The sequence below is a fragment of the Medicago sativa genome, chromosome 6 (genome assembly GCF_051527215.1).
Source record: "Medicago sativa cultivar Bolivia chromosome 6, Bolivia_mono, whole genome shotgun sequence".
NCBI classification, from domain to species: Eukaryota; Viridiplantae; Streptophyta; class Magnoliopsida; order Fabales; family Fabaceae; genus Medicago; species Medicago sativa.
The window spans coordinates 78,934,420-79,046,750 of NC_140754.1; the positions used below are offsets into that span (position 1 = coordinate 78,934,420).

Here is a 112,331-nt window from a genome sequence, read left to right on the forward strand (position 1 = left end):
TAGTCAAATCAATTTCAATAGTGTCGTCCCCAGTTTTATCTATTCCAGAGACGTCGCTAATCAATTTCAAGTGGCTAGTTTCCGACAAAAGGAAAACTTGAACCCTTTCAAAAGTGTCATCCCCATTATATCTGTTCAAGAGGTGTCACCAGTCAAATTTAACTTCAAATGTCAGTTTCTACAAACCATCAGTTTACAAATACATTTCAAAATTCCCAATGTCTGTACATGATTTTGTTCCCTTTCATTCGTCTTCATATCGGTTATCAGCACAATAGTGGCCAATCTTTTCCCCAATGAAACTACATTCCCCCTAGCGGAGTCAGATCCCTTTTTCTTCAACGAATTTGGGTATCTCGTTGTTGTTTCTCGTCCCAGTCAAATCATCTTCGCCGTCCTGTATTTAAATCTCTTTGGCCCATCGAATCAAAGATTTCATCTTCGAGTCTCCGGACGAAGAAACTTAAATAGGGGCATCTGTCATACCCCAATTTTTGACCTAAGGTCCCACTGACACGCGTCGCTTGACCCTGATCGATCTCTGATGTTTCAGTAAAAAATTAGACAGAGAGGTATTCTAAAATACCTCATTTTTGGTTCGAGTCGGGCTCTCTTCTCTTTTTAATTTTTTTTTTAGTTAAAATTTCCATCTTTTATTCCTTTCTTTTTAAATCATCTAATTTTTTAATTTTAGTCTTTTTAGTCTTTATATATTCATTTATTTATTTCATTTTTTTAGATAAGTCTAAAAATGTCCAAGTCTGCATAATCTTTCTTTATTGTTATTTTCCTTTTTATTTTAATTATTATTCTGATAAAATCCAAAAAAATGGATCCTGATCCAGATTCAAGCCTGTCATGCCTCAATCCAGTCCAAGTTCATTCATGTTTTCCTCCTCATCAATCCAGCAACAACATTTTTGATTTCCTCCTCTCCAAGACACAGATTCTCGGCACTTCTTCAACAAACCCTAACCCTGATTCCTTCCCTATAAAACAGCCTGCAGACACACAGTCAAGAGTGGGGGGCCAAAAAAAATTCACAAACAGCTGACAATTTCACAATCAAAAAACCTGCAGTCAATCAAAAGAACAACCTGCGATTCAAATCCAGTTTCACAACCAATTCCTCAATCAATTCATAGAACCATTCTTTCAATACCGAATCCAGCAATCACTCCCAATCTCAATCAATCAAAACCTACAAACATCACAACAGTTACCCATCACAACCGTACCACACATCATCGCAACACCAGTCCTCACAAACCGACATAGCAGCCTCACACACACAAACTCAACCGAGATTACACAGCACAAACTCAGACGATTCAAACACCGTCAAAACCGAAATCAATTCGTCGAAACCGTACCTGCATGCAGTCAAGACATCGTAACACAGCTCTAATAACCTCAATCGACAGACGCTTCTAACACACACTCACGTCAACAACCCTCACAATCCGACCCACACACACAACCCACAACAGTCACGAGGACACACGCAGCAGTGCAGACGGGAACCACCATTCAGGACCGCCGCAAATACGTGGTCGAGACATCTAAACCAGCACCGACGGGAATAAACCAGCAAAATCATCAAAGTTCAAGATCAGAAAAGAACGAATCAAAGCTTCAAAGGTAGTATTTCGTTGACTCTTATATGTCTATTTGGGTTTTGTTTGAAAAAATAAAAATAAAAAAAAGAGGGTAGAAGTAGTGGAACAGCAAAAAAAGGTGTCTGGTGTGTGTATAGCGACGGCGACGCTGTCTATGATGGCCGACCGCCGCGTCGAAATCCTGTCGGCCACCACCCTCTGATGTCGTAGAAAACGAGATAGAGAAGATAGAGGAAAGAAAGCGAAACAATGTGAAAAAAAATGAGAGACTTCTCTCATTAGAACCTTTATATAGGCTCATGTGATCTAGTGTGCGTGGGTGTATGGTACTGCCGTACACCCTCGCCTTCCATGCGCCTTGATCAGAATCTAAAGGCCCCTGATCCCTTGATTCTTGATCAGATGTAAGCCGTCTGATTAATCTGGTGGCTGTAATTAACTCAGTTATAACCTACCCATCCTTTAACCCATAACCCAAACTAATACCCGACCCGGTATGTTTTAACCTAAGCCCAGTTCCATTTTTTCAATTCATACACCCCCTGTCTTGCATCATATCATTTTATTCCTATTTCTTCAAGCATTTTAATCTTCGTCTTGCATTTTTTTATTTCTTTTGCATTTTTATTATTCTTATATTTATTAGATTAGGCTGTATATATATCATTCATTTATCTATTACATACATATTTATTTTGTGCCGTCTATTTCTTATCATATGGAACTTAGAATGTATATATAGGCTCGATGTAAATGATTCATGCACGTTTATTTTTTCCACATATTTTATATTGTATAAATTAGGCCTTAATGTAATTTATTCTTTTGTTTATTGCACATAATTTAGAATGAAAAAAATAGGCGTTGATGTAATTTATTTATTTTTTCTCGCAGACCGTAGCATGTATAATAGGTTTTTATGTAATAGCTTTATGTGCATGTGTGCGTGCGTGTGTGTATGCCCCTTATTTTGTTTCTAGATTAGGTTAAAGGTTTTCGTGGTGATCCAACGTCACCACGAAACACCTACGTTTTATTTTTTTACGCTCTGTTAGTCTAATTTCAAAACAACAAAAACATGCACATAACCACAAAATCACAAAAAATATTTTCTTAAATAAACCTTGATCCTAAATCAAGTGACCGTCTTTTTTTCATTTTATTTTCTTAAATCAAACATTAATTAATTTAATTTTATCATGAGTCCATTTTTTCTTTAATATCAAAATACAAACAAATACTCATTTGCCACTTGGCTTTTCATTTTAAAACCTGTTTCAAACTAATAAAAAAACACAAAACCAATCAAACTTCAATTTCTACCATGAACTACGTGATTTTGATCTTTCACGGGTACGTAGGCAAATGACGTTTGTCCTTCCAAATCAATAAAATGTAGATGATTAGGTCTTTGTATTTTTAATCATTCAAAATTCCATTTTTTTCAAAAACAAGCAAGTTATAGCACATTGTTTAGATAAAACCAAGAGGTTTCCATAGAGTACTACGGACATAAAGGGTGCTAATACCTTCCCTTTATGTAACTAACCCCCGAACCCTAAATCTTTTCAAAATATGGGGTAGTTTGAACTTTCTTCCCCTTTTCTTAAAAAAATAAAAATGTTCGGTCGTGAAATAATCAAGTGAGTCAAAAGCTAATCAAATAGCCTTGATCTCCGAAAAATGACTCGACAATGTGGGTCTTTTACCCAACCCAAATCAATTAGATTTAATCGGGTCGGATAACATGTTTGGCCAAAACTGACCAAACCCAACCCGTATACACTCCTAATGTTATGCGCCTCATGAATGCTTTTGTGGGCTCAGGTGTGCACAACAATGCTGAAATTTCACTATTTTTCCTTGTATGATTTCAGTTTTATTCAATTTACTGCTCCTATAACAACCATCTCTGCTTAAACCACAAACAAATACTCCCTCCATTTCAAAATAAACGTTGTTTAAGATTTTTACACACATATTAAGAAATGCATTAACTAAAAGAAAGAGAGATGTTATTTTACCAAATTATCCTAATCAACTATTAGTTTTTTTTTATTAAAGAAATAATAATATTTTGGAAATAATGTATATAGTATTATTTGAAAAGAAAAAATTATTATTACATTGAAAACTGAAAATAACATTCATTATGAAACAATTTTTTTTTATTAAAACTACATTATTTTTAAAACGGATGAAGTATAAAAGATAACCATACTCCTTTCCTATAAAACCGTACTCTTTATTGATTGAGGTATAAAACATTTTGCATATTTTTCTACGGTTTCCACAATCTATCCAATCACTTTAATAAAATCAAGAACGCAAAGCCAATTTAATTCATTCTACGTTTCAAGAATTAATATCAGTTCCTATCACTCTAATTTCTATTTCCATAAATTGTGTTAATTAATTTGGAGGCAATTTCTTTCATACAAAAAAAAATTAGGTAAAGTAAAACAAGTTAATACTATGGGAAAATCTACCACTGTTTCTCTTCTATTAGTTCTCTTTGTTATGACAATTCTCAATGATACTGAGGCTGCACGTAGAGGTCTTCTGGGTTTCAACCTTGACCTTGAATGGTACTCACCTGAAGATTGTCGAGATAACAAAAAAGTAAAGGGTGATAAGTTATTGATATTATATTGTGCTGTGACAGTACCTAGATTCTATTGTCAATTTTTTTATTGCGATAAAATTTGACATCCCAACTAGTTCCATTATTTCATAATCACAAACTTTAGTTTGACACCTAATCTCGACGGTCCATTGTACAAATATTCAAGTACCGCGTATTTAATCTCACATCACCCATACGAGACACAAGGCGTGGTTGAAGTCTATATAAAAACAAGGTTGGTTGCGTAATTGAAACCATCTTTGCGCTTGGGGCAATGACGCAGCTAATGAGGTTCTAACCGAGGCACGTCTATTGCTGGTTGAAAACTATTTGCAGACCTCCTCTTAGGCTTGGGGCAACTCAAGCCTTTAAGAATTTCTGGAAGGACTCCCATTGAGGTAAAGTCCTACGATGTTAGTTTGAACATTAATTTTCAAGGTTGCACCATTAAGCCTATTCAATTTTGGCTTAATTGCACGTTTCCCCCCTATATTTTGTTAATTGTGCGATTTTGCACCCCCTCTTTTTTTTTGAGCGATTTTGCACCCCATCTTTTTGCCCCATTTCTGGTTAGATGGAACTTCTTGTGTTTTATTGCACTTTTGCCCCCTATCTTTTTGTCAATTGTGCGATTTTACACCCCCTCTTTGTTTTTTTCAGCGATTTTGCACCCCATCTTTTGCCCCCTTTCCCCTCTTTTAATGATGATTTTGAACAAAACACAATTGGTAAAAGATGGGGTGCAAAATCACTCAAAAAAAAGAGGGGGTAAAAAATCTCACAATTAGCAAAAGATATGGGGAAAAGTGCAATTAAGCCTTCAATTTTTGAAAATATTATTGGTTTGAAATTATTTCATAAATTAGTTATTTTTTTCTTTCAAATCTTGGTTTCCTAATACTTGATTAATTGAAAAATTGGTGTTAAGAAATGATGACATCTCTCTGCTTGTACTCTGTTTTAATGTTATTGCAATTCAAAGTGCCTAATTTTGAAATTCTTAGTAATGTCTGGCTTTTCAACAATACTATATTTTGATTTTACAGTTTTGTTTATTTGTAGAGTTGTAGTTTGCTACTGAATATATGTACTGCATTTAAATTTGTTATGTGAATTGAATATTAACTTTGAATCATTAAATCTCAGAGATGAGGAGATTTTTAGTAGATAGAACAAGTATTGAGAATGTGAATGTTGTGCAACCGGAAGCCAAAGTAGAAGAATTACCTCCTAATGTGGCCAATGAGTTTAATTCAAATGAGATTGTGCGTGATCCAAGTCTTAGTAAACAAATTCATTTGTATGCTCCGAATATTCAAGACGAAGTGAGGAGGGCATATATTGAAAGGTCCAATGCAACCAAAATTAACATGTTTTCCTCATACTCCATTTGATAGTGCTACGAGAGCATTTTCTAAATCATGGTATAACAAGTATACACGGATTGAATATAGTGAGTTAAAGGTTGCAACTTATTGTTTTTATTGCTTTCTCTTTAAGCAACCCGGGAGGGCCGAGCACTTTGGTTATGAAGTTTTCACCAAAGACGGATTTAAAGATTGGAAGCATGCATCTCAAGGCTTGAAGGATCATATTGGTGGTCATGATAGTATGCACAATAGATGTATCAAGCACTATGATGATTATAAGAATCAAAGATAAAGTTTGACAAGTAAGTTTGCTAGAGCAACTAGGGAATCAGAAGAATTGTATACAATCCGTTTAAATTGTGCTCTAGATTGTACTAGATATTTCGTATCACAAGACATTACTTTCCGTGGTCATGACGAAAAATCTAATTCTCTAAACAAGGGCAATGTTAGAGAGATGATAGATTAGGTAAAATCAAATAATGAACAAGTGAGAGATGTTTTTGACCGTGGTGGAAAAAATTGCATAATGACTTTCGGTGACATTCAAAAGGAGCTTGCAAAAATTGATTTTACCATGGTCTTTGCAAGCTACTTTTGAATGTCACCGGAAGTGATTTTGCAATTTTTTTCCACCACGGTCAAAAGCATCTCTCAATCTATCATCTCTCTAAAATTGCCCTTGTTTAGAGAATTAGACATTTCGTCATGGCCACAGAAAGCAATGCCTTGTGATAGGAGATATTTAGTATAATCTATAGCACAAGTCAAACGGATCTTATACAGTTCTTTTGATTCCCTAGTTGCTCTAGCAAACTTACTTGTCACACTTTGTCTTTGATTCTTATAATCATCATAATGTTTGATACATCTGTTGTGCATACTATCATGACCACCAATATAATCTTTCAAGCCTTGAGATGCATGCTTCCAATCTTTAAATCTTCATAACCAAAGTGTTCAGCCCTCCCGGGTTGCTTAAAGAGAAAGCAATAAAAACAATAAGCTGCATCGTTTAACTCATTATATTCAATCCATGTATACTTGTTATACTATGATTTAGAAAATGCTCTTGTAACACTCTCAAATGGAGTATGAGGAAAACTTGTTAATTTTGGTTGCATTGGACCCTTCAATACATATGCCCTCCTCACTTCATCTTGAATATCCGGAGCATACAAATGAATTTGTTTCCTAAGACGTGGATCACGCACAATCTCATTTGAATTAAACTCATTGACCACATTAGGCGGTGGTTCATCTACTTCGGCTTCCGGTTGCACAACACTCACATTCTCAATACTTGTTCTATCTACGAAAAACCTCCTCATCTCTAAGACTAAATAATTCAAAGTTAATATTCAATTCACATAACAAATTTAAATGTAGTACATATGTATTCAAAATTAGGCACTTTGAATTTTGCAATAACATTAAAACAGAGTATAAGCAGAGAGATGTCATCGTTTCTTAACACCAATTTTTACAAAATCAGAAATTTTCAATTCATCAATTCATTATCACCAATTCATCAACTATTAACACCAATTCATCAACCATTAATCAATTTTTCAATTACAAAATCACAAATAATCAATTTTTCTAAAACCCTAAAACAACTAAACAAGGAAGAAAGGAAGGAAGGAAGGAAGGAAGGAAGGAGAAGAGATTACCTTTAGAGTGAATGAGAAGAGAGTAACAACCATAGCTATTGAAGAAGAAAAGAGACAGATGAGAGAGGCAGAGAGATGAGAGCGAGAGCCTGAAAACTAGAGAGAGACTTGTGTTTTCTTTTCTTGTAATGTAAGCGCGCGTTTGTTTGTGAATATGAAAGAGTTTGCCCAATGATTTTTTTTGTAAGTGTGTTAATGGGCTTTTGGGTTGAGTCTAATGTGAAAAAATTATCGATTGAGCCCAGGCGAGTGTCCGGGGTCGCCGGGCGGTGAAACCGCCACTAGATGGAAAACAGGAGAAAGGGAAAGAAAATGATAGAAAATATTGCAAGTTGAATCATAATTTCTTGATTGAATATGAAAAAAGCCCGTTTACAAGTATTTATAGTTTTACAGCGAGGGATAATGCTAAGCAATCATGTGTTCATCCTTACAAGATTATAACTAACTTTCTTAGAATCAAGGGAGGTAGTTATATCTGTTTTCTCAACTAGAAACTAGCCTAGACAATAATATCTTGTGTTGCACGCAACTGTGGTCTATGGTGTTCTTACTTATCAAGTAGCAAGCTTGATTCTATCTCATCTATATTATTCTTCGATAAGAATACTCCAAATAAAAAACAACCTTGAGAATTTTTATTGTTTAATGTTACTTTTTCTAGTTTCTTCCTAAATTTATGACATGTGGCTTATAAGTATCCCATGGGGTAAAAGGAATAATAAGTTATACATAACTTCAGTAGGGTTACATCGTTAGGGACCACATTGGAGAGTAGAAATAGGTTCTACAAGCAGTATAAGTTCTGAGGGTAGTTCATGTTTAGGCTCCACAATAGTAACCAAATTTTCCCTGCTTTGTTGTTGAACTTTTGGTTAGTAAATTGTGTATGTTGGGAGTTTCAAGTTATAGAGCAATTCATATAAAAAAAAAGCTTCATGATTTAGGAGTATGCAATTCCTTACTAATGATCTTGAAACTATAAAGTTTATCTTTCCTTGCCACATTTTATTTCAATCTGAGGATAGATATTTTTAATTTACAGAGAATGCATGTAATGTAAGACATAAAGTAAGTTGTCTAATTAATGTCCAGGAGGAAAGTGTTTGGTTCATCAATTTTGGAAGTAGAGAAAGAAGATACTGTGTCTTTTTCTCATTTTGAAGCAAAGGTAAGTTTGATGCACACCAAAAACTGGGTTAAGAAGTTCTTGGATTTCTCGAGTTCCAATAGCTCGAAATCCAAAAGAGCATTAAAAACTGGGGCATGATATGAAACTTGACCTCGAATTTTATTTTTGATATTTATTTGATGACAAATTAATTATGTTAATAGCTAAATTATATGTTGTTTTAAAACAGGGTTATCAAGCATCAATAATTGGTGGTTCCATTAACTTTGTAAAGTAGCAGTTTCTACTTTGAATGAAGGGGTTATCTGGTAGAATCAGTTTGTATGAAGGAGTATTTTAGATTGTCTCTTCGGATTAGTTTCTATGTTACTCAGATATTAAACATAGCATCAATACTTTTAACCTTTTTTTTTTTGAAAGCAACAATGACAACAACAACAACCAAGCCGTGTCCCGCTAAATGGGATTGGCCTTTATTTTTTTTTTCCGAAAGCAACTTGTAAGAATATTACATACATCTTGGATCTTGTTATTGTGTTTGTCCCCTCGAAAATGTAGATTATAAAAGAGCATATATAAATGGAATAAGGAAGGAAGATCAACTAGTAGAGTAAGGAAAAAAATGGCAAACTAAGAATAAATTACAGAGGCGTTAACAGAAGTAAATTATCACCAAAACAAAAATGTCAACTAATTATAAGCACCATTCGTTCAAATAGTTATTTTTGTTTATACTCGAAACATAAGGAGAGTTTAGTGTAACATGAAACTTATCGAATATCTTTGTTCAACTTCTAAACTACCTGTATGATATTCCTTGATTGATGACTACCATTCAAAATTAAACCACAGTACTGATCTTTTATTAGAAAATACTTAGCACATGATTCCATGTTCTCTCCCAATCTGTTTTCTTTCAAAATTCCTGCTTCTGCTATTTCTAATTCGTTAAAGAGTAAAGTTAAGCTCTTTTAGAGTCTAATGAATATTTACTAACCTGGACCTGAAATCAACTACTGACCTGGACCTGACTCCAGCCACATTCTTTAACCATTCCCTTGCCATCTATCATGTTTCTCATAGTGTTCGCCTCCTTCCACTTACCAACAGAGTTGTACAAATTAGCCACTGATACATAACTTGAAGAACTATTTGGACTAACGTCTAATAACTTGGCAGCTACAAGCTCTCCCAGCTCAATATTGCCATGGATCCTACAAGCACTAAGCAATGGACTCAGAGCTTCGGCCTGGACATCCGTCGGCATTGCCTCAATTGTATCTAAAGCTAAGTCAAGTTGGCCGACTCGGGCGAGAAGATCTACCAAACAAGTATAATGTTCTTTTGTAGGAGTTATCCCGAAATCTGTTTGCATATTTTTAAAGTACTTTAATCCATCTTCTATCAATCCTGAATGGCTACATGCAAATAAAAGACTAGTGTAAACAATGGCATCTGGTTTTATCCCTTCTGCGGTTGTCATTTTTTCGAAGAGACTAATAGCCTCATTCCCCATCCCATGGATACCATAGCTATTTATCATGGAAGTCCAAAGAGTTAAATCTTTATTTTTGACCCTTTCAAATACTTCTCTTGCTTTGTTGATGTTACCGCATTTAGAGTACATTTGCACGAGAGATGTTTGGACTTGTAGGTCCGTTTCAAATCCATTTTCAAAAACGTATTGTTCAATCTCTTCTCCAATGCAAAGTGATCCCAAATCAGCACAAGCTGATAAAACAGTTGCAACGGTTGCTCGATTTGGTTTAATTTCTGTCCTTGCCATCCTTCTAAACAGATCTAATGCTTTCTTTGGATGACGTGAATGTGCATATCCTGCAATCATAGATGTCCACGATAAAACACTCTTTCCAACGATCAGATCAAATATTCTTCTAGCAGATGTAAGGTTACCACACTTTGCATACATAGTTATAAACAAGTTTTCAATGGTATCTTCTTCATGACACCCACATTTGAGTACAAGAGAGTGAACAGATGAAGCTAACAATCGCTCCTTTAACTGTATGCAACCGGAAACAAGATTTACAAACACGATAAAGTCCATGCCAATATTTTGACGCCGCATTTCATTAAATAACTTAACCGCTTCCACGGAACTCCCAACCTTCACATAACCTCCCATGATAGTTGTCCAAGAAACTATCGTTTTTTCATGCATAAAGTCGAAAACTTTCCTTGCTTCATCCATTTGTCCAAACTGAGCATACATACCCATCAATGAGTTATCCAAAGAAACCTCAAAACAAACAAGTCCAAGTTTGATAACCAAACAATGTATTGACATACCCTGCCAAAGAAAAGAATTCAAATTGGAATCAAAACCTGATAAAATTGAAACAAACGTCGACGAACTCGGTTCAAAACCAAGAACCAACATATCTTTAATCAAACTCAACGCCTTCTCCATCATAGACGCATGACAGTAAGCCGAAATCAACGAGTTCCACGAAACAACACTTCGTTCCGGCATTTCATCAAACACCTTCCTTGCAGATTCAATAACAGAACATTTTGAGTACATATCAACAAGTGAAGTTTGAACAAATGTATCAGATTGAAACCCAAGTCGAAACACGTGACCATGAAGCATTGTACCGTGTGGAATCGAAAGGAGGTGGGCACATGATTTAAAGAGTAAAGGGTATGTGAAGGTGTTGCCATGAACAGAAGAATGGTGCATAACAGAGTATATTTTTAGGGTTTTTGTGAAGAACCCGTTATTTGTTGAGTCTCGAATCATCAAGTTCCATAGATAAAGGGGTCTTTGGGATTTGGCGAAGGTTGAAGCCATTGTTTCTCGGTTTGTCTATGTCATGTCATTCTTGTAATCAAAAAAGATTATTTGTTTTTAGGATTAAATATGTTTTTTATTCTCTCTAATTTTTTTGTTTTAGCTTCCAGTTTTTGTAAAATTTTCAATTAATATTTTTGATCCTTATTTTTGTAATTTTTTTAATGATATTATGCAAAAATATGTAGAATATTGTAAAAAAAATCCAAAAAAAAAATTGAAATTTTTAACAAAACACAAAATAAATATCAATTTTTAACCTTCAAAAATATAAAAATTTACTTTAAAAAATTGTTAAAAAATTCTAATTTTTTTTAGATTTTTATAATATTATGAAATTTCTTGCAAATTTTTATTCAAAAATATGATTTCTACATATAAGATTACTTTAAAGTGGGATCAAAAGTGAAGATGGAAATTTTTTGAGGGACTAAAAGTTGAAGAATTTTTTAGAGGGACTAAAACGAAAACGAAAAGTTGACGTATTTACGGGGACCAAAAACATATTTAAGTAAATGGTCCCTATAAATATTAAGAATTTCATTTTTAGTACACACAAAATAAAATCACACTTTTTAATCCATATAAAATTTTCCGTCAGTCATTTTAGTCCTTGTAAATATTTTCCATCAACATTTTTAGTCACTATAACAATTTTCGTCAACATTTTTGATCCCTAAAATGCTAATGGAAAATGTCACATGGACTAAAAAGTGTGATTTTATTTTCTGAATATTTATAGGGACGATTTACTTAATTAACCCTGTTTAATTTAAGGGTTAAATATGTTTTTGGTCCCTATAAATATGTAAACTTTTCGTTTTAGTCTGTAATATCCCGCTTGTCAGCATCGGTATATTACCCGTTGACCGTGTCAGAGGAATTAAATTATGGAAAAGTAAGTAATGGGAGGCAAAAACACTATTAGAGGAGGGGGGTAGTGATTAAGCTTGTGAGTGACAGTGTCGGGGTAGTGGGACGGCCCCACTAATAGGTGCGGGACCCACCTGGGCTGTTACAAAAAAAAAGGCGCCTCACAAGCTTAATCACTACCCCCCTCTCTAGACTACCCCCCTCTCTAGTAGTGTTTTTGCCTCCCGTGGGAATCGAACCTAGTACCTGGGGATAAGTACTACTTCAATGCATTCCCACTACCAATTGACTTTTTTTGTAACAGCCTGGGGCCCACCCGGTCTCACTATTACTCACAAGCTTAATCACTACCCCCCTCTCTAGTAGTGTTTTTGCCTCCCGTGGGAATCGAACCGCCTCCCGTGGGAATCGAACCTAGTACCTGGGGATAAGTACTACTTCAATGCATTCCGACTACCAATTGAGCTACTAGCTCAATTGGTAGTGGGAATGCATTGAAGTAGTACTTATCCCCAGGTACTAGGTTCGATTCCCACGGGAGGCAAAAACACTACTAGAGAGGGGGTAGTGATTAAGCTTGTGAGTAATAGTGAGACCGGGTGGGCCCCGGGCTGTTACAGTTACTCCACCTGGGACTCTCCGTAAAATGAACCAAGATAATGATTGTTTGTTCAACGCTAACATAATAATCAATGAACTTATGTACGATTATGATTCTCATGATTATGATTATGTTATGACATGTAGAATGATTCCATGCAAGATCATGTAAGAACAAGAGCATTAGATGCTACAAGCAAGTACAAGGCATGGAATAGAATAGGTAATGAACATGATACCGATGACGATCTTAGGTTTCCCCTAATCGTCCGGTTTAGAATCGTGCCATGATTATGTTATGTTTAGCCTTTGATACGTAGAGCGTATTCTTGGCAATGCGGTTCTAGATTCCCCCTCGACCGCCATGACACGTATAGGAAGTGAAGCCAATAACAAGTGAGATAAGCCTATGACGGGTCTAGCATGCACTACCGTCTAGGAAACATGACCACACACGTATAATCAACCGTCAGGTTGGTATTGTAGACACGTGGTGACCGTAGGTTTCCCTAGAGGTTACCTATAGCCTAGGATTTAGGGGAACTCACTGAGACATTATGTCTCATCCCAATCCTTATTTGTTTAAGATAAACAAGATGGATGACAAGCTAGTAGCCGAATGGATGTTTCAACAAGTGATCGTTCGTACCCGCAGCATGGAGAATAGGGATTTCAAGGATGTATTTATCTTAAGTTAACAAGTTATAATGTATTGATATTGTACGAACGCATGTTGTTGTAAATAATATTCATTCAAAATTTTATTGTTGTATATTTTAATGTATCCAATACTAAACTTAACGCACGTGCTAGACTTTCTAGATACGTCTAGTATGGGTGTTACATAGTCCCTCTAAAAATTTTCTTCAACTTTTAGTCCTCCAAAAGTTTTCCATCTTCACTTTAGTCCCTCCTTTAAAGTAAACACATATGTAGAATAAAATTTTGCAAAAAAATTATAATATTATAAGAATTTATCCCAAAAAAAAATAGAATATTTTTACAAAACATGAATTAAATATGAATTTATATTTTTTGCGGTTAAAAATTCATATTTAATTTATGTTTTGTTAAAAGATTCTAATTTTTTTTATAAGGACTAAAAGTTGAAGAAAACTTTTGGAGGGACTAAAACGAAAATTTGGTATATTTATAGGGACTAAAAACATATTTAACCCTTAATTTAAATTTACTAAAGATATTTGGGTTCATTGTTGGATCTGATCCATATTAGACGATTTTTTCCTTTGGTAGATAAACAAAAAGACAATTGTTATTAGAAACTCACACACACAAGTTGTGAAATTGGAGTTCGAACCCTAGTCACGACTACCAACATAGAGACTTTTGCATTTTTGCCACTTGAGCAAGAAGTTTTGGATTATTACATGGTTCCTTAATACATATTTATCTCTCTATGTGTATACTCCGTCTCAAATTATATGTCATTCTAAGAAAATTTATTTGTTCCAAATTATATAACATTTTACAATATCAATGAATCATTAATTTTTATTTTCCCACTATGCTTTTTACTATTTATTATTTTATTTTTTCCAATAATTTTAATTTACATTTTCAATACCATTAATAAATGATAATTTTTTTTAAAATAACTCATAATTACATTTTTCTATATGTAAATTGCTAAAATGACATATAATTTAGTACGAAAAGAGTAACATTTAATATAACAAACCCGTGCGTAGGCATGACAACAAAACCCATACACGCGAGTACCCGTCCGAACCAAACCCAATTTGACGGGTTTTCCCTATTTTGACTGGGTTTGGGACGGGTAATGAGGATACAAATACCCACCTCGAACCTATACCAAAACTCATCCCGAACGTAGAAAATCAATTTATTACCCCTTTTATGTAAATAGAAACCGAAACCCTAAATCATTTCACTCACACAGTTAGAGTCTCGATATTTCATATGTCATTCACTTATCATAGTTATCTTTATTCTCCTTCCATATCTGACACTCTCAGCCTCTCTTCTCCATCACCATAGCAATCGATACATAAAATAGTTAGAGTCATAATCAATTCTAGCCACATTGTATTTTCTTTTGGGGATATCAGTGAGCTAATTCTACGTTTCATTCAATCCTATTTTATGTATTTTTAACAAGTTAGCCTATTAGACTTGAAATCTCGTCATCATTCTTATATTATAAACACAAACCCTGGATGTAAATTTTGATGACAACTAGTTAAAATTAAAGTATGTATGCTTTAATTAAATTTTTCCACAATGATTTTTGACACTCGAAGAAAGATATGAAAAAGTGAACAAAATAATGGAGGGAGTGGAGAAGGGAAATGATTAAATTATCATAGTCAATTTGTAGTTTTCCTTCCTTAAAATTTGCAGACTGTGCTCTTTGGATTGTAGTGAGAATTTTTGTCTATTCAAAATCGATGGTATATATAATATATGCCTTTCATATCGATGGTATATATAATATATGCCTTTCATATCTACACAACAGACGTGCTCAAACAGTCCACACCTTCTTTGTCACATGGAGGCTCATCAAGGGCCAATATTACATTGGATCATACAAAAAAATTTCACTTATTATTATTTTTTTGACAGTAAAAACTCTCTTATTATAATTTGATCCGTATAATTGTTTAACATTTGACAAGAAGTTTATTAAAAATAAAAATTGACAAGTAGTTTGTTGATCTTTTGTTTGTGACAGGAATATATACATTATTTTTATTATCAAATTAAAATAATTGCTTATATCAAACCGGTGTGATCTTTGTGGTATCAATTTGAGTCTCTCACATCAATTAAATTATGCAAGTTGCAAGAGATTTAAGACACTGGTTATAGATTCCATTTTTTACTTTTGTGTATGAAGAAAGTCTGATTGGAAGGGGAACACCCACAATATGTGTCCAACATATTTTTCGATGTAGATTTGTTATCATAAAACAACGGTAGAAGCAGCACTAGATTTATATTAACAAAATTTCAAAATTATGGAATTTTATATTAATGAAACTTTAAAATTATTGCTAAAATTATATTTAAATATGTAAACCTAACAAAGAGAGGGACAATTGTAAGTAGGACTAAACATTAATTGTGATTTTTTAATTTTTTTTAAGTAGTTTAATGGCTAAAATTAACTTTTTAAGGTGATTAAATGGTTTGTCCGGGGTTTAAACTTTTACTCTTGTATGTAATACTGCATTGTGCCTACTAACTAACTATGTTCACATGAACACATTCATTGTGATTTTATTCCCATAGAAAGGAGAAAACACAAATCATGAATTGCAATCCATTTTTGAAAACATTCTTGTGATTTTATTCCCAATCCATTTTTTAATTCTTTTATATTCCAAATCCATTTTTAATTCTAGATAACAACAAAAAAACCAATAAAACACCTTTTTCCCGCTATATATGTTTTTTTCCCTCTTTTCTTATGTTTCTTAACTCTTCCATATTTCTTTAATCAAAACCAAACAATGTCGTAGGTTTCATTTGTGACAAGGTTTTAAACTTTTAATAGCCACACATGATTCACTTTCTCTCTCTTCCCTAATAATAGAAGAGAAAAGAAATAGTGAGAAAAAGAGAAGAAAACTAAAACTAAAGCATTAAGCATGTCTCTTGATTCTCCATTGATTGTTGAAGAAACAAAAGAGAAAAACAATAAAGAAGAAAGAAGAGAATTGGTTGAAGAAGTGAAGAAACAGTTATGGCTATCAGGGCCATTGATATCAGTTGCACTTTTAAATTTTGGTATCAATCTTATTTCAGTTATGTTTGTTGGTCATCTTGGTGAGTTATCTCTCTCTGGTGCTTCCATGGCTACTTCTTTTGCTTCTGTGACTGGTTTCACTTTATTGGTTAGTTTTTCTTTGCTTCTTATCAAATTTGTTCTGTTCATCATTATTGTTAATTGGATATATATATATATATATATATATATATATATATATATATATATATATATATATATCAAACATGTTAACATGCTGCGTCACTGAATCTTTTTGAATGACAAAACTAATTTTCGAAAACAAAACATTCTACGGTGAAGATAGCAATATTTTCATGAGGCTGCCACATTTAGTATTTTATATTTAAAATTAACAGTAAATTTAACCAATAAGCAAAAAAACAAAAATCACAATAACTATTATTTATATAAAATGTACTTCATAAAATGCACTTGTGAAAATTTACCGCAGCTATTTATGAAAGTAGAACTTGGCGACCCTTCAAAGACTCAAATTCATTTATAATTGCCTCTGAGGTAAGCTGACATGCAAGATCCGTTTCAATGTAAATAAAGCGTTGTTTCATCAAATACCAAAAAAAAAAAACCGCCGTTTCATTTATTTTGCACAATTTATTTACTGATAAATTAGTAACATTATAATTTTAATACAACAATAATAATGAGGTGGGCAGTGGGTTTATATTATATATGTTTGGACTAATAGTAACAGATTAAAAATTTGTTGTTGTTCTCAAATTTTCTTTGTTAAATGAAAACATAATACTATTTTTTTGAAAGTTAATCATTTAGTTTCTAGGAGACGGGATCAAGTAATCCGAAGTTTGACTCAAAAGTAATCAAAGTCGGACAAAAATATATATTATTAGGAATAGCTAAATATAAAAAATACCCACTCATTCAATATATTTTTTGTTTTGTTTGGAGTAACCATAGCTACCACACTTTGATATACAAGCATCGCCCCTAACAACATTCATATACCTAAGAGACATTAATGTGAGTTTGTGTCTAAAGTATGGTTAGAGGTTAGGTCTAGCGTAAGGGATTGATATCTTATTTGTGTTGTGACAAATTCTTGTTTGAATATTTGCTAAAAAGAGTTGTACACATATAGTGTGTGAGGGTGATTGATGATGGTAATAGCTACTTATGACAAATCAGTTTTGTGTGGAGCACTTTTGAGTCTAGTGTAAGAGTTTGATAGCTATTTGTGACGAAGCATTGTTTGAATCTCTATTGTAAATATGTGTTCCCGAATAGTATTTAACCCTAATTTTCTATCGTAATTGTTACCAATAGAGATAACACAATAGGGGAACGACAAAGAGACTGTGATTTTAATAATGTGAATAACATAACTTATGGACTGAATTTTCAACCAAGTTCCTAAGAAGTCACTTGGTTGTAAGATCACTCTTCGACCTTGTGGTACTAAGTTCGAGACTTAGTATCCAGAAATTTTCAACCAAGTTTATCAACTGCTGTCAAATCAGTCTTTGTGACTGTGATTGCATTGTGATTTTTTTTTCCTGCAGAAATCACCCATAAATATGATTGATGCAGCCGCAGTAGCTGTCGTAATGCTCAAAAACCTTTATATTGTGACTGCAATTAAGATTGCAAACTACATTTAATACAAGATACAAGTGACCGGAAATAGCAAGTCACAGGGACAACTCAACATCATCTCTAGATCACAAACACATCATAATATAGTTAGTTACAACCGATATCTTGATGTACAAGTTAACCAGTTATCTTTTCATTCCTATATAAAGCATTCATGTAACTAACTTGATGTTAGGAAAATTCATTCAATAGATTCAGTTACATTGATTCTTCTCTTGTTCTTGATCTCATAATAACATTCTAAGAGCATGTTTTCAATACTCAATTTGAATAACCGACTCCACTTCAAAAGTTTTCGCTTAGCTTTCAATAAAAAGTTGTCATGATTTTAATAGCATAACCACTGCATGAGGATTGAATTTCTTTTCCAAGGTTCACTTTATTCCTTGATCGAATTAGAGTTGGTTAGTTTATTTGGAATTTCATGATCCTTACTTAATGTTTCAAGATTATATCCACTTAGAGTTGGTTAGTTTTCTGTTAATTGGTTCCATAGTTAGTAACTTCATTTCATAGTTAGTTGAATAAGCCATGCATCTCATTAATTATTCAGTTTAGTTTTATTCTGCCCCGATTCATTGATATTCAGCTCTGGTCGCTTCATCTAAAATTAACGTGGTTTATTTTTTTAATTTTTTTTTACAGCAAGGAATGGCAAGTGCCTTGGACACATTGTGTGGACAATCATACGGCGCAAAACAATACCGCATGTTAGGCGTACACATGCAGAGAGCAATGTTCATTCTCATGATCGTTGCGATTCCCCTCGCGGTTATTTGTGCAAACACAAGATCTATTCTTATTTTGCTTGGCCAAGATCCTGAAATATCTACAGAAGCTGGCAACTATGCTAGGTTAATGGTTCCATCCCTTTTTGCGTATGGTCTTTTACAATGCCTCAACAGATTCTTACAGGCTCAAAATATTGTATTTCCAATGATGTTTAGCTCCGTCGTGACGACTTTACTTCATCTTCCTGTTTGTTGGTTTATGGTATACATGTCTGGATTAGGTAGCGGAGGGGCCGCCATAGCAAATTCTATATCCTCTTGGCTCAATGTTACTATACTCGTATTCTATGTCAAGTTTTCTCCTTTATGTAAAAAAACATGGAATGGTTTTTCCAAGGAAGCACTTGCATTGGAAAATATCCCTATTTTTCTGAAGCTTGCCATTCCTTCGGCTATAATGGTTTGGTAATCATCTTCTCGATTACATAAGTACTGCATAATACACAACATATAATAATAAAATTTTCTAGTTTCATTTCTTTTTGAAGATTGTAATGTTGTTTTCATTTTTTATTTTGGGCAACATGGCGAGCAGTATGGAAATGTGGTCATTTGAATTAATGGTTCTTCTTTCCGGTCTTCTTCCAAATCCAAAGTTGGAAACATCAGTGCTTTCTATTTGGTTTGTTTCGTATTCAAGATCCTTTTCGATATTATTTTGACGTTGTTGTCGTTCTTATGATTTTCAATATTCTTTTGTTAGTGACTTGGTTTTGTCAGTTTGAATACAGCAGGAGCTGTTTGGATGATCCCCCTTGGACTTAGTGGAGCTACAAGGTTAGTATTTCTCAATTCTTATGCAGTTTTGTATTCAATGGCAGCATCGCTCTTTTACTTAGGCCAAATCTCTTAAAAGTTTTGCTCTCTTTCTTATTTGCATTTTAAACAAAATCTATTGCTTTAGTTTGTGTTTGTGTGGTTTGACTAGTGCTGGAATGATTCTTGCAGCATTCGTGTCTCAAATGAACTCGGGGCTGGTCATCCATGGGCTGCCCGTTTAGCAGTATATGTCGTTGTAGTGATTGCCATTATTGAGGGCATCTTAGTTGGAGCTGTAATTATACTAATTCGCAATATATTGGGATACGCTTATAGCAATGAAGAAGAAGTTGTCAAATATGTAGCAACTATGTTGCCTATTATTGCAGTATCCAACTTTCTGGATGGACTACAATGTGTTCTTTCAGGTTTCTCTTATTCCCAATAACTTTTAATTTATTGTCTTCATAGTGGCCGAGTAAAAAACAATGATAGATACATATGGGAGCTTCTAAATTCTAAAGCTGAAGTAGTAAGAAAATAGTAAGAAAATAATTTGAAGTATAATTTTGTAACTACACATCGGTTATGATCACAGTTATTGATAAGTGGGTAGGTCGCTCAAACGAAGTGAAACCTAAGCTTGATTGATAGAAAATGTGATGTTCAAGGGTAATCTTATAAACCGAACCTTAGTATTCTATAAACCCTAAGCTTGATTATTAGAAAGGTGTTGCAACCACTATGATAAAAAAATTGTGTGTTATTTATTGGCTTCGTTTTCGTATCTTTTACTTCTAATATGGTTTGTTGTTCTAACAATTCAAATGATATCCTTCTTAACTATGATCCAGGCACTGCTAGAGGAGTTGGTTGGCAAAAAATCGGCGCATATGTCAATCTCGGGTCATACTATTTGGTTGGAACTCCAGCAGCCGTTGTATTAGCTTTTGCATTGCATATTGGTGGGAAGGTAAATAAATGTTTTCCAGTTTTTCAAAAAGTTGCTAACATATGATATGGTTCAACATGCTAATAATAATACTTATAATGTAGGGACTGTATCTGGGGATCATATGTGCACTCATTGTTCAAGTATTTTCTTTAACAATCATTACAATACGCACTGATTGGGAGAAAGAGGTGAATGATTTGGTTTCTTAAAGCTCTCTTGCATCTTTTTGATAAATATTCATGTCATATATTTTTAGATATTGTCATTGACATGCATTTATTTTTTTCTGATTCCTTTTATTCAGGCAAAGAAGGCTACTGATAGAGTTTATGATTCAATAACAACAGAGAGCTTAGTCTCATGAAGAATGAGATTTTTTGTTTTGTATAAGGATTTGAACGATCAGTGTTTACCTTTCCCTTACGTACTTGTATCATGAGAAGAGGAATGCTAACAACACTCATTTTCAACACACTCTCTAGCACTCACTCATCTATTGGATAAAATCAATGTATGTCACACCACTTTTTGTTGGAATTGAAATTGTTCAAACTAATTTGTCATGCTAGCTATTTTGTATATTGTAACAATACCATTTATTGTGAAGGGCACATCTCATCTATCTATTATTACTATTATATGAGACATGCTAACTTGTGCCCTTAAAACACAAGTTAATGTGTCAAAAGTATAAATATTTAGTTGTAATTAATGCAATTGAATTTAATTATTGCTTTTGTTCCATGCTTCAAGAACATTGTTGTTCCTTCGACAAAAATAATAATAATTGGTCTTCTAATTCTCCTCAGGAAGATTCATGTAGTCCTATCACTATAACGTGCTTCTCTAAGTAAGTTTTTGAGGTGGAATGGAAAAATATTATGATTTCTTGGCTTCATTCTCAAAAGTTAGGTCCAAATATTATGTTGATTCAGTTTCCAAATTTTTAAATTATTTTTTCCACATTGTGGGAGTCTAGCCATTTGAGAGTTTATTTTATTTATCTTGTATTAAGTCTATTTCACTCGACACAAATTATTTCAATTTCGGCATAAATTATTTAATCTTCATTTCTAACAAGAAAGAGCAAATTTAGAACAAGAAAGAGCACAGTAACCAACGTGAAGATGTTTTCAAAGCTGATTCTATTGCATTGCCTAAAAATGTGACTATATTTAAGTCTTGCTAACAAATCAAATAAACATGTTTCCTTATTCCATTTCATTCATTCAAGCCAAAAAATGTCATTTTCAAAGTTTAGATATGTTGCCGTCTCTAATTTTACTCAAAAACCTAATTTCATTGGTTTATTCCCCTCTTCAGTAAGGCTCTACTCACAATTACATCACCACCAAGATGAAGAAAACAATCTCATTTCATCATTCAGCAGCTTGCTTCATCACAAGAATCCTACCCCACCCATCTTCCAATTTAACAATATTTTATCTTCCCTTGTCAAAGCTAAGCATCAACAAATGGATGTTAGGAAACATGATATCCAAGGAAGGAATGAGAGAAAACTCAAGATTATTTCTATTGATAATAAAAGTGAATATTACAAATGATTAAGTTATCCCACTAATGGGGTTATTACAAGTATATATACTACTACAAACTAGTATCTAACATATATCTCTAATAGTCCCCCTCAAGTTGGAAGGTGTTCAAAACACTTCCAACTTGAAATGAGAAAATGCAAGGAAAGATGCCGGGAACACATCGGCTAAAAAACATAGTCATCAAACAAGTGCTTATCCAACAAGAAGCAACCACAACTCAAGGTTGAACCAAGTGAAGGAAGAAGCATCAAAGCAACGCTTAACCACCATCCGGTAGAAGCAAACATCAACAAAGCCTTAAAAGGGACAACGCTTAACCATCAAGAGTTTGTGAAGAAAACGAAAGCCATCTTGTGTTTGAAGGAAGGGCCAAAATCAATCGTTGATTGTTCAAGATAGAAAGGGCCATCTTGTGATGATATCCAAAATCAATGATGATATCCAAAAGAAAAAGAAGTACAAGGAAGGGTCAAAATCTACAATGGAAGGAGGTCATATGTTGAACAAACTTCACACCAAAAGTATCATGAAGCAACACGACCAAGGTTCCAAGAGATATAAAAGAGATGCCCTCCAATGCCGAGCCGAGCCGAGACAAACAAACCAAATGCAACCTGTATACTACAGGGCATGTCAACAACAAAAAAACAAGGATCCAATGGAGAGATGCATAGCCATGTGATGTGTCTTCAAACCATAGAGAAACAAATCCATGTTGATGCATTCAAACCATTGGCCAAAAACCAATGCCTCTAATAAGGATGCTAAAACAAATCCAAAAATAGTCTCTCAATCCTTCCATGGAAATTCACACCAAACATCAGTAACCAATTCTTCACAAAGGTCACATGTTAAAATTCCACAAAAATCACCATCTTGTGTTTGAAGAGTTTGTGAAGAAAACGAAAGCCAATCTTTAATAAGCAACACCAACTGCAACCAGACTTCAAATAATTCTCAAATCTTTAAGAAATTTGTGATTGAACAGAACCTTTCTTTCTTTCTCTAACACTAACATATGAGCGTCAGAAGATCCATGAATTTGTGATTGAACAGAACCTTTCTCTCTTTCTCTAACACTAACATATGAGCTTCAGAAGATGCATCATGTATCAAATACTAATGTACCACTAATCAGGGGCAATATCTCACACTTGAGTGGACTAAGCAATATCTCAAATGTTGAACCAAATTAAGCTAATCCAAGAGAGACAAATATGTTCCCTTCCTGAAGACACTTATAAGCTTCAAAGTTCCACATCCACATGAGTCAAGTGAGGTGATCATATACCATAGTGTTGGGAACAACTTCATAACAACAAATCATGTAGTTCATATCAAGGCAATTCAATCTTCATGAAAAAGAAATGACAGCACTATCTTTCATTTTTATCCTGCTTATTCTAAGAAATGCTCCATTGGCAATCTCAAATCCAATCAACAATAGTGTATTGCATCCAAAATCTCAAAGAAAAATTGCAACAAGAGTATTGCATATGCATGGTTAATACTTCCACTAAACCAGATGCACAAATCCAAAACAAAACAATCAAATTACCAATGAAACACTTAGAGAACCTGAATATGAACTGCAATATAAATTTGTGGAGCATAGGCATAAAAACACCAATGGAAGAGGTAGGAACAACTATACCAGAAATCTAGAACACTTGAATTCAGAACACTTGAATGCATCCAATCCCAACAAATCAAAGAAAGCAATATCAAAGGCTGATTCTGGCAAACCAACAAATCTTATCCAAATAAGCAATGCTCAATTCACAAGCGAACAAAGAATTTTGAATCTAAGAGGAAACAAAATCAGAAAAGGATAGAGATTGAAACCGAATCTAGAAATTGACCAAAGGATGATCGGTTCAATCGAAAAGGAGAAGAACAAAAACAGAACCCTAGGATTTGGGGAAAAACGATATTATCAAAATTGAATAGAATGCGATCAATCAGAAAAACAACAATGAAATTCACTGAAAGCAAACGAAAAGACTTGAAAGCAAGAAATTGAATCAGTAAGAAAAATGAACTAGAAAAGGAACAAGAAAAGGAAAGTGAAACTGACGTGAGAAAAATAGATTTTCTCGGGAAAACGAAGAGAAAGAAAGAAAAGGAAATTTGAGAAAATTGGATTTTCTCAAAGAAAATGCAGCGGAAAATATCCTTCAAGGTGGATACCAAGTTTGCTCTGATACCATGTTAGGAAACATGATATCCAAGGAAGGAATGAGAGAAAACTCAAGATTATTTCTATTGATGATAAAAGTGAATATTACAAATGATGAAGTTATCCCACTAATGGGGTTATTACAAGTATATATACTAGTACTACAAACTAGTATCTAACATATACCTCTAATAATGGAATTAAATGGAATTGAATCAGACTTATTCACTTTCAATATCCTCATCAATTGCTTTTCTCAATTGGGTCAAAACTCTCTTTCTTTTTCTATATTGGCCAAGATTCTCAAAAAGGGTTTTGACCCAAATGCCATAACATTCACTACACTCATCAAGGGTCTGTGTCTCAAAGGTCACATCCATCAAGCATTGCACTTTCATGATAAGGTGGTAGCGTTGGGTTTTAATTTGGACCAAGTTAGCTATGGGACCTTGATTAATGGGTTATGTAAAGTTGGTGAAACAAAAACTACACACGAGTTGTTGAGGCGGTCGATGGGAAATTGGTTCAGCCTAATGTGGTAATGTACACCACAATTATTGATAGTTTATGCAAAGGTAAACTAGCTTGTTAATGATGCATTTGATTTATATTCTGAAATGGTTGCTAAGAGAATTTTCCCTGATGTTGTCACTTATAGTGCTTTAATTAGTGGTTTTTGCATTGTTGGTAAATTGAATGATGCAATTGGTTTGTTCAATAAAATGACAGCGGGCAACATCAACCCAAATGTGTATACCTTTAATATATTGGTTGATGCTTTTTGTAAGGAAGGTAGGGTGAAAGAAGCTAAAAATGTGTTATCTATGATGATGAAACAAGGCATCAAACCTTGTGTTGTTACTTATAACACTTTAATGGATGGATATTGCGTAGTTAAAGAAATGAACAAGGCCAAGGATATATTCAACACTATGATCCAAAGTGGAGTGGTTCCTAATGTTCATAGCTACACTATCTTGATTAATGGATTTTGCAAGGTTAAAATGATAGATGAAGCCATGAATCTCTATGAAGAAATGCATTGTATAAAAAATATTCCTGATGTGGTAACTTACAGTTCCGTTATCGATGGTTTATGTAAACAGGGAGAATCTCATATGCTTTGAAGCTTGTCTATAATCCATGATAGAGGTCAGCCACCTGATATAATTACTTACAATATTATATTGCATGTTTTATGCAAAAACCATCATGTTGTACTACACTTGCTATAGCCAATTTCTGATTCTCAATATCTAATATATAGAACAGATTATAAAAAAGGCCTAAAAGCATGACACATAATAGTTAAAGGAAAGAGTTAGTTAGAGAAGAACAACGTAAATAAAATTTTCGTTTTTAATTTTTGGAGTAGCAGTCTCATCGTCTTTGGCGTGGGCGCTGTTCTCACCTTTTTAATGCCATTTCTATACTATAATTATAATATTTCCATTAATACAATTGTGGATGCACAATAACAATTCCAGAAGACTTGATTCTTAAATTGACTCTGCTGGATTTACAATTTCTTTTTTTCGGCAGCATGGTTGATCCCTTAAATGGACTACATGTTTAGATGCACATCATTTTGATTCACAGAGCTGATATGATAAGAATTGAAGCATGAATTATGTTTCTACTGCATAATTGGTTTTCTGCATATATTTAGTTTTTAACAGAACTGAAATTGATGTCTTAAAAGAGCATATGTAGTGAATATAGATTAGTGCAGTTAGTCACTACCTAAGTATTCAAGTTGAATGAATTCAACAAGTAGGATTCATCGAATTGGCATGAAATTGATGTGCTTTCATTTACTGCATTCTCTTAAGATTTTGATGGTAATAAAATTCCTCAATATGCTTGACATGTTTATAAAGGCTTCCAAATTATAGTTATCTCGATGTTAGTGTTATGAAGGCAAGTTCCCTAGTAAAACAAGTTTATAATTAATATAGGACTCTTGATGCAAAATTTGGAGAGAGAAACCACAAATATATCCTCAAAGTAAAGGTTTGGACACATAAATAAGCTTACTTGCCAAGTTTGAGGGGATTTGAACTTGAATAACTTAGTTTGGACAAGTTAATTAATTCCGAATCTGAATTTAGTAACAACAATAGCGAACTGGGGTGGGCAACTTCTGATACTGTAATGAAGTCCAATAAGTTTTAATCACTTGTAGGAATCCTGCAACCATATTCAAGAGGAATCCAATTCAAGATTGTTTGTTCAAGTTGACTGTGTTTCTATAAATTAGGAGAGGTTTCATATACTCGATCAAATCTAATTTTTTCAATTTGGAAGCTATCCTCTTTGTATTGCTCAATTTATGCAGCTTGTGCACAAATAGAAGTCTAAAAATGGCTATAAGAGTGGTTTTAGCGGGAACCCGAGGGTTATAATCAGAGTTTTACATATCAAGTTAGATTCTCCTATATTTCAATTGCTCATTTAGGAATAAGGAAGCATTTGAAAAATGAGTCCAAGCGGGTTAGCTGAGGTTTCAGACCTTCATACCCAAATTAATTTTTCGGAAAGTTAATACAACCTCTTCATGGTGTTACTTTTTCAGTTCAAACCAGAACCAAGAGCACACAAGAATAGAGGTTATAGACGTTGGGTTTTGCATAAAAGGCACGGTGGTGTTGGTGGATAGGATACTGAAGCCAGAGGAATTTGATATGCAGAAATTTTGTCAAGAGATTGAAATTAAAATAGTCCTTGAAGTGTGGAAGCCTTGTATCATCAACACTCTTTCCAAGAGTAATTTTTCAAGTAGTTAGTTAACATTTTTAAACTTTTATTTATTTTCCTGCATTTTACTATATCATAGTTCCTATTTAATTTCATGTATGAATCAACCATGAAAAGTTTACATCTTGTTTATTTGCGATTTACTTTTGCCGTCCTTCACACAAGAGCTTTTACATATTAAGAAGCCGGCAAAAAAGACGCAGAAGTGGGTTTTAAAAGTGAGAGTTAACAATTGAAAGTCACATATACGTTATTTCCTACATTTTCCAGTCCTACATTTTCAGACTGAAGAGCAATCCTTTTGGTTGCAAGTTTGGAGTTCAGTTCACTAGGATTTCGAGGTCAGTCCAAGGCCTTCTTCTTTTGTCGTCAATTTTCTGTTTTCATTTTAAAAATCTGTGTTAATTTTTTTCTTCTACAAATGTTCTCCCATTCTTCTTTTTTATAGAATATTGCTTCCTTCCTTCTGTGGATATGGTTTGCTTCAAGGTTTTCCTTTCCTCCTTCCCATCAAATAATTTCTTATCCTGAATCAACACTACTACGATTTTTTGTTTCTAATTCATGGTCCCTTAGAAATATATGGGCCAGTTACTCCGGTCTTGGACACCATCATCTCTGTCAACCTAAATACTCACTAAATTCGAGTAATAGGTTGTGTTCACTAAGTAGAGCTCTATGTTTCTATCTAAGCTTTCAAAGAAGTATTTTTTTTAAATTTTTGGTAACTTGAAATAACTTCCATTAACCAAAACAGTTATTTCAAACTACATGGCAACAAGAAGCCACAAACCAAAGAAACAAGAGTTAATCTCACTAAAGAATGAAGAAAAATGGAATCAGTATTGGTGGTTGGAATCAATATTTTGAGAGAATTTATTTTTTTGACATTGTGTCAAATGACTCTGATTTTATCGCTTCCACTAAATGAATTATTTTCTCTCTATTTCAAAAATTGTTGAACATGACCAAGTAGTCATAATTGTCATTATTTATGAAAGGATAATTGATATACATATTAATCATGATATGTGCTTGTTTAAGTGTGAGGAGAATATGACTTCTCATATACATGATTCTTATGTGCAATATTTTTGTATTGTTTCTTCCTACATATTCTCTATATATCATGCCCAATACTTTTTGATAGATGCCAAAAGGGGGAGAGATATATGTGATCAGAGAGTAACATAGGATGGGGAGAAAACTCCAAAATGGATTTAATCAATGAAGAATGTAAAAAATTAACCTCTTGCACATGTTTAGGGGGAGTTTAATTAGAATGATAAGAATTAAACTCTCGCACGTGTTTAGGGGGAGCTTAATTTCATATCGATGAACATTCTTACATTTCTTATTATACACATCCATAAAACTTAAGATTTATTCAAAAGAGGTTTGTCATCATCAAAAAGGGGGAGATTGTTGAAACAAAAATCTTTTTGATGAATGTTTTAATGATAACAACCCTTATGGAATAAACACTAAGTTTTATGAATGATGATTTACTGATGTTTGCACTTGAGTCTTTTCACAGACGTAAACAAGAAGTAATACCAAACCAGTAGCATCACAAACTCAAAAGAAGATATAGCAATTGTTTGAATCAAATGAGTGTTGATTGAAGATTCAACAAGAAGATGAATTTGATGATCAATTGACTTGTCCTCGTCACCACATGGTTTTTAGCAAAGCCTTAAAGATTCGAGGAATATAGGGTTAATATTCTAAAGGAATGATCTTCAAATTGCTACTAAAAGAGTTTAAGGGAAAGGCACAAAAGTTTCATTCAAGAGAATGATTGAATGTACCCTCATGATTACATACATGCCTAAACTAAAACATCTCAAAGATACTCAATGGACAAAATACATTGTGTGCAATCACCAAGAGGAATTATGTGATAAATTGCATCATCAACAAAATAATTCAAGGTTAATTAACCAAGAATGTATCGTCATCTCATATAGATGAAAACATTATCAACTCCGATGAAAGAAGGTTCTCATGATGAGGATGCATATCACACTCGAAATTATTCTCATCATTTCATCAAAATGATTAGAATCAACTTTGAAGAGAAACCAATTCATGAACGAATTATTTATTAAGTCATTCATTAATGATATTGATTGGAGAAATATCAAAGAAGAAAATTCATGATCATATGCTTGGAGATTCTATCATAAAAGACTTATGATGGTCTAAGAATCTTCCATCAATATTCAAGATATGATTTGGAGAATAGAAATCAATCAAAGGAATTTTGACTTTGAAAAAAGGTTTCTCATGTTCCTACAAATATTATTCTAGTCATACAAAGTGAAGAGAACATCTTCACTTGATGTTTTCAAAGATAACACATATTTACATGTATTATCTTGTTATCTACTAATGTGTTTTGTTAGAAATGTTTCATGAGAATGATCTCAAGAATGTTCTTGGCACAACACAAAGAAAGGGCACGCAAAAGACAAGAGCAAGCTTTTATAAGGCATGACATCATTTTGATCAAGAAATTAAATGTGTCTCACCATAAGAAGAAAAGAACATATGACTTATGCTTCTTTATGGGGCCTTAAAGATATATATTCTCGATCCATTAAAAGAAAGGAACGATCATATGACTTGTTTGAAGAATATACATTTATGGGCTTAAGGTGGCTATCGACCCATTAAAGGAAAACAAGATCTATTCTCTCATAAAAGCATCTAAGAATGAATGACATATTCATGATCTCATATTGTGACATCATACAAGTCACTTCCAAATAGTTGTTTAGCACAAGCCACAAGTGGAAGCCAGCAGATACGCGTGGCTGTTAAGGTTTATGCAAGCTGGAAGTACAAGATCTTTTTTGGACTATCTCATGAACATTCTTCAAGTGCAAATTAACATGTGCTTCTTTTAGCAACAATTGTGGAGCGCAAAACAAAATTCAAAAGGAAACAAAGACAGCTGTTCTATTAAGTGGGAAACAAGTTTTATAGTTTCTATAAATAGAGGAAGACATTCAAGTCTAAAATAAAGAGTTTTGATTTACAAAAGCTTTGATATCTCTTTCTCTCAAAGCTAAATAAATCAATCTCTTCAACTCTTTAGTTCTACATCTTTAGTTCTACATCTTTAGTTCTACAATCACAAAGCAACATCTTTAGTTCTACAATCACAAAGCAAACTCCATAATCTTTCACTATATTTATCATCTTTATCTCATCATTGTGAACATTTTTTTGAGTTTGTATTTGTAAAAGGATAGTTTGTTTGAGACACAAAGATCCAAACAACATCCTACATATTTTTTTTTGAGACATTAGATCCAAACAATCATCCTACAAAGTGATAACTAGATCTCAAGTCTATTGGGCTTAATAGTTTGAGATAGGAAGAGTTTCAACCTTTCTTGTGCGAAAGCAAAGAATTGTAGAAGCCTGCTGAGGTTGATAATACAGGGGTTACAGACTGATCTGGTGTGATCAAGACCTTATAGTGTTGGTTAGAAGTTTCTACCAACTGTACACTATAGTGGATAATCTCACACGAGGTGTGGGGACTGGAAGTAGCCGGGTTTGGTGAACCAGGATAACTATCCTGTGTTATCCTTCTTTCTCTCTCCCTCTCTCTCTTTTATTTTTACACGATATGCACACACTATCACTTGCATTAATATTTATTTATCTCCAGAACATTCTGGTCCTAATTAATCACAACCAAATTAATCCAGAGTTCTCTGGTCCTTAAATAACCATTAATATTGTTTTATCATTCAGCTTAATAAATATAACTACTTTATATTTATCCAGAGTTCTCTGGTCCTTAATTAACCATAATATTATTTTATCATTCAGTTTAAATAATTAATCTTATAATTATCCAGAGCATTCTGGTCCGAATATAACTGCTTAACATTTATATTCTTCCAGAGTTCTCTGTGTAATATCCCTCCATAAGATTTTTTTAAGGAAGGGGCAGAATTGTAATTTTGCCACTCAAGATTTTTTTTAAGTGGAAAATCCACAATTTTCTACATTCTTCCACATCATTCCAAATTTTCCTCTTCTTCTCCTCTCTCACTTCTCTCTCTCGTCACTCACCCTTTCCCTCTCAATCTTCATTTTTCTCAACCAAATCCTTAGCAATTCAACTCACATGTTTGGATTAGTGTTTTTCTAGCAACTTGAAATGAGAAATATGCATCAAATTCTATTTTCCCTTCCTCTCTAACCGTACATCAATATAAGAAAAAGAGAGTTTTTGTCTTTCAAATCCTCAAAAACATCACATTGATGTCTTCCTTCAACAATTGGATGTGGCAATTTTGGGAAAAATTTCACGGTTGGATTAGTAAGAAGCTAAGGTAACAAAGATGAAGGCACAAGTGGCTATTGGGAATTAAGTTGAAGTATCACGGAAAAATAAGAGTTGTCAGATGTTTATTGGTGAGTTCCTTAGTAAACCTTCCATTTTGAGTAGTAGAATTGTGCCCTATGAATGATTCATTTGAATAGAAATTATGAGATAGTATGATTATTTCATAATTATATGTGTGTTTATTCTAAAATCTCTTGTATGTTAATATGTGTGTTTATGTTAGTATGAATATTGGAGGAAAATGCTAAGCAAGACAATTGATGTAACGATTACTTTTGTTCACAAGTCGGTTAGTTTAGGTTATCGAGGTTTTTCCACGTTTGATAACCTAGAGGATTGTTTATATTATTTATAAGTGATAATTGTAAGAGGATTTCTTATATTATTTATAAGTGATGATTTTAAGAATAAGTGATTGGATAGTAATGTTAATTGATGCATATATGCTTATAGTAATAAATTTTTATCCGTTTGCTACAACGAGAGATAATGTAGCCTATGACGTACGGGTCATAGTATCGAATATGAAAACTCCGTTTGCTACAACGAGAGATAATGTAGCCTATGACGTACGGGTCATAGTATACCGTTTGCTACAACGAGAGATAATGTAGCCTATGACGTACGGGTCATAGTATACCGTTTGCTACAACGAGATATAATGTAGCCTATGACGTACGGGTCATAGTATACCGTTTGCTACAACGAGAGATAATGTAGCCTATGACGTACGGGTCATAGTATACCGTTTGCTACAACGAGATATAATGTAGCCTATGACGTACGGGTCATAGTATTCTGTTTGCTACAACGAGAGATAATGTAGTCTATGAGGTACGGCTCATAGTAACGAATGAAATGTATAATTAATGATATGAAATTTTAAGTCAAGAATTATTCTAATATTATTGAAAGGAGATAATTAGAGAATTTTGTTTGATGATCATTGTTGAAGGTTTATTGCTAATGTAACTGAGATGAGTTGGTGATCAAAATGGAGTATTATTGTTAAAAGTGGTCGTACTTGAACCTTATGAAAATTGGGTAAAAGCTTCGTATGACATATTCGTAGTATATTCGTGATATATCTTGTTGTGTAACCTGGAATAAAGTAATAATTAGATTTTTGGATTCCTCATTCAATTCCCTACAGTTTGGACCTAAATTTCATGTGATTCCGATTAGTAATGAACTCGGAAAGTGCGTTTGAAGTTGGATAATTCTGCTGGAAAAAGGCTTACGGGTTTTGTCATGATTTTTGTGAAATGAGCTAAATTGTAGATTTAGACTAGTTAGAAAGGGGCATGATTTAATATAATATCTAGGATGTTTATTTTGAGTTGTACAAGTAGTTTAAAAATAAAGATGTTATTTGGAGATTCTGGCTGATAACAGGTTTTTAAAACAGGATTTACATCTTGGAAAATGTTAAAAATATAGACGAAACTCCGTCGAAATTTCAGTGAATATTTATTTTGAAATGAAATTTAAATTGAAATTTTTATGTATTATAGTTGTCAAGTTTGATTAATAGGCTTGCCGGGCTAGAATGATCTAGTTCGCGCGCCGGTCACGATGATTGTTTTTGGGTCGTGACAATTTGGTATCAGAGCCTGGTTGATTCAGATCGTACCTTGGGTCAATGGAATTCAATAAGATGTAGTGTGACTTTTGGGTTCCAGATATTTATTCCAAATGTCATATCTGGCTGAGCTTGATCAACTCAGACTAGTATATAACAGTTAGAATAAATGTCTGAGAGATGAATGGAACCTTAACAGAAGATGCAGTATAAGGAGTATGATGTAAGGTGTGAAGAAATAAATCAGAGTGGCGCAGCGGAAGCGTGGTGGCTGGTACCTATACAGTTTAAATTAGTCAGGAAGAAAGAATCAGTTCGTAATGGACGTATGTTGAAATCTAAAGTTGAAATTGTTTATGCTTATTAGCAAGTAAATCCCTAAAATTTCGAGGACGAAATTTTCTTAAGGGGGTAGAATGTAATATCCCTCCATAAGATTTTTTTAAGGAAGGGGCAGAATTGTAATTTTGCCACTCAAGATTTTTTTTAAGTGGAAAATCCACAATTTTCTACATTCTTCCACATCATTCCAAATTTTCCTCTTCTTCTCCTCTCTCACTTCTCTCTCTCGTCACTCACCCTTTCCCTCTCAATCTTCATTTTTCTCAACCAAATCCTTAGCAATTCAACTCACATGTTTGGATTAGTGTTTTTCTAGCAACTTGAAATGAGAAATATGCATCAAATTCTATTTTCCCTTCCTCTCTAACCGTACATCAATATAAGAAAAAGAGAGTTTTTGTCTTTCAAATCCTCAAAAACATCACATTGATGTCTTCCTTCAACAATTGGATGTGGCAATTTTGGGAAAAATTTCACGGTTGGATTAGTAAGAAGCTAAGGTAACAAAGATGAAGGCACAAGTGGCTATTGGGAATTAAGTTGAAGTATCACGGAGAAATAAGAGTTGTCAGATGTTTATTGGTGAGTTCCTTAGTAAACCTTCCATTTTGAGTAGTAGAATTGTGCCCTATGAATGATTCATTTGAATAGAAATTATGAGATAGTATGATTATTTCATAATTATATGTGTGTTTATTCTAAAATCTCTTGTATGTTAATATGTGTGTTTATGTTAGTATGAATATTGGAGGAAAATGCTAAGCAAGACAATTGATGTAACGATTACTTTTGTTCACAAGTCGGTTAGTTTAGGTTATCGAGGTTTTTCCACGTTTGATAACCTAGAGGATTGTTTATATTATTTATAAGTGATAATTGTAAGAGGATTTCTTATATTATTTATAAGTGATGATTTTAAGAATAAGTGATTGGATAGTAATGTTAATTGATGCATATATGCTTATAGTAATAAATTTTTATCCGTTTGCTACAACGAGAGATAATGTAGCCTATGACGTACGGGTCATAGTAACGAATATGAAAACTCCGTTTGCTACAACGAGAGATAATGTAGCCTATGACGTACGGGTCATAGTATACCGTTTGCTACAACGAGAGATAATAAAGCCTATGACGTACGGGTCATAGTATACCGTTTGCTACAACGAGATATAATGTAGCCTATGACGTACGGGTCATAGTATACCGTTTGCTACAACGAGAGATAATGTAGCCTATGACGTACGGGTCATAGTATACCGTTTGCTACAACGAGATATAATGTAGCCTATGACGTACGGGTCATAGTATTCCGTTTGCTACAACGAGAGATAATGTAGCCTATGAGGTACGGCTCATAGTAACGAATGAAATGTATAATTAATGATATGAAATTTTAAGTCAAGAATTATTCTAATATTATTGAAAGGAGATAATTAGAGAATTTTGTTTGATGATCATTGTTGAAGGTTTATTGCTAATGTAACTGAGATGAGTTGGTGATCAAAATGGAGTATTATTGTTAAAAGTGGTCGTACTTGAACCTTATGAAAATTGGGTAAAAGCTTCGTATGACATATTCGTAGTATATTCGTGATATATCTTGTTGTGTAACCTGGAATAAAGTAATAATTAGATTTTTGGATTCCTCATTCAATTCCCTACAGTTTGGACCTAAATTTCATGTGATTCCGATTAGTAATGAACTCGGAAAGTGCGTTTGAAGTTGGATAATTCTGCTGGAAAAAGGCTTACGGGTTTTGTCATGATTTTTGTGAAATGAGCTAAATTGTAGATTTAGACTAGTTAGAAAGGGGCATGATTTAATATAATATCTAGGATGTTTATTTTGAGTTGTACAAGTAGTTTAAAAATAAAGATGTTATTTGGAGATTCTGGCTGATAACAGGTTTTTAAAACAGGATTTACATCTTGGAAAATGTTAAAAATATAGACGAAACTCCGTCGAAATTTCAGTGAATATTTATTTTGAAATGAAATTTAAATTGAAATTTTTATGTATTATAGTTGTCAAGTTTGATTAATAGGCTTGCCGGGCTAGAATGATCTAGTTCGCGCTGATAAGTGTTTAAAAGTGATATATTTCGCATAGGAGTTTAGTCGTTTTAGTGACTTGTTTTGCAAGATTCTCTATGGAAAACTCCAAATATTGTGTTAATATGTCATTTATGCTTTTGAGCCTTAGTCTACCCTTTTTGTGCAGGAAATTACAAGCAAGGAGCAAGAAAGGTCAAAGTTCATGAAGCTACGCCATTAGCGTGTGCTACGCTATTGGCGTGATGAAGAAATGCCCAAGGCCAGAGGGATACGCCATTAGCGCACCTGGGGCGTGGATCTGGAGTACCCTTGAAGAGTACGCTAATAGCGTATTCTGAGCTATTAGCGTACAATGTCCAGAGAGCTACGCTATATGCGTACCTGGAGCGTGGAAGCAGAAGCTGGGTTTGAAGAGCTACGCTATTAGCGTATTTCACGCTATTAGCGTAAATGCTCCAGAGAGCCACGCTATTAGCGTGGCTGGAGCGTAGCAGCAGGGCAAGAACAACGTGGCAGGCTCCCATTGGCCAGATTATAGGCCGCCTTACCACGCTATTAGCGTGAGTTGCGCTATTAGCGCAGGTGCAAAAACACAGGCCATTTAAATAGCATTTTTACCTCTCTTTTAGGTATTCACTATTCCATTAAAACATTTTACACATTTCTAGAGAGAGGTTAGAGCTATTTCATAGAGAGAAACACAAAGCAAGTGATTAAGGAGTAGATTCAACCCTAGATTCATTGAGACATCAAGGATCTTGGCATGGAATCTTCATCTTTCCTTCATTCCTTGCATTAGTTTACATGTCTATATGTAACTAACCTTCTTTGTAGTATTGAGGTAACTATCAAGCTATTATGTAATCTTTTGATCTTTTAATATATAAGGTTCTAGCTTAATGATTCAATATTGTTGTTATTCTTGCTTTTAATGCTTTCAAAGAGATTCAAGATGATTTGGACACAAACCCTTGAATCTAGACCTAGAATAACAATCTATCTTATGTTATATCATTCTTGACAAGTTTGTAAACCTTTGATAATTACTTTTAATCAAGCTTTTAATGCTTTCGGATACTTAATCAGGCTGGACACGGTCGATTAAATCATCCGATCGACTTTGTTATCGTTTAAGGAATTTGGACACGAATGTTTAAACGATAACCTAGAAATAACGATGTCACTTTGGACACGAAGGATATTGTAGAAATGATTGTAATAATATTGGTTATAAAGCTAGAGTCTGTTAATCGATCGAGAGATTGCTGCTGTTATGCTTGCTCGTTATCTTATACCGCAAGCGAAATAGTTCGATCCCCTCTCGTTTTTACTTAAATGTCAAATATGGATATAGTGTTACAAACAAACTATTTATATCCAAACCCTTAATGTGAACTATTGTGTAAATGCTTATGATTAACGTAACTCCCTGTGGAAACGATCCTATATATACTCACGTGTACATAGTTATATGACGTGTAGGAAAAATCTTACATCAAAATGGCGCCGTTGCCGGGGAGTAACGGAAATTTTTATCATAAGTATTGAAACAATTTTGTCATGTTAAGTCAATTTTGCACAAAATTCTTTCATGCATATACTTATACACTTATGTCATTCATTATTTTTTATGCTAACCACCTGGTATAGTCTTGGTGAACTTTGTTTATGCGAGGTACCGTTGATAAGGAAGACCTACAATTTGATCCTGAAATTGAGAAAACTGCTAGGTTACTTAGAAAGCAAGCAAAGGAAGCTAGGAGATTAGCCAGGCTGGCTCAGCCGGAATCTTTACTTTTTATTCCTTCTCCGTCAGGTTCGGTGCATACTATATCACTAGGTGATTCTTCATCACATTCTTCTGCACATTCATCTCCGAGGAGTGATCCAGAAGTAGTCATGGCTAATGAAGATGAGAATGCTCTACCTATGTGGGTTAGTCCGAGGAGGCTAGCTAATCTTGGCAACCGTAATGCCAAATCTTTTGAGCTGAAGTCTGGGTTGATAAACTTGATAACTCATAACCAGTTTACCGGTATGGATCATGAGGATCCATATAGACATCTTACCAACTTCTATGTTACCGCCGGTACACTTGGTATGAAAGAAGATGAGGAAGAGGGTGTGTTTGTGCAATTGTTTCCTCATTCTTTGATCGGGAAGGCTAAGGAGTGGTATCTTGATCAACCAACTTCGTTGATGGAAAATTGGGGTGAGCTAGAGAAAGCATTTCAAGAAAGGTTCTTTCCGGAGGATAGGCATCTTGAGGCTAAAACTTCAATTACAACTTTTGCTCAAGGCCAAAGTGAGACTCTTTGTGAAGCTTGGGAGCGCTATAAATCATTGCTAAGGAATTGTCCAAAGCATGGTTTTGATAGCCAAATGCAACTATATCTTTTTCGTCAAGGGCTTCAAGACATGTCCAAGACGATGCTAGATGCAAGTGCTGGAGGTTCTATTGCTTTGAAAAACCCAGCTGAAGCTGTCAGAATCATTAACCAAATGGCGCTCAACACAAGAAAATCTTCTCACAATCGGAATCCTAATCAAAGGAAAGCCGGTATTCTTGAGCTTGAAGCAAATGATGCGGTCTTAGCTCAAAATAAGCTTCTCACTCAACAATTAGAAGCTATGCAAAAGGAGATGAAAGCTATGCCTAAACAAATTCTTGAATCTCTCAAGCAAGAAGGAGGAACCGCTCAAGTCTATACCTGTGGACTATGTACGGGGGATCATCCCACCGGCTATTGTCCCGAGCCCGGTTCTTTTGAAGGGGAAGAGGTCAACTATGTGGGAAACCAACAAAGGCCTAACCAACCACAACAAGCCGGAACCTCACAACAAAATCCGGGTACTTCCAACTTCCAAGGAAGGTATCCGGCCAACCAAAACCAACAAAGACCTTGGAGAACACCGTACAATAATAACTATCAATATCCACCATCAAACTACTACCAACAACCTTACCAACAACCATTCAATAATCAATACCAAAATCCACCACCAAATAACCCCCAACAACCGAATAATTCCCAAAGCACCGAGGAGGTCTTGAAACAATTCATGCAAGTGTCCATGGCTAACCAGAAAAACACCGACGCGTCCATCAAAGGCCTTGAAACGCAAGTTGGTCAGTTAGCTCAACAAATGGCTCAAGGTCCTCCGCAAGGTGGAGCTTTCACCGCTAACACTCAACCAAATCCTAAGGAGCACAACAAGGCATAGCAGTCAAAAGCTATAGCTACAAGGAGTGGGAGAGTAGTAGGTATAGGGGTAGGTGATGATATTGTTGTTGAGGAAAAGGATGATGAAGTTGTCAATAAAGAGGAGTTCGAGGAGGATAGTGTAGAGATAGAGGAGGAAGTGTATATAAAGAATAAAGAAGCATTAGTTGAAAAAGAAAAAAATCAAAAAAGAGATCTAGAGTTACAAGAGGAGATGGAGAGGAAGAATAAAGATGTGGGGAGAGATAAAGGGAAGAAACAAGTAGTTGAGAAGCAAGTGGTGGCTCAACGCTTACCATACCCACATGCTCCATCGAAGAAAGACAAAGAGCGGCAATACGCAAGGTTTCTTGAACTCTTCAAGAAGTTGCAAATTGATATACCATTCTCGGAAGCCTTGGAGCAAATGCCGGTCTATGCAAAGTTCATGAAAGATATCCTTTCCAAGAAAAGAAGAATCAACGATGAAGAGACGATCCAAATCGATGCCAATTGTAGTGCTATTATTCAAAGAACAATGCCAAAGAAAGAGCAAGATCCGGGAAGAGTCACTCTACCGGTAGCTATTGGCACAACACATGTAGGTAAAGCACTACTTGATCTTGGATCAAGCATCAATCTCATGCCTTTGTCCGTTGCCAAAAGAGTTGGTGACCTTTGTATAAAGCGGACTAGGATGATGTTGCAATTGGCCGACAAATCCTTTGCAAAACCACTAGGTATGGCCGAAGATGTTCTTGTAAAAGTGGACAAATTTATTTTTCCGGCTGATTTTGTGGTTATGGATGTCGAAGAAGATGAGGATGTGCCTATCTTAATGGGAAGGAATTTCATGCAAACGGCTCGGATGATGATTGATCTTGATGATAATATCATGAAGGTCAAGGTAAATGATGAAGAGGTTACCTTCAACATCCGAGAAGCTTTGAAGTACTCGAAAGACAAGGGTGCATGTTTCAAAATGGATGCAACCGAAGAAGTCATCTTGACTACTCGGAAGCAAATGCACAATAGAACACCCCTTGAGAGTGCTTTGATGGACGCACTCAATGCTATTGATGAAGACGAAGCAAGTGCCATTGAAGAGTGTTTAAAGGAGCTAGATTCCTTGAAGGAGGTTCTTCCTAATCAAGCCATACTTGAAGATTTGAAAGAAGAATCCAAGGAAGAAGCCAAAGTTGATGACACCAAGGTAGAATTAAAAGTTTTACCATCTAATTTGAAATATGTTTTTCTTGAGAAAGATGGTACAAAACCGGTGATCATTAGTAGCTCCTTGTCCATCGATGAAGAAACAAAGTTGGTAGAGGTTCTCAAGGCCAACAAGGAAGCAATAGGGTGGAAGCTATCCGACTTGAAAGGGATAAGTCCATCTTATTGTATGCACAAGATCATGATGGAAGAAAACTTTAAACCGGTAGCACAACCGCAACGCCGCTTGAATCCAAACATGAAAGAGGTGGTGCGAAAGGAAGTAGTGAAGTTGCTTGAAGCCGGCATGATCTATCCTATCTCGGATAGTGCTTGGGTAAGCCCGGTTCAAGTAGTCCCCAAGAAAGGAGGTATGACGGTGATCACTAATGATAAAGATGAGTTGATCCCAACTAGAACCGTCACCGGATGGAGGATGTGTATAGATTATAGAAGACTCAATCAAGCAACAAGGAAGGATCACTTTCCCTTGCCCTTCATGGACCAAATGCTTGAAAGACTCTCCGGTCAGTCCTTTTATTGCTTCCTAGATGGTTACTCCGGCTACAATCAAATCGCCATGAACCCAGATGATCACGAGAAGACGGCTTTCACTTGCCCCTTTGGTATTTTTGCTTATCGAAGAATGCCATTTGGCTTGTGTAATGCACCCGCAACTTTTCAACGGTGTGTTCAAGCAATCTTCTCCAAACTTATTGGTAAATGCATGGAGGTGTTCATGGATGATTTCTCGGTTTTCGGTTCGTCATTTGATACGTGTTTGAATAGCTTGGATACCGTGCTGAAGCGGTGTATTGAAACTAGCTTGGTGCTCAATTGGGAGAAATGTCACTTCATGGTTACCGAGGGTATTGTCCTTGGTCATAAGATTTCTGCTAAGGGTATTGAGGTAGATGTCATAGGAAAGCTTCCTCCACCGGTAAATGTCAAAGGTGTTCGGAGTTTTCTTGGTCATGCCGGTTTCTACCGGAGATTCATCAAAGACTTCTCAAAGATTGCAAAGCCTATGAGCAACTTGCTCAACAAAGATAAGTCTTTTGTTTTTGATAATGAATGTCTTGATGCATTTGAATCTTTAAAAGAAAAGTTGACCACCGCACCAATAATCATTGCTCCTAATTGGGATTTAAATTTTGAATTAATGTGTGATGCAAGTGATTATGCTGTTGGTGCGGTCTTGGGTCAACGTAAGGATAAAATTTTTCATGCTATTCACTATGCAAGTAAGGTTTTAAATGAGGCACAAATCAATTATGCCACAACTGAAAAAGAGTTACTTGCAATAGTTTATGCAATGGAGAAATTTCGTTCTTACTTTGTAGGTTCCAAAATTGTTGTTTATACTGACCATGCAGCTATCAAGTATCTCCTTACTAAGTCCGACTCAAAGCCTAGACTCATCCGGTGGATGTTGTTGCTTCAAGAGTTTGACTTAGAGATCAAGGATAAGAAAGGCACGGAGAATCTTGTAGCTGATCACCTTTCAAGGTTGACAAACAATGAGGTAACCAAGAATGAACCGGAGGTTCGTGAAGAATTTCCAGATGAACGGTTGCTAGCAATCAATGTGAGACCGTGGTTTGCCGACATGGTGAACTACAAAGCAACCGGGTTCATTCCGGAAGATTTTGAATGGCAACAACGCAAGAAGTTCCTTCATGATGCTAACCACTATGTGTGGGATGAGCCTTACTTGTTCAAAATTGGAGCGGACAATCTCTTGCGTAGGTGTGTGGATGATGAAGAGGCAAAGAAGATCCTATGGCAATGTCATAATTCGCCCTATGGAGGTCACTTCAACGGGGAGAGAACAGCCGCAAAGGTACTTCAATCCGGGTTCTATTGGCCAACTCTATTCAAAGATGCCAACTTACATTGCAAGCATTGTGATGAATGCCAAAGAACCGGATCAATGTCAAAAAGAAATGAGATGCCTCTACAACTCATCCTTGAAGTGGAAGTGTTCGATTGTTGGGGTATAGATTTTGTTGGCCCTTTCCCTTCATCATATTCAAATGAGTACATCTTGGTCGCTGTTGATTATGTGTCAAAGTGGGTGGAAGCCGTAGCATCGCCTAAAGCCGATAGCAAGACGGTGGTGAAGTTCCTAAAGAAGAATATTTTCACCCGGTTTGGTACACCAAGAGTGCTTATTAGTGATGGAGGATCACACTTTTGCAACGCACAACTTGCCAAGGCCCTAGATCATTATGGAGTCAAGCACAAAGTAGCATCACCGTATCATCCGCAAACGAATGGACAAGCCGAAGTTTCTAACCGGGAGGTCAAACGCATACTTGAGAAGACGGTCTCTACATCTCGGAAGGATTGGTCGGCTAAACTTGATGAAGCTTTGTGGGCATATAGGACTGCATACAAGTCTCCTATAGGCCTCACTCCTTTCCAAATGGTTTATGGCAAATCTTGTCATTTACCGGTCGAGCTCGAACATAAAGCCTTTTGGGCATTGAAGTTCCTAAACTTCGATCAAGAGAAAGCCGGTGAAAGAAGAAAAGTTCAAATGCATGAGCTTGAAGAATTGAGAAATCAAGCTTATGAATCTTCAAAGCTCTACAAAGAAAGGACCAAGAAGTATCATGACAAGAAGATCACTCTGAGACAATTCATGCCGGGACAAATGGTATTACTTTTCAATTCAAGACTGAGGTTGTTTCCGGGCAAATTGAAGTCTAAGTGGTCCGGACCTTTCATGGTTAAAGAGGTCAAACCGTACGGAGCTGTGGAACTTGAGGACCCAGTCACCAAAGCCAACTGGACTGTTAATGGGCAAAGGCTTAAGCCCTACTTCGGTGGTGAAATTGATCGGTGTTTGACGACAATTTCACTAATCGAGCCATGATTTCTTCAAAATGCGTCAAGCTAAGGACGTAAAACAAGCTCTTGCTGGGAGGCACACCCAGTTTTGTAAGTATTTTTATGTTTATTGCATATAGTGGTAGTACATATACATTTACAAGCAGAATGAAAAACTTTGAAAAACTGATCCTGAAGCCTCACGCCATTAGCGTATTTTTCGCTATTAGCGTGAGAGCTCCAGAGAGCCACGCTAATAGCGTGGTTTTGGCGTGAGGGAAAAATTTTTGTGGGCCCAAGGGGAGTAACTCCCCTTAACTTCCCACAACCCACTCCTCTTATTCCTTTTACGGTTTCATTCTTCACTTTCTCACTCTCACACACAAAAACTTCTCTCACTCACACACTAACCCTAAAAATCAAAACCCTTTTCTTTTGGGTCAATTGGTTCCAAGCATTCATCTTTGCATCATTCATTCTATTGCTTGCATCTAATCACTGCACTAACAGGTTTGATTCTCTTCCTATCTTTGTTCTTAAATTTGAAAAAAACCATGCTTTTGACATGATTAGAGATGATTAGGTTAGGGTTAGAGTTTTGATTTGTGAATAGAGACTGTTCTTCATTGATAATAGTTGGAAAAGGAACAATAATCACAACCCACATGCAACAAACATTCATCTTTTGATTTTGACCCATTTTGTAAATTTGAAAAAAAAAAAGGGTTTTGAATGATTTGTGTGCCAATGTTGTGATTCTGATTCCTTTTCATGATTCTATTGTGTTTTAGAAACATAGGATGAAACCTAGGGTTGAAATATGCTGGATTGTGCTGAGAAATTGCAGGAACAAAGATTTTGAAAATTTGAAAATTGCAGGTACGAAGAGCTACGCTAATAGCGAAAATTACGCCAATAGCGCAACTTTTCCAGAAAAATTTCGCTATTAGCGTAATCTACGCTAATAGCGAAAGTTTCCCAGAAAAATTTCGCTATTAGCGTGGCAGGCGCTAATAGCGTAGATCTTCTTACTTGCCCAGATTTTCAAAATTTTTGATATTTTTAAATGACCACCAGTAGTTTGTGCTAATATTTTCTATGCAATATGTTGGTGTTTCCTGGTTTTGTTGCAGATGGCACCGAAAAATGTTGAAAAAACTACCGGGACTAAGCGTCCTAGAGGCAAAGGTGCCTCTTCCTCTGCTGCACCTGCAATCCCAAACCGTTTCCCCACCCCTGCCCACTCTGCCAGGTTTAAGAAAATGGTACAGTACAAAACCTGGCACGAGAAAACTTTTGACATTCATCCTAGTGGTGAGCATTCTGATATGCTCCACATTTTCACTGGTCGCAAATGGACCAAACTCCTCGTGCCTGCAACCGAGATTAACACCGACCTAATCAGGGAGTTTTATTGTAATGCTGTCCCTGATGCCTCACCCGCTACCTTTGCTGAGACTTTCTCTTGGACTTCTTACGTCCGAGGAAAGCAAATCCCTTTTGATAGGGATGCAATCAATGATTTCCTTGAAAATGCTTTAAACCTTGAGCCATCTGAGGACCCCACAATGCCCACCTTGTGTACCTATGCTAAGAGAAACGCTCAAGGAAATTGGAAATATCAGCAAATTGAGCGTGATATAATGAACAAGGGTAGGCTATTTGTCAAAAATGACAAGGGAGAGATTAGGCATGCACTTACCAAGGAGATGACAGCTACTGCCCGCTTAATTTTCCAATTCCTTGTCCACAATGCCCTTCCAAGAGCCCATACTTCCGATGCCCCAAAAGCCGTTCTACCACTCATCTGGTGCATTATGAAAGAAGTGCCTGTTGATATTGCTCGCATCATTGCTAATGAGATGAAGGCTGTGGCTTTGAAAGTAGCCACTGGTGCTAAGAAGGTGGCTTTGTTCTACCCGGGTTTGATTATGGGATTGCTGAAGGCTTATGGAGTGCCTATTTCTGGACCCTATGATGAAGATATTGAAGGGGTCATTACTGACACTCATATTCGCACCTGGGAGAAAACAGAGCAAAGGGCAGCCCAATACCATTTCTCTGATGATGAAGGTGGCCCATCTGAGGCTGCTGGTTCTTTTGACTTTTCAGGTTTGCAGACCTTTATGCTGGAGCAGCAGATGCATAACCAGTACGTGAGGGACCAGAACAGCTTCTTGATGGACCAAAATGAAGCAATTTGGAGGAGTAACATGGGCATACACCAGGACCTCTACAATGCTCACATGCATCCGGGAAATGCTGAGTACCCGGTTATGACTCCTGAGCAGTACCAGACTTATGTTCATTGGCCTGAGGGCAGGCCAAATCCTTATGTGGGGGTGGCTGATGCTGTTGATGATGAGGCGACACCTGATGATGCTGGAGTCGTGGGTGATGATGATGATGTGTACCAGGATCTTGATATGGATGATGCTGGAGAGGATGATCAGTGAACTTGAGTTTTTAGTGATGTTTTTCTTTTTGCTTTATAACTCTATGTTTTTATTTCATGTTGGAACATCTGTTTATTTTAGAATTGTATTTTGTACTCTTCAAGCACTGTGGTTTTTAGTGCTTGATTTGTTACTTTGTTACTTTGTTACTTTTTATATGGTTTAATAACTTAGTTTTTTTGGTTTAATAACTTATGCTTTGGATGAAATTTTTGTGCACATCTTGCTTGTGTCTCTCAAAAGAAAATTGCTCATGAACAATAAATCTTAAAGTGCTCCATGGAGCCATGTTTGAGCAAAAGCAGGTGAGTGATAATGATATTACTTGTGATAAAGCGTAAGGCCAAGGTATTGGTTTTCTTTTATTCTAGGTTTTTAATAAGAATTTGAAACTTGTACTTTGCACAAAATATATATCATTTAATTCTTTTCATAGACATAAATATTTTTGAACCACTTAGTACTTAACATAAATGTGAGGTAGCTTTAATCTGTTGTATATATGCTGGAGACCAATAATCACCGTCTAACTTGTTTTAGTTATGTTAAATCTGATAATTATTTTGAATTGTTTGAAAGCATGGAAAGGATCAAGGCACTTTTTGAATTGAGAGTAACCTACTTGACCACATAAAGCCTACCTGTGAGAAGAGCGAGTATCTGATACCCCAATCCGAGCCTAATGAATCGAGTCCTCAAACATGAACTGTCAATATTCATAAGCACAATGCTTGTTGAATTTGCCTGAAATTTTTCAAAAATCCAGTTCATGGTTGAATCTTATAGGACTTTGATATTTTTACTTTGTTGAACCCTTAACCTTTTTGTACTTTGTCCCTTGCCTTAGGATAGGGGAACATTCAATTAGAGTTTTTGTTGTATTCAAGTTGGGGAGAAAAAGGAGGCATTATATGTTAAGTTCTGGTGAAATTGTAAAATAACCTGACAACGTTGAATCAAAGAAAAAATTGTACATTTGAAAAAAGAAAAGAAAAGAAAAGAAAAAGGAAGTGAAAAATCAAAAAGAGAATAAGTTGTCAAGGTTATAAGTTTTATTGTTAATCACCAAAGGTTTTAATTCTTGGTAGGGAAGTATATGGATTTCAAGTTGTGATACAAAAAAATGTTCCTCTTTGATAGGCTTTCTGATCAATTGCCCCACATATGACATTTCTTTTGTAGCCCGGCCAAGTTATAACCCTTGCAAGACCTTTTGATCCATGTTTTTATGCTTTTTGAGACGATATTTGGATGGACACCTAACTTAAATAGGATGTTAGCATGATTGTTGGATGTGTGTTCATTACCTCATTCATTGTTATCATTATATTGCATTTACTTTCAAAGAAGTGTGTTAGGTGTGGTTCATAGATAGTTATGTTTATGTATTGAAGTTTATGATGTATAGTTTGTGCTTAGGACATTTTTCGCATTCTTAGTTTGAACCTAGAGTAGCGGAGGACTTCATGCTTGTCCACGCAATCATTTTTGAATCACCATTTGTTTATTTTTGTTTTGAATTGTTTGACACCATGTTGAAAACCTTGTCCAAAGCCTTGTTAGTTTCCTTTTCAATTAATTTGTTTGAGGACAAACAAAAAGCCAAGTTGGGGAGAGTTTGATAAGTGTTTAAAAGTGATATATTTCGCATAGGAGTTTAGTCGTTTTAGTGACTTGTTTTGCAAGATTCTCTATGGAAAACTCCAAATATTGTGTTAATATGTCATTTATGCTTTTGAGCCTTAGTCTACCCTTTTTGTGCAGGAAATTACAAGCAAGGAGCAAGAAAGGTCAAAGTTCATGAAGCTACGCCATTAGCGTGTGCTACGCTATTGGCGTGATGAAGAAATGCCCAAGGCCAGAGGGATACGCCATTAGCGCACCTGGGGCGTGGATCTGGAGTACCCTTGAAGAGTACGCTAATAGCGTATTCTGAGCTATTAGCGTACAATGTCCAGAGAGCTACGCTATATGCGTACCTGGAGCGTGGAAGCAGAAGCTGGGTTTGAAGAGCTACGCTATTAGCGTATTTCACGCTATTAGCGTAAATGCTCCAGAGAGCCACGCTATTAGCGTGGCTGGAGCGTAGCAGCAGGGCAAGAACAACGTGGCAGGCTCCCATTGGCCAGATTATAGGCCGCCTTACCACGCTATTAGCGTGAGTTGCGCTATTAGCGCAGGTGCAAAAACACAGGCCATTTAAATAGCATTTTTACCTCTCTTTTAGGTATTCACTATTCCATTAAAACATTTTACACATTTCTAGAGAGAGGTTAGAGCTATTTCATAGAGAGAAACACAAAGCAAGTGATTAAGGAGTAGATTCAACCCTAGATTCATTGAGACATCAAGGATCTTGGCATGGAATCTTCATCTTTCCTTCATTCCTTGCATTAGTTTACATGTCTATATGTAACTAACCTTCTTTGTAGTATTGAGGTAACTATCAAGCTATTATGTAATCTTTTGATCTTTTAATATATAAGGTTCTAGCTTAATGATTCAATATTGTTGTTATTCTTGCTTTTAATGCTTTCAAAGAGATTCAAGATGATTTGGACACAAACCCTTGAATCTAGACCTAGAATAACAATCTATCTTATGTTATATCATTCTTGACAAGTTTGTAAACCTTTGATAATTACTTTTAATCAAGCTTTTAATGCTTTCGGATACTTAATCAGGCTGGACACGGTCGATTAAATCATCCGATCGACTTTGTTATCGTTTAAGGAATTTGGACACGAATGTTTAAACGATAACCTAGAAATAACGATGTCACTTTGGACACGAAGGATATTGTAGAAATGATTGTAATAATATTGGTTATAAAGCTAGAGTCTGTTAATCGATCGAGAGATTGCTGCTGTTATGCTTGCTCGTTATCTTATACCGCAAGCGAAATAGTTCGATCCCCTCTCGTTTTTACTTAAATGTCAAATATGGATATAGTGTTACAAACAAACTATTTATATCCAAACCCTTAATGTGAACTATTGTGTAAATGCTTATGATTAACGTAACTCCCTGTGGAAACGATCCTATATATACTCACGTGTACATAGTTATATGACGTGTAGGAAAAATCTTACATCACGCGCGCCGGTCACGATGATTGTTTTTGGGTCGTGACAATTTGGTATCAGAGCCTGGTTGATTCAGATCGTACCTTGGGTCAATGGAATTCAATAAGATGTAGTGTGACTTTTGGGTTCCAGATATTTATTCCAAATGTCATATCTGGCTGAGCTTGATCAACTCAGACTAGTATATAACAGTTAGAATAAATGTCTGAGAGATGAATGGAACCTTAACAGAAGATGCAGTATAAGGAGTATGATGTAAGGTGTGAAGAAATAAATCAGAGTGGCGCAGCGGAAGCGTGGTGGCTGGTACCTATACAGTTTAAATTAGTCAGGAAGAAAGAATCAGTTCGTAATGGACGTATGTTGAAATCTAAAGTTGAAATTGTTTATGCTTATTAGCAAGTAAATCCCTAAAATTTCGAGGACGAAATTTTCTTAAGGGGGTAGAATGTAATATCCCTCCATAAGATTTTTTTAAGGAAGGGGCAGAATTGTAATTTTGCCACTCAAGATTTTTTTTAAGTGGAAAATCCACAATTTTCTACATTCTTCCACATCATTCCAAATTTTCCTCTTCTTCTCCTCTCTCACTTCTCTCTCTCGTCACTCACCCTTTCCCTCTCAATCTTCATTTTTCTCAACCAAATCCTTAGCAATTCAACTCACATGTTTGGATTAGTGTTTTTCTAGCAACTTGAAATGAGAAATATGCATCAAATTCTATTTTCCCTTCCTCTCTAACCGTACATCAATATAAGAAAAAGAGAGTTTTTGTCTTTCAAATCCTCAAAAACATCACATTGATGTCTTCCTTCAACAATTGGATGTGGCAATTTTGGGAAAAATTTCACGGTTGGATTAGTAAGAAGCTAAGGTAACAAAGATGAAGGCACAAGTGGCTATTGGGAATTAAGTTGAAGTATCACGGAGAAATAAGAGTTGTCAGATGTTTATTGGTGAGTTCCTTAGTAAACCTTCCATTTTGAGTAGTAGAATTGTGCCCTATGAATGATTCATTTGAATAGAAATTATGAGATAGTATGATTATTTCATAATTATATGTGTGTTTATTCTAAAATCTCTTGTATGTTAATATGTGTGTTTATGTTAGTATGAATATTGGAGGAAAATGCTAAGCAAGACAATTGATGTAACGATTACTTTTGTTCACAAGTCGGTTAGTTTAGGTTATCGAGGTTTTTCCACGTTTGATAACCTAGAGGATTGTTTATATTATTTATAAGTGATAATTGTAAGAGGATTTCTTATATTATTTATAAGTGATGATTTTAAGAATAAGTGATTGGATAGTAATGTTAATTGATGCATATATGCTTATAGTAATAAATTTTTATCCGTTTGCTACAACGAGAGATAATGTAGCCTATGACGTACGGGTCATAGTAACGAATATGAAAACTCCGTTTGCTACAACGAGAGATAATGTAGCCTATGACGTACGGGTCATAGTATACCGTTTGCTACAACGAGATATAATGTAGCCTATGACGTACGGGTCATAGTATACCGTTTGCTACAACGAGAGATAATAAAGCCTATGACGTACGGGTCATAGTATACCGTTTGCTACAACGAGATATAATGTAGCCTATGACGTACGGGTCATAGTATACCGTTTGCTACAACGAGAGATAATGTAGCCTATGACGTACGGGTCATAGTATACCGTTTGCTACAACGAGATATAATGTAGCCTATGACGTACGGGTCATAGTATTCCGTTTGCTACAACGAGAGATAATGTAGCCTATGAGGTACGGCTCATAGTAACGAATGAAATGTATAATTAATGATATGAAATTTTAAGTCAAGAATTATTCTAATATTATTGAAAGGAGATAATTAGAGAATTTTGTTTGATGATCATTGTTGAAGGTTTATTGCTAATGTAACTGAGATGAGTTGGTGATCAAAATGGAGTATTATTGTTAAAAGTGGTCGTACTTGAACCTTATGAAAATTGGGTAAAAGCTTCGTATGACATATTCGTAGTATATTCGTGATATATCTTGTTGTGTAACCTGGAATAAAGTAATAATTAGATTTTTGGATTCCTCATTCAATTCCCTACAGTTTGGACCTAAATTTCATGTGATTCCGATTAGTAATGAACTCGGAAAGTGCGTTTGAAGTTGGATAATTCTGCTGGAAAAAGGCTTACGGGTTTTGTCATGATTTTTGTGAAATGAGCTAAATTGTAGATTTAGACTAGTTAGAAAGGGGCATGATTTAATATAATATCTAGGATGTTTATTTTGAGTTGTACAAGTAGTTTAAAAATAAAGATGTTATTTGGAGATTCTGGCTGATAACAGGTTTTTAAAACAGGATTTACATCTTGGAAAATGTTAAAAATATAGACGAAACTCCGTCGAAATTTCAGTGAATATTTATTTTGAAATGAAATTTAAATTGAAATTTTTATGTATTATAGTTGTCAAGTTTGATTAATAGGCTTGCCGGGCTAAAATGATCTAGTTCGCGCGCCGGTCACGATGATTGTTTTTGGGTCGTGACACTCTGGTCCTTGGTAATTATTAATATTGTTTTATTATTTCAGTCTCTTTATTAATTATATAATTATTATCCAGAACATTCTGGTCCTTAGTAAAACTGCTTAATTATTTAACCTTACACTATCCAGGACATTCTGGTCCTTGAGAAAACAACTATTTAAATATCTAAATATTTTAGAATCTTCTTTTATCTAACATTTACCAAGAATTTTCTTGAGTACATGAACTTGTTACGTTTCAAACCCCCCTTTCTTGTGACTATTTCTTCCACTTCAGTTATAAGCCTTTGATTAAACTTAAATGGATGGTTGAGATCTGGTGTCAATATAAAGTTTGACATCTGGTGTCAACGGATCCTATCTCCCCAAAAAATGGATGTCTACGTAGTTTTAGGGGTTAATAGTGTTTTACCCCTTGTAATATATATCATTTTTTGTTTTCCACCCTGTAAATATTTTTTTTTTAAGTTTTCGTCCTTGTAATTTGAATAATTTTGGTTTTGGACCTCATGGCAAATTTCTCTCCCTATAATTTGAGAAAATTAATTTCGATTTTACTCACTGTAATTTTGAGAAAAATTCGGTTTACCCTTGTTAATTTGAGCAAATTTCTGTTTAACGCAGTCGTATTACACATGGGTAGAAAACCAGAAATTGTCAGTATTACACATGGGTAAAACACAATCAGTGGCGGAGCCCTTCATGGACTGAGGTGGGCCACGACCCACCCCCAAAAATTTAAAAATCAACGATTATAGGTCTTCTTTGCGAGATTTTATACAATTTTGTGTCGGTTTTAGGTTTCGGTTGATCCAAATTCCCGTAAAGTGGTGTAGTGGCTCACCCAAAAAATTTAAATAATTCAATTATAGGTCTATTTTGCGAGATTTTATACAATTTTATGTCGATTTTAGGTTTTGGTTGACCCAAAAATAAAACTCCTTTACGCGGTAAATTTGCACATGAAATATTGGTCACTTGAATGGATAAAAAATAATTTGGCCCACCCCCAGAATATTTTCTAGCTCCGCCACTGAACACAATTAACCCTAGTTTTAGAGAAACCACCGGTTAAGGTGCAAGAATCCACCGGAATATGTAGATCTAAGGAACAGAAACCTTGTCATTCTGCTACTCTCGATTTCATTTTCACACAAACAAACAAATTGGTTCTGGATGAAGAAACACTTACCCCAAAGGAAGAGTAGTAGTGAAAACAACAAAGACAGATTCAGCGATTTACCAGATTCCATTATCCATCACATTCTCGACTTCTTGAACACAAAACATGCTTTTCAAACTTGTGTACTCTCCACAACATGGAACCATCTCACAAAGACTCTTCCAACCCTTAGATTAGATCCCAGCAGCTTTAATTCTTTGGACAGTTTCACGGAATCAGTGTCTCAAATATTGTCTGTGCGCGATGATTCAACTCAACTCCACACTCTCGATCTTGGCGACTTGGTGGGTTTCCACGAAACCCAAGTATTCAAGAGCTTTGCAGAATACGCTGTTTCACATCATGTCCAGATATTACGAATCACTGTCACTTCTGAATTTCCATCTTGTTTGTTTTCATCTCAAACCCTAACTTCTCTTGACCTTAACGTTAACCCTTGTGTTAAAGATAACAAAATATTATTTCCGAATTCTCTCAATTTGCCCTCTTTAACCACCTTGGCGTTAAGATTCTTCTACTTTGGAGTTGGCGATGATGGTTGCGTTGACCCCTTCTCGGTGTTTAAAAGGTTGAATACTTTGATCATTGAAGAGTTTACACTTCTGGATGCACAAATTCTTTGTATATCAAGTACTACACTTGTCAATTTTACTATGGATGGATATGCATTTTGCCACAGTGAGATTTACATATGCAAGTTATCTACTCCCAATCTTTGTAACTTTGCTTTCACTGGGCCTCTGACTTTAAAGCCATGGCATGGCAGTCTCAGTTCTGTTAAACACTTTTACATTGATGCCTGCACCGGATTCGATCGCCCGGCTGAAGAGTATTCTGCACGCCTCTTCAACTGGCTGGTAGAGCTTGCTAATGTCAAATCATTGACAGTCTCTTCTAATACTCTTCAGGTTTTTCTCTTCAGTTTCTTCCTTTTATTGTACTTATTAATAAATTTTGTCAAAAATGTATGACTATCCATCCTAAGTCACCATCCTCCTTCATTGCATTTCACAGGTTCTCTCCTTTCTTCCAGATTTATTCAAGCTTAGACTCTCTTCCTTGTGTAACTTGGAGTCACTACAAGTCAAAATGAAACCTCTTGCAACTGCACTATACAAGGCACATAGAGCTAAGTTCATGAGAGAAGGTGCCAAATTTGATTTGAAAACAAATACATTTATACCCAATGGAGTAGTGGACTTCTTGATTCAAAACTCACCACCAGCAAAGGTCGAGATCATTTGATTTTATGATTAAGGTGAAATGGGCTTTCAACTTTTTATTTGTTTTTAGTTTGCTTTTGGATTGGATTCCATTTTTCTTGATCTTATACTTGTCTGGTAAACTGAAAATCACCTTCACGTTTGAGTTCATATAAGCACGGTTAGTACAACTTCTTCGTGGCGTTACTTTTTCAGTTCAAACCAGAACCAAGAGCTCACAAGAATAGAGGTTACAGATGTTGGGTTTTGCATAAAAGGCACGGTTGTGTTATGCAATTTTGTCAAGAGACTCCTTCAAGTATGGAAGCCTTGTAGCATCAACACTCTTTCCAAGAGAAATCTTTCAACTAGCTAGTTTACATGTTTAAGCTTTTATTTATTTTCCTGCATTCTACTATGTTATAGTTCCTATTTAATTTCACGTATTCTAGTATCTCTATTTTTGTTTCTTTTTAATGGATGTATACTACTTTTTTGTGATTTATATTTATGTATTTGAATATTTTTGGGTCATGTGTTTGATCCTTCTTTATTTAATTTGGAGAGCAAGGTTTGATGTGGATTAGAGTCTCATATATCTAACTAATTTGGTTTCGAAATTGTGGGTTTTATGTTATATCAATCAATAGGTTTAATTGTCTGAACTATTGTGTTTCTTGAGATTGTTGTCAATTGAGTGAGAGAAAATTATTTGTTGTACAATATTTGCTTATGGTTGGGCGCATTACATAGCTTGAAGATTCTCCTATCATATGTATGAATCAACCATGAAAAGTTTACATCCTGTTTATTTCCGGTTTACTTTTGCCGTCCTTCACACAAGAGATTCTACATATTAAGAAGCTGGCAAAAAAGACGCAGAAGTGGGTTTTAAAGGTGAGAGTTAACAATTGAAAGTCACGTATACGTTATTTCCTACATTTTCCAGTACTACATTTTCTGACTGAAGAGCAATCCTTTTGGTTGCAAGTTTGGAGTTCAGTTCACTAGGATTTCGAGGTCAGTCCAAGCCCTTCTTCTTTTGTCGTCAATTTTGTGTTTTCATTTTAAAAATCTTTGTTAATTTTTTTCTTCTACAAATGTTCTCCCATTCTTCTTTTTTATAGAATATTGCTTCCTTCCTTCTGTGGATGTGGTTTGCTTCAAGGTTTTCCTTTCCTCCTTCCAATCAAATAATTTCTTATCCTGAATCAACACTACTGCAATTTTTTGTTTCTAATTCATGGTCCCTTAGAAATATATGGGCCAGTTACTCCAGTCTTGGACACAATCATCTCTGTCAACCTAAATTCTCACTAAATTCGAGTAATAGGTTGTGTTCACTAAGTAGAGATCTATGTTTCTATCTAAGCTTCCAAAGAAGTATATTTTTTACTTTTTTGGTAAATAGAGATAACTTTTATTAGCCAAAACAGTTATTTCAAACTACATGGCAACAAGAAGCCACAAACCAAAGAAACAAGAGTTAATCTCACTAAAAAAACGACAAAAGACAATGGCCTCACAAGCTTAATATTAGATTCTTCGTCTTTTTAGATTTCAACCCACTAATGTAAACAATATTTTTGATTTGATTAAGGAGTTCCTGAACTGATTGGTGAATGTGTTGAACTCTTCTGGCATTCCTTTTCTTCCAGATCATGTACTGTGTAATACTCAAGATCATTCTGCTCATATCATGAGTACTAGTGTTCCTGTTGCACTGACTTTAAATATTTGCATCACAATCGGCCAATTGCAAGCATTAATGTTCATGTTACTCCATTGCATTGCACATGTCCATACAACCTTTGAATACTCACAAGTAAAGGATAGATGAGAATGAGTTTTAGAATGAATACAACCTTTGTTACACAAGATGCACGTTTAGTCAGAATGAATTCCAACTTTACTTAATCTGTCACAAGTTGGAAATCTACCACGAATAGCTAGCCAAGTACCAAATAAACATTTGGAAGGGAAAGGTTATTACACAACATCATGGGGGCATACCGAATCGGATGCAGGTCCGGTCACATTTTTTAAAACGCTGGTTTTTCGTATTTGCATATTTGCTTAGCATATTCAGGCATGATTGCAAAAAACAACACACTGAATCCAAGAACACAACCAAGAAAAAACTAAGGGAAAAACAACAACACAAACAAGAAAAAACTTAGGGAAAACAACAAGAAAACACTCACATCAGGAAGAGGATTGTACACTGAATGAAGGATCTCAGAGAAAAACTGAGAGATTAACCCGAACTCAAAACCTTATATTGTTGGTGTCATAAAAAAAGATACACATGATTCGTTACATTTACATATATAATTTTAATCAAAATCAAAATTTTTAAAAAAATAGTGTTTGTAATTTATACGCATTAGTACAATGAAAAAAAATACATATACGGGAGTGTCTATCTGAACGCTTTTAATTTTAATAGGCTATTTTATAGGAAAATTTCACCTTACACCCATAGATTTGTAGAGAGAGAGAGAGAGAGAGAGTAAACTGAAATTGAAAAACATTTTTCAAGTTTTCCGATTTGTTTGTTCTTCTCGAAAAGGATGTTTTATGTTTTCTAATTTTTATGTTCTTTTTAGAAAATGCAAGCCAAGAATATTGCTTGAGGGTTTGCTTTTTGAAAAATACAATCTAAAGTTTCTGGTTAAGGCTTTCTTCATAGGCATGTTCATACGGGTGCGGTTATCATGCAAAAGGCGTCCTTATGCACCCTGCATAAATCCCAGCCCATTAATCGGTATCCCAACATAATTGCTTCGTACACCCCAAACCATTTTGTCATACACCCCCAAGCGAAACCACAATTCCGTTTCTTCATCTTCTCCGGCACGATACCGGATTTTCATTAATTAATGGCCAGTTTATTTCTGCAATTCACTTGCTCACTTTACTGATATGTGGTCATGCCAACACATATATGCAAAAGTCTTTAATTTTTGGATTAAGATTTTAGCAAAACAATATATACATATGCTTAACTTGGTAACCGTCAACATTTGCATAACAATCGAGTGTCCACAGCGACACCGACACGAACACATCAAATGAGGAACACTCAACAGCAACAACACACCACATCAATTTCTATTTTCCATCGTCATCATACTATACAATTTCTATTTTCCATCGTCATCATACTATACACTTGATTTGCAGAAAGGGTTGTTGCTGAATTTAAACAAACTTCAGGGTATGGATTACTGAAACCATAAGTATGATTTAATGGTTTTGATAGTCTCGTATGTGAAACCAAGATCATTGTGTAATGGTTTTTAATGAAATTATTATTGTTACATGATTTTAAATAATGATTAAGATGTTATACACTGGAATTATTACTGAAACCATAATTATGGTTTAATGGTTTTGATAGTCTTCTATGAGAAACCAAAATAATTGTATAATGGTTTTGTGAAGTGTTTATGCAGGGTACTCCAAAACCATTTTGCTGTGGAAATGGTTTCTGTGAGTTGTACTCCAAAACCATTAGAAGTACTTAATGGTTTTCTTTGATCCACCAGGGTGCATATGACAATCAAAAATCAAAAACATATGTAATCTTCTAACCATAACATAACATTTTCAAAACAAAGAAAAAACATATTGCATTTTCAAACTTAGTATGCATCCTCTGTTTCCAATGGTAATTTGGTAGATGATTACAATTGATATATCATGTCAAAGAATAAACTCCACAAATCGAAAACATCTTGCAATTGAAAACAAAACCGCCGAAAATCAGCCTCGGGTAGAGGAGGCGACCACCATCGGCTAGTGCCAAGGTCACCTAAACCAAACCCAAAGCCCGGATTCAAGCCTCGATTGTACGAACCCAGCTACCACAACTGCGGAGTCGCTGTAAATAACCAGAAGACGAAGATTCATCAGAAGAACGACGAATTTCATTTTGAAGAAACACAGACACAACAAAATCACGTCGCAATCACGTCGTAATCGCTGGAGAAATCCGTGCAACCTCGCCGGTGAAATCATGTCGCAATCACGTTGCCGTGAACTTGGCCGGATAAATCACGTCGGAGCGGCGAGCAAGGGTGAGAATCACGTCGGCGCCGGAGCTACGATGAGCTTCTGCGTGTGTGGGATCAGATTGTGAGAGTGTGAGCTGATAAACCTAGGATTATTACTCGTGTAAAACAAATCTGATGGTTGTGAAGTGTTTATGCAGGGTGCATAAGGAAATGACGGAAATGACTTATGCATAATAACTTTTGCCGGTTCATACATATTTAAAAAAGCGATAACTAAAATTACAATTTTTAAATTTTTTTTTATTGACAATCGAGATATATACCATTTTCAGTTTATGGACCTAAAAATAAAGTCTTGAAAATATTTTTCGTCTTTTTATATTTTAATAAAAATTTGTTTTAGTCTTTTATTTATGATTTTTTTAAATCGTTTTAGTTTCTTTTTAAATCATTTATCTTTTTAAAAGGGTGATGTTTTAATACTTTTAACATACCAAAACAAATAAAAACTAGTTTAGAGACCCGGCGTTGCCCGGGTTAGATATTAAATAAGTTTTATAAGTTTGTGTGCACGAATACACATGTCAGTATATTAGATTGAATTTATTTAAATTTACAATTATAATAATATCATAAAAATAAATATAAATATTTCAAAAAAAATTAAAAATAAATATAAATGATGAGATGAATGTCCAATGCAAGAATAAAAAGTGTAACAAAATCAATAATGAATTAGTCCAAGTGGTAATAGTTTTGGGTCCTTTAAACATGGACTATTACTTTCCCGCCCTATTGCCTTTTCCCGCGCCCGGTAAAAATTTTAAAAATGCCCTTGTGCATTCCGGATTTTAAAATTAGGATTCATGTTTACTATTTCGGATTTTATAATCCGGACAATTCTTATGTATAATCAGTCATCAGACTTTCTCACATTTCAACAGTTTTGAGTTTTCCTTTTAAAAACAACAAAAAACTAAGTAAAAAATGCTAAAAACCTGTCAAATAAAATCATAAAAATATAAAAACAGTACCAAAAAATTCTAAAAATCAAATAAAACTAATCGAATTTTTTTTGGATTTTTACGAGAATATGAAAAATTAATAAAAATGAAAAATGGGTCTAAACGATGGAATTTTGGATTTTGAGGGGCGGAGTCCCGTAAGAGGTCCCTTCTATGGGAGTCATGGTCCTTGAATTTTTTCTGATTTTCTGGGGATGTTTCGGAGCAATCCGATCAAGTAGCCCGAAAACCCGATTTTTGTTAAATAAAATATTGGTTTTTAAAAATAGAAAAAATAAAAAAAATATTGAGAATGAATGTGGAAGTGACATGTGGCATAAAAAACCTTACTTTATATATATACTATTGATTGATTGATTGATTGATTGATGTGTAGTTTGTTGAGATAAAAAATACTTAGTGCATAAGATCAAAAGTTTGTTGAGATATTTATGTTAAATAAAATAGAAAAAATAATAAAAATATTGAGAATGAATGTGGAAGTGACATGTGGCATAAAAAACCTTACTTTATATATATACTATTGACTGATTGATTGATTGATTGCTGTGTAGTTTGTTGAGATAAAAAATACTGAGTGCATAAGATCAAAAGTTTGTTAAGATATTTATGTTAAATAAAATAGAAAAAATAATAAAAATATTGAGAATGAATGTGGAAGTGACACGTGGCATAAAAAACCTTACTTTATATATATACTATTGATTGATTGATTGATGTGTAGTTTGTTGAGATAAAAAATACTGAGTGCATAAGATCAAAAGTTTGTTGAGATATTTATGTTAAATAAAATAGAAAAAATAATAAAAATATTGAGAATGAATGTGGAAGTGACACGTGGCATAAAAAACCTTACTTTATATATATACTATTGATTGATTGATTGATGTGTAGTTTGTTGAGATAAAAAATACTGAGTGCATAAGATCAAAAGTTTGTTGAGATATTTATGTTAAATAAAATAGAAAAAATAATAAAAATATTGAGAATGAATGTGGAAGTGACACGTGGCATAAAAAACCTTACTTTATATATATACTATTGATTGATTGATTGATGTGTAGTTTGTTGAGATAAAAAATACTGAGTGCATAAGATCAAAAGTTTGTTGAGATATTTATGTTAAATAAAATAGAAAAAATAATAAAAATATTGAGAATGAATGTGGAAGTGACACGTGGCATAAAAAACCTTACTTTATATATATACTATTGATTGATAATGACTAAAATAGCATTCTTTTTAAAAAGATAAAAGATTAAAACGATTTAGAAAAAAGGTAAAAGATGAAAACAAATTTCAGTAAAAAATAAAAGACAAAAAATAAAATATTTTAAACAGATATATACTGGGCCGTGTTGCCCAAGCCAAAAGTCGTCTCTCTCTATTTAAGGATTAGGAACGGGTGATAAAAGATTCATTGATTTCACGCTTTCTTACTCTAGCGATTTCGATTCTGGTTTTGAAGGCTAAACCCTAAACGACCTCGAAAATATCATGGCGCATAGATTTCTAAGGGATCACGAAGCCGACGGTTGGGAGCTTTCCGACTTTCCCATCATCCGCGAATCCTGTCTCGGTGACAGCCCTTACATTCGAATGGTATGTCTCTTTCCTTCTCGTGGCTATTGAATGTTGTGTCTAATTAATTTTTTTTTTGTTGATTAATTGAAAATTATTGAAATTATTTATGGATATAGACAAAGGCCAAGTATGACAAAGAGTGCAAGATTTGTACAAGGCCATTTACCGTTTTCAGATGGAGCCCAGGTCGCGATGCAAGATATAAAAAATCAGAGATCTGCCAAACATGTTCTAAGCTAAAGAATGTTTGTCAAGTTTGCTTGTTGGATCTTGAATACGGACTTCCGGTTCAAGTCCGTGATACAGCTCTCAGCTCCAACGACTCAATTCTAAAGAGTGATGTCAATAGGGTGTATTTTGCTGAAGAGCATGACCGCAAGGTATGTTTTTATTATGATGAACCCTATTTATAGTTTATTGTTTGCTCATGATTATTTTAGTTTTTACTAATTATTTAAGTATGGTGCAGGCTAGAGCTGGTATAGATTATGAATCCTCTTTTGGTAAAGCACGCCCAAATGACACTATCTTGAAGCTTCGAAGGACAACACCTTATTACAAAAGAAACCGGGCACATATTTGCAGTTTCTACACAAGGGGTGAGTGTACTCGAGGAGCCGAGTGCCCTTACAGACATGAGATGCCAGTAACTGGGGAACTTTCTCAACAAAATATCAAAGATCGTTATTATGGGTACGTACTGATTTCCTCTCTTTCAATTTCAATTGCTTTTACTTTTTCCTATTTAGCTTTGCTATGTAATGTCAGAAAAAACTTGAGATTTTTGTGCGTGTAATGTAATGGAGATAGTCGATGTTTATCACTTTATTCTATGTTAGTTTTCCCTATAATTACCTGTGGGTGTATCCAATATCCACGTAACAACACCATGGTTTCTTTTTTTCCTTCGACATAGACATAGGGATAAAGTCATTAATCATTTTTTTTCTTTCGTTTTTTGGATTTTGCTTAAATGGAAACGCATAATTTAGCTTCCAAAGTTCTTAACCTGTAACTTTTCTTTTTTGTAATTTGCTGCTTGCATCCTACATGCTAATATGTAGTATGAGATTTTTTTTTTTTTTTTTTACATGGCAACACTTTCATTTGTGTAGTTTGTGACATTTTTAATATTGCTTCATGCTTTTAACTTCGTTTTTATTTAGAAAAATTTGCTGATCATGCCTTTGAACTGCAGGGTGAATGATCCGGTGGCAATGAAACTACTTGGCAAGGCGGGGGAGATGAGCTCTCTGGAGGTTCCCGAGGATGAGAGCATTAAAACACTTTATGTTGGTGGACTTGATGCTAGGGTCACTGAACAGGATCTGCGGGATAACTTCTATGCCCATGGAGAAATTGAATCAGTCAAAGTGGTTATCCAACGGGCCTGTGCTTTTGTAACTTATACAACTAGAGAAGGTGCAGAAAAGGCAGCTGAGGAACTCTCAAACAAACTGGTTATTAAGGGCCTTAGGATAAAGCTGATGTGGGGAAGGCCTCAGTCAGCAAAACCCGAGTCCGACGGCTCTGGTCAAGCAAGGGAGCAGGCTTCTGTCGCACATAGTGGGCTGTTGCCACGAGCAGTTATATCTCAGCAGCAGAACCAGGACCAAACCCAAGGAATGCTTTACTATAACAATCCACCTCCTCTGCAGCAAAGGAACTATTACCCTTCAATGGATCCCCAAAGAATGGGTGCTCTTCTTCCATCTCAAAATGGTCCTCCTGGCGGGCCTTCTGGTTTAGTGGAGAACAAACCTAGTTCCGAGAAGCAGCAAATGCAACATTATGGCTATCATATGATGCCACCTCCACATGGCGAGTATCATCAACAGAATTATCCTCTATATGGTTGCATGGAATCAGTCCCCCCTTATCAAAAGTGCCCACAACCAGCATTGTATAGTGCTACAATGCCTTTCTAACACCCTTTGTAGGTACCCGTGAACCGGTAGATATTCTTAGATAAATATTTTTAATTTTTTTCCAGTATTTTCATAAAAAAATATGAATTAGAGTATAGCTAATTTAATTTAAATGCCGTAATATTGTTGTCTATCTGTGATGCAATAGTAGTAACTGAATTATAAAAAAAATTCGTAGGAAAAAAATTATTGTGAAATAAGATTTGAATTATGATACCTATGGGAGTAATATCTAGGGTAAGGGTCTAATCATTAGTATTATGTTATTAAACTACTTCAAAAAGCAACAAAACAAAAGACGACCTGCAATTCCTCTCAAAAAAAAAAAAAGATGACCTGCAATAAAAATGAGAAATCAAAAGAAAAAAAAAATAATGAAAAGGAATTCATATGTGATAACCGAAAGAAAAAATTAATGACATTTAGTACGATATATTATTTTGGAAGCAACATTCTTTCAGTAAAAACATAAGTGGCCTAGTGTGGTAAAAGGTTTGAAGTGTTGTCATGTGCTACCTCATTCAATATTCAATTCCTCGCAAACTTTTTTTCCCATAAAAAAGGAACAAATGTGATTCTTTTGTTTGTTCTCGTTCGTTATTCAAAGAATTTTCCTTTACAAAATTATTTCCTCTACGAGAAATTCTATCCCTTGTCTATTGTTTTTAAGTTTTTAATTTTTATAAATTGTTTGTACTCATTTTCCTTTGTCAGCACAATTCCCTCTTTCTTCAAAAATTATTTCAACACCCAAAAAACGGCTACAATACAATTCCTCCATTTTATTTTATGTTTGTTCTACGAACCGTATCATCACTTGTTTGTTGTATTTTGGGTAGGTCTACCCAAACTACCTTAACCTCGCAACACTAAATTCTTCTCTTCGCTACTCCTCAAATCCAAAAAACTCCACCCTCTATATCGAACTTATAGCCGGCCCGCCAAGGAATGCTTGGAGCCAAGGTCACCGCTGCGTTCAAAGCTAAAAACATTATAACTATAAAAATAGTGGATATTAAATCTCATGATCTTGTTATTCCTGGGAAATGGAATGGTAACTTCCCAGAAACAATAAGATCATCAGATTTGATATCCAATGTTTTTATCGCCATAATGCTGTTAGTTTTGAAGACAACAATGACCTAGGCCCTGATCATTCCTTGGTCAGTTTGATTTATACCCCATACAATCCAACCTATTGGAGTTGGTTGGACCTCTATATCATCTTTGCAAAATGGATTTCATACATAAATACATCCAACCCAAATTACGAAGAGTGGTGATAATGGCACATTTGTTGGTTTTAATTGTTCAAAATTTTCAATCAACATTCTTGTGGTCATGATGACGAAAATATTCAACTTGGGAATGTATCTGTCTTTTTACTTTTTGTTATTTCACATGCAATTTCCAAATTTGATTTTCGTTGTTATGTTGATTCAATTTCCAAAAATTTAACTATTTTTGCCACATTGGGGGAGCCTAACCATGTGAATGTTTATTTTATTTATCTTCTATCAAGTTTATTTCACTCAAAACAAATTATTTTAATTTTGGCATAAATTATTTAATATTGCGAGAGTCTATATCTAGTTGTATATATTAAAAAGAACTAAATGAAATTCAAAAGATGTTGAATATGAAAGCAACTATAAACATATGCTATTTACTGTCTGGAGCTTTAGGTGAAATTATTTTTTAGACCTCTATTTATCTATAAGCAAGCACTTAAAATACATGCAAAGTGGATCTCCAAATTTCTATTTGAAATGATGATAATAAGGAAATGCTTCAAATTCATGAGGTTTGTATGCCACAATTCAATTTCTATATAACTAAAACAGTAGCAATTTAGAACTAGAAAGAGCACAGTAACCAACATCAAGATGTTTCCAAAGACGAGTCTATTGCATCTTCTACTTCATTAATATTCCTTGGATTCACTCTGATAGCTCCACTTTAGTGTAAAAGAAAAGGAGAAGGTGTTTTTGTTTTACTATAATAGACACCTTTTTGAATCCTGAAAGGCATTACACTTTTCTGTACCTTTTCATGTGTTGCATATAAATTCTATAATATTACTTACCTCTTTTGCTACAAAGTGTCTTTTAAAGGAATATCTTTCTGTAACTTATTCACCATTCGTACCTCTTGGGCTACAAAGTTGCTAATATTACTCTATAGCGACTTGAGATTGTAAATGAAGCTGAAAATGCTTATTAAAGCAAATAATTCTATTTGTCATACTATGATCATATAGCGACTCGGATTGTAACTAAAAACTAAAGTAGAGCAAAAATCTCCATTATTAGCTAATGAATTACCCTTAATTTGATAGTAGATCAAAAAATACCTTTATAACCACGTAGTAGTGAAATAGGAATTCACATAGTAGCAAAGGTATTATACACAGACCATATTAGTAGTGAAATATAGATTGATATAGACCACATAAGCTAGAGAAAATGGAATTTATACAAAGAAATCAAGGAAAGGAACGGGTTGAATAATCATTGTGCTATTTATCCAATTCCAAGGTTCGATCGATTTTGAATTGCTGAAGCAAATATCCATACCAGAAAAAGTAAAAATACTAATGCACCAGATTTCCTTTGATTGTTTTATACCAAAATTATATCAACAGTAGCATTTTGAGAGCAACACAAAAATACCAGCTATATGATTCGAATCAGTTAGCGGACTTGCATGGGAATTTGAACAGAAAAATATCATTCATCCCCCCCGCTTCTCTCTTGCATCATTATACAAAGTAAGAGCTTCTTCCATTACCCTGGGTCGAGCCAACACTTTGGCTCTTTTTTTTCTTGATGGATGGGTAGTGCTATATACCACAAGCTTAGAATTTTTGTCATACTTAGGTAACTCTGGAAATTTCTCGAAGGCTTTAACTGCAAGCCGGGGGTCATATCCAGCTGAAGCCGCTAACAGAAGCCCAATGTAATCAGCTTCCATTTCACACCTGAAAATTGTGAATAAATTCGGTTGAGAACAAGCATGATCATGTATTCCATGAAGACAATGTTGACCGGCAGAAAGGAGCACTGAACCACAGAATGTGCAGCACAATATTCTAATTGCATGCTCTTCATATCTCTAACAAACCAACTCTCTATGATTTTTTATTCAATTGCGTGTACACTATACACCTTCAAACTTTATTTTTTGTTGGGCCATGTGCCTAAAAAATCTCAATCGATTAAATGAATCTACTACAATTAAAGAACAACACAAGAAGTTAATGGATTAGGAACGAGAAATAATGAAGTAATCATACCGTCGGTTGAAAGGTAGGAAATCGACAAGTGGGAACAATCTTTTGGCAAAATCAATGGTGACAAATAGATTGAGAAAAAGATCCATAGTAGTAATCCACATGGACCTTGTATACCTGTCAGCTTCGTGTCGAGACACACGATGCGCAACCTAATTCACAAACGTTAAGTCTATATTATCATATGCAAAAATTAACATGTTGGAAAGTATAAATATATTCATATTAAGTCATAGTAGAACTAAATAATGATATTTGCAAAAACATCACAACCACAATTGCGCCGCAATGTCAATATTCACAATGTAATTGTAACAAGTGCAATTTAGAACCATGTAATTAATTAAAAAGGTGAATAAAAAACAAAGATTAGACAACACAAAACGATGAAATACCTCATGTGCTAAAATAAATGCTAACTCAGCATCACTTGCATGATGCTCGAGCAAAGTGGTAGATAAAACAATTTTCCCACCAGGGCAACATGAGGCATAAGTGTGAGGATAATTCACAATCAAAACCTCCCAATTCAATCCATCCAAATGGGAAAAAGAAGGTGGTGACCTTCCTGTTATCCACAATCAAAGGCGGCCTAAAATGGTGTACTCGGAAGTATCCAGAGATGAAGACCTCATTTTGCTCATCTCTCTATGCAATGCGTTCGTTTCGTGTAAGGAACGGTTTCGAATAACCCTTTTGGAATTTTGTTAGGATCCAAAGAGTAAAATCTTTTGGGTCCAGTAGTAATAATACATGGATTGTTGATTTCAACATTATAACTTGTTGTCCCTCCTGATATGTGCCTAGCCTGTTTGAACACGTGATGAAGAGTGAGCTTTCTCATCAGCTAGGTGTTGGTCTTTGAAGAATTGAAGCTACAAAATTGGAGTATAGAGAAAAAAGAATGAATGGTGAAATGAAAAAGTAGTGGGAGAGTGGAAATAGTAGTACTGATCTGTAACAGATTTCATTAGAATACGAAAATTAATGGACTGTCTAACAGAAAATTTAGGAGAGGAAGTACACGTCAATAACAGAATTCAATATCGGAAAAACTAATTTGATTGGGAGCAAAGAAGAAATCAAATCATATAAATTTAATGGAAAAACTAATCTTATTTTCCCTCTAACTTAATTTTAGATAATAATTTTGTCTTTATTTTTTTTGATATAAATTTTAGATTTGACGTTTAAAATCCATATTTTTTTTATTAAGGGGAAAAGTAAGAAAAAGGACTAAGTAATTCAATGCCTTGACGCCCGAGAGATATCCTCTAGTAAAATGATATCTAACTGAGGTGGAGGAGCTGTCCATATTTTCAAGGAGTCGAAGTTGGTAGTACCAAACTTGGCCAACTAATCAACACATTCATTGCCTTCTCTTAAGATAGCAGTAAAGGAATCTACCCAATGAAGTGAAGCGAACTTTCTAATTAAAGAGATTAAAGTTGCATGTGGATGAAAATCATTATTAAATTAAGAACGAATACCAAAACGACAAAAAAAAAAAAAACGAAATCATTATCTAAAGTTAAGTTAAGGGATGTGTCCTTACCCGACCATTGTGTTTAAGGGAAGTGCTAACTTGTGCCATTAAAGTACAAGTTAAAAAGTCAAATGTAAAAACTTAATTTTAGAAATTGTGCATTAATATCTTGAAAGGTTAAAAATGTATTGATGATGAGCAAACTATCACAAGATGTTCAAAGCCTCTCCAATTTGCAAGCAAGTACAAAGTAACGAAAAACTGTCAGCAAATTAAAGTGAAAAGTGACTTCCACGAGCCTATTTAGTATGTTGCTGCATAGACCTTCACCTCTTATCACCCATCAAACTCATAAAGAACGAAATCATTATCTGAAATTAAGTTAAGGGATATGTCCTTACCCAACCATTATTTAAGGGAAGTGCTAACTTGTGCATTAATATCTTAAAGGTTAAAAATGCATTGATGACGAGCAAACTATCACAAGATGTTCAAAGCCTCTCCAATTTGCAAACAATAACAAAGTTACGATAAACTGTCACAAATAAGTGTAACAACACATGAGAAACACACCAAGTGACTTCCACGAGCCTATTTAGTATGTTGCTGCATAAGTTAGAAAATGAGAACAGAATGCTACGTAAGCTAATCACGGTTCATGATATCAGAGTGGAAGTTGTGCGCTAGTTTCATATCCAAGTAATGCAACTCTGTTTCTTAATTGGCCGATACCTCCATGGTTTTAAGTTTGATAAAAATATTGTATTAGTCTTTACATTTTTTATGTTTCAAATTGATCCCTTAAATCAGTAAAAGTTTGATGAACATTGTTACAACAACGATGACTTAGCCGTTAAACGTGTAACGTGGCCGTTTCCATATGTATCTGACGACTCCAAACCAGTAAACAGTATGTTTTAATTAATTTTTATTATAATAAAAAAGATGTTCTTCTTCATCTCCAACCAACCAATCTTGATGTTCATCATCCTTATATTTTATATCTCCATCTTTCTCATCGTGTTACAGGTATCATTGTGTTTCCATTTCCATTCGTGTTCAGAATTTTCTATTATTTTTTAAATATAATCTTAATTTTAAAATGGTAATATGATGTGTTAAATTAGTTATGGGTTTTGATTGGTTGAGTGTAAACTTTTTTTTCACAATTTTCTACAAAAGTGGCATTTGCCGCGTGTGTACAGGAGTACAAACAACTTGATGATTTAAAAAACACTGAATCGTGAATCCATTTTTAAAACAATCTTTGGTGGTGAATGTAAATTGCATAATCATCATGGTCTGGCCTTTCTTTTCTGCTACAAACATATAATAGTTTTCTCTAAAGTAGTGATCTCGACATTGGCGTCTAAGCTCATTGCCCCTATTATATCAGTGAGACTAACAAACAAGATAGTGACAAGCTTATAGTTTTCTCAATAAATATTTCTAATCAAAGGTTTACGTACTTTTTTTAATACTTTAATTTACTTCCATATAATAGTTTAACATTATACTTCCAATTTGATAATGTTATTAATCTCTTAATACTCCACTCAATTAAGCATTAAAATGTAGTCTATTTTTTATTGCTCAGTTCCTTCATGTTGTAGATATGCGTGTAGTTATTATGATAAATATCGAGCATGTATAGTTATTAAGTACCAAGACTTTGCAAGAGATTATGAATAAAGTAATACTTGTTCATAGATTACTCTATAAGAAATTTAGGCAAAAACTAAGAAAAATTAGGAGTTGTAAATTTAATTTTGTACTGGTAAAAATTAATTTTAGTTAAAAGTGATTTTAATGTAAAATGATTTGTACTTAGATTTGTTTACGTAGAAGTTTTTTTTTTTTGACAAAATGTTTGTTGACGTAAAAGTTTTTTTTTTTGACAAAACATTTACGTAAAAGTTAGTTAAATAATAAAATTGAGAGTTCCGTCAAAAAAAAAAATGAGAGTATAAGTCAAAAAAGAATTGAAGGTAGAAATTAGCAAAAGGTTTATATTCTAGTTTAAGTTAGAATTGATTCTAAATACAAAAGCAATTCTAATCGGAAAGTTTCAAACAAACAAACATTAATTTATTTATTTTGGATTTTCAAAAGTGAATCTAAAAATGCACTGGTCAATTTGAACTATAAGTTAGTATAAATAGATTTTAACTTTTCCAAATTATTTGGTAAAAAAAATAATTTCCAAATTTTCAAAGATATGAATTCCAAAATATATTTAACCCTTTTTTTTTACCAAAACAAAGTTAACTATTATTATCATTAATCAACCAATGTTCAATACAAGAAGGATAAGAATTAAAAATACGGTGACTAGCCCAAGAACACGCCACCCTAGCTAAAGTATGAGCAACCATGTTCGCTTGTCTCCTAACAAACTTCACCTCGAAGTTGGAATGTAAAGTTATTGATAAATAATACTAGAAACAATCGCATAGAATTCTGAATCACCATGTCCCAGAGATGATAGAGTTTGCACTAGAGTAGCAGAGTCAGACTCGAAGACAACCCGGTCTCATCATTTCACATCAGCAAAGTAAATAGCAGCGAGTAAGGCTACTGCCTCCCCCTCCAAAACTGTCATATTTGCCCGAATAAATTGCCCCCTCGGGAGTCTTTTAAATAATTAGACTTTCCTTAAAATAAAATAAAAATTAGACTTCCACAATATATTTGACCTTTTTTATTAAAAAAAAAATAAAGAAAAGAAAGTCTGTCATAGAGATCGTAAATCCATCTAGACGGATTGAGTTATCTGATTGGGATTTCAATTTCATCCTTTGTTGATTAATCATTGCAACCCAAACTGAATTGGATTATCTCTTTCAATCACATTCTTTTTGAATCACTCGTATCATATAATCTCGTTCAACCCAAGTTTCCTTGTTCCATTTCATTCATTCAATTCAACAACAAACAATGTCATTTTCAAAAGTTGTTGTCTCTAATTTCATTCCAAAACCTAATTTCACTCGTTTATTCCCCTCTTCAATAACAATAAGGCTCTTCTCACAATTACATCATTACCAAGATGAAGAAAACAATCTCATTTCCTCATTCAATTACTTGCTTCATCACAAGAATCCTACCCCACCTATCATTCAATTTAACAAGATTTTATCTTCCCTTGTCAAAGCTAAGCATAACTCCACTGCTCTTTCACTTCATCAACAAATGGAATTAAATGGAATTCAGTCTGACTTTTTCACTTTCAACATCCTCATCAATTGCTTTTCTCAATTGGGTCAAAACTCTCTTTCTTTTTCTATATTCGCCAAGATTCTCAAAAAGGGTTATGACCCAAATGCCATAACATTCTCTACACTCATCAAGGGTCTCTGTCTCAAAGGTGACCTCCATAAAGCATTGCACTTTCATGATAAGGTGGTAGCGTTGGGTTTTCATTTGGACCAATTTAGCTACGGTACCTTAATCAACGGATTATGTAAAGTTGAACAAATAAGAGCTGCTGTACAATTGCTGAGAAAAGTTGATGGGAAATTAGTTCGGCCTAATGTGGTAATGTACACTGCAATTATAGATAGTTTATGCAAAGATAAACTTGTTAATGATGCACTTGATTTATATTCTGAAATGGTTGCTAAGAGAATTTCTCCTGATGTTGTCACTTATAATGCTTTAATTAGTGGTTTTTGCATTGTTGGTAAATTGAATGATGCAATTGGTTTGTTCAATAAAATGACATCGGAAAACATCAACCCCGATGTGTATACCTTTACTATATTGGTTGATGCTTTTTGTAAGGATGGTATGGTGAAAGAAGCTAAAAATGTGTTATCTATGATGATGAAACAAGGCATCAAACCTAGTGTTGTTACTTATAACTCTTTAATGGATGGATATTGCTTAGTTAAAGAAATTAACAAGGCCAAAGATATATTCGATAGTATGGCCTCAAGGGGAGTCATTGCTAATGTTCAGAGCTATACTACCATGATTAATGGATTATGTAAGATTAAAATGGTGGATGAAGCCGTAAATCTCTTTGAAGAAATGCGTTGTAGAAAAATTATTCCTAATGTGGTAACTTACAATTCCCTTATTGATGGTTTGTGTAAATTGGGGAAAATCTCTTGTGCGTTGAAGCTAGTCGATGAGATGCATGATAGAGGTCAACCACCTAATATAATAACTTACAGTTCTCTATTGGATGCTTTATGCAAAAACCATCATGTTGACGAGGCAATTGCATTATTAACAAAATTGAAAGACCAGGGTATTCAACCAAATATGTACACATACACTATTCTTATCAAGGGACTATGCCAAAGTGGAAAATTGGAGGATGCACGAAAAGTTTTTGAAGATCTTTTGGTCAAACGCCATAATCTATCTGTCTATACATATACCGTTATGATCCAAGGGTTTTGTGACAAGGGCATGTTTGATGAAGCGTTGGCCTTGCTGTCAAAAATGGAAGACAATGGCTGCATTCCAGATGCTAAAACTTATGAAATAATTATCCTTGCTCTGTTCGATAGTGATGAAAATGATATGGCAGAGAAACTTCTTCGTGAAATGATCGCAAGAGGTCTACTGTAAGACTGAAACTAGGTGAGATGATTCTGTTGTTACACATTGTTATTTTGAACCGATATTTCCAGTTTATGGCTTCATTTCATTTTTGTGCGAATGGAATTATAATTAATTTTCTTAACATATTAATAATTTGTAATTGCTATTCTCTTTAAATTCATCAATAGAGTTTATTTGTTACTTTAGCGATCTGGTGTATCGCCCTAGATGAACCAAAACATTTAGCAGCTGGGCTGTTTTCAGGTTTTTTCTTTCTTTTCAATCTGATTAGTGAATGACTAGGTTTCAGAACAGAAGGACTAGGTTGAAGACCAAGCAGTTGGAGAAAGACTATGATGTTCTGAAAAGACAATATATGAAACTATAAAGGGTGATAATGATGCACATCAAGCTCAGAACCAAAAACTTCACGCTGAAGTTTGTATTGTAATTTTCTTCTGACTTACGATCCAATTGGATGCTGATTTAAAGTATTTGTTTTCTTTTATATAAACTTTTTAAGTATGTTAATATGGGAAATTTTCTTATACGAAACTAATGAAGAAATAGGAATAAAGAGATGTCCAAGGTGTGTTGTACGAAACTGTTTTGAAAATATTTAGTAAAGCTAGAAAAACTTGTTACTTTATTTTCTAATTGTACTGATATCAATGTTTGTAGATATTGGCACTGTAAAGTAGAGGGATCTAGCAGAAATGTCAACAGATTGATCACATGGTCAAAGAAGAGAGATTGATCAACATGATTAAATCTGAGCTATGGCCATGTTTGAGCAGCAACACTTGAACTCCACATATAAAGGAAGAGAAAGAGAGGGTTTTCAATAGTTTTTAGACTGAAGTTTATTTCTTAGACGAAATCAAGAGTGTGAAATGATTAACATACTCAATGAGTTGCTAAAGTTAAAAACCTTATTTTGGTAAATAATGGCAGCAAATCATATTCATGAATAACAGTTGTTTGTGAGTGATTTCTGAATCTTGCATAGGTTTTCTTTTTATTCAAGTAAATTGATTCCTAGAGTCCAAGAAATCTATGAGTATACAAAATATGAGTAGATTCACAAATTGTGTATACATATTATTTTAATAAACAAATATCAGTAGATTCGCTTCTGTGTAGTGTATATATTTGGTTTCACTTGAATCTAGGGGATGGTTTTCTGTTTTTCAAACGAGTGTACCAATTCATCTAGAGACGATCTTTATCTTGAAATCTTCAAGTCAAACAATCTTAAATATGCGGGTATTACTGATGCATCGAACAATTGAAGAGGGAAATGCATTTTTCATAGAAAAGTGAAGGAAACAAGAATGTTGTTTAGCTCTAGTTCATACTATTATGAGATGTGTGTCCACGGTCAGATTTTCTAACCTTATCAACCGATAAAATGATTCTAATATAAGGCCTCAAAGGGGTTTAAAACAGGGAGATCCTCTCTTTCCCTTTCTTTTCCTATGTTGTGCTGATGTATTGTATGGGTTAATTACTAAATCATATCCATAGTTGAGTCATTCAAATATCCTACTGACTTTCTACAGATAGTTAACTTCTTCAAATAAAAAAATAAACTTTAGTTCACTTATGCATCTACTTACGAAGTTTCAATCAAACAAATTCTGCCACGCGTCATTTATTTTGCTTAAAAAACATATTACCAAGCATGTTGTTAGTCATGCCTCTACAATACATAGTAGACAGAAAATGAGCATGTGCTACTAAAACTTAATAGTACTAAACAATGAAACATATACTTGATTTTCTGTCTTTAATCAGATTGAAACACAAATTATTGCTAGTATACCTCTTTCCTTTAGGCTTCCGGAGGATTCTTATTTTTGGAATGGTGAGAAGGATGGTACGTATTTAGTTCGCTCAGCTTATCATCAATTAGGAATTCTGGCAAATTAATCTCCGAAACAGAGTTAAAAACTTTGTTTGGCGGTTGGTGTAAAATATCCTCCCCACTCAAGGTAACCTGTGTAAAAAAGTAGAGAAACTTGAATCTGTTTGCCCTTTTTGCTTCGCTGAGGTAGAAACATCCAAACACTTATTAATAGAGTGTAATGTTGCAAAGCTAACTTGGTTTTCATCTAGCCTTGGGCTCCATGTTCCTCAAAACTCTTCTTTGAAAAGTTGGTTATTGTTTTGCTAGTATACCTCAAGAGGAAATATACTTTAGAGACTCAATTGTTTTGCTCTATTTGTGGAAATTGTGCTTTTATAGGAACCTATTTCTGTTCAAGCAACTCAGCCCCCTCTCCCCCCTGATATAGCTGCACTGAATTTTGTTGATGAATTTAATCGTTGGCAGAAAAAGAAAAGGCCGGATCATGCTGCACCTAACCCTGTTGTTGTTCACCGTGCTCTTACTATTTAGGTTAATGCATGTTGCTTTTCGGATGGTTTTACTACCTTTGGTTGTGTGTTTAAAGACTCATCAGGCAACATTTATTTCTCAGCTTGCAGAAAAGAGAGATTGACTATAGATCACACTCTAGCCGAAGTCTTAGCTATCCGTGGGTACTTTCAAGTTGCAACTAGCGGCAGATCAAAATCTGAAGGAAGCTACTATCCAATCAGATGCCATAGTGGTGATTGAATGCATTAGAGGCTTGAATTCGATTGCAAGTACTGAACCAATAGTGTCAGATTGTAAACTTTTTTTGAATGCTTTTAGTAGTGTGTCTATTAATTTTATAAGAAGAGATTTGAATGTCCTAGCTCATAGACTTTCTGGTAATGTTATGTAAGTCTTGGGTGGGTTATTCCTTTCCTGTAGATAATCCTTCTGTCCGTTGTAACTCTTCTGTTAATTGAATGAAGTAGTTTGAATTTTGAAAAGAAAAAATAAACATCATCAATCAATGAATATGAAAAATGTTTAAGATGGAACCAAACATTGAAGCCTTTAATAGAATAATAGTTATGAAATTATTGAGAGAAAGAGATCAGAGGGTATTAATGAGGGAAACATTTTGCAGTTGTATTAAAATTTGGCACAATTGTTTTAAACATACAGTTTCCTTTGCTCGGCCTTCATATTCCAGAGGACTACTTCATAGAAGGTTAATACATACTGAAATATATTAGCTCAAGTGCAGAGCCGGGAAAAGTTCATCTTGCTCTCTTCCAAGTGTTCAGCCTAGAAATTGATTATAGATAATTCAAATACATTAATGACGAGTATTACTGCACAAATAGACAAATGGCAATACATATTCTTTTGCAGCCCCCATATTTCAGATCTCAAACCGTGCCAAGGATCATCAAGTTCAATCCATTCTGAAATCTTGAAGATTCCTGCAACAGAATCCAGAAATTTCAAAACTTATCATTTAATGGGAAGACTTGCCTCAGTCAGTCGCTACTTTGGAAAACTTGATTGAAATGAAAGCCAATTAAAGAGACGCATGTAAAAAGAAGTGAAGCACACAAAAGAGCTCTATAGCAAGTTCAATCAAAGAAACACATTACACCATTCAAATGAAACTTTATCTTAACAAAAGAGCAGACATGCTCACCTCTCAATTAGATTAAATGCAGCTTAGAAAATTTTAGCTTTGCCTGTTCCAGGTGTTCAGCCTAAAAATAGATAGTTGATTCGGCGAAATATGAAGCAAATAATATGTGAGGTCATACTAGTGCACCATATATACAATACTTCACAGGAAACAATGGCTTGCCACTAAGCATATGACACGTATGTAGCAATCGACATTATGTAAAGCATATCACATACTACGAAAAGAAGTTTAATAATAGCATACTTCAAAAACCCTTTAGATATTAATATAACTACTAATCTAACCACTACATGTTCCACATCCCTCTGCAACATCTCATTTCTCTCTAATATTAGCAGAACTAACACACGAGAGTGCGAGACAAACAAGAGAAGCATTTAAGAAAAATTGTCAATTCACAAAAGTTGTTAAGAGGCAAAACAAGGGGCAAAGGGGAGATTAAATATTTAATATATATTAAAAGTATAGCAAAAATTTCAACATTAACATATAAAGGGAGAATGAGAAGAAAAACTTTGTTACACTACCGATGGTCCATTACATGAACAGAAAATTGCATAGAAAAACTCAGAAAAAAGTAGAATAATCAATCTTGTCGATAATTGTGTTGGAGAAAGCCGCACACAACAAATATCTTGATTGCAATCAAACGCAAACGGATATCAAAAGCCATAGTATACCTGAATTTAGGAAGCATCAAAAAAGAAAAAATAATAGTATGCATGATAACCATGAAAGTTGACATTTATATATATTGTACTCCATCTATAAAATGTAAGAATCAAATACTAACAACATCAGAGAACATATTATTAAACTACAGCTTTGAGATAAGGCATGAGTATGTGCTTGATTAATGAAAACCTTGCTTACCGCTTATTTCTTATTGCTGACCTACTAGTTCTAATATTTGCTTATGATAGACAAAAGCTGTCAACAGGATTTGGCTTACTTTTAGACGCCTAACTATATAATTAATTTACATAATTTTTAAACAAACTGAACCTCATAACAAGAGGCGAGGTCAGCAATTATGGATGACTACATGTTGATATAAAAAAGTCAAGAATCCAAATTGTACAGAAAGAATCACATCAATAAAACAGAGAATAAAATTAAAGCACTATTGAGAAAGAAGTTATATTCATAGTTTGCTTATATTCTAAGGTGGACATTGGTGATATAATAGTATTTTATCAATTGAGAGTTACCATTATTCTATAACATTATCATGGTTTATATCTGACTCTAAAATTAAATGTCTCACTTACTGAATATTAGAAAACTAATACAATGTTGCACAAAAAGAAAAACAAAAAGAATGCTAAAAGAACTCAGTATGAAGTATAAACAGAGTCTACAAGATGTTGAGACAAGAATAAATAAATAAATAAAAAAAACATCACTCACTGTTTTGTTAAGACATCAGTATGCACCTTAAAACATATTACTGTGCCAAAAACTAATTTAGTATTTAGCTTGTTGCATAGTCCAATTTACTTATTGCGTAACAGACTAACAATAAATGGAGATAAAGATTGGATGGTTGTATTGAAATTGGAAATACCAAATTGTAACTAAAAGGCATCTCACTTTGTTTTACTCTTATAGTAGACCTCTAGCAATCATTTCGCGAAGAAGTTCCACCGCCTTATCATTCATGTCGTTTTCAAACAAAGCACGGATAAGAATTTCGAAAGTTACAGGATTAGGGGTGCAACCATTGTCTTCCATTTTTGACAGTAAGGACAATGCTTCATCAAACAAGCTCTCTTTACAAAGGCCATTAATCATAACAGTATACATCCTCACGTCTAAATGATAGCCTTTAATCAAAAGAATCTGATAAACCTCTTGCGCGTCCTTAAGTCTTCCATTTTTGCATAAACCATCAACAAGTATTGTGTATGTATACATATTTGGCTGAATTCCTTGGTCTTTGATCTTCGTAAGTAATGTGATTGCCTTGTCAACCTGATGGTTTTTGCACAAAGCATCCAATAAGGAATTGTAAGTGATCACATCAGCAGGTTGGCCTCTATTATGCATCTCATTTACAAGATCCCAAGCATCATAGATTCTCCCATATTTGAGAAGACCATTGATAAGTGAATTGTATGTTACAATATCAGGAGCCATGTTTTTTAAATGCATTTCGTTGAAGAGATTAACGGCTTCATCCACCATTTTATTCTTACATAGTCCATTAATCATGACAGTATAGCTATGAACATTAGGATTCACTCCCCTTCTAGCCATAGTGTTGAACACAAATGTGGCCTTATTCACTTCTTTGACCAAGAAATACCCATCCATCAAAGAACTATAAGTAACAAAATTAAGTTCCACGCCTTGTTTTAACATAACAGCTAACACATTTCTAGCTTTTTTGACATCTCCCTTCTTACATAAACTATGAATAAATGTATTAAAAGTTACAACATTTGGGCTGATGTTTTTCAACAACATTTCATTTAACAAATCAACTGCTTGTTTCATTTGACCCACGATGCAAAAGCCATATATTAAAGTATTGTAAGTAACCACATTAGGAAATATTCTCATGGCAACCATTTCAGAATATAAATCAAAAGCATCCGTTAGAAGTTTATCCTTGCATAAACTATGGATAATTGTACTGTACATGACCACATTAGGCTTAACCAAAAAGCCACCCATCTTTCTAAGAACCTGCAGGGCAGCTGTTGTTTCACCTATTTTACATAACCCGTCAATCAAGGTACCATAACTAACCTGATTAAGTTGAAACCCCTTTGCTACAACATCATCATGAAAGTAAAGGGCTTCCTTAACTTTACCATTAAGGCAGAGACCTTTCATAAGTGTAGTCAATGTTACGGTATTAGGCTCAAAACCCAGCTTGACAATCATGGCCAATACAGAAAAAGAAAAATTGAGGTGACGAAGGTGACAGAAACAATTAATCAAGATATTGAAAGTAAAAATGTTAGGTTGAATTTGTTTGAGTTCCATTTGTTTCGAAAAAGAAATAGCAGTGTGGAAATTGTTCATCTTAACAAGAGAAGATAAGATCTTGTTAAATTCAAAGATGGGTTTGGTAGGGTTGTTCATATGAATGATGCTATTGAATGAGGAAACATCATCGTCAACATTGGGAATGAACGAAGTAAGAGGCTTAATGAACGAGTATAATCGATGATGAAGAATGAAATTGGCATTAAAAGAAACAGAAAGAGCTTTGTACCTTAACCTTAAAAATGGCATTGTGAAATTTGTTGCAATAATGATTGAGAATGAGAGAAAGAATGAAGTTGGAGAGAGTAGTTCAATGAATGGTGTGAGTCAAACAATTAGCTCTAAAAGAATGCCGGATTTGGTGAAATCAGTTTACCACTATAGAACCATTCATCAAAGTGAAAGCAATTATTTATTTATTTTTTTACAAAGAGTTTTAATTTATTTCATTCTTATTTATTCAAAAAAAATTTGTTTAATTCTTAAATTATTATCCACGTCTACCCTTAAAAAAATTATTTTCAACGCTTAATTACTTAGATTTATTTTTCTCAAGATAACTCGAGTTCGAGTTTTTCATGGAATAATTTTTCAATGATGCTATTCATCCTGAAAGGTAGTTTCACGATACATCGCGACATGTGTATTTTGGCAATGCTAAATTCTTGACTTCCGTATTTCGGTAAAAAGCACCCCGTGAATTCCGCTGGGTCAGCTTTTTGATTGGTGGATGGTTGTTTCGGGATGCATTCGGGAAAAATGATTTCGTTATATTTAGCACTGCTGATAATTTTTTGCTAGACTCCACTCACTTACCAATTGGATATTGTATTATAAAATAATAACAGTGATAATAATTGTTATTTATAAATTATAGTTTTTTTTACTAAATCAAGATAGGATCTCATATCAAAATTGAATTATTCAAAATTATAGAAAGCATAGAACATGCTAAAACAAAAGAGAAGCAAGCATTCTCCATAAAAGTTGAAAAATTCAGCTCTTGATTTTATACCAGTGTTGATAAACTCAAGGGTCTAAGAATATTTAATTTCTTATTTTATTTCAATTTTAATTTTGCTATATTCTGTCCTTGAAGGTCTTGATCTGCAAGAGGAAAGCATTTGTAGTATCCTAATAATCCTTCCGCCATTTTTTTTCACTATTTTAGGAAATGGCCATTTTAGAATTCTATCTGCATTCTTGGAGTCCATTGAACCCAAGATATTCAACCATTTTCCTACCAAAAGTGCATCTCTTTTGTTATACTAAAATTGATTTTGTTCCAAAGTTTTTGAGAATTCTTAAAGTAATTATCCTAAAAGGGTTTGTCCTTCTTCAACAGAGTCACTGCTTCATTCTCTAACACAACAATTCTATATGAATTTTTATTCAATGGCCTGTACTGTACACCTTCAAACTTTATTTTTTTGTTGAGGCATGTGCCTAAAAATGAATGAACTGTCAAGTAAAAAACATATTACCAAGCATGTTGTTAGTCATGCCTCTACAATATACATGGTAGACAGAAAATGAGCATGTACTACTAAACCTTGATAGTGTACTAAAAAATGGAACAATGTAACAAAGACTTGATTTTGTGAGTACACTTATTGATCAGGACACTAAACACACATATCTGGTTGAATTCTTTGGCCTTTGATCTTCGTTAATAATGCAATTACTTTGTCAACCTGTTGGTTTATGCAAAGAGCATCCAATAAAGAAGTGTGACCTCTATTATACATCTGGTCTATAAGATCCCAAACATCGTAGATTTTCCCTAATTTGCGAAGTCCATCAATAAGAAAATTGTATGTTATAGTATTTGGAGACATGTTTTTGAAATGCATTTCTTTTAAGAGAATCACGGCTTTAACCAAGAATGTGAGTACATATGTGTCCTTGTTCATTTCTTTAACCAATAAATACCCATCCAAAACTTGACTGCACCACACCAAATAAAAGCTATCTTAGAACCTATTTGACAGCAGCATCAGCTGTGTCTAACCTGACTTGTTGCAAACAACCGTGTATTGTCACTTTAAATATGACTATAACAGGCAAAAAAAATTGCACCAAAACAATAAAATTGCGTAAAAAAAGTTTTTTGCAATATCATGATAATCATACATGTGTACCAGGGCTGCTAACACCAATTTAGAAGCAACAAAAGTTCCTGCGTTTGTCAGAAATTAATACTGAAGACTTGTACTTATCATTCAAGTAATCAGAGGCTCATGAGTAATAAGACTTGTATATTATATAGTGATCCGCAACCAAATAATAATCTATAGAAGAAAAAAAATCCTTAATTTCATTTTGCTAATCATACTTTTCTTTTATCAATCTCAACAGCTTTCTACTTCAAAATATAATTAGTGTCATTGACTTTTCTCTGCATCACCATCTTAAGCAGCTTCTCTTCACGAATTTCCATCGCACCACCTCACATCAATATTCCCTAGATGACTTCTTAACATGCAAATATCAAATACAACGATAAGTTTCAAAATACCAAATTCATAAGAGGAGTAATAATTCATGGGGATCTAAAAGCTCTTTAAGCCATCTAATTTTAGCCCTTTGACTCCATCACAATTCCTCTAGTCTTGTAATCTCTTCAAGCTCCATCTCTTTCCAGAGGGGGGAATGATGGATCTGAGTTTAGAAAGTTGATTCATCAAAGCACTCTTTTTATCTTGAGGTCCCCATACTTTTTATAACCACAATCATGAATAGCTTCCATAATGTTATTGAGAGAAATAATCTTATCACCATCATTGCTATTCCAAGCTTGTTTCACAACTTCTATACTATATCTTTATCTTGCATCCATATTCGTTCCAGTCTCATGAATATTTTATTTTATTTTTTTTTGTTCTTTCTCAACCTGCAGCACATGTTAGAGCCAAATTCTAAAAGGATAGAACAGTAGTCAGATTTAATCCTAAGCAAATGTATCTATTCAACAGCCTCTTTTTGCATATCATAAAAAAACATTGTTTATTTAATTTAGTGAAGAAAAAATATTTAGGTAGTCTATACGTTCAAAGCAGTTGTCTATTTAGTTAAGAAAAAATATTTTATGATCTCAATGCACAAGCAGAACACCCATAAACCTGCACAAACAGTCTCAATGCATGAGCGACACACAAATAAACACGCACAAGAAGTTCTATACCTCACTTTGCCATGGTCTTAAGAAATTTTTCTTTCAAAGTATTTTCTTCTCATACCTATAAGCCTGTGAAAAAACAAGGTAGAATAATGAAATTTCGGATATGCTTAGGGTGTTTTCCTCTAAACACGTCAAAATTCTATTACAAAAACTTAAAGGATAATAGATGATCTATAAGGATTTCAAGCATAGTTTCGGAAATGGTAAAATATGCAGTCAAAAGAAATGGAAGTAGCAATCAAGTGGTTGCAGACATTTTTCTTACCTTTGGATATATAAATGAATGGGGAAATTTATTGCATGTTTAAACTTTTCATGTTTTTATAAAGAACAGTAATGTTTAATGACCTGACAAATCAAAATCATCGAAGCTGCTTGAGGGAAAAGAATAATTTATTCTAATCGGAAGCAGTAAACTAATCAAAAGTAAATTTATAAACAAAAACATGAAGTTAACATCTTTTGTTTGCGTAATTTTTCATTTAAAATTAGCATTCACAAATCTCTTTACCATTTCCACTTAAAAAAATTTCATTAGTTTATAGTTTGCCCAATTAAATATAAACATTCAGATTCAAAATCTCCAAAAATCTCATTCGTTTGGGTGATTCAAAAAATATAAAATTAATAAATTTTTTATAAGTGGAATGCTTATATTGTTTATATTATAGTTTTGAGCCATTTAAACAGAGAAAAAAATATAAAATGTTAAAAATATAAACATTCAGATTCAAAACTTGGTGCAACCACCACAATGATTGTGGATGACCCTTCCACTGACAATCTCTTAATCTCAACTAATTTTGGAGCTCTTAATATAGCCTATCCTCAAGTCAGAGAGCAAAGCATAACCGTTGTCTCCTCCACTTGTGGTGCAGATTGAGCAGCCATTGAAATAAGACTAAATAAATCAAAGACTGCTCAATCTGCACCACAGACGGAGGAGACGACGGTTACACTCACTTTGACTCCAGGTATGGCAACAATAAGAGTTTCCAAAATAATTGGAGATTAAGAGATTTTCGGCCGAAGGGTCATCCACAATCATTAAGGTGGTTTCCCCGAGGTTTGAATCTACATGTTTATATTTTTAACATTTTACATTTTTTTTCTTCATTTAAATTTTATGGAGGCCGATTGCTCTTTAATGATTAACTTTCGTCGGATGTAGATCATCAATGCGAGAAGGATAGATAAGGTCAATTTCTTGTTGTTAGGAAGCAAAGTGATAGTGCTCCAAATGCTGCTAGTGTCGTTCCCTCTTTCGACAGAAAAGAAATATGTAATTGATATTTTTAAGAGAGAGAGAGAGAGAGAGAGAGAGAGAGAGAGAGAGAGAGAGTCTTGTTCATCTAAATATAGAAAAAGACTTGTGTGAGGAAGTAACAAGTTGGTGATAGGTAAAGAGCAGGAACGATTCATATGGACACTTGTCTTCCTTCAACTTAACTGAAATAACGGAGGATTTTACGGTGGAATCAGTTTAGGAATAGTAAAGAGTTGATTAATTCATTCCATGGATGCTAAAATAATGGCTTTTTATTTTTTTAAACTCTATATGAATTTATCACCAAAATTACCGAAATCGAAACTAGAGACAATCGAACGTGAAACCCTTTGAGAGGAGAAAACTTCAAGATCACAAGTCAACCACTAGGTCAACCCCGAATGGGATTTATAGAAAATGAATTAATAATCACCCAACGCAACTGCATGAAAATAAAATTAAAGTTCAAACTAAAATCAAAATTACGCAGCTGACAGAAAATTGAATTTAACACTTAACAATTACAAAAAGGGACCCTTCTAAATGTACAATGTTCATGATATCCTACCTTCAGTTGTCCTAAAAAAACTTTAGCTTACATAAGCTAGTATGACCTGCACGTTCTTGAGATAACAGTGAGGGAAACATTGACTTATCGGTACACTGTCAGAGAGTTGGAAGTAGAGCTGGTAAGCATTTCTTATTTTAGACATCCAGTTACCTAAACTAACTTGCTACAGAATTAATTGGGCCTTTAGTTTACAGACCAACTTCCTTAAGAGTTGACTGCACCGTAGTATTATCATTATTCTATTTCAGTATAATTATATATAGCTTGCAATAAGAGTAACAGTTTAACTGAATATTAACAGATTTACAAAACGCTAACAGGGCTGATACTAACAGACTGTGCAGCAATATAAAGAGACTCGAAACAACAGAAGATTGTAGTTGCAATAACAATATGAATCTACTCACATCTGACATTAATAAAAAAATACTAAATTGAAAGTGTAGTCCATCTTCATTGTTATGTGTGGCAATAAAAATGAAATAAAAGTAGGACAGTAGTTATGAAAATTCAAGTAACTTAATTTGTAACTGGAATGCATCTCACCTTGATTCACGCTTACAATGGACCTCTAGCAATCATTTCGCGAATAAGTTTCACTGCCTTATCATTCTGATCATTTCGGAACATAGCACGAATAAGAGTTTCGTAAGTAACAGCATCAGGGGTGCAACCATTTTCTTCCATTTTTGGCAGTAAGCATAATGCTTCATCTAACAGACCCTCTTTACAAAGCCCATTAAGCATAATACATCCTAACACCTAAATTATAGCCCTTCATCAGAAGATCGTGATATACACTTTGCAAATTCACATATGCTAACTAAGGCAAAATCAAACCCTTTTATTCCTATTGTACTCTATTTGTAATAACATGTCAAAATCAAACACTTGAACAATAGAACGCACACTATCAAACTAAGGCCTTAAGACAAGGCATGGATTCTCTTTGATTAATTAAAGCCTTCCTAATTGCTTACTATGTCTTTTGGTCTTTATTTCTAATTACTTTGTAAACATAGCAAGAGAAGGTAACTCAGTAAGTAAAGACTGAATGCTGCCTGTTAGTTCTTTTCTTTACCAGGAAGAAGAGTTATCCAGGGTTTTACAAAAGTTAAATCAAGCATACAATTGACGCACAATCAATCAAACAGAAGGATGGACAAAAGCCGTCAAACAGGATCTGGCTTGCAATAGACACCCCAACTACTTAAATAATTTACCTAATTTTACACTAATCTGAGTCTCAAAGAAAGAAGGTCAGGAATTATGGAGCACTACAGTGAGAAGCATCAATTGTATACGGGGAGGATGTGGACAATCACATTGAAGCTATAATAATACCACTGAGCATCAATTGCATCAATTGTTAACATATCAGTATGAACCTTACAACAACTGTTTTTTACCAAAACAATGTGTAGTCCAATTCCCTTTTTATGTGTCATAGACTAACAATTTGTTATTTCAAACTCAGAATAACAGACTGTAACTAGAAAACAACTCACTAGCTTTACTCTTACAGTAGACCTCTAGAAAGCATTTCACGAAGAAGTTTCTCCGCCTTATCATTCTTGTCGTTTTCGAACAAAGCATGGATAAGAGTTTCGTAAGTTACAACATCAGGCGTGCAACCGTTGTCTTCCATTTCGGACAGTACACGCAATGCTTCGTTAAACAAGCCCTCTTTACAAAGCCCATTAATCATGACATTATGCATCCAAGCATTTAAATGATAGCCCTTAACCATAAGATCCCGATAAACCTCTTGTGCATCCTTAAGTCTTCCATTTTTGCATAGTCCATCAACAAGCATTGTGTATGTGAACATATCTGGTTCAATTCCCCGGTCTTTGATCTTCTTCAATAACGCAATTGCCTTGTCAACGGTTTTTAAACAATGCATCCAATAACGAGGTGTAAATGATTATGTTAGCTTGTTGACCTCTATCATGCATCTCATCTATAAGATCCCAAACATCAGATATTTTCCCCGATTTGCAAAGTCCATCAATAAGCGAACTGTATGCTACAATATCAGGGGCCATGTTTTTTAAATGCATTTCTTTGAAGAGATTGACGGCTTCATCCACCATTTTATTCTTACATAATCCATTAATCATAGGGTTGTTCATATGAAGGATGCTATTGAAAGAGGAAACGGCGTCGTCGACATTGTCGATGAATGAAGGGAGAGGTTGATTGAACGAGTGTAATAATCGACGATGAAGAATGAATTGGCATAAAAGGAAACAGAGAGAGCTTCGTACCTTAAAAATGGCATTGTGAAGTTGGAGAGAGTAGTTCAATGAATGGTGTAAAAGAATGCCCGATTTGGTGAAATCAGGTTTTTTTTTTTTGGCCGGGTTCGAAACTCAAACGTGACATGTATTATATGCATTATCCATTACAACTCAGCTAAGCAGCTAAGTTCATGGGGACGGATTTGATGAAATCAGTTACCAGTATAGAACCATTCATCAAAGTGAAAGCAATTATTTACAAAGAGTTTTAATTTATTTAATTCTTTTTTTTTTTTTGACAAATACTCCATCCGGTCTCAAATGTAGGAAACTTTTCACTTTTTTTGTTCATTCAATTCAATAAATGTTGTATGTGGTCTATAATAAAGACCACATACATCATTTATTAAATGAATCTAAGAAATGAAAAGTTTCTTAAAACCGGAGGGAGTAATCTGTTTAATTCTTATTTATTCAAATAAATATTGTTTATTTCTTAAATTATTCTCCATGTCTACCCTTAAAAAAATTATTTTTCATAGCGTAATTATTTAGTTTTATTTTTCTCAAGATAACTCGAGTTAGAGTGTCCCCATGAGCATAGCTCAGTTGGCAGGGACATGCATTGTTATATGCAGGGGTCGGGGTTCGAACCCCGGACACCCCACTTATTCTCCTTGAAAAAGGAGAATTCTAGCCACTAAGGTACTTGACAAAAAAAAAAAACTCGAGTTAGAGTTTTGCATGGAATAATTTTTTTTTCTTCTAGACTTTACTCAATTATCAATTGAATTTATTAGGCTCTCTTTCCTATGAATTAGATAGTTAACACCAAAAAAAATACTATAATTAAAAAAAGGGTCTTGTTAACCGGTGCCCCCGGAGCATTGGTTAAGGAATCTATAATTAGAATTTTCTGTCTTGAAAATATAAACTGTCACTTTTTATTAAGTAATAATTACATTACTTTTTAATAAAAATTTACTTTATTTGGTGCTTAACCACTGCCCCGGAAGCACTGGTTAACATTCTCCTTAAAAAATAGTGTTATTGTCACTCTCTTTTACATTAACTTTTTTATCGGATGAAATCAATGTGAGTACTACACTTTGAAAATATGTCTCACATAGAGTGACAAACTCACGTGAGTTTCACCAAATGGAAAGTGAGTGTTAGAAAGACGGGTCAAGATCCTCTCTATTTATAACTTTTTCCATTTGTTGCAATTTGGAGAGAGATAGACACATAAAAAATAATGATGGCGGGATCCACTTAGTGATAGGACCTATCACTTATTTTTTTGTGTCTATCTCTCCCCAAATTGCAACAAATGGAAAAAGTTATAAATGGAGAGGATCTTTACCCTAGAAAAAGAGTGTTCGTAACATTGTCCAATTAAAAATAATAAATTAAGACTACAGACTTAGTCATTGGCATTTGTATTATAAAATAATAACAGTGATAATAATTGTTATTTATAAATTTTATATATATATATATATATATATATATAACAGTGATAATAATTGTTATTTATAAATTTTATATATATATATATATGGGTTATGTTACAAGACACCCTTTGGTGGTGTCTTTTATCAAGCAACACCTTAAGGTGTGATTTTCACTTTTTAGTTATAACTTTGCTAAAATACACCTTCATAAAAGTAAGTTGGTGTCTTTTCGCAAAAGCTCATAGAGTAACTTGATAAAAGACACCTTCACAAAAGGTGTCTTCTATCATAACCCTATATATATTTACTAAATCAAGAGATACACGAAGCATCAAAGTCATTCTCAAGGTAACACTTTCATCTTATGATGCATACTCATAATATATTATTAAGAAAAGAGGAAAAATAAATACGGAAAGGATGATTCTCTCAACAAACTCACAACATCCAAATTAATAGCATATAACGACATAATGCCTAAAAAAATATATGATAAAATTAAAGTTACCGGAATACCCATGCCTTCGGATCTACAACGTTGACGCCCAAATCTTTAATTAAATAATCGATCTTTCAATATGAATCAAATAAACACCGCAACAAGACGGAAAATCAAACAACGTCGCATAAGACGACGAACAACACACCACCACACTCAGATGACGAAATCACGAAGAAAAAACCTATATCTATGTGAAAATCACTTATTTAGATTGAAATGGAGAGAAATAATGAATAATTTCTCAATATTTTTAAAATTTAAAATAATTATTGATTGTGCATTTCGGTGGTCAAAATAATCTTTGACATTAAAATAGTCTTTGAATATTAATGTTAAATAATTTTATACGGAGATTAGTATGACAATAAACAAATACTTATTTTTTTTAAATAAATAAATACTTATATAGATCGAAATAACTACGTTGAAGGACAAACATTATAAGAAATTATTTTGACCAATAATGCATAAGACCATCTCCAATCGGAAGATATTAAACATTTAAGATTCATACCTATTAGGTACCACATTGAGGAGAAACTTTTGGGGGGTCTTATAAGACCCGGGGTTTCACTTAAACCTCAATCTTGAGTGAGATCCACATTTTTTTGTACTAAAAAATTAAAATTTAATAATATAAAATTATGAGTAAATCACCAAATTGTTCCATGTCTTTGTATAAAATTCTTAAATTGGTCTCTAACTCTATTAATACTCAAAATGGTTTCTATCTTTGTCAAATGTTTCTCAGATTGGCCCTTGACCCTATTAGTTGTTTTGTGTTTTGAGTTTTAATGGTTCAATATCTTTTGAATAACATTTGATAAAGACAGAGATCATTTTGAGTTATTGATAGAGTCAGGAACAAATTTAAGAATTTAACGCAAAGATAGAGACAAATTTAATGATTTACTCATAAAATGATTGATAGTTGATTAATAAATCACATTTATCCAGAAGTCCTAGCTCAACTGTCAAATTGCCGAAATTGTTAGGCCGGATGCCATGAACAGGGTTCGAACCCCGGTACCTCCACTTGTGTGTGTGAGTTTATAATGGCTTTGCCATTTCGTCTATCTACCAAAAAAAAATCACATTTAACAAATTTGTGTGACTGATTTGGACGATTGAATCTTTATTTATTACTATTATTAAAAAATTACAAAAAAAAAAGTGATACAGCATTGTGATTATTGTCTATCCCTGAACAAAATTGTCAGAATTGAATCGAGTCTACGTAAAAAATATCCTTTCTTTGGTGGACAGAATCCAAATCGCGGCAGAAAAGGAGAGAGCCTGAAGCGAAGAAAAGAAAACAAGAAGTATCTTTCTTTTGAGTTGGCCGTTCTTACTTGTTTTTATTTTGTTTGTTTTATATATTGCACGCCAACTGTTTGACAAAATGTTCTTCACGGTTTTCGATAGATCTATCAGATGTTATAGCATAGGCATGTATCATTCATGATAAACTGGCTTATCTATAAGCTATTTCTATAACAAAAGATAAAATAAAATTGTTTTTCTATAAGCTATTTTCATAAGTGAGCTTATAAAAATAATCTGAAAACAACTTATGAAGTTGTCATAAATGGTATTTATAAGTTCTTTCAAACAGTCTAACAAGTGCTTATGTCAGTAGATTAACTCAAATAAACCAATCTAGCCATTAAAAAAAAGACTAATTTAAACATGCACTAAGCGTTTTGTATAGAACTAGTAACATACCCGTGCATCCGCACGGGTACTGGTTGGTCGGGGACGAATTTGTGTAGTATAAACTTGACATTAAGTATTTGTAAACAGTTTTTTTTAGAGAAAGTATTTGTAAATAGCTGAAATGTATACACATTAAACAAATTATTATTAATATTTTTGTAATGTAGTATATAAAACGTAGGACAACAAAAACAATTATTAAAAAAGAGTTTTTCTATCATGTGTAAATTTGTAAATTTTTTATATAATGATTTATATAATGATTTTCTATCATTTAATAATTTGTTTATTTTAAACAAAACCATCCATTTCTCTCTCGCCTGAAAGTGAAACGGCATCCATTTCATTCATATCTTTTTCGTCTCCACCATGAACCACCGTCACCGGCAACTTCCGACCAGATCTACATCTTTCCGGCGACCTTTACTAAAAAAAAATTACATATTATTCATGACCTCATTCTCCTCTACCTTTCTATCTAATTAGATTTTCAAAAGGAAATAGCTTGAGAATTTCTCATTTTTTTAAAATATGATTTCCGGCCACCGTTTGCGGCCACCGTGAGCCTCCACTGCAAAAAATCAAACTGATACTTTGCTTACTCTAAACATCCACAACAAAACCCACAAAAATGAAGGCCGGAGCAACTTTTTTGGAGACAACCGCAACAACAATAGCTTCAGTTTAGTCATCAAACATGCAACAACAACAGCATTCAGAAGATGAATTTTGATGTGATTTTCTTGTATTTTCAAGAGATGTAAGAATATTATTTTGTAGATTTATGAATCCGTTTTAGGTTTCTAATACTACTGACATCCTTTTGTTCATACTTTTACTGGATCTTTGATAGAGAATCTTTTTTATTGCAAATTCCTTGAAGAATTTTTTTGTAGGTTTTTTTTTGTTGATGCAAAAATCATATAAGGTTTTCTTAACCACAAAAAGTTGTAATTTTTACTGCAGTTTTGATTTTTTTTCGAATAAAACATGAAAACTTTTCTATTTAAGAACTAAGTAGGTTTGTTTAGAGTGCCATAATATTTTTTCTTTCCAAATAAAAAAAAATGTCTTTTTCTTTTAATATTCAATTTCAGTTATGATTTTTATGATTTAACAAAAATATCATCCCATATTTTTTTTCAAAAAAATTCTCTCTTCCAATATAAATAATAAAATAGAGATACCAGAATTTTGCATATCCCAGATTTTATTAAAAAAATTCTCTTTCAATAAACCTCAAATTTTTTTGTATCAATAAATAAATAAAAATAATATTTAGGTCAACTAAAAACATAGATTCTTTCCTGAGAGTATCAATACTCTAGAAAGTCAGAACACCAGCAACTCATCCCTTTTTCTCGTTTTCATGTTATTTTTGTAGCTTTGATCTGGAATCTTCAATAATTTCTATAATTTCCAGTTTATTACTCATCTCAATTCGGAGACTTCGTCTCTCCGTTGATATCTCATCTGCTAACACCTCCCTTTACTGCCAATCAAAGAAAAAATATTAGATCCACGGCCAAGTTTGCAATACATATAAAGAAGATGCAAATGAGATGTTTTGTATGAAATATGTTTGTTACTTATCATTTTCTGCTGTGCTTTTTCAAAGATCCATTACTTATGTAGATTTTCTTTTTTTTGTTGTTGGGATAATTGTAAAATTATGTTAGGACTGTTTTTGGATATTTATTTTTTCATTAACTTCTCACTTCCTCATCTTTCCTATTGCTACTTTTCTTATTTTGCCTCATATGTTATGTTGATAAATTTGAACATGAAAGCGTAGTTTGTTAAGTAAATAAAATGAAGACAGGAGTAAAAGAAATGATGATTCTAAGGAACATTTTCATAGCTTTGTAAAGAGGAAAGAAATTCTTTTACCTGTCCATGTTCTTTCCTGCCCGTGTTCTTCTTTTATCTGCAGTGAGAGAAATTAAAATGGAGTTAAAACAAATGAGAAAATAAGAGAGTATTGAATTATGAAAGAGTATTGGATGCTATATAGAGTATTTGAAATTTGAAATTGAGATTTTGCCTCCATTGAAAAGTTTGAGTAATAACATTGAGAATAGTGAAATACTTTTGATTGTGTGCTTAAGTCTGACATTGGATTAGATCTTTTGGTATAAGAGAGAACCTTTTTTCATTTACCGTGCAAACCAAAATCTGTCCTATTCAGTTGGCATGTAATGTCACTAAGTTTTTTATATGCAAAGAAACTGAACTATAAGTTATTAGTACTTAGATGACATCATATCAGTTAAGTGTGGTCATTTGGTTAGAAAAAGTAATTTTAAGACATAATTTACCCTCAAATGTAAGATGTGGCAGCCAACCATTGATGGGCATAAATGAGTTTTCCACAACATACTCTTTTCTTATATTAAGAGGGATTTCAGAATCCAACCTCTCCATATTCAGCTGCTCAAATTTATATTAGCCCATACCTCACTACAAACGATGGGAACCACAATTTCAGAGGACAATAATGACCAAAATTAAATGAATATCCAAAAGAATGAGGAGGATAATTGACAAGAACTGGGAATCAAGAGCATGTGAACAACATTGTTGCAATCTCCAGACACCAGAATAGCAAAATCTGCAATGAAAGAAAGATCATGAAGGTAGGATGTCAATATACACTACTAGTTTTGATCAAAAACAGCTCAAAGAATCTTTCTGAAGGTTAAAGCAACCCATTAGCTACATAGCATAATTTGCAGCACTATGCTGGTTATGTCACTGTCAAAGAAACCAACGGAAGAACACTCTTTTATTGGTTATGTGAGGCTATGACTATGCTAAAAGAGAAACCATTGGTGCTCTAGCTTAATGGAGGTAAAACATATATTAATTGAAGTTGTCGCATAGAAGACAAATCAACCTAAAATTATAATTTTATTCACTCGATGTTTCAATATATAATGGTAAAGATTAAAGGAAATACAAGGACTCGTCCCAAACAGCAAGGACCAAAGAAAAATAAATAAAAATAAAGGCACCGGATCATGATATTAAAGTATTAGACTAAATGAAACGCAAAATGAACTGTGAATAATATACACACTCAAAAGTCAGTAAACCAATTCCTACCACTGACTATCCAGTAAGAAAGTACAAGAATGATCAAACATTCAATAAAAAAGTGGAATAGGTGTGTAGTAAACATTCAATGTCGATTGGGACAGTATCTACAAGGAGTACATTAAACTAATGGCTATTTCACCATGTACCTAAAAGAAGCAAGGTTCCTATTACACTATATTGACTTCAATCAAGAGTACATTCGGATAGCCCATTCAAGAGCGCAATATTATGATTGCTTGGCTTGATTCTTATAAGTTAGGTCCAAATATTAAGTTTAAGGGTTCTGTGATGGATATGAAAATACTAAACTATTCAAAATAATTTCCTTTAGAACATTATAACAGATTTAACCCCTCTCTAAGTGACTCAAAGTTTAAGACTACTGTGTTTGTATGTGTTTTAGGATTTAGAACAAATGATTAGAAAAACTTACATGCCATGAAACTAAACACCTTGGTTGCTATATGAAAATAATGGTACACCCAACCCAACTGCATCAAAATAAAATTGAAGATCAAACTAAAATCAAAGTTACGAAGCTGAAAGAAAATTGAATCTAACATTTTACCTAAAGTAAAACGATAATGATCAAACGAGTTTGGCATTATCTCAACAATTACGAAAAGCGACCCTTCTAAATGTACAATGCTCATGATATCCTACCTTCAGTTGTCCGAAAAAACTTTAGCTTACATAAGCCAGTATGACCTGCACGTTCTTGAGAAAACAGTGTGGGAAACCACCATTGACTTATCGGTACGCTGTCTGGGAGTTGGAAGCAGACCTGGTAAGCATTTCTTACTTTAGACATTCAACTACCAAAACTAACTTGCTACAGACTTAATTGGGCCTTAAGTTTACAGACCAACTTCCTTAAGAGTTGACCAGTATTATCGTTATTCTATTTTGGTATAATTATTTATAGCTTGCTATATATAAGAGTAGCAGTCTGACTAACAGAATATGAACAGATTTACAAAATGCTAACAAGGCTGATCCTAACAGACTGTGCAGCAATATGTGGAGACTAGAAACAACAGAAGATTGTAGTTGCAATAACAATATGAACCTACTCACATCTGACATTAATAAAAAATACTAAATCTAAAGTGCAGTCCATCTTCATTCTTATGTGTGGCAATAAAAATGAAATAAAAGTAGGACAGTAGTAATGAAAATTCAAGTAACTTAATTTGTAACTGGAAAGCATCTCACCTTGATTCACTCTTACAGTAGACCTCTAGCAATCATTTCGCGAAGAAGTTTCACCGCCTTATCATTCTTGTCGTTTTTGAACAAAGCACGAATAAGAGTTTCGTAAGTTACAGCATCAGGGGTGCAACCGTTGTCTTCCATTTTTGACACTAAGGGCAATGTTTCACCTAACAGACCCTCATTACAAAGCCTATTAACCATCACATTATACATCCTAACATCTAAATTATAACCCTTCATCAGAAGATCCTGATATACATTTTGTGCATCCTTAAGTCTTCCATTTTTGCACAGTCCATCAACAAGTATTGTGTATGTGAACATATCTGGTTCAATTCCCTGGTCTTTGATCTTCGTCAATAATGCAATTGCCTGTCAACCTGATGGTTTTTGCATAAAGCATCCATTAAGGAATTGTAAGTAATCACATCAGCAGATTGGCCTCTAGTATGCATCTCATCTATAAGATCCCAAACATCGGATATTCTTAGGAAAAGAGGAAAAAAAAATACGGAAAGGATGATTCCCTCAACAAACTCATAACATCCAAATTAATAGCATATAACGACATAATGCCTAAAAAAATATATGATAAAATTAAAGTTACCGGAATACCCATGCCTTCGGATCTACAACGTTGACTCCCAAATCTTTAATTAAATAATCGATCTTTCAATATGAATCAAATAAACACCGCAACAAGACGGAAAATCAAACAACGTCGCATAAGACGACGAACAACACACCACCACACTCAGATGACGAAATCACGAAGAAAAAACCTATATCTATGTGAAAATCACTTATTTAGATTGAAATGGAGAGAAATAACGAATAATTTCTCAATATTTCAAAATTTAAAATAATTATTGATTGTGCATTTCGGTGATCAAAATAATATTTGACATTAAAATAGTCTTTGAATATTAATGTTAAATAAATTTATACGGAGATTAGTATGACAATAAACAAATACTTATTTTTTTAAAATAAATAAATACTTATATAGATCGAAATAGCTACGTTGAAGGACAAACATTATAAGAAATTATTTTGACCAATAATGCATAAGACCATCTCCAATCGGAAGATATCAAACATTTAACATTCATACCTATTAGGTACCACATTGAGGAGAAACTTTTGGGGGGTCTTATAAAACCCGGGGTTTCACTTAAACCTCAATCTTGAGTGAGATCCACATTTTTTTGTACTAAAAAATTAAAATTTAATAATATAAAATTATGAGTAAATCACCAAATTGTTCCATGTCTTTGTACAAAATTCTTAAATTGGTCTCTAACTCTATTAATACTCAAAATGGTCTCTATCTTTGTCAAATGTTTCTCAGATTGGCCCTTGACCCTATTAGTTGTTTTGTGTTTTGAGTTTTAATGGTTCAATATCTTTTGAATAACATTTGATAAAGACAGAGATCATTTTGAGTTATTAATAGAGTCATGAACAAATTTAAGAATTTGACACAAAGATAGAGACCAATTTAATGATTTACTCATAAAATGATTGATAGTTGATTAATAAATCACATTTATCCAGAAGTCCTAGCTCAACTGTCAAATTGCCGAAATTGTTAGGCCGGATGCCATGAACGGGGTTCGAACCCCGGTACCTCCACTTGTGTGTGAGTTTATAATGGCTTTGCCATTTCGTCTATCTACCAAAAAAAAAATCACATTTAACAAATTTGTGTGACTGATTTGGACGATTGAATCTTTATTTATTACTATTATTAAAAAATTACAAAAAAAAAAGTGATACAGCATTGTGATTATTGTCTATCCCTGAACAAAATTGTCAGAATTGAATCGAGTCTACGTAAAAAATATCCTTTCTTTGGTGGACAGAATCCAAATCGCGGCAGAAAAGGAGAGAGCCTGAAGCGAAGAAAAGAAAACAAGAAGTATCTTTCTTTTGAGTTGGCCGTTCTTACTTGTTTTTATTTTGTTTGTTTTATATATTGCACGCCAACTGTTTGACAAAATGTTCTTCACGGTTTTCGATAGATCTATCAGATGTTATAGCATAGGCATGTATCATTCATGATAAACTGGCTTATCTATAAGCTATTTCTATAACAAAAGATAAAATAAAATTGTTTTTCTATAAGCTATTTTCATAAGTGAGCTTATAAAAATAAGTTGAAAACAACTTATGAAGTTGTCATAAATGGTATTTATAAGTTCTTTCAAACAGTCTAACAAGTGCTTATGTCAGTAGATTAACTCAAATAAACCAATCTAGCCATTAAAAAAAAAGACTAATTTAAACATGCACTAAGCGTTTTGTATAGAATTTCAGAATCCAACCTCTCCATATTCAGATGCTCAAATTTATATTAGCCCATACCTCACTACAAACGATGGGAACCACAATTTCAGAGGACAATAATGACCAAAATTAAATGAATATCCAAAAGAATGAGGAGGATAATTGACAAGAACTGGGAATCAAGAGCATGTGAACAACATTGTTGCAATCTCCAGACACCAGAATAGCAAAATCTGCAATGAAAGAAAGATCATGAAGGTAGGATGTCAATATACACTACTAGTTTTGATCAAAAACAGCTCAAAGAATCATTCTGAAGGTTAAAGCAACCCATTAGCTACATAGCATAATTTGCAGCACTATGCTGGTTATGTCACTGTCAAAGAAACCAACGGAAGAACACTCTTTTATTGGTTATGTGAGGCTATGACTATGCTAAAAGAGAAACCATTGGTGCTCTAGCTTAATGGAGGTAAAACATATATTAATTGAAGTTGTCGCATAGAAGACAAGTCAACCTAAAATTATAATTTTATTCACTCGATGTTTCAATATATAATGGTAAAGATTAAAGGAAATACAAGGACTCGTCCCAAACAGCAAGGACCAAAGAAAAATAAATAAAAATAAAGGCACCGGATCATGATATTAAAGTATTAGACTAAATGAAACGCAAAATGAACTGTGAATAATATACACACTCAAAAGTCAGTAAACCAATTCCTACCACTGACTATCCAGTAAGAAAGTACAAGAATGATCAAACATTCAATAAAAAAGTGGAATAGGTGTGTAGTAAACATTCAATGTCGATTGGGACAGTATCTACAAGGAGTACATTAAACTAATGGCTATTTCACCATGTACCTAAAAGAAGCAAGGTTCCTATTACACTATATTGACTTCAATCAAGAGTACATTCGGATAGCCCATTCAAGAGCGCAATATTATGATTGCTTGGCTTGATTCTTATAAGTTAGGTCCAAATATTAAGTTTAAGGGTTCTGTGATGGATATGAAAATACTAAACTATTCAAAATAATTTCCTTTAGAACATTATAACAGATTTAACCCCTCTCTAAGTTGAAGGTGAGAAAAACACAAGAAGGGGGGTTGAATTGTGTTTTTAAAAAATTCTTCGTTTCTCCTAAAAACTGAACACACTGATCAGAAGCTAGGTGAGACAGCTTCTGAAGTGATAATCGGAATCTAAATGCAGCGGAATAAAACAGAGAGAGAGAGAAGAAGAACGACACAAAGCAATTATACTGGTTCCTTCCACAATCCGGAAGTAGTCCAGTCCCCCTTGCACTTCCAAGGAGATTTCACTATGAGTAATATCTGATTACAAATGCTCAAGCACACAAGCAAGAGACTTCCAATGCTCAAGCACACAAGCAAGAGACTTCCTTTGCTCAAGAACACAATCAAGAGACTTCCTGCTCAAGCACAACTGCAAGAGACTTCCTAACTAAACAAAATTACACAGAAAATTGTTTAAGGTTGAACACTTGATATACAATCAGAGGTGCTCACAATACAAATCAGATACAGACTCAATGGACTTAAGAATTTCTAAGATATGACTTTGAGACACAGAAATTCTAAGTGAATGCAGAACAATTTCAGCAGAGGTTTGGTACTTGTGAAAATCTTGTGAGTCTTTCGTTTAGCGTTCTTGCATTACCAAATCTCTAGGTCTTCACTCCTTTATATAGAGGTGTGAAAGAGACGTTGTGAAATTGCCAGCGCACCAAAGAGTCGTTAGTTGAAGCTTGATCTTTCACCAATGATCTTTTGCCTGATTTGGTTGTTGTCCTATGAAGAACCAATTTGAAATCCATTCCTTATCCAAAGGAACATATATGCAGGCGAGACCGTATTCTGGAGCTGTTTTCTTGTCTTGAAGCGTGGACACAAAACAGAGTAGTGGAGAACGTGGTTGTACAATTCGTACAAAGTACAATGTCAACGCTTTCGTCCAAAATGCAAGCACAAGCCTTCAAACACTTTTTGAAATGACCGTTGCAAAATTCCACTAATCCTTTGTTTGTGTTTTCGAATCCAATGGACAGCTTTTGCATTGATAATTCTTCAATTCTTGAATCTTTTGCAAATCCAGTTGAGATTCAGCTTCTGGTGAAATAGCTTCTGATGAGGCAGCTTCTGATGATGCAGCTTCTGATGATATGACTTCTGCAGCTTCTGATGACGCAGCTTCTGATGATGTGGCTTCTGGACCTCTTGTCTTCAGAAGCACTATTCTTCAGGAGCAGCTTTACTTCAGGAGCGCTATTTCTTCAGGAGCAGCTTGACTTCAGGAGCGCTTTGCCTTCAGAATCATCTAAGCTTCATTTTCTTTTGCTCTTTATTTGCTCATTCAGAACCAATGATGATGTAACTTTATAATTATGGTCCTGTACACTTGAACAAATATTAGCTAGTCCAATTTACAATTTTTAATACCTTGTTATCATCAAAACTCTTTAAGGTTCATTGTTAAACACATTTTGTTCCAACAACTCAAAGTTCAAGACTACTGTGTTTGTATGTGTTTTAGGATTTAGAACAAATGATTAGAAAAACTTACATGCCATGAAACTAAACCCCTTGGTTGCTATATGAAAATAATGGTACACCCAACCCAACTGCATCAAAATAAAATTGAAGATCAAACTAAAATCAAAGTTACGAAGCTGAAAGAAAATTGAATCTAACATTTTACCTAAAGTAAAACGATAATGATCAAACGAGTTTGGCATTATCTCAACAATTACGAAAAGCGACCCTTCTAAATGTACAATGCTCATGATATCCTACCTTCAGTTGTCCGAAAAAACTTTAGCTTACATAAGCCAGTATGACCTGCACGTTCTTGAGAAAACAGTGTGGGAAACCACCATTGACTTATCGGTACGCTGTCTGGGAGTTGGAAGCAGACCTGGTAAGCATTTCTTACTTTAGACATTCAACTACCAAAACTAACTTGCTACAGACTTAATTGGGCCTTAAGTTTACAGACCAACTTCCTTAAGAGTTGACCAGTATTATCGTTATTCTATTTTGGTATAATTATTTATAGCTTGCTATATATAAGAGTAGCAGTCTGACTAACAGAATATGAACAGATTTACAAAACGCAAACAAGGCTGATCCTAACAGACTGTGCAGCAATATGTGGAGACTAGAAACAACAGAAGATTGTAGTTGCAATAACAATATGAACCTACTCACATCTGACATTAATAAAAAATACTAAATTGAAAGTGCAGTCCATCTTCATTCTTATGTGTGGCAATAAAAATGAAATAAAAGTAGGACAGTAGTAATGAAAATTCAAGTAACTTAATTTGTAACTGGAAAGCATCTCACCTTGATTCACTCTTACAGTAGACCTCTAGCAATCATTTCGCGAAGAAGTTTCACCGCCTTATCATTCTTGTCGTTTTTGAACAAAGCACGAATAAGAGTTTCGTAAGTTACAGCATCAAGGGTGCAACCGTTGTCTTCCATTTTTGACACTAAGGGCAATGTTTCACCTAACAGACCCTCATTACAAAGCCTATTAACCACCACATTATACATCCTAACATCTAAATTATAACCCTTCATCAGAAGATCCTGATATACATTTTGTGCATCCTTAAGTCTTCCATTTTTGCACAGTCCATCAACAAGTATTGTGTATGTGAACATATCTGGTTCAATTCCCTGGTCTTTGATCTTCGTCAAGAATTCAATTGCCTTGTCAACCTGATGGTTTTTGCATAAAGCATCCATTAAGGAATTGTAAGTAATCACATCAGCAGATTGGCCTCTATTATGCATCTCATCTATAAGATCCCAAACATCGGATATTCTTCCCGATTTGCAAAGTCCATCAATAAGCGAATTGTATGCTACAATATTAGGAGCCATGTTTTTTAAATGCATTTCTTGAAAGATAATCGCAGCCTCATCCACCATTTTATTCTTACATAGTCCATTAATCATGATACTGTAGCTCCAAGGATCAGATTTGAGTCCCTTTTGAATAATAGAGTTGAATACATATTTGGCCCTATTCACTTCTTTAACAAAGAAACACCCATCCATCAAACAATTATAAGTAACAACATTAGGTTTCACACCTTGTTTTATCATAACAGCCAACACGTTTCTAGCTTTTTTAACATGTCCCTCCTTACATAAACCATCAACAAATATATTAAAAGTACGAACATCCGGGCTGATGTTTTTCAACAACATTTCATTTAACAAAGCAACTACTTGTTTCATTTGACCCACAATGCAAAAGCCATATATTAAACTACTGTAAGTAATCACATCAGGAAATATTCTCATGGCAACCATTTCAGAATATAAATCAAAAGCATCAATTAGAAGCTTATCCTTACATAAACTATCAATAATTATACCTGTACATGGCCACGTCAGGCTTAACCAACAACCCATCAATCTTTCTAAGAACCTGCAGGGCAGCTTTTGTTTGTCCTGTTTTACATAATCCGTTGATTAGGGTCCCATAACTAACTTGATTCAAGTGAAACCCCTTTGCTATGACATCGTCATGAAAGTGAAGGGCTTCCTTAACCTTACCATTAAGACAGAGACCTTTGATAAGTGTATTCAAGGTTATAGTATCAGGGTGAAAACCAAGCTTGAGAATCTTGGCCAATACAGAAAAAGCATGATTGAGGTGACCCAAGTGGCAGAAACAATTAATCAAGATGTTGAAAGTAAAAATGTTAGGTTGAATTTGTTTGAGTTCCATTTGTTTAGAAAAGGAAATAGCAGTGTGGAAATGGTTCAACTTAACAAGAGAAGATAAGATCTTACCAAATTCAAAGATGGGTTGAACAGGATTGTTCATACAAAGGATGCGATTGAAAGAGGAAATTGCATCATCAACATTGTCAATGAAGGGAGGAAGAGGCTGAAGATGTAATCGACGAATTGGAAAACACAAATTGAAAGAGAGATTTTTGTACCTTGTTAATCTGAACAATTTAGAAAATGACATTATTTCTGTGTCATGTCGAAAATCAATTCCAATCAAACGAACGATTTTGCGGTGTACTGCCTATTCTTCAGAGTCGCCTGAGCTGCTGTTTGTGTTCAAAAACGAAGCATTTAGTTTTTTTCTTTGTTGTAAACCATACATCTTCACGCACATCGCTAAGACTAATCTCACTGGTTTGTGGACTCAAATGAGGGTTAGAGTTTTAACTTGGCTAAAGTGCATTTTTCCCCCCTTAACTTTCAAAAAATTGCAATTTTAGCCCCCCTAAGTATGAAAACTACAATTTTGGCCCCTTAAGTTTTAGCCCCATTGCAAATTTGGTCCTTTTTGCCAATTTTGACCAGTCAACGCTGACGTGGCATGCCACGTGTGTAATTATTTAATTAAAAAATTTAAAAAAACCATATAATCATTTTTTTAATTAAATAAATGAAAAATGAAATAAAAAAAATAAAAAAAATCAGAAAAAAAGAATTAAAAAAAACCAATTTTTTTTTTGTACTTTGCTTCATCTTCTCTCCTACTTCTCTTATTCATCTTCATCAACATCTTCAAATATTTATCAAAAAACAACAACATCACGTTTTTTTCTTCTTCTTAGTTCATTCCAAACACATAACCACAATCATCAAACACCATTTCTCTTTCAAATCCATCAACAACAACACAAAAATTCAAATTCGTCCATAAACATCATAGATCAAGTGATTCGAGCTAAGAACAACACACACCCTAGCTGTTTCATTTCGAATCACAAAGAGCAACAAACAACTTAAGGCTTCGGCTCTCATACCACAAAAACAGATCGAATTCAACACAACAAGTGAAGATTCGTCAATCAACACAAACCATTTCCAGAACTGTTATCCAACAATAACAACAATACAACTTCATTCATACAAAGACCCAATCAATCAATCACAACCGGATTTCGAGCTTCAAAGCATATTATCAGAGGCCAATTCGCGTTTTGGACCAAGGGAAGAAGCAAGAGCGAACAAAAACGTGAAGAAAGAAGAAGGAGGTGAAGAGAGTTCCTGATGAAAAAAAACGTGAAGAAAGAAGAAGAAGGAGTTGCCTTAGATCTGTTCGTGAACAAAAAAGAATTAAAAAAAAACCATTTTTTTTTGTACTTTGCTTCATCTTCTCTCCTACACCTCTTATTCACGGCAACAAAAGGACTCCGTATTGATGCTTTGAGTGTTTCTCAATTCCAACGGTATCAAACCAAAAGGAAAGAGTTAAGGGATGAAAATGGAAGAAAACAAATGAATATTCACAGCAACTAAAGTTGCTTACTGTGACTGAGAAGTTTTCCGTCGCGGTTGTGGCGATTACCGGCACGGTAGTCGCCGGCGAAAGTTCTCCGATCATGAAATAAATTGAGGGGTTTTGAAGAGGGAGAAGAGATGAGTTCAATGGTGATATTTTTTTAGCCAACGGAGGCCGGAGTTGGGCGGCACATCGCCTGGAATGGTGGACGGTTGTGTGGTTTTGGAGAAGAAGAGAAAGCTTCTTCTGTTGTTAGTGTACGGGAGAGAGAGAGAAAAATGAATTTTTAATGCATTTTTCCTTATTTTTTAATTTTTTAATTTCATTTTTCATTTATTTAATTTAAAAAATGATTATATGATTTTTTTAATTTTTTAATTAAATAATTACACACGTGGCGTGCCACGTAGGCGTTGACCGGTCAAAATTGGCAAAAAGGACCTAATTTGCAATGGGGCTAAAACTTAGGGGGCCAAAATTGTAGTTTTCATACTTAGGGGGCCAAAATTGCAAGTTTTTGAAAGTTAAGGAGGGAAAAGTGCACTTTAGCCTTTTAACTTTGATGCATATCCAAAAACTCTATTTAAACCTAAGACATGGGTTATTATGTTAGAAAAGGTAGGTTTCATTCTAGGACTGGATCCTCTCGGATGATTGGAGGTCTAGTGAAATCCGATCCATTGAAAAATAAATGCATTTGATAAATTAAATATTAATAAATATTTAAATCAAGAGAGAGAAGATGTTTAATGACTTAGATTTGACATGAGAGAAATTGTAGATATTCACATGAGACAATCTATTCGTGTTTCATCCCTTCTAAATATTTTTGGGTTTAGTTCAATTTTAAAGATAAGAGACAAGTGTCATGTCAACTAAACTTTTCTAGCTTTAACTTTGATTTATTGATTGTACAACTTTCAATGCAAATATTGATATATTGTTTTTATTTATTAATTTATTTAGGCTTAATTGTACTTTTACCCCTAACTTTCTCAATGTTGTGATTTTGGCTTCATATTAAAAAAAATGAAAAATTAAACCTCTTATGAATTAGACCCTTTGCAATATTCTTTCTTTGCATCAATTTGACTTATTCAACACCTATGTGACAAACCACATATGTAATTACTGAACTAAAAAAATTTAAAACGCCACGTAACCATTTTCTAAATTAAAAAAATGAAATTAAAAAAATAAAACCCAAAACAATACATATTCATCCTTCTTCATGTTCATGCTAAATCAAATGCTTTTTCTTTAATTTCCTTGATCTTTTTTTTTGGAAGGACTAATTTCCTTGATCTAATTGAACCCAAATAAATAGTAAACTTCTATTATGATAAATTATTAGGAAGAATCTAAATTTAAATTTTATTTGAAACAATCTTTATTCAAAATTTATTTAACGTTCGGCTAAACTTTGAATTATATTTTTTTTATTTAACATTCGACTGAACTTTGAATTATATTTTTTTTTTTTGGTCCAGATATTTTATTTTTCTAAGAACATGGGTTAAGACAATAAAAATGGTTCCAAATGTTTACAAAGAGACCTTTTTTGTCTAGCAGTTTAGTGACTAGAAATTCAACTCATAAAAGTGAATAAATGAGATGTCCGGGGGTTCGGATTTGACCATGCAACGTTCCTGTCATCTGATCTAATCTCACGGAGACATTTACAAAGAGACTTTATCAAAGGAAATAAACAAAAATATATATTTTCAATTTATAATTTTTTTGAAATAAACTACACGTTAATTAAAATAGTCTTTAAATATTGACATTAAACATTATTATATAAAGATTGATACAAAAGTAAATAAATACGAATCGATATAAAGTGTGAGAAATGAAGTAAACAGAATCCTAATAGCGGCAGAAAACAAATAGGAGCAGCAACAGAGACAGTGAAATCGTGAGGAACAAGAAGTAAGGATCTTTCCTTTGAGGTGGCCGTTCTTACTTTTTTTTTTTTTTTTTTTTAGTTTTGAATATTGCACGCAAACTGTTTGACAAAATGTTCTTGACAGTTTTTTTTATTTTTATTTTGTTGTGGGTTTGTTAATTGCATGTTCTAGATAGATCTATCAGATGTTATAGCATAAGCGTGCATCATGATAAATGGGCTTATCTTTAAGTTATTTCTATAACAAAAGATAAAATAAAATTGTTTTTGTATAAGTTATTTTCATAAGTTATCTTAGAGAACTTGTAAAAATAAGCCGAAAACAACTTATGAAGGTTGTATTCATAAGTTATCTCAAACAGTCTAACAAGAGCTAGTAAAAATAAGCTGAAAACAACTTATGAAGGTGTCATAAGTTGTATTCATAAGTTCTCTCAAACAGTCTAACGAGTGTTTATGCGAGTAGATTAACTCAAATAAGCTGATATAGCCATTCAATCTATGGGCAGTCTACATGATTAATAAAATGTTGTGGGAATGGTGTATGAAATTTGGTACTGATTGGATTAGTTCTTAGCCCTCAAATGAGATGCTTATGTTGCATGCTTATTGTTGGAGTTTATGTAACTGTGTGAACCGTTTCTGTTTGCAATTTTCTTCACTATTTTGGTGAGCAAATGATTCAAAGTATAAGCATGGACTTGATGTTGAATGTGTTAGGAATCTGCCTCTATTTTTTTGGAAATTTTCGGGAAGGTTTGAGTGCCAAAAGAGGTGAACATTGTATGATGATGAAATATTCTTCCTAGATAGTTTGATGATGGAATATTATGAATCCTGATGAGTGAATTACTTAGATACTGAGAGATTTCATTGGTTAAATCAATAGATAGATGTACTCTTGTAATTCTGAGACTCGAAACATGTCTCTTCTTAGAATTTGGGTTGGACCTAACTCAATCCCTACTAATGTCGGACTCTTAACACACCCTCCTCATGCCCAGGACTAGACATCTAAAACGTGACCGGGTGGCCCGGTAACGGTAACTTGCATATGGCTCAATAAATCTTGAATGGGATTTCACTCCATCTTAGAATTTGGGTTGGGCCAAACTCAACCATTACAAAACCGGCTTGTATGGTGAGGACAACCCCCACTTATAAACACGTATTCAGGTCATATCTCATCCAATGTAGGACTCTTAACATCTCTTGCAAAGAACAATTTTAGAGACCTTTCCTGACCTTAAAGGTTTGATCAGTCCATAGAATTGAATGAACAGTGTACTCTGAGATTGAATGTTGATCAGTAGCCGCAGGCTTCTTGATGCTCCCATCAATAAACGTTAACATGTGCTTGGATAGCAGAGCTAGTTTCATTACTCTAGCCTACCCGTGAATGATAATTCTTCCCATTCAAGGTGAAACAAACACCAACCTAGGATTTGTATGAAGATCAATGTAGTGGAGATCCGGCAGTTTGGTTGATTAATCATAAGAAAAAAGTAGAAGATAGAAGGAGTGGTGCTCTGGTTTTCAATTAAATATCATAGAAGAGAATCATGAAACTTAAAATAGAGGTGATAGAAACCAGATATCTATACGTGGAGTTCTGACCTTCCCGTTGATGGAGGATTTTTTTGTTCTTAATTATCACAACAATTGATGAGTACAACTCTTATGTAATGAGCTGATTGAATGGGCACTCAATCAGTGACAGTAAAACCCACCTGATTACCCCAAATATAATTGAAGTGATTGATTATAAACTAATTCACTTAACTTAACTGATATTATTAGTTTTCGAATCCAATATACAGAGGAATGGATGAACCTTACTATGTGAAACTGTCTTTATCTTTTCTTTATTTCTTCACTCATTCTTGGGAGGAAGCCTTACTTTCTTTTTTTCCTTACAATCCTTCTTTGATCTCTCTAACTGTATTTCTTTCTGTCATAGAGACAAATTGTATCTCTTTCATCTTGGTGAGAGAGAACACCCTTGTCCCATTTTTTAGGTTCTTAGTTTTTCTTTTTCTCTGGTAACAAGGTTCCTAAATTTTGTTCTATTCCAAATATGTCATCCCTTGCAGGAAGTAGGTTTTGGATATTGATAGATAAGAATGAGAACTGAAGCCTTCCAAACAGTTAACATCTATCGCCATCTTCTCAAGGCGGTCAAGAAACATATTGGGAAAGAAGAGAACAAGAAACATTTTTTAGAATTTGTAACCTCGGAGTTCCACAAGAATCGGAATCTGTCTGATGGTGTGGCTGTCCAACAGAAAATAAAGCTTGCTCGTGATTATACTTATATGCTTAATGGTGTGCACCATCACAAGGTATTGCCTTGTTTTTATTGTATTTTCCCTTCAAACAATCACTTGTATTGTTAAGTCTGTACATTGTTCTGATTGGTCAAATGGCACAAATTCATTCAGTTTAAAACTTGACAAGATATCAGCAGCTTTAGCTGTTTTCTATATATATATTGCAAAATAAAAGTAAGAGGTGTAGAAGAGGATGTGATGCGACTGTTATGCTAGTGATGAGAAATTCAGCATAGCCAAGTTGGATTCAAGCCAATCCTCTGCAGATGTAGTATTATAATGGATATCAATCATATCATTTTTGTTTTGACTCATTTTATGTCTAGTGTAAATCATTACTAGGAAAAAGCCACATTTTATTTGGCTGATTTTCTGACCATGAATCATTGTCAACAATCTTGCAGGATCTGCTTTTCTCATATAACATTGCAATTGATAGATCAAATGAAGTGAAAAGAACACTTGGAAAATCTGCTGCAAGTGTTGGTCTTCAGCTTCCTGAGGTTTATCAATCATAATGATTAGCTGTGTTAATTTTTGAATGTATGGAACTTGCCTTTGTACTTCCACAAAGAAAGGGCTTTCGTGCTTTATTGCTAATCACGAAACCAGTTGATTTTGTTTTGATTGGAAGTTCGTTACTGAATGAAAATGGTTTGGTAGCTATTTATCAAGATTGAAAACTTCAACTAAAAAGAGGAGGAAGCATCACAGCGGATGAAATAATTTATACTATTTATGCATTAGTTAATGTTTTATCTTTTTCTCCAGTAAGAACTATTGCCATTGTGTTGTAGGACTTTGTTTCAGGTTAATGTATTTCCATGTCTCTTAAAAGCAACTAATTCCATGCTCTAAATGTCGAATCATGTTCATAAGGGCATAGTGTGTTGTTCAAGAATAATATATAAGCTTCTTTTACAGATGTTTGCAATGGAAGTTAAGTTCTTGCTTCATGTTTTTTGCCTTTTGGGATTATATGAGAATTTTGGCAAACTCCATTTAACAAATGTTTATATGCATTATTATAGATATTGTTATAGTTTTAACACAGACCCGATTGGAGTGTTTGCGGATTGAACTTTAGCGGTCAAAGTTTAGAGTCTATGTCCAAATTCTGAACCAATTGGACTGCATGCTACATTGCTTATATACATTTATCTTCATATTATACCATTTAGTGGTCCAATTGTGACGTGTGTTCCATTCTACATTTGTCTTAAATCATTTTTCTTTTCTCAGTTAATTTTGTTCTTTATTTTCTTTCCTTTGGTTTTCTTTCGTTTTTGGTCTAGACTTGTATATAACATGTACTCCTTTTCTGTTTGAGTAGAGGCTAGTTAAATTTTTAGCTTTGATTGACATAGGCTGTTGTTGTTAGGTATATTGACGAGTACTATTAACACTCACTCTTAACAATTCGTTTTCAATACTCACTCTATTATAATCTTATTGGTTAACATATATGTAGGTCCCACCAATTAGGAATGAATCTCGTTCATACTGGGATCTATATGAATTTCACTAAATAAGAGTGTTACTAGTACTTTACTAGGCGTATTTATCAGGCTCTGAAATCATATCGGGTTCTTACTCCAGACCAAAATGGTATATTGCTTGCAATCTGAGTATGTGGTCAAAATTTGGGGGTGTATAAATCAAAAGGTCCAAAAGTGGTCAATAATTTGTAAATCTAAGTTTCAATTCTGCTGCAATCTAAGGACGGCAGAGAATATTGGTAAACTACAACCATGTGTAGTTTGTTCATATTATTGATGTTAAGATGTGAACATGTGTTGTTCGCATGGGAAGTAAGTAAATGTAAAATTTAATATGCGATTGTTCTTTTCTTAGTCTTCAATTTTTTTCTCACTGAAATCATATATTGTTACCATTTTACCAATATTCTCTATAAGTCTGCTGCAATCTAAGTTTGTTCATCTTAGCATCATTTAGGACGGTTGTAATATGGTTATTAGTGTCAATTTAATTATTACAAGTTTCCATCTTCTCAATTTTATTTTATTTTTAAAAAAACTACACATGTTCACGTTGTACAAATGTTGAATTGAAAATATTCATTAGATTTGGGTTTCAAGTTAATTTGATATTCGTACTAGTGTATTGATATACAAAGTAGTTTCTATAAACTTGATAAAGCTTAACTTAAAGTGTTAAGGACTGATGTTTGGATTTGATTCAGTTTCATTCCATTGTAGTTGATATTCCATGCGATAGTTTTATTAAAAATAAAATAAAAAATATTTCATTCGATAATATGAACAAACTAGAGAATATTGGTAAACATAAATATTATGAATCAAGAAACAACTTTTCATTTTTTTATTTTTGAAAAAGGAATCATGAAATAATATGTTTAAATGAAAAAGAATGGAATGTCATTTTCCAAGAAATACTTGAAGGTTGGAATATTAAAGATCAAGGTGGGGCTTTTCAATGCATCAAAGAAGTTCACGAGAATATTAGGGGATGCCAAAATTCTAAATTTTAGTATAAGCTTATACATCAAATTATGACTTTATTATCAATTGTTTGATCAAAGATTCAAAATAATCAAAACTGTGTAATCTCTCTGAAAAAGCATTGGTGCCAGAATATTTTGAACTCAAATGGTTAAGAATATCACTTTTCTTGGAGAACAAACTATTGAAAACTCCCTTGGAAGTTTGCCTATTGAGAAGGTATTGTAGTTAAACAATCCTTGCAAATATGAGACAACTAAGAATCAAAGAATATTTTCCCTTGCCTTGTATGTGAAGTACAAAAAATCATCTTTACAACCCTAAACAAATATTTTAATCTAACAAGTAACCTTGTCAAGAAAAGAACCCGGTTTTTGTACATTCCATTTTCTCATATAAGAAACACTCTCTCACTACATAAAAACATGCATTTCCTATTCATTGCATTATAGATTTTCATTCACTACTTATTACACCCCCTAGCATTTTCCTTATAACACAAAATACATAGTTCGGTTAGGAACAAATGAAGTCCATAGCAACACTTCTCTTGGTGCTCAACTTTTGCATGTATGTCATTGTTCTAGGCATTGGTGCATGGGCTATGAATAGAGCAATAGATCATGGTTTTATCATAGGTAAGAAAACATTTCCTATCTTTCACATTTGCCAAATATTTTAGAATGTCAGAAAAACAATGGAGACTGTTGAATTTTTCGCAGCTATTTGCGTAGTAACGTGTGAGTTAGGTTTACCGGACCGGAATTAAAACTTCAGCATACTTATTTTGTTATGAAATTATGCAGGTCCGGAATTAAATCTTCCAGCTCATTTTTCACCCATTTTCTTCCCAATGGGAAATGCTTCAACTGGATTCTTTGTTACGATTTCTTTGTTAGCTGGAGTAGTTGGTGCTGCATCGACAATTTCAGGAGTCAAACATATCTGTTCATGGACTGCAGAGAGCTTGCCATCTGCTGCTTCAATTGCTACCTTGGCTTGGACTCTTACACTGCTTGCCATGGGGTAAATTTCTCTCTTTGATCTATATTCTTCATACAACCATACCTCCAAATAATAGTAAAAAATGGCAACCCGGTGCACTAAAGCTCCGGCATACGCACGGTCCGGGAAGGGGTCTCATTATTTTAGTGTATTGTACGCAGTCTTACCATGTTTTCTACACAAGTAATAAAAAGAATTAAATTTGTTTTTAGTCTCTGCAAAATGTAAAATAGTTTATTGATTTTATCCATTCTTATAGATGATTGATAGACATATTTTTATCAAATTGCTATATACAAAAACTTTAATAAAACTAAAAAAATTAAATGAGCATATTAAAGGGAATAAAACTTGTTCAAACTTCAAATCTACTACACTATTACATTCTAACAATAAAATAAAATAAAATGATATGCTCTTCTTTTATCTTACCTAGTTTAAGTTTGGATTGGCGATGAATTTGGCAAAATCATGGTAGTGGTGTGATTTTGTTCATACTTCAAAGTGTAACTTTTGTCAAAATCTCGGTGATTTTACCAAATTTGTTTTCAATTAAAACATGCACGAAATTGTGAATTATAATTATATTGATTTAACAAGAATTTTAACTTTTGCAGCTTTGCCTGGAAAGAGATTGAGCTTCAAATTAGAAATGCACGTCTGGTAAGACAAGAAAAGAATCATTTAATAATTTTCTTGGTGACTTTACATTTTTTAATGTAACTCTTGAAATTTTCTCTTTTTGCAGAAAACCATGGAGGCTTTCATAATTATCCTTTCAGTTACACAGCTTCTCTACATAGTTGCAATTCATGGTGCTGCTGCATATAATATATATATTTGAAACTAGAGGTTTCATTTCTTTTTATTTTGGTTGGCATGAGGGAATGCAAGTATGCTTGTATTGTTTTATTTCCCTCTTTTTTTATTATATCTTTGATTTATCTATTTTTATTTCTATGTGATTTGAATGATTGGATTTGTAATAACTTGAGAGCAAGTTGTTTCCAAAAGCAATAAAGAACATTGCATGCATATTTTTACTTTTTCTTCTATCTTTCAAGAGCAAGTCTTCCATAGTCACAAGACTATGGGCACAGGTTTAAACACACTCACATAAAAGCAAAATATAAATAATTTTATCATTACTTTTAAAATAATTAAAAGAATAAGATGTGGAATTTATATTTTGTGAGTGTGCCTAAATATTTTGTATTTGGTCTTGTGACTATTCAAGAATAATCCATCTTTCAAATTAGGAGATAAAGCTGTGAGCATTGTCATAGCAAACATCATAAACTGCAGAGGGTGATAACAATACCTAGCTGCATTTTTACATGTCTTTTAGGGTATACTTGGGATGCAGAAATTTGGAGGAGAAAAAAAAGTAGGGTAAATCGTTTTTACTTTCAAACAAATACTTTCAAATTTAATGATTTTTAGAACAAAAGAAAAATAGTAGCATGTTATTATAAAACTCAATATACCTTTTATATAACTGTTTAAGATAAAATAAAAATAAAAATTATCTCCCTTTTCTTTTTCTCCAAAGCTCTATCAAGTATCAACATACCCTTAATTGAATTCATACAATACAACAATAGAATCCAAACTTTTTCAATACAAAGGTCATGCACGATAAATTAAATATCCTTTTTATAGATGAAAAGTTAAATATCCCTTTTAAGTCATCACTAGAAATGCAGTCCCTAGTTTTCATTCATGATCTATGTGATAGATCACTACAAGAATTCCTCTAATTAGTGACAGATTCAAAATTGCGTTACTGACGGATTTGGACCCTCAGTAATTACTGACGGTCTAAACCCTCACTAATGCAGAAAAAACCCTCAATAACATTACTGACGGAATAAACCCCTCAATAATTCAAAAAGTTACACACAGAAAAATAATTACTATTATTTTAATATTACTGGCAGATAAATTCCGTCAATAATGTTAATGTAGGACTATTTGTATTACCGGCAGATTTAAATCCGTCACTAATTCTTTAACAAAACAATAATCTGCCAATAATGCATCTCGTATCCTCTCTCTCTCTCTCAGCTGGCCTCTTCTCTCACCACACTATTTCTCTTTTCACAAGCAAAACCCAGTCCCTCTCGTTTCTCTCTCTGAAACGCATTCAGCATTTGCAGTTCTCACCTCTCTTCTTCTTTCCACCACTCGTTTTTGAAATTCTGACCCATCACTCTTCTTCAAATCCAGTCGTCACTTTCTCACAGTTCTCACCCACTCTAATCCAAGGTAAGTCAATCGATCTCCAATCTCTGCTTCCTTCTCCAATGGCTGATTTTAGGGTTTCATAATTGGGAATTGGGAATTGTTTAGGGTTTTAGAATTGGAGATTGGAAATTGTTAATTGGAAAATTGTTTTAGGCTTAATGAACTAAAGTCGATTAGGCTTATCTATGAATGTTGCAGAATTGTTCAGAACTTACTTTGGAAAATTGCGTTAAGTTTCAGACTTGCTTTAGGTACGAGAATTGCTTGTTTTTTATTTGTTTATGATAAGCCAGAATTGCTTTAAGTTTGAGCATTGCTTGTTTCAGAATTGCTTATTCCAATCTGTTATGCATTATTGGCTATACTATCAAAATGCATCATGTTTGAGAGCATGATTGGTCTAAATTTCATGAAAGTATGTGTTAGGTCATATCAAGAATATGATATTGATAGTAGTTCTTGTTTATGCCTTATATAAGAGAGGTTATAAAATTGATAAGTAATGAAAGATATGAAGACATATTATCCTGAATTTAGCATTCACGTGATAAAATCGATTCATTATTTAGTATACAGATTCAATTTTTTTACTTATAATTTTGCAGTTAGCATTCACTAGATCGATGTGCACTAGAAAAACTGTACTTGAACTGGCTGCAATAAGTAAGCAATCTTAAGCCAATAACATTAGAACTTGGAGGGAAATCGCCTTTCATTGTCTGTGAGGATGCTGATATTGACAAGGCTGTTGAAACTTGAAATTGCTCACTTTGCTCTTTTCTTTAATCCGGTTTATATTCCTTGTCATCTTTCTTATGCTTATAGCTTTTTGATTTCTAGTTCTGCTTATAGCTTCTGCTTATTGCTTATGCTTATAGGTTCTTCTTATTGCATATAGCTTCTAAATCTT

General features: G+C 34.0%; 9 protein-coding genes, 3 long non-coding RNA genes, 1 other non-coding gene and 5 pseudogenes across 17 annotated transcripts; 11 read left to right on the plus strand and 7 right to left on the minus strand.

The window, feature by feature from the left end:
* Positions 1 to 3,990: 3,990 nt before the first annotated feature.
* Positions 3,991 to 11,290, minus strand: LOC146917100 (pentatricopeptide repeat-containing protein DOT4, chloroplastic pseudogene; annotated as a pseudogene). The gene is made up of 2 exons (XR_015015466.1): positions 9,418 to 11,290; positions 3,991 to 4,215 (listed from the first exon to the last, which is right to left on the minus strand). The product of XR_015015466.1 is annotated as a pentatricopeptide repeat-containing protein DOT4, chloroplastic pseudogene (transcript).
* On the plus strand, positions 4,502 to 4,651 carry LOC146917101 (U4 spliceosomal RNA). The gene has a single exon (XR_015017003.1). It is a non-coding gene; the product is annotated as a U4 spliceosomal RNA (small nuclear RNA).
* Positions 5,050 to 6,216, plus strand: LOC146917102 (uncharacterized; annotated as a pseudogene).
* LOC146917103 (uncharacterized) lies at positions 6,248 to 7,078 on the minus strand (annotated as a pseudogene).
* A 4,872-nt stretch (positions 11,291 to 16,162) lies between the features above and the next one.
* Positions 16,163 to 21,252, plus strand: LOC146917104 (protein DETOXIFICATION 16-like). The gene is made up of 8 exons (XM_085718902.1): positions 16,163 to 16,589; positions 18,761 to 19,311; positions 19,442 to 19,528; positions 19,627 to 19,683; positions 19,855 to 20,093; positions 20,520 to 20,638; positions 20,722 to 20,808; positions 20,925 to 21,252. The coding sequence occupies exons 1-8, from the start codon at positions 16,344 to 16,346 to the stop codon at positions 20,982 to 20,984; spliced, it is 1,446 nt and encodes a 481-aa protein (XP_085575028.1). The 5' UTR covers positions 16,163 to 16,343; the 3' UTR covers positions 20,985 to 21,252.
* Positions 21,253 to 24,899: 3,647 nt separating this feature from the next.
* On the plus strand, positions 24,900 to 25,593 carry LOC146917105 (uncharacterized; annotated as a pseudogene).
* Positions 25,594 to 34,374: 8,781 nt separating this feature from the next.
* LOC146917106 (uncharacterized) lies at positions 34,375 to 35,429 on the plus strand. Its single transcript, XR_015015468.1, has 2 exons — positions 34,375 to 34,494; positions 34,760 to 35,429. It is a non-coding gene; the product is annotated as an uncharacterized LOC146917106 (long non-coding RNA).
* A 14,169-nt stretch (positions 35,430 to 49,598) lies between these two features.
* LOC146917107 (uncharacterized) lies at positions 49,599 to 50,706 on the plus strand. The gene is made up of 2 exons (XR_015015467.1): positions 49,599 to 49,718; positions 50,037 to 50,706. It is a non-coding gene; the product is annotated as an uncharacterized LOC146917107 (long non-coding RNA).
* An 862-nt stretch (positions 50,707 to 51,568) lies between these two features.
* Positions 51,569 to 53,765, plus strand: LOC146917108 (F-box/LRR-repeat protein At3g26922-like). The gene is made up of 3 exons (XM_085718904.1): positions 51,569 to 52,888; positions 52,995 to 53,238; positions 53,399 to 53,765. The coding sequence occupies exons 1-2, from the start codon at positions 51,974 to 51,976 to the stop codon at positions 53,223 to 53,225; spliced, it is 1,146 nt and encodes a 381-aa protein (XP_085575030.1). The 5' UTR covers positions 51,569 to 51,973; the 3' UTR covers positions 53,226 to 53,238; positions 53,399 to 53,765.
* Positions 53,766 to 59,659: 5,894 nt separating this feature from the next.
* LOC146917109 (zinc finger CCCH domain-containing protein 25-like) lies at positions 59,660 to 61,859 on the plus strand. Its single transcript, XM_085718903.1, has 4 exons — positions 59,660 to 59,828; positions 59,927 to 60,190; positions 60,280 to 60,503; positions 61,009 to 61,859. The coding sequence occupies exons 1-4, from the start codon at positions 59,724 to 59,726 to the stop codon at positions 61,736 to 61,738; spliced, it is 1,323 nt and encodes a 440-aa protein (XP_085575029.1). The 5' UTR covers positions 59,660 to 59,723; the 3' UTR covers positions 61,739 to 61,859.
* A 2,612-nt stretch (positions 61,860 to 64,471) lies between these two features.
* LOC146917110 (mitochondrial metalloendopeptidase OMA1-like) lies at positions 64,472 to 68,891 on the minus strand. Its single transcript, XM_085721823.1, has 4 exons — positions 68,843 to 68,891; positions 65,426 to 65,598; positions 65,034 to 65,182; positions 64,472 to 64,718 (listed from the first exon to the last, which is right to left on the minus strand). Exons 1-4 carry the CDS (start codon positions 68,889 to 68,891, stop codon positions 64,472 to 64,474), a joined length of 618 nt encoding a protein of 205 aa, XP_085577949.1.
* A 324-nt stretch (positions 68,892 to 69,215) lies between these two features.
* On the plus strand, positions 69,216 to 71,477 carry LOC146917111 (uncharacterized). Its single transcript, XM_085718900.1, has one exon. The coding sequence runs from the start codon at positions 69,454 to 69,456 to the stop codon at positions 71,095 to 71,097; it is 1,644 nt and encodes a 547-aa protein (XP_085575026.1). The 5' UTR covers positions 69,216 to 69,453; the 3' UTR covers positions 71,098 to 71,477.
* A 4,481-nt stretch (positions 71,478 to 75,958) lies between these two features.
* LOC146917112 (uncharacterized) lies at positions 75,959 to 78,021 on the minus strand. The gene has a single exon (XM_085718905.1). It carries the CDS (start codon positions 77,862 to 77,864, stop codon positions 76,224 to 76,226), a length of 1,641 nt encoding a protein of 546 aa, XP_085575031.1. The 5' UTR covers positions 77,865 to 78,021; the 3' UTR covers positions 75,959 to 76,223.
* Positions 78,022 to 79,240: 1,219 nt separating this feature from the next.
* Positions 79,241 to 83,321, minus strand: LOC146917113 (pentatricopeptide repeat-containing protein At5g25630-like). Its single transcript, XM_085721824.1, has 2 exons — positions 83,197 to 83,321; positions 79,241 to 79,562 (listed from the first exon to the last, which is right to left on the minus strand). The coding sequence occupies exons 1-2, from the start codon at positions 83,319 to 83,321 to the stop codon at positions 79,241 to 79,243; spliced, it is 447 nt and encodes a 148-aa protein (XP_085577950.1).
* A 5,892-nt stretch (positions 83,322 to 89,213) lies between these two features.
* Positions 89,214 to 90,949, minus strand: LOC146917114 (uncharacterized). Its single transcript, XR_015015470.1, has 2 exons — positions 90,440 to 90,949; positions 89,214 to 90,041 (listed from the first exon to the last, which is right to left on the minus strand). It is a non-coding gene; the product is annotated as an uncharacterized LOC146917114 (long non-coding RNA).
* Positions 90,950 to 90,956: 7 nt separating this feature from the next.
* On the minus strand, positions 90,957 to 100,362 carry LOC146917115 (uncharacterized; annotated as a pseudogene). The gene is made up of 3 exons (XR_015015469.1): positions 98,897 to 100,362; positions 92,864 to 93,235; positions 90,957 to 91,160 (listed from the first exon to the last, which is right to left on the minus strand). The product of XR_015015469.1 is annotated as an uncharacterized LOC146917115 (transcript).
* On the plus strand, positions 94,655 to 106,642 carry LOC146917116 (complex 1 protein, LYR family protein). 3 transcript variants are annotated; one of them, XM_085718909.1, is made up of 3 exons: positions 94,655 to 94,784; positions 105,450 to 105,698; positions 106,091 to 106,642. In XM_085718909.1, the coding sequence occupies exons 2-3, from the start codon at positions 105,480 to 105,482 to the stop codon at positions 106,202 to 106,204; spliced, it is 333 nt and encodes a 110-aa protein (XP_085575035.1). In that variant the 5' UTR covers positions 94,655 to 94,784; positions 105,450 to 105,479; the 3' UTR covers positions 106,205 to 106,642. The 3 variants fall into 3 exon arrangements, with proteins under 3 accessions (XP_085575035.1, XP_085575033.1, XP_085575032.1); XM_085718907.1 differs by lacking the exon at positions 94,655 to 94,784 and adding an exon at positions 103,256 to 103,399; XM_085718906.1 differs by lacking the exon at positions 94,655 to 94,784 and adding an exon at positions 103,256 to 103,379.
* A 1,935-nt stretch (positions 106,643 to 108,577) lies between these two features.
* LOC146917117 (membrane protein PM19L-like) lies at positions 108,578 to 110,209 on the plus strand. The gene is made up of 4 exons (XM_085717192.1): positions 108,578 to 108,807; positions 108,976 to 109,195; positions 109,792 to 109,837; positions 109,923 to 110,209. Exons 1-4 carry the CDS (start codon positions 108,696 to 108,698, stop codon positions 110,016 to 110,018), a joined length of 474 nt encoding a protein of 157 aa, XP_085573318.1. The 5' UTR covers positions 108,578 to 108,695; the 3' UTR covers positions 110,019 to 110,209.
* The last annotated feature ends 2,122 nt before the right edge of the window (positions 110,210 to 112,331 follow it).

Excerpts from the sequence above, each read along its gene's own strand:
- LOC146917108 (XM_085718904.1), top strand. The coding sequence starts at position 51,974 with ATGAAGAAACACTTACCCCAAAGGAAGAGTAGTAGTGAAAACAACAAA. Across the intron at positions 52,889-52,994 it reads TCTCTTCTAATACTCTTCAG|GTTCTCTCCTTTCTTCCAGA; the intron begins GTTTTTCTCTTC and ends TGCATTTCACAG.
- LOC146917113 (XM_085721824.1), bottom strand. The coding sequence starts at position 83,321 with ATGGAAGAAAATGGTTGCACCCCTGATGCTGTTACTTACGAAACTCTT. Across the intron at positions 79,563-83,196 it reads ATGATTGCTAGAGGTCCATT|TCAAGTTTTGGATGGGTATT; the intron begins GTAAGCGTGAAT and ends GGTGTGGTGCAG.
- LOC146917111 (XM_085718900.1), top strand. The coding sequence starts at position 69,454 with ATGTCATTTTCAAAAGTTGTTGTCTCTAATTTCATTCCAAAACCTAAT.
- LOC146917117 (XM_085717192.1), top strand. The coding sequence starts at position 108,696 with ATGAAGTCCATAGCAACACTTCTCTTGGTGCTCAACTTTTGCATGTAT. Across the intron at positions 108,808-108,975 it reads AGATCATGGTTTTATCATAG|GTCCGGAATTAAATCTTCCA; the intron begins GTAAGAAAACAT and ends GAAATTATGCAG. Across the intron at positions 109,838-109,922 it reads AAATTAGAAATGCACGTCTG|AAAACCATGGAGGCTTTCAT; the intron begins GTAAGACAAGAA and ends CTCTTTTTGCAG.
- LOC146917110 (XM_085721823.1), bottom strand. The coding sequence starts at position 68,891 with ATGGTTGCTCATACTTTAGCTAGGGTGGCGTGTTCTTGGGCTAGTCAC. Across the intron at positions 65,599-68,842 it reads GTGTTCTTGGGCTAGTCACC|GAAGGTCACCACCTTCTTTT; the intron begins GTATTTTTAATT and ends TGTGGATAACAG. Across the intron at positions 64,719-65,033 it reads TTCCTACCTTTCAACCGACG|GTGTGAAATGGAAGCTGATT; the intron begins GTATGATTACTT and ends CACAATTTTCAG.
- LOC146917109 (XM_085718903.1), top strand. The coding sequence starts at position 59,724 with ATGGCGCATAGATTTCTAAGGGATCACGAAGCCGACGGTTGGGAGCTT. Across the intron at positions 59,829-59,926 it reads ACAGCCCTTACATTCGAATG|ACAAAGGCCAAGTATGACAA; the intron begins GTATGTCTCTTT and ends TTATGGATATAG. Across the intron at positions 60,191-60,279 it reads CTGAAGAGCATGACCGCAAG|GCTAGAGCTGGTATAGATTA; the intron begins GTATGTTTTTAT and ends AGTATGGTGCAG.
- LOC146917116 (XM_085718909.1), top strand. The coding sequence starts at position 105,480 with ATGAGAACTGAAGCCTTCCAAACAGTTAACATCTATCGCCATCTTCTC. Across the intron at positions 105,699-106,090 it reads ATGGTGTGCACCATCACAAG|GATCTGCTTTTCTCATATAA; the intron begins GTATTGCCTTGT and ends ACAATCTTGCAG.
- LOC146917104 (XM_085718902.1), top strand. The coding sequence starts at position 16,344 with ATGTCTCTTGATTCTCCATTGATTGTTGAAGAAACAAAAGAGAAAAAC. Across the intron at positions 16,590-18,760 it reads TGACTGGTTTCACTTTATTG|CAAGGAATGGCAAGTGCCTT; the intron begins GTTAGTTTTTCT and ends TTTTTTTTACAG. Across the intron at positions 20,809-20,924 it reads GCACTGATTGGGAGAAAGAG|GCAAAGAAGGCTACTGATAG; the intron begins GTGAATGATTTG and ends CCTTTTATTCAG.
- LOC146917112 (XM_085718905.1), bottom strand. The coding sequence starts at position 77,864 with ATGCCATTTTTAAGGTTAAGGTACAAAGCTCTTTCTGTTTCTTTTAAT.